We start from the raw sequence: 144,179 nt of genomic DNA, 5'->3' as shown, positions 1-144,179 counted from the left end.
CCAGCTCTTTACAATTTACATTAACGATTTGGATGAAGGAATTGAGTGTAATATCTCCAAGTTTGCAGATGATACTAAACTGGATGGCAGTGTGAGCTGTGAGGGGGATGCTAAGAGGCTGCAGGGTGACTTGGACAGGTTAGGTGAGTTGACAAATGCATGGCAGATGCAGTATAATGTGAATAAATGTGAGGTTATCTATTTTGGGGGCATAAACAGGAAGGCAGATTATTAGCTGAATGGTGACAGATTAGTAAAAGGGGAGTTGCAACAAAACCTGGGTGTCATGGTTCATCAGTCATTGAAGGTTGGCATGCAGGTGCAGCAGGCGGTGAAGGCGGCAAATGGCATGTTGGCCTTCAAAGCTAGGGGATTTGAGTATAGGAGCAGGGAGGTCTTCCTGCAGTTGTACAGGGCCTTAGTGAGGCCTCACCTGGAATATTGTGTTCAGTTTTGGTCTCCTAATCTGAGGAAGGACATTCCTGCTATTGAGGGAGTGCAGCGAAGGTTCACCAGACTATTTCCAGGGATGGCTGGACTGTCATATGAGGAGAGACTGGATCAACTGGGCCTTGAGTTTAGAAGGATGAGAGGGGATCTCATAGAAACATATAAGATTCTGACGGGACTGGACAGGTTAGATGCAGGAAGAATGTTCCCGATGTTGGGGAAGTCCAGAACCAGGGGACATAGTCTAAGGATAAGGGGTAGGCCATGGAGGACTGAGATGAGGAGAAACTTCTTCACTCAGAGAGTTGTTAACCTGTGGAATTCCCTGCCGCAGAGAGTTGTTGATGCCAGTTCATTGGATATATTCAAGAGGGAGTTAAATATGGCACTTATGGCTAAGGGGATCAAGGGGTATGCAGAGAAAGCAGGAAAGGGATACTGAAGGAATGATCAGCCATGATCTTATTGAGTGGCGGTGCAGGCTCGAAGAGCCGAATGGCCTACTCCTGCACCTATTTTCTATGTTTGTATGTCCCCACTAAGAAACCTAGTAAATTCCAATCGTCCACAGTATGATAAGATGTTTGTTTGGATGTTCGCATCACCTCCAAAGACTTCCAGAGTACATCTGAATTCCCCCGAGATTGAAGCAGAACAGCCTTTTAAATGATGCGACATGTGATTTAGAATATGGCGTCCATACCGCTGTGAGTAGTTCCGGTTAATTCCACTTTTTCCCAGCTTTTTTTTCGGCAAGCGATATCGTGGGCAAGATGTGTGCAAGGTGTCGAAAGTAAGGATGAGCGATATGCTGGGCATTAGTTTCGGCAAATGTGATCTTTACGACAAAAAACAGTGGCAGGCGGTATTATTTTTTCTCGGCGTTACACACATGCAGAAAGTAATGCTCGCTGATAAGTGACCGAGAAATGGCCGTCAGTTTCCATTTTGTGGCTAAATGGGCGCTATCTGGGCGTTACATGCCATTTCAGCATTAAAATTGACATTAAGTGGACGTTATGCATGCAAAAATAATGGAAAATCTCTCCCAAAAATCTTACCTGTTTCATGGGTAAATCTGGGAATAGGCGCCCTCTGGAGGCAGCACGATAACACGCAGTCTGAAAATAGAGCCTTGAAGGTGGAAATAGAGAAATTTGAGTAGTACGATGCAATCAGGATCTACGCAATTCCTTCCTGGATAGCCAGGATGCTATGGAGTGAATATGTGATGAGAGGGAGGAGTTGGAAGATGAGGTGGACAGACTGATAGAAAAGGTACTGCAAATAGTGTGTCAGCAGAAACAAAACTACAATTGCTCTGGGTTGAAAAAGAAACCGGCAAGACGGTTGTTCAAGTATCTGGCTCACTTCTGTGTGCAGAGAAGTGCAATAAAAGAGGATTGTAATAAAAGAGGAAAAAAAGTCTGGAGGTGCTGTTCATTAATTTGGTAAAGGAAGCCAAGGTTGAGAAATTGATGCAGAAACAGTTAGAGATGAAAGCAATGTGAGCAGCTTGCTCAGAAGCACTTAAACCTTCTGTAGGAATGGGCTATATCAAAACTGATAAGATGTTCAATGTAAAGCTAAAATGTGGGAGCTGTAAGCTGTAAGTGGGATGCGGAATGGGAGCTGGAATGTTGAAAATATTGAGAGAGACAGTTATAGCGGTTCCAAAGAGTGAACTGAGAAAAGGACTGAGATGCTCGCTCAACTGGATCCCTAACATTCCCTTCCCCCTTTACTCCATGTCATTACACCCAATATTTCTTCTTATTTCTTTTTTGGGTGTGCGAGTGCAAAAAGTTACATTGAAAAAGCCGGTCCCGGGCTGTGTAGGACCGGCAGAGATATGGCGGCCATGCACCTTATAGAGAATGTTGATTACGCCCCTTCCATACACCAGAGAAAAATGGTAAGAATTGTGTAGGAGGTAATAGGCTTGGGTGAGGACACAGACTGTGAGCTTGAGATTTTGAAGTTGTACAGAATGGGGTTAAGCAGCAAACATCAGAAATTGAAAATTGATTTCAGTGAAAAAGGATTAAATCGTTTAATAGTGGAATAAAAAAAGGGGAAGATCCTGTTCTACGGAAGATTTTTTTGTTTTCAGTGTACTGTCGTTTGAAAAAGCCTTTGTGAGTGTCACTGGCTGTGGCTCCACCCTTTTTTTCAATGTGTAAGAATTTGTCTAGCTATAACATTTGTCAGTTATATTCAGTAACCTTTAGTCATTTGGAAAGACACCTAAAGAAGGAACATAAATAAAGCTACGTAATTTGCTGGGTTTTTGTAAGCACATGCCAATTTGATCATTTTAACTGTTCTGTATTGTGTTAAGTTTAAGATATTGCTGAATTAAATTGGAGATATTCAGGTTAACTAACCTATTAAATTGTGAAAACCATATTTTTACTGTGGCCATGGTGAAATTCTGGTTATTGTAAATTATGTAAGATCTCTAGTTCTGGACATGAGATTATCACAAAAAAAAATGGGCATTTTTAAATTTCTCACCCATGCCAAGGATTGAATGATTTGAGGTGGATAAGGAGTTAATGTTGAGTATAATTGGTTGTGTTTGTAGTTGTGTTGAGTATCGGAGAGCATGAATACTGCTGTTAAAATTTTGAGACATTTTTGGTGATTCTGATTATTTAATCATTTTGGTGCTACCTGTATTGGAATGTGATAGATGTTAGCAAACTGGCAGCACCCTTTGATATTGTGATTGACTGTAGTCAGTAAACGTGACTGGGAAAGAAAAGAATGATTAAAGGATCTACTGCTATCTCTATGGTAACACTCTGGAGACATCTTATAGTTGGATTACACTACAGAATTGTTTCACAGAATGTTTAAAGTTAATATTGCTGTTACTAACGGTTACTGCTGTTTTAATAGATTTTAAATTCCTTGGAATGAATAAAAAAAATTATAAAAACCTTCATGGCTCATGTTTTGAAAATTGGAAGTCAAAGAGAAGCTGAAATTTATTAAAGAAAAAGAAAAAAAATACTTGCATTTATTTGGTGCCTTTCATGACCACGGGATGTCCCAAAGCACTTTACAGTCAATGAAGTACTTTTTGAAGTGTAGTCACTGTTGTAATGTAGGAAATGTGGCAGACAATGTGCACACAGCAAGCTCCCACAATCAGCAATGTGATAATGACCAGATAATCTGTTTTAGTGATGTTGATTGAGGGATAAATATTGGCCAGGACACCAGGGATAACTCATCTGCTCTTCTTGAAAATCATGCCACAGGATCTTTTACATCCACCTGAGAGAGCAGACTGTTTAACATCTCATCCAAAAGATGGCATCTCCAACAGTACAGCAGTCCCTCAGTACTGCATTTCTTTGCTCAAGTCCCTGGAGTGGGACTTGAACCCACAACCTTCTCACTCAGAGGCGAGGGTGCTACCAACTGAGCCACGGTTGGCACAAAATCTAATTATATTAGGATTTTTTTGTGCGAGTTTTTGGGCTGGATTTTTAGTTCTGGTCATTTCAGGGCGATAATGGAGGTGGGGCGGTAAAGTTTGTGCTGGGAAATGTTTTGCGTCCTCAGCCACAAAATTAACCAGTTCGGCCCGGAGTTCGGAGCGGAGCACTAAGAGAGGCATTGCACACCTCTTTTAGGGTGCTAGGCTGGCTGAACAAGCGAAAATCCCAAACTAAACAGCCAGCCTCAGAGCTTCCTAAAAGAGGCCTGGGCGGGAAAAAAAACCCTGAAAAAAAACACCAAAAGCATTCCCAATACATAACTCACGCCACCACAACATAAATCTAAAACAAAGAAAAACAATCACACTTACCTGGGGTTGACATTACTTACCTCACTGCGGCCACTACAGCTTGGAACACCTGCTTCCACAGGCGGTCCCAGCACGGCGCTCCACAGAGTGCTACAGGTCGGGCGGCAGCCAAAAATCGAGCCGATGTCGCAACCAGGGGCGTTGCACACCGGCTCGCCACGTCCGGGTGGTAATACTCCGCGCCCCCACCAAACTCGCACCGAATTTCCCGGCAGGGCGCTGGAAGCTGGCCGTCCATCTGCAAGTGCTTACCACTGCCATTGCCACCCCTCCCGGGCGCTAACAGGGGTGGCAGAAGACCGAAAATCCAAATTGCAACGAAGTTGTAAACAGTAAACTGGAGTTTGTTTCTTTCTCTTTCAGCAAAGTTTTCAAAAAGTTTACTTTAAAGCTGCGAGAAGCTACGTGATGCTGACTTCTTTTACCTGCAAAGAAGTTAACCCCTTCCACAGGAGGCTAATTTTAATTTTTCTAGTATCTGGTTAACTCTGCTTAAATCTACACTAAGCAACCACTTTTGCTTTGCTGAATGTAAACATTTATCAGGCATTATTAAATTTAAAGGAGGAAAAATTCGTGCACACCAACAGAATTGCCAGCATCACTGGCAACTCAAGTTAACAGCCACCGAAAATGGTTGCAACAATACCATTGAAAAATCAGCTCTGGAGGTTGGCGATGTGTAGCTCAGTGCTAACTTACCATGCCTCGCCCTCCTACTGGCATTAATGGAGCTCTCTGACCCGAAGTTCCTGTCCACAGTCAGCGTTGCTGCTTCTTATAGCCTGTGGGAGCGAGGCTGTGGAGTGCGCAAGGCATTGTGGGCAACTAAAGGGGCTATGAATTAAAAGGAAAATGCATTCAAAACTAATAAAAATTAAAATCAAGTGAAAAAATGCATTTTTCAGCCCTTACTGACTTTCAAAAAAAAAACAAACATTAAAAATAATTCCCAAATGGTAGTCTTCAGCTCTTAAAGCTGAATTGTCTTCCATACCTAAGAACATGGTAAAAATGATTCAGCGCTAACACAACTGGCTCAGCAAGCCAGGGAAGGGGCATCCAGGGTCTCACATGCAGCACTCCAGCTTTGTGCAGGGATCAACACTGCAAGACAGGTCCTCTACCCACAGGGGCCAGGAAGCCTTCCAGAAAGATGTGGGACCACACCACCGAGGTCGTCACTGCCAGCAGTGTCGTCCCCACCACCTGGCTCCAGGTCAGTGAATGCATCTTCAAAAGCTGTCTCCTACCAACTGCATCACTGGCCTCACACACTGCTCAGTGCATGACCCCGTCCACCCACACCATCACTCAGCTACCAACAATCTGTATCAGTCACAAGGCACATTTCCCATTCCTAGCCTCACCTCACCCCCTTGGAGGAGACGGTGCTGGCCATTCTTGGCAGGGGCATGGCTGAGCCCTTGGCCAGCGGCAAGGAATTGTGGGCAATGAGGAGGCCTGAGAATTAAAGGAATGCACACTGAAGCAATACAAATAAAAATGAATGAAACAATGCAGTTTTCAGCCCTTTAAGCATTTAAAAAAAATATTAACTTTAAAAAGTCCCAAATGTGAATATTCTGTTCTTAAAGCTGAATTCCCTTCCGAAACTCAAAAAGTGGGAAAAATGCCTCAGTACTAACACAAGTGGCTCAGTAAACCAAGGGAAAGGTGCCCAGGGTCTCACACACAGCACTCCAGCTTTGTGCAGGGGGACTACACTGCAAGACCGGCCCTCTGCCCATAAGGGCCAGGAGGCGCTCCAGAACAAACGGTGTGGGAGTACATCATCGAGGCCGTCACTGCCAGCAGTGTCACCCCCACCACCTGGCTCCAGTGCCCAAAGAAGCTTCATGATCTCAAACCACTGGTCAATGTCAGTGAATGCATCTTCAAAGGCCATCTCCTACCAACTGTACCACTAGCCTCACACACTGCTCAATGCACAACCCCCAATCACTCATCTACCAACAACATGCACCAATCACAAGGCACATTTCCCATTCCTAGCCTCATCTCACCTCCTTGGAGGAGATGGAGCAGGCCATGGCTGAGTTCTTGACCAGCAAGGAGCTGAAAGGATACAAGATGCTGGTAAGCTCACAAGTTATCCTCCTTCTGGCATGCACCTCCAGCTTTCCCATCCTCCCATCCACCCTTGTGCCTTCCTCATTTCACACACAAGAAATACAGCCTGCCCAGCCAGTGGATGACCAAGAAGAGGGAGAGGAGAGTGAAGAAGAAGAAGATTGATTTGACACTTTCAGCCACCAGCTCCTCAAGGTCAACCAGCAAGACCATTTGCAGTGTCCCCCACTAAAAGTCAGCAGCCTTCCATCAGCCATGCTGCAGCCACTGGGGTAGCACTGCATGACATCAGGAGGATAGGCAAAGGCACACAAGACAGTCACTAAAAGAATGAATATGGGTGATGAGTTGATTTCTGATGTCACATTGGATGGTCAGACATATATAGGTGGATTGGAAAGTTTGCTTTGTGGTGGCTTTTATTTCAGCATCGTGCCCATGAGGATGTTGTGATAGTCAGTAACAGAGGGAAGGTAAACTGTGGAATTAATGTTGAAAAGAAAATTCGGGTTGTGATCACTCGGACCGCAGACAGATGATTCCATCCCAGATATCAAGGCCACAAAGGGGCTGTCTGTCCTTCCATCTAATTCCTCCTCTTCGGTATCGTCCTCTTCTGTGTCTTCCTCTTCCCTCTGCAATTGAATGCTGTAAATGTGAAATGACAGCATAAAATGCTGGAAATACTCAGCTCATCAGGCAGGATCTCAACCCGAGATGTGAACTCTGTTTTTCTCTCCACGGATGTTGCCCAACCTACTGAGTATTTGCAGCATGTTCTGGCTTTTCAAAGGCCTTCATTTACCATCCGAGCCCTTGCAAGTACCCAACAGCACTCCCTACACACTTAAAAAAAACTTTTCCCATCAATTGCAGCAAGCTATCACTTCAATAAGATCGAAAAAACCCAGTCAACACCTTCAATCCAAACTCACTTGAACGATGTGTGTATATCCCTTTAAGAGGTGCAGACTGCGCCACTATCAGCCTGCTTGCACACCAAGTTAAACTGACATGCTAAGGACCCAGCGCTGAAGTTCACACTCGTGATGTAAATTGCATGCCGATTTACATTACCATGCCACCATTTTGTTGGAGATCGGGATCAAAACAACGGCCACCGTGATTTTCATCTACCATTCTGTGTGTCTCAGAGAGAGAGACTGCTCTGTTTTGCCCAAAATTCCCTGGATTCTGGGGAGGTCCCAGCAGATTGGAAAACTGCAAATGTAACGCCCCTATTTAAAACAGGAGGCAGGTGAAAAGCAGGAAACTATAAACCAGTTAGTCTAATATCTGTGGTTGGGAAAATGTTGGAGTCCATTATTAAAGAAGCAGTAGCAGGACATTTGGAAAAGCATAATTCAGTCAGGCAGAGTCAGCATAGATTTATGAAGGGGAAGTCATGTTTGACAAATTTGCTGGAATTCTTTGAGGATGTAACGAACAGGGTGGATAAAGGGGAATCACTGGATGTGGTGTATTTGGACTTCCAGAAGGCATTTGACAAGGTGCCACATAAAAGTTTACTGCACAAGATAAAAGTTCACGGGGTTGGGGGTAATATATTAGCATGGATAGAGGATTGCCTAACTAACAGAGAGTAGGGATAAATGGTTCATTCTCTGGTTGGCAATCAGTAACTAGTGGGGCGCCGCAGGGATCAGTGCTGGAACCCTAACTATTAACAATCTATATTAACGATTTGGATGAAGGGACCGAGTATAATGTAGCCATGTTTGCTGACGATACAATGGTGGGAGGAAAAACAATGTGTGAGAAGGACACAAAAAATCTGCAAAAGGACATAAACAGACTAAATGAATGGGCAAAAATTAGGCAGATTGAGTATAATGTTGGAAAGTGTGAGGTTATGCACTTTGGCAGAAAAAAAAAATTAAAGAACAAGTAATTATTTAAATGGTGAAAAATTGCAAAGTGCTGTAGTACAGTGGGTCCTGGGGGTCCTGGTGCATGAAACACAAAAGGTTAGTATGCAGGTACAGCAAGTGATCATGAAGGCCAATGGAATCTTGGCCTTTATTGCAAAGGGGATGGTGTATAAAAACAGGGAAGTCTTGCTACAGTTGTACAGGGTATTGGTGAGGCCACACCTGAAATACTGCATACAGTTTTGGTTTCCATATTTAAGATATACTTGCTTTGGAGGCAGTTCAGAGAAGGTTCACTAGGTTGATTCCAGAGATGAGGGGGTTGACTTATGAGGAAAGGTTGAGTAGGTTGGGCCTCTACTCATTGGAATTCAGAAGAATGAGAGGCGATCTTATCGAAACATATAAGATTGTGAGGTGTTTGACAAGGTGGATGCAGAGAGGATGTTTCCACTGATAGGGGAGACTAGAACTAGAGGGCATAATCTTAGAATAAGGGGCTGCTCATTTAAAACTGAGATGAGGAGAAATTTCTTCTCACAGAGGGTTGTAAATCTGTGGCATTCACTGCCTCAGAGAGCTGTGGAAGCTGGGACATTGAATAAATTTAAGACCGAGATAGACAGTTTCTTAACCGATAAGGGAATAAGGGGTTATGGGGAGCAAGCAGGGAAGTGGACCTGAGTCCATGATCGGATCAGCCATGATCATATTAAATGGCGGAGCAGGCTCGAGGGGCTGTATGGACTACTCCTGCTCCTATTTCTTATGTTCTTATGTTCTTAAGTCTTAGTGTGGACAATATGGCTTTTTTTGATTTGGTTAACCTAAAATGAATATTCCACCAAAGTTGATTGAAAACAAAGGAGACCATATGTATTGATGGACAAAGATGTTTCTCGAAGACATGACCATTTTACCTAACTAATCCCTGGGGTCGTGGCCATTGTCTCAAAACTACAGAATCGTATATATTTTAACATGCTTACTTTTTACCTGCAACGGTCCCTTTAAGAACATTCTGTTAGGTCGCATACAGACCTTATTTTCGTGAATGGAGGCAACGCAAGCGTTGGCTGCCTCAGAATAAACTAATATTGCAGAAGGGATCTCAAAAGGTGTTATATCTTTTGCATATGCAAATAAAGGACCTAACAGCCCCAATATTTATGGGGGTGGGGGGGGGCGGGTGGAAGGAGGAGGGTGCAATTTTATATTGTGTCTCTCAGATACAGCCAAATTTAACGGCAGGACCTGATTAACATTTTTTTCTCCATTTTCGGGCCACAGTCAGTCGGATTGAGGATTGAGAGTCTGGCTGGCTGGCTGGTGGGTAGCTAGGCCTTCAGCACCAGGCTGCAGCCAGGGAGTGAAGAGAAAGGAGGGAAGGAATGGTGCCTGCAAGACAGGCATGGTGAAATCAAATCTCTAGGCCTATCTATATTGAATCCCCTCATCATTCTAAAAACTTCAGTCATATATGCACAAAGGCTGTGCTTCTCCAAAGTAAATAACTAAATCTTGGGGCCAATCCTCAAGAGCTCTAAGATTTGATATCATCTTGGTCCCCCTTCTCTGCACCTTCTCCAAATCCTCAATATCCTTCACCATAGGCAGGGACCAAAGCTGGACATAATACTCCTAGTGCTTTCCCAATAGCAATTGCTTATGGACCTTTAATGAGCGAACTCTCCAAATGATCTTTTGTCACATCCTGTATAATGTTTCCAAAAGCTACTGAAGGCAAGTTCACTGGCCCACATAAACCATCCTCCAGTTTATGGAACAGACTCAATGAGCTGCTGAATATATAAGTCATTTGCTCACATACAACCTTCCCCATTTCTTTGAGCCCATTCGTCCTACAGTACTATGAATCTGATTGCTATGACTACTATAACTTGTATTTATATAGGGACATGTATAAAAACAGCTGATGATAACTAAATCCAGTAATATGAATGCTAAACTAATATTAGAAAAAATGGCAGCGGATAATTGCTATAGTGATGCTGCATCAATATAGAAGGGGCTGGGGAGGAACTAAAAGCTTGGTCAAAGAGGTAGGTTTTAGTAACTGAAAAAAAAATTCACCATCACTATAGCAATTATCTGCTTTCATTTTTTCTGATGCTAGTTTAGCATTCATATTACTGGATTTAGTTATCATCAGCTGTTTTTAAACATGTCCCTATTTTCTTAACAATTGAACCTTTAATGCAATATTAAGTGCCTTTTTTAGGTTAATTTCTCCAAGCACATTAGCCGTTTAGCTTGACTTTACTGTGAAACTTCCTTTCTTTCCTAAGGATATGCATGGTTTCCTCGTCCTTCAGCATTGATAACCCATATCACAATTAGAATTATCCAACAGCATATTACAATGTTATTTCTGAAAATGTGAACATTTTCCTCTGCTGAAACCAGGCAGTAACATTAAATTATCAGCAGCATTAAGTCACCCCCAGAAACTGAAATCTAACAATACAGTGATCACTATTACCCAGATATTCCACCACATGAAGATCAGACATCATATCAAGAACACTAACCACCAAATTTAATAACTTATCCTTTCTGGTACCCTCCCTAACACATTTAATAAGGAATCAATTATTAACAGCATCAAATAATAACCCTGGCTTCCCTCCTCTGCACTTGGCAATCCCACATGGCACCATTTAAGTGGAGGATAGTTAAAATCCCTCTTCTGCTTCTCTTTTAATTTGTTCACTAAGTTCCTTTTCATGTTCGACATGTTACCCTGGATTCCAAACACGTAATGAGGATTAACCTTGGATCAAATCCATGCTCCAGGTGCACCCAAACCATTTCAACTCCGTCCTGCTGACCAATATCCTTCTCCTTAATTCTAATTTTATTCTCTTTTACTCATAATGTTTCACCTTCTTTATGATGTAACCTATCTTCAACAGAATAACATATAATTTTCTAACTGTATTTCCACTCTATCACTATTATCCAATCAAAGATACTAATTATATCTAAATTCTTTATGGAAACAAATGGTTGTAATTCCAAAACTATGTTGTTGAAAAACAACATTTAAAGATATTTAGGGGAGAAATTCACTACCGCCCTGTTTAAGCAAGGCGGTATTTCCTGCGCCAGATACTGCCCCGGCAGCAAAATTGGGATTATCATCCCCGAGAGGAAGTGGAACGCAATGTCGCACGCTCCACTTCTTCTTGGGGTGGGACTGGGGTACTAGCCGCTGGAATTTTCCAACATTACACCTTCCATTAAAGGGAAGGGCACACTGCCGACTCTGCATCGGGGAAAAGCGGCCACCACTGGGGAGCAGGGTGTCGTGGCAGGATCCTGGTACAGAAGTAGAATGCCGGGCTGCAATATCGCGCCACACACCCGCGATTTCAAGAAGGAAAGGCCGGTAAGTTGGCCATTTTTCAAAATGTTGATGCCATACCTTCCCTTTAATTTTCACCCCGCGAGCGGACTGATGCCCAATTCACAACCCGTGCAGCTGGCACGGGCATTCATTGCCTGCGGCGACCTCACAGAGTGCTACCAAATTTTTGCTCTGGGGCGAAAATGGGTCGCTGCGCACGGTGATGACGTTGTCATCGCCGACGCAGCGGTCTGGGCCGCTACCGGCAGGAGCTGGGCACTACCGGTTAGCACCTCTGGGGGCACTAAAAGGTGTCGCAAATGACACCATTTTTTCCCCCTTTGTGTATTGTGATCACCATTGTCCAATCACAAATCCCATTCTCTTGGCCTCTTAGTATCCTAGATTAACACCATCCAACACTAGAGATTTGTTTGTTTTTGACCCGTTTAGCCTGTTTAGGACCTCTCTCTCTTTTATGTTGAAGTTACAAATTCTACTTCAATTATTTCTGATTATGGGGGACATATTACCAATGTATTTTCTAGTGAACACAAGGAGGAGAATTAACTAATTACAGATTGCAAGGAAGGGGTAAGAAGTAGAATGAGAACAAACGAGAGAAGGAGGGAGACTAAGTTGGGGCTTTAGGGTATCTTTGATTTATCTTACTACTATATAGGTATTTTACTTTTGATGGGTCATCTACTGTGTTCAGGAGAGGCTATAAGCAGCTCGTAGGTTAATTTTAGCCAGAATTGGGATCAAGAATGATCAAGAGGACTTCAGACATAAAATAGAGTGTTATATCATTCAGTTATTCCTGCATTAAACTGGTCTCCTAGAATGTGAAAGGAATCCATAATATGATCAAAACATTTTAAAATCCTGTAGCATTTAAGTCAAAATTCCCTGGATTCTGGGGAGATCCCAGCAGATTGGAAAACTGCAAATGTAATGCCCCTATTTAAAAAAGGAGGCAGACAAAAAGCAGGAAACTATAGACCAGTTAGTCTAACATCTGTGGTTGGGAAAATGTTGGAGTCCATTATTAAAGAAGCAGTAGCAGGACATTTGGAAAAGCAAAATTCGGTCAGGCAGAGTCAGCATGGATTTATGAAGGGGAAGTCATGTTTGACAAATTTGCTAGAATTCTTTGAGGATGTAACGAACAGGGTGGATAAAGGGGAATCACTGGATGTGGTGTATTTGGACTTCCAGGAGGCATTTGACAAGGTGCCACATAAAAGGTTACTGCACAAGATAAAAGTTCACAGGATTGGGGGTAATATATTAGCATGGATAGAGGATTGGCTAACTAACAGAAAACAGAGAGAAGGGATAAATGGTTCATTCTTGGGTTGGCAATCAGTAACTAGTGGGGTGCCACAGGGATCAGTGCTGGGACTCCAACTATTTACAATCTATATTAATGACTTGGAGGAAGGGACCGAGTGTAACATAGCCAAGTTTTCCGATGATACATAGATGGGAGGAAAAGCAATGTGTGAGGAGGACAAAAAAATCTGCAAAAGGACAGAGGCAGGCTAAGTGAGTGGGCAAAAATTTGGCAGATGGAATATAATGTTGGAAAGTGTGAGGCCATGCACTTTGGCAGAAAAAAGTCAAAGAGCAAGTTATTATTTAAATGGAGAAAGATTGCAAAGTGCTGCAGTACAGCGGGACCTGGGGGTACTTGTGCATGAAACACAAAAGGATAGTATGCAGGTACAGCAAGTGATCAGGAAGACCAATGGAATCTTGGCCTTTATTGCAAAGGGGATGGAGTATAAAAGCAGGGAAGTCTTGCTACAGTTGTACAGGGTATTGGTGAGGCCACACCTGGAATACTGCGTGCAGTTTTGGTTTCCATATTTACGAAAGGATATACTTGCTTTGGAGGCAGTTCAGAGAAGGTTACCAGGTTGATTCCAGAGATGAGGGGGTTGACTTATGAGGAAAGGTTACGTAGGTTGGGCCTCTACTCATTGGAATTCAGAAGAATGAGAGGTGATCTTATCAAAACGTATAAGATTATGAGGGGGCTTAACAAGGTGGATGCAGAGAGGATGTTTCCACTGATAGGGGAGACTAGAACTAGGGGGCATAATCTTAGAATAAGGGGCCGCCCATTTAAAACAGATGAGGAGAAATTTCTTCTCTCAGAGGGTTGTGGATCTGTGGAATTCGCTGCCTCAGAGAGCTGTGGAGGCTGGGACATTGAATAAATTTAAGACAGAAATAGACAGTTTCTTAAATGATAAGGGAATAAGGGAGCAGGGAAGTGGACCTGAGTCCATGATCGGATCAGCCATGATCGTATTAAATGGCAGAGCAGACTCAAGGGGCCATATGGCCTACTCCTGCTCCTATTTCTTATGTTCTTATGTTCTTATAAATGACTGGACTAGTCTTCTCGATGAGAAAGGAATTAGTAAAATTTAAGAAAGAGTTGGGTTACATATTTTGCTTTTATATTAAATATAGTCTGCTTCCCTTTGTGTCGGTCTTAGCTCAGTGGTAACACTCTTGGCTCTAATGCATGCCCTTAAGCCACACTTAAGAGCATGAGGCAGTCAAAATCCAGGCTGGGCTTCAGTGAAGTGTTGCTTTGGCAGAGGTGTTGCCTTTTGAATGAGTCATTAATGCAAGATTCTGTCTACCTCTTCTGGTGGGTGTAAAAGGAGGAAAAAGAACAGATGAATAATCCAGGCTAGCATTTATCCCTTAAGCAACACCTTCAAAAAATGTGATTATCTGGTGATTTATCTCACTGCTGTTTGTAGGACTTTGCTATGTATATATTATCTGCAATGTTTGCCTACATTACAATAGTGACTATACGTCAAAAGTGCCTCATTAGTTATAAAGCACTTTGGGACATCCTGAGGATAGCAGAGGTGCTCAAAAAAAGGCAAGTTATTTTCTGAATTTAAGAAAATGAAAGATTGAAGATGGCTATATAAACACATAATTCTATTCCATTTAGAGTAGAACACTGTGTGAACGATCTCGAGTGGAGATAGATTATAGTGACAAGTACCTTTGGAATGGACAACTATTCTGCGTAACACACATGCCATTAATGCTGCTCAGACACATTTCTTGGTAGAGGTCTTCCTTTAAGACTGGAAAACTACCAAACATTCATCAATTGTATCTGGGGATTTAAATCTGGGCCTCATAGGTTTATATATAATTAGAGGTAACCTCCCACCAACCCCCCCAAGATTTTACCCATCCTGTACTCCAACATATACTTCCAACCTTACACGTTTTTGAGTTTAGGGGTCATCCTGACTATCACAGATAACAACCCGATAGCGATCTAAGTTCCCTTGTACTCAGTGCCTTTCCTAAAAACAAGAAATGTTCTGAGTTATTGTTAGATCCCACCTTGACACAAAAGCTGGAGATAATGAAAGGTACCTACAGGAAAAAAGACCAAGGAAGTAAATGGTTTTCCCACGGAACTTTTCAGCTTTAAGATTTCAATTATATTGCTCCAAGATATAAAAATAGGTCATTTGCTACATTGCGAATAATCCAGCATACATTATAAGGCTATAGTCTAACCAAGTAACCATAAAGCTTGAGTAATTCAGAAGTCAATTTTACTCCGAGATTAGATTCTGGCCACAGCCTGACTTCTCTAGTATCTGTTGTATTAAGACAAGTATAGCACTTATACCCACAACATGTTATTTAACTTTTTGAGCCTTTTTATTGCTGGTGATAGATGATGGTGTGTGCAAGAAGTCCTTGATGTATGCGATTCTTCATAAAAGGATTTAAAGAAGAAAAATATTTGGCCCAGAAATTGCGGTCGGCGGCGTAGCTATGGAGTATGTTGCCAACCTCCGAAAAGAATTCACATTTACCTTGCGCGAGGCACCACACGTATACTTGCTGAACGGCGCTGCAGAGCTTTGCGCAGCATATTGCATCACGGAGCCCAGGATCGCAGCATAAGAGAAGACACACCCACAAAATTTGTCAAAACTGACATTTGCATAAGTCACGCTCACAGAAGCTTCTTTCAGTCTGCAGTGAGTAGCATTGAAATTAACTGCATTAGTTAAATGGAAGTGTTTTTTAATGTTTATAAAAACTTTTAAAGACTGTTAAAAATGTTTTTAAAATGTAAAATAGTTTTCAAAAGTTTTAATTAAACGGCAAAGTGAAATGAACAGTTTGTAAAAAGTTGAGCAAAGCAAAAGTTTACAAAGAAAATATGGAAGCAGCAAAGAAAGTTGAGATGAAGAGGGCTCAGAGCTTTACTGAAGATGACTTGAACACACTCCTCGATCATGTGGAGGCGAAGCATTTGTGTCTCATAGGGAGTGAAAAGTCCAGAGCACCGTGTAAAGGAAGCTTGTTAGCATAGAAGGAAGTTTCACAGGTTGTTAGTGCTAACTCCACCATGCCACGTATTGCAGAACAATGTCGTAAAAAATGGAATGATTTAACACGATCTGTTAAGGCTGGTGCAGTTATTAGCAATTTTAAATGTAAGATTTCCTGAAAGGTAACTGTACTATAACAAAATAAAAGAGCTTGTTTATGTGCATAGCTGTTGTGATGTGACTTTATTATGCAGTCAACTAGTCTCAACAAAATGCAATTGCTTTGGAGATGGTCAGAGACACTATTGGGCTTGTAAATATCTTTTAACTACAATCCACAGATCTGAGGTGTGAAATTTCAATTAGTGAACAAGAATTAGATCCCAAAGCAGCCAATTTGTCTCTTTTAGCCAACAATGAAGCAAAAATTGTAGTTTAATTTTCATCTGTTTAGAGTAAGTTGGCACATAATGCCAGAGAGCATGCCATGACAGGTGGTATGGCCGTTCTGAAGGAGTTGATGGGGCAAGAGGAAAGACTTACTCAGTTATTGGGCATCAGTGATGGCAGTTCAGTGTCTGGTGCCCAAACAGATATTGGAGTAAGGAAAGGTGAGCATTTCATTGTTGCTCTGTCCATCTCTTTGTTGAAAACAGGTTAGTTGGCTGTAAGGTGTGCATGGAATATCAGCTTCTGTGATGTGCCAAATCAATGTGCTTCACCATTGTAAATGTTTACTGTTTCCTTTCCTCAAGTGGACAGCTGTATTTGCACATACAGGATCAAGAGTGCAGCAAATCTGCGGTTGCAGAGGATGCCCACAAAAGGCCTGGAGAGGGCATTGGAGAAGGGGTTACAGATCAAGTGCGAACGGTAAGTGAGGTGGGGGAAGGAGGAATTTGTGGAGTGGGAGTGAGTGGAAGTGGAGTGTGTGGACCCTGATTGGGCGGCTATACCAAGTGGGGATCTTGGCCACAATGAAAAGCTGATCACCGCCTCTCCATCTCCTGGCCCCTCTGGCTCTGTGCAAGGCACAAATGAGTGTCCTTCCACAGCCAGCTGCCAAGCTCATACTGCGGAGCAGGTGGGAGAAGCAGGAACACGGGAAACAAAGCAGGCCAATTTTGACACGCAGGTGGAAGAGATTGAAGGCTTGAGATGAGCAATGCTCACTCAGCAGCAGAAGAAACTTTACTCTCTTACATCTATCAGGCAGCAGGTAGAGGTTCATGGGAGAAATCTGTGTAAGTAGTTGGCCATAGGTATATGAACCATTACTAATGAATTGGCCGTAACTACACAGACGATAACTACACAGCTTGCCAATGGTTCACAGTGCACTTCTGATCTATTGGCCCTGATGCATCAGGCGAATAGTCAGGTTAACGAGTCTCTCCTTCAACTATTGCAGTTGCAGTCAGCATAGAAACATAGAAACATAGAAAATAGGTGCAGGAGAAGGCCATTCGGCCCTTCGAGCCTGTACCACCATTCAATAAGATCATGGCTGATCATTCACCTCAGTACTCCTTTCCTGCTTTCGCTCCATACCCTTTGATCCCTTTAGCAGGTAAGGGCCATATCTAACTCCCTCTTGAATATATCCAATGAACCGGCATCAACAACTCATTGCGGCAGAGAATCCCACAGGTTAACAACTCTCTGAGTGAAGAAGTTTCTCCTCATCTCAGTCCTAAATGGCCAACCCTTATCCTTAGACTGTGTCCCCTGGTTCTGGACTTCCCCAACATCGGGAACATTCTTCCTGCATCTAACCTGTGCAGTCCCATCAGAATTTTATATGTTTCTATGAGATCCCCTCTCATCCTTTTAAACTCCAGTGAATAAAGGCCCAGTCAATCCAGTCTCTCCTCATATGTCAGTCCTGCCATCCCGGGAATCAGTCTGGTGAACCTTCGCTGCACTCCCTCAATAGCAAGAATGTCCTTCCTCAGATAAGGAGACCAAAACTGAACACAATATTCCAGGTGAGGCCTCACTAAGGCCCTGTACAACTGCAGTAAGACCTCCCTGCTCCTATACTCAAATCCCCTAGCTATGAAGGCCAACATACCATTTGCCTTCTTCACCGCCTGCTGTACCTGCATGCGCACTTTCAATGACTGATGTACCATGACATCCCGGTCTCGTTGCACCTCCCCTTTTCCTAATCTGCCGCCATTCAGATAATATTCTGCCTTCGTGTTTTTGCCCCCAAAGTGGATAACCTCACATTTATCCACATTATACTGCATCTGCCATGCATTTTCCCACTCATCCAACCTGTCCAAGTCACCCTGCAGCCTCTTAGCGTCCTCCTCACAGCTCACACCGCCACCCAGTTTAGTGTCATCTGCAAACTTGGAGATATTACACTCAATTCCTTCATCTAAATCATTAATGTATATTGTAAAAAGCTGAGGTCACAGCACTGAGCCCTGCGGCACCCCACTAGTCACTGCCTGCCATTCTGAAAAGGACCCGTTTAACCCGACTCTTAGCTTCCTGTGTGCCAACCAGTTCTCTATCCATGTCAGTACCTTACCCCCAATACCATGTGCTTTGATTTTGCCACTAATCTCTTATGTGGGACCTGGTCAAAGGCCTTTTGAAAGTCCAAATACACCACATCCACTGGTTCTCCCATGTCCATTCCACTAGTTACATTCTCAAAAAATTCCAGAAGATTTGTCAAGCATGATTTCCCTTTCAGAAATCCATGCTGACTTGGACTGATCCTGTCACTGCTTTCCAAATACGCTGCTATTTCATCTTTAATAATTGATTCCAACATTTTCCCCACTACTGATGCCAGGCTAACCGGTCTATAATTACCCATTTTCTCTCTCCCTCCTGTTTTAAAAAGTGGTGTTACATTAGCTACCCTCCAGTCCATAGGAACTGATCCAGAGTCGATAGACTGTTGGAAAATGATCACCAATGCATCCACTATTTCGAGGGCCACTTCCTTAAGTACTCTGGGATGCAGACTATCAGGCCCCGGGGATTTATCGGCCTTCAATCCCATCAATTTCCTGCAAAATAAAGATTTCCTTCAGTTCTTCCTTCTCACTCGACCCTCGGTCCCTTAGTACTTCCGGAAGGTTATTTGTGTCTTCCTTCGTGAAGAAAGAACTAAAGTATTTGTTCAACTGGTCTGCCATTTCTTTGTTCCCCGTTATAAATTCACCTGAATCTGACTGCAAGGAACCTACGTTTGTCTTCACTAATCTTTTTCTCTTCACATATCTATAGAAGCTTTAGCAGTCAGTTTTTATGTTCCCAGCAAGCTTCCTCTCATACTCTATTTTCCCCCTCCTAATTAAACCCTTTGTCCTCCTCTTCTGAATTCTAAATTTCTTCCAGTCCTCAGGTTTGTTGCTTTTTCTCTCTAATTTATATGCCTCTTCCTTGGATTTAACACTATCCTTAATTTTCCTTGATAGCCACGGTTGAGCCACCTTCCCCATTTTATTTTTACTCCAGACAGGGATGTACAATTGTTGACATTCATCCATGTGATCTTTAAATGTCTGCCATTGCCTATCCACCGTCAACCCTTTAAGTATCCTTTGCCAGTCTATTCTAGCCAATTCACGTCTCATACCATCGAAGTTACCTTTCTTTAAGCTCAGGACCCTAGTCGCTGAATTAACTGTGTCACTCTCCATCTTAATAAAGAATTCTACCATTTTATGGTCACTCTTCCCCAAGAGGCCTCGCACAACAAGATTGCTCATTAGTCCTTTCTCATTACACATCACCCAGTCTAGGATGGCCAGCCCTCTAGTTGGTTCCTCGACATATTGGTCTAGAAAAACATCCCTAATACACTCCAGGAAATCCTTCTCCACTGTATTGCTACCATGTTGGTTAGCCCAATCTATATGTAGATTGAAGTCGCCCATGATAACTGTTGTCCCTTTATTGCCGCATCCCTAATTTCTTGTTTGACGCAGTCCCCAACCTCCCTACTACTGTTTGGTGGTCTGTACACAACTCCCACTAGCGTTTTCTGCCCTTTCTGCAGCTCTACCCATACAGATTCCGCATCATCCAAGCATGTTTGGCTGTCATTCATTTGACCCCCCACAGAACCCTCCTTGCCTGCTCCCCACGCAGACACAGCACAGGCTCACGAGCCAGCAGCTGCGCCGATAACGTTGGAACCAAATGTTGCCTTTCAGCTCCAGCTACCCAGCCACGAGTCAACTGCTGAAGGGCAAGAGACAGCACACAGGTGTCATACGCCTGGCACAAGAAGGGTCCGGTCATGGGGAAGGGGAAAGCGCAGGAGAGAGCAAGGTGCCACCTTTTGCAGAATCCATCTCCTTTGACTCTCAGGCACGAGTGCGATGGGACATGTCTGTTAATTTTTCAATGTTTGCTATTATTGAAATGTTGGTATTGTATTGTTTATTGAAATTTATATTTGTGAATGATCATGTAATTACCTATTTTGTTTCATATGTATATATAGTCTGTAGTCACTTTAAAGTGTTACTGTTGTTATTATCAACCAATTTAACATTACAACTGTTTACAAAGTAGAAAATAGCCAGTTAACAATTTGTATTTAAAGTCTTACACCAAGAACATCAAATAACTACCACAAAAGTTTTGCAAAGAATATTTGCTACTACAATAAAAGTTCAGTTTGACTTTAAATTTTGTCTGTTTTTTCTGGAGGGAGGAGGCATCTCGACATTCTCAGCAACTTGTAAACGCATTAGCCACCAGCTGCTCTCTAGCCTCTCTGCTTTCTGCAGCAGTTGCTTTCTCGGGTGCCCCACCAAGCCTGGGCACAGGGACATCCATGTAGTCCATTTCCACGCATTTAATATTGTGTCAATTATGTGCAATATAATTGCCAAAAAGGGCACATGATTCTTTTGCCACCTAACATAATATAAAAAGGATACAGGCCGGAATGTTTACCCGAGAGTGGGTCTGGGTGCGGGGGGGCCGGGTCGCATGTCACCATCACAAACTTTTCATCAATGTGGTCTCCACTGCGCGTTTAACTGACTTAGATCAATTGAATCAGTCATGCAGGTTTCCTGGTCAATTATTGGAGCGGGTCTGATGATTCACCGATGACTCGCCTTCAGCTCTGATATTTAAATGAGCCTTGCACACATAACAGTTGAAGATTGTTGTAGGAGGCTCAGAGATGGTTGGGAGAGGGGTCTATGCCTATCCATCCAAGACTTTGACTGAGGGTGAAAGGAAGGATGTAGTCTCAGCGCCAAGTTTTTCAGATTCCACCATGGAAGTCCTGCTCCAGGGAGTCAGAGCATGGAAGGAGATCCTCTCCCCTGGGAATGACAGGAAGAGACCAGCCATTGAGACCATGAGGGCATGGCTGGAGATCACCCACAAAGTCAACAGCAGGGGTGTAGTGACCACTCCTGGACACAGTGACGAAAGAGATTTAATGATCTCATGAGGTCATTCAACTACATCCTGATGTGGATGTCACCCCCATCACTCTGCCTTCCCAAACCTACTCTACATATCACTAACCACCACTGACACTCACCCTCATCTTAATTTAATCATAGAAAATAATGCCACAGAAGGAGACCATTGGCAATATCACGCCACTCTCTTAGTCAACCTCTGCAGATGTAGCACATCTATCCTTTATGCTCATTCCCTCACTCTCACTCAAAGTTCTCTTCTTTCCCTCCTTGCAAGACAAGAGAGGGCAAAACAACAGGAAGAGACAGAGAAGCAGAGGTAGCCCTCCAATATATAGGACTTTGATGCAAGCAGCGAGGAGGTGCTGGAATTAAGTGGAGTGGCAGACCTATTGATGGTGGGAAATGGAGAGAAAGGGACCTTCCAGCAACTTGGTGACAGAATTAAATATCCCACATGGCATACGACAGTCACTCATGGTGACCGATGTCAGCAGCCAGTGAAATGTCATCATGTGCATAATGGTAACGTTATAGATTTGTATCATGAGTTCTAATTTACGTCTTTACTCTCCCACAGGTTCATCAAGTTCCCCCTTCTGCCACCCGCTGTCCAGCCAGAGAAGGAAGAGAACTCCTCAGAGGAAGCTGCAGTCTCTGAGGGTGCACCATCGCCAGACCCATGTGCACCCAGCACCAGCGCAGATACACACACGCCAGTGGGCCCTGTGAGATAGAGAGTAGATCACAAGTCAGCAAGAGCAGACGGTGGAGACAGGGAAAGCAGTGGAGAGTCCTCGCCGGAGGGCGCAGAACACTCCAAGCTCTGCTCAGCTTGATGCAGATGCTGAAACTCGGGGGCCATTGACAGAGAGGTTCATCTTGGAAAGGAGCAGCAACAAATGTGCAAGGCTCTGGCAGCTTTTCCAGCCACAATGTGCACAAATGTACAGAGAATGGAGGAGTCCATCTCCAACATGAGCAGCACTATATCACAGGTGATGGCTGTAATGACTCAAGAGTCTGGTTGCTGTAAACTCACTCAGGTGCAACCTGATCCATCTTTATTCCAGCCCGAGAGTGCCTGCGTGACAAAGACACCCAGCTTATATACAGGTGACCAAGCACACATGCTACATGCGTACAGCCCAATGACCTCCGACCGCGGCACCCTCTGGTGTCTGGTGACCCCCAAACATTAATACAAAACAACATCCCCCTTTTAAAATCTTAACAACAGTCTTTTTACAAATTAAAACGGTCTGGGGCTTTCCTCTCACGAGTTGATCGTCTCAGTTCAGCTTTAGCTCTGGGCGAACGTTCTGAGTCCGTTGAGACTGAGGGCTGAGTAGCTGATCTGATGGAAGTGGTCATGACCACATCAGAGACTGAAGGTTCAGAGTCAGTAATGTCAGCAGAGTCCTCTGATGAGTGAACAATGGTTGGTTGGTCACTGACTGCATCTTCCTCACTCGGTTCCAGTTCATCCGTGCGCCACAGTTTAACCTGATCAAGGTGTTTTCTGCATATTTGCCCATTCTTGAGCACGACAATAAACACTCTGTTACCCTCCTTGGCTGTAACAGTGCCGGCGATCCACTTTGGACCTTGACCATAGTTCAGTACATAAACTGAATCGTTGACCGAGATGTCACGTGACACGGCAACACGATCATGACACCATTGTTGACTTTTACGTCTGTTTTCAACACGATCATTCAAATCAGGATGAACATCGAAAGCCGGGTCTTGAGATTTCTCTTCATCAGTAGTTCAACAGGAGGAACCCCAGTAAGCATATGAGGTCTTGACCTGTAACTGAGCAATATACATGACAACCTTCTCTGCAATGAGCCCTGAGTTACACATTTCATACTTTGCTTGATCGTTTGAACGGCATGCTCTGCTTGACCATTAGAAGCAGGCTTGAATGGAGCTGATCTCACATGTCTGATGCCATTGCGTTTCATGAACTCCTGGAACTCGAAACTTGTGAAGCAAGATCCGTTGTCGCTCACAACAATGTCAGGCAAACCATGAGTATCAAACATGATACAAAGGCTTTCAATGGTAGCTATAGATGTGCTGGATGACATAATAACACACTGTATCCACTTAGAATATGCATCTACCACGACAAAAAACATATTTCCTAGGAACGGGCCCACAAAATCAATGTGGATCCTTGACCAAGGTTTAGATGGCCACGACCAAAGATTCAGCGGCGATTCCGCTGGTACTTTACTTAGCTGCATGCAAGTATTGCACTGATGCACGCATGATTCCAGATCAGAGTAAATTCCAGGCCACAATACATGAGACCCTAGCAATGGACTTCATTATGACAATACCAGGAAGAATGCTATGAAGTTCACGTACAAATTTTTCTCTACCTTTCTTAGGCATGATTACTCGATTACCCCACAGTAAACAGTTTGACTGAATGGACAGCTGATCCTTGCAACGGTTGTAAGGTTTGGTCTCCTCACGCATCTCCATAGGTATGGTAGACCAATCACCACCGAGTACACACCGTTTCACAACCGATAAAATAGGGTCATGGCTGGTCCAGCTCCTAACTTGTTGAGCAGTGACAGGGGTTCCTTCGCTCTCAAAAGCATCCATTACTAACAGTACATCTGCAGGTTGAGGCGTCTCCACCTCAGGTGTGGGTAAGGGCAGACGACTCAGTGCATCGGCAATATTCTCAGTACCAGGTCTATGACGGATGACGTAATCATAGGCAGACAATGTCAGCGCCCACCTGTGAATGCAGGACGATGCATTGTTATTAATATTTTTGTCTTCCGCAAACAATGAAATGAGTAGCTTGTGATCTGTTTCTAGTTCAAAATGAAGATCAAACAGGTACTGGTGCATTTTTTTTTACCCCATACACATAGGCCAAAGCTTTTTCCTCTACTATACTGTAAACTCTTTCAACTTTAGACAGACTTCTCGAAGCATACGCAACTGGTTGTAGCTTGCCCGATTCATTTGCTTGTTGGAGTATGCAGCCAACCCCATATGATGAAGCATCACAGGCCAATACAAGACGCTTACATGGATCATAATGAACAAGCAACTTGTTTGAACATAGCAGATTCTTGGCTTTCTCAAAGGCTCTATCTTGAGACGCACCCCAGACCCAGTTGTCACCTTTTCTTAGTAACACATGCAGTGGCTCTAGTAAAGTGCTCAATCTGGGTAAGAAATTACCAAAGTAGTTGAGTAGCTCAAGGAATGAATGCAGCTCTGTCACATTCTGATGGCCTTGGTTTTCGAATCAGTGGGCCTGGTGCCACCAGCAGCAATCTTCCTCCCAAGGAATTCGACTTCAGGTGCCATGAATACAAACTTTGAGCGTTTCAGCCAGAGTCCCACATTCTCCAGACGCTGTAGGACTTCAAGATTGTTCAGCAGTGTCACGACCTGTGGCCAGAATGTCATCTTGAAACACGACAGTTCTAGAAACGGACTTCAGTAAACTCTCCATATTCCTCTGAAATATGGCTGCAGCCGAACGAATCCCAAAAGGACACCTGTTGTAGACGAACAGTCCTTTATGGGTGTTGATGCAGGTGAGTTTCTTCGAAGTGTCAACAAGCTCCTGGGTCATATAGGCCAACGTCAGATCCAGTTTCGTGAATGACTTTCCACCAGCTAGCATGGCGAGCAGGTCGTCAGCCTTCGGTAATGCATACTGATCCTGTTTCAAAAATCAGTTAATCGTGACCTTGTAGTCTCCACAAATCCTGACAGTGCCATCACTCTTCAATACAGGAACAATGGGACTAGCCCACTCGTTAAACTCAACCGGTGATATGATCCCTTCACGCTGGAGTCTGTCAAACTCAATTTCAACCTTCTCCCTCATCATGTACGGAACAGACCGAGCTTTGTCATGGACCTTGCATTGGAGTCCAGGTGAATCTGCACCTTGGCTCCCATATTACCAATGCCCGGTTCAAACAAAGAAGGAAACTTTTTCAATACTTGAGCACACGAAGTATCATCCACCGAGGACAACATCTTGACATCATTCCAGTTCAGCTTGATTTTCTCGAGTCAATTCCTGCCGAACAACGTTGGACCATTACCTGGGATTATCCATAATGGTAGCTCGTGAACCACACCATCATATAACACCTCGATTGCTGCACTGCTGAGCACTGGTATGAGTTCCTTAGTGTAAGTACGCAACCTGGCATTGACTGGACTTAGCTTCGGTTTCGCAGCCTTAGTGTCCCACAGCTTGTCGAATGTCCTTTGGCTCATTATCGACTGGCTCGCACCCGTGTTCAGCTCCATTGATACAAGCACGCCATTCAGCTTCACATTAATGACTATCGGCTGGCTCTTGCTCATGAACGAATACAGTCCATTCACTTCCTCCTCGGGTTGCGTATCCGGGCCATCACTGAACTGGTCCTCATCAACCACATGGTGAGCCGCACCATGCTTGCTCCATTCTGGACACATCTGTGAAGATGCCCCACTTTCGAACATCCATTGCATGAGTACTGACACGGATGAGACTGATGATTGCCCCCACAACGCCAACAGGGTGAAATCTGGTTCGAACCAGCTGGCGGGCTCTGAGCAGCGACAGGTTTCGCGTAAGTTGCTCTGCTCGAAGACGATGCCATCTTGTTTACAGTATTGCCGTGGAACTCCGACTCATCGATGATATCTGCCTCAAATTATTATCCGTCATCATGCATGCCTGGGCAGCCATGATGGCCTTTTTCAAATCCAGCGTCTCTGCAGCCAACAGATTTCTGAGGATCACATCATGGCTAATGCCTATCACGAAGACATCATGCAGCATGTCTTCCAGCATGTTCCCAAACTTACACGGCTCAGCAAGACGTCGCAGGTCGGCGACAAATCCCGACACGCCTGGCCCTCAGCACAAACATGCGTGTAGAAACGGTGGTATGATATGATCCCCTCGTGGCTTCAGATGGTTACCCATCAACGTACACAATTCCTCGTACCCTTTTTCCGCCAGGCGAGAGAAGATTCTTCATGAGGCCGTAAATTTTCGGACCACAAACGGTGAAGAGAACTGCCCTGTGCTTAACTGCGTAGGCCTCTGCCTCCATGCCGTTGGCCACAAATACTGATCCAGGCGGTCAACAAAATCCACCCAATCCTCGCCCTCCACGAATCTCTCCAGGATTCCAACCGTGCCCATTGTGCATGCAAAGGTTCTTAAATTACCTCGTCATCAATTGTAATGACTTAAGAGTCTGGTTACTGTAAACTCACTCAGGTTCAACCTGATTCATCTTTATTCCAGTCCGAGAGTGCCTGCGTGACAAAGACATACAGGTGACCAAGCACACATGCCACATGCGTACAGCCCGATGACCTCCAACCGTGGCGCCCTCTGGTGTCTGGTGACCCCCAAGCATTAATACATAACAATGGTGATGATGCGCTGTTCCATGGAAAGATGGTCACTTGCATGGAGCAGATAATGTCAGTCAAATGAGAACATGTTTGCTGTGAATAACAGCTTGCAGCCTTTTTTGAACTCATCTAGAAGACAAATGGATTTCAATGTAGACAAATGTGAGGTCATCCACTTTGGACCTAAAAAGGATAGAGCTTTCTAAAGATACTTTCTAAATGCTGAAAGGCTAAAAACAGTGGAGGTCCAAAGAGACTTGGGGGTCCAGGTACATAGACCATTAAAATGTCATGAACAGGTGCAGAAAATAATCAAAAAGGCTAATTGGATGCTGGCCTTTATATGAAGAAAACTAGAATACAAGGGGGTAGAAGTTATGCTGCAGCTATATAAAACCTTGGTTAGACCACACCTGGAGTACTGTGAGCAGTTCTGGGCATCACACCTTTGGAGGCACTGCATCGTAGGTTTACCAGACTGATACCTGGACTTCAAGGGGTTAAGTTACGAGGAGAGATTATACAAATTAGGGTTGTATTGCCTGGCATTTAGAAGGTTAAGGAGTGATCTGATTGAAGTTTTCAAGATATTAAGGGGAACAGATAGAGTAGATAGAGAAAAACTATTTCCTCTGGTTGAGGATTCTAGGACTAGGGGGCATAGTCTAAAAATTAGAGCCAGACCTTACAAGAGTGAAATTAGGCAACATTTCTACACACAAATTGTGGTAGAAGTTTGGAACTCTCCTCCACAAACGGCAATTCCTGCTAGATTAATTGTTCATTTTAAATCAGAGATTGATAGCTTTCTGTAAAACAAATGTATTAAGGGATATGGGCCAAAGGCGGGTAAATGGTGTTAGGTCACAGATCAGCCATGATTTCATTGAATGTTAGAGCAGGCTCGAGGGGCTGAATGGCCTACTCCTGTTCCTTTGTTCCTATGGGATACCAACACAGACTTGGGCCCCACTGATCATGGAAGCGCAGGTGGCCCTCGAGGGATGATGATGAGAGAACCCATGGAAGTGGGACTTCTGTTCAAAGCGTTCCCACTTCTCCCCATTGCTTCCCCCTCAGTCAGAGCCCCACATGCTGCCTCAGATCCCGATGGCTGAGTCTGCCCCTGCACAGTTGTAGGAAGAGCAGGCTTTTGCGGGGCCCTCAAAGGGGACGTCCACCATAAGTGTCTAAGCAATCAGAGAAGGGAAGTGAGCAGCCTGACTCTACCTCTGCTGAAGCCACAAGGTGTGCATCTCGCAGAAGCACTCAGAAAAGAAAAATGACACAATCGTAGATGTACAATAGTATGCACATGGGTGTTTGCCAAAATGTTACTGTTAAATTTCAGTGCTATTTATGACACAGATAAATGTATTTTGTTGCACAACATTCCTGTCTTGTCCATTTTTGCCTGCTACCTGGGAAGTGGCCTTCTCACTTGGAGTGAAAGGTGAGACATACTTAACCTCGAGCAATAGGTGTGTGTATGACAGGAATAAGAACATAAGAAATAGGAGAAGGAGTAGGCCATTTGGCCCCTCGAGTCTGCTCTGTCATTCAATAAGATCATTGCTGATCTGATCATGGGCTCAGCTCTACTTCCCTGCCGGCTCTACATAACTCTTTACTCCCTTAAATTGCTCAAAAATCTGTCTATCTCTGCCTTAAATATATTCAATGACCCAGCCTCCACCACTCTCTGGGCAGAGAATTCCACAGATTTACAACCCTGAGAGAAGAAATTCCTCCTCATCTCAGTTTTAAATGGGTGACCCCTTCTTCTTAAAACTATGCCCCTTAGTTCTAGATTCCCTCTTGGGTGGAAACATCCTCTCTGTATCTACCTTGTCAAGCCCCATCATTATCTTATATGTCTCAATAAGATCACCTATAATTCTTCTAAACTCCAATGAATACAGGCCCAACCTGCTCAAACTTTTTTCATAAGTCAACCCCTTCATCTCAGGAATCAACCTAGTGAACCTTCTCTGACCAGCCTCCAATGCAAGTATATTCATCCTTAAATAAAGAAACCAAAACTGTATGCAGTACTCTAGGTGTGGCCTCACCAATACCCTGTACAGTTGCAGCAGGACTTCTCTGCTTTTATACTCCATCCCCCTTGCAATAAGGGCCAAAATTCCTTTTGACTTCCTGATTACTTGCTGTACCTGCATACTCACTTTTTGTGTTTCATGCACAAGGACCCCCAGGTCCTTCCGTACTGAAGCATTTTGTAATATTTCTCTATTTGAACAATAATTTGCTTTTTAATTTTTTTCTGCCAAAGTTGATAACCTCACACTTTCCCACATTATAGTCCATCTGCCAAATTTTTGCCCACTCACTTAGCCTGTCTATATCCCTTTGCAGATTTTTTTGTGTCCTCCTCACAACTTGCTTTCTCACCCATCTTTGTATCATCAGCAAACTTGGCTACATTGCACTCGGTCCTTTCATCCAAATCATTAATATAGAAACATAGAAACATAGAAAATAGGTGCAGGAGCAGGCCAGTCGGCCCTTCGAGCCTGCACTGCTATTCAATATGATCATGGCTGATCATGCACTTAAGTACCCCACTCCTGCTTTCTCTCCATACCCCTTGATCCCCTTAGCCTTAAGGGGCACATCTAACTCCCTCTTGAATATATCCAACGAACTGGACTCCACAACTTTCTGTGATAGATAATTCCACAGGTTCACCACTCTCTGGTGAAAAAGTTTCTCCTCATCTCGGTCCTATATGGCTTTCCCCTTAACCTTAGACTGTGACCCTTGGTTCTGGACTTCCCCAACATCGGGAATATTCTTCCTGCATCTAACCTGTCCAGTCCGATTATCATTTTATATGTTTCTATGAGATCCCCTCTCATGCTTCTAAATTCCAATGAGTATAAGCCTAGCCGATCCAGTCTTTCTTCGTATGTCAGTCCTGCCATCCAAGGAATTAGTCTGGTGAACCTTCACTGCACTCCCTCAATAGCAAGCACGTCCTTCCTCAGATTAGGAGACCAAAATTGCACATAATGCTCAAGGTGTGGTCTCACCAAGGCCCTGTAAAACTGCAGTAAGACCTCCCTGCTCCTATACTCAAATCCTCTCGCTATGAAGACCAGCATGCCATTTGCTTTCTTTACTGCCTGCTGTACCTGCATGCCTACCTTCAATGACTGATGTACCATGACACCCAGGTCTTGTTGCACCTCCCCTTTTACTAATCTGTCACCATTCAGATAATAATCTGCCTTCCTGTTTTTGCCACCAAAGTGGAAAACCTCATATTTATCCACATTATACTGCATCTGCCATGCATTTGCCCATTCACCTAACCTGTCCAAGTCATCCTGCAGCCTCTTAGCATCGTCCTCACAGCTCACACTGCCACCCAGCTTAGTGTCATCTGCAAACTTGGAGATATTACCTTCAATTCCTTTGTCTAAATCATTAATGTATATTGTAAATAGCTGGGGTCCCAGCACTGAACCTTGTGGCACCCCACTAGTCACTGCCTGCCATTCTGAAAAGGACCTGTTTATTCCCACTCTTTGCTTCCTGTTTGCCAACCAGTTCTCTATCCACGTCAATACATTACCCCCTACAATGTGCCTTAATTTTGCACACTAATCTCTTGTGTGGGACCTTGTCAAAAGCCTTTTGAAAGTCCAAATACACCACATCCACTGGTTCTCCCTTGTCCACTCTACTAGTTACATCCTCAAAAATCTCTAGAAGATTTGTCAAGCATTATTTCCCTTTCATAAATCCATGCTGACTTGGACCAATCCTGTCACTGCTTTCCAAATGCTCTGCTATTACATCTTTAATAATTGATTCCAGCATTATCCCCACCACCGATGTCAGGCTAACCGGTCTATAATTCCTTGTTTTCTCTCTCCCTCCTTTTTTAAAAGTGGAGTTACATTATCTACCCTCCAATCCATAGGTACTGATCCAGAATCCATGGAATTTTGGAAAATGACCACTAATGCATCTACTATTTCGAGGGCCACTTCCTTAAGTACTCTGGGATGCAGACTATCAGGCCCTGGGGATTTGTCGGCCTTCAGTCCCATCAGTTTCCCTAACACAATTTCCTGACCAATAAGGATTTCCCTCAGTTCCTCCTTCCCGCTAGACCCTCAGTCCCCTAGTATTTTTGGGAGGTTATTCGTGTCTTCCTTAGTGAAGACAGAACCAAAGTATTTGTTCAATTGGTCTGCCATTTCCTTGTTCCCCATTATGAATTCACCTGATTCTGACTGCAAGGGGCCTACATTAGTCTTCACTAATCTTTTTCTCTTCACATATCTATAGAAGCTTTTGCAGTCAGTTTTTATGTTCCCTGCAAGCTTCCTCTCATACTATATGTTCCCCCTCCTAATTAGACCCTTAGTCCTCCTCTGCTGAATTCTAAATTTCTCCCAGTCCTCAGGTTTTCTGCTTTTTCTGGCCAATTTATATGCCTCTTCCTTGGATTTAACACTATCCCTTGTAGGCCACGGTTGAGCCACCTTTCCTGTTTTATTTTTATGCCAGACAGGGATGTACAATAGTTGTAATTCATCCATGTGATCTTTAAATGTCTGCCATTGCCTATCCACTGTCAACCCTTTAAATATCATTCGCCAGTCTATCCTAGCCAAATCACGTCTCAAACCATCGAAGTTTCCTTTCTTTAAGTTGAGGACCCTTGTCTCTGAGTTAACTGTCTCGCTCTCCATCTTAATGAAGAATTCTACCATATTATGGTCACTCTTCCCCAAGGGGCCTCGCACGACCAGATTGCTAATTAATCCTCTCTCGTTACACAAGACCCAGTCTAGGATGGCCTGCTCTCTAGTTGGTTCCTCGACATATTGGTCCAGAAAACCATTCCTTATACACTCCAAGAAATCCTCCTCCACAGTATTGGTATCAGTTTGGTTAGCCCTATCAATATGAAGGTTAAAGTCACCCATGATAACTGCTGTACCCTTATTGCACGTGTCCCTAATTTCCTGTTTGATGCCGTCCCCAACCTCCCTACTACTGTTTCTATAAGGGGTATGGTGAGAAAGCAGGAATGGGGTACTGAAGTTGCATGTTCAGCTGTGAACTCATTGAATGGTGGTGCAGGCTAGAAGGGCCGAATGGCCTATTTTCTATGTTTCTATGTTTGCTGGTCTGTACACAACCCCAACTAATGTTTTCTGTCCTTTGGTGTTTCGCAGCTCTACCCATATAGATTCCACATCATCCAGACTAATGTCCTTCCTTACTATTGCGTTAATCTCCTCTTTAACCATTAACGCTACCCTTTTCCTTTTCCTTCCTGTCTATCCTTCCTGAATATTGAATACCCCTGGATGTTGAGTTCCTAGCCTTGGTTACCCTGGAGCTATGTCTCCGTAATCCCAATTACATCATATCCGTTAACAGCTATCTGCGCAGTTAATTCGTCCACCTTATTACAAATGCTCCTTGCATTGCAACTCAGAGCCTTCAGACTTTTTTAAAACATTCTTTGTCCTTTTAGAATTATGTTGTAATGGGGCCCTTTTTGATTTTTGCCATTGATTTCTCTGTCCTCCACTCTTGCTTTTCTCCTTCCTACCTTTTGTTTCTGCCCTCTTTTTACTTCCCTCTGCCTCCCTGCATAGGTTCCCATCCCCCTGCTGTATTAGTTTAACCCCTCCCCAACAGCACCAGCAAACACTTCCCCCTCGGACATCGGTTCCAGTCCTGCCCAGGTGCAGACTGTCCGGTTTGTACTGGTCCCACTTCCCCCAGAACCGGTTCCAATGTCCCAGGAATTTGAATCCCTCCTCCTTGCACCATTCCTCAAGCCACGTATTCATCTGAGCTATCCTGCAATTCCTACTCTGACTGACACGTGGCACTGGTAGCAATCCTGAGATTACTACCTTTGAGGTCCTACTTTATAATTTAACTCTTAGCTCCCTAAATTCAGCTTGTAAGACCTCATCCCATTTTTTACCTATATCGTTGGTACCTATATGCACCACGACAACTGGCTGTTCACCCTCCCCCTCCAGAATGTGCTGCATCCGCTCCAAGACATCCTTGACCCTTGCACCAGGGAGGCAACATACCATCCTGGAGTCTCGTTTACGGCCGCATAAATGCCTATCTGTTCTCCTTACAATGGAATCCCCTATCACTATAGCTCTCCTACTCTTTTTCCTGCTCTCCTGTGCAGCAGAGCCACCCATAGTGCCATGAACTTGGCTGCTGCTGCCTTCCCCTGATGAGTCATCTCCCCCAACAGTACCCCAAGCGGTGTATCTGTTTTGGAGGTAGATATCCGCAGGGGATCCCTGCGCTACCTTCCTTCCACTGTTCTGCCTGATGGTCACCCATTCCCTATCTACCTGTGTAACCTTTACCTGCGGTGTGACCAACTCACTAAACATGCTATTCACGACATCCTCAGCATCGCGGATGTTCCAGAGTGAGTCTATGCGCAGCTCCAGTGCCGCAATGCGGTCTGTCAGGAGCTGCAGCTGCATATACTTCCTGCACATCTAGTTGTCAGGGACACTGGTAGCGTCCCTGACTTCCCACATAGCACAGGAGGAGCATGACATGGGTCTGGGCTCGCCTGCCATGACTGAACCCTTAGATTAACTTAATTTGTCAACAATGCCAAAGGTTTCCTACTGATACTAAAAGAAGAAAAAGATCAAATACTCACCAATCCACCAGCCAATCACTTACCCACTTGGCTGTGACGTCACACTTTGATTTATTTTTAATTCTTTGTTTACCTTCTGCCCCTGCACCTGCACCAGCTAACTCCTCGAACTCCCGCTGGCTGCTCCGCAACGGTCGCGCCCTTTTATGGACCGCTCCTCGAACTCCCGCTGGCTGCTCCCCGATTGTCGCGCCCTTTTATGGGCCACTCCTCGAACTCCCATTGAGGCCCCAGCACCGATCCCTGTGGCACCACCACAGGGTTTGGTAATGGTTTGTTAATTTTAGGACTGCATTGTGGTGTTGATGGTGGGCAGGGTGAGGCGAGGAGGGTAGTTGGTACAGCATCTGGGCGCCAGCTGGGTGCACTGGTGCAACTTAACTAAATCTTAGCATTATGAGGCCATTTTGGGCCTCTTGAGCAGCAATGTGCACCACTGCTGCCGCCATCTCCATCGGCTCCTCCTCCTCATGTTCCACCAGCTCCTCTGAAGAGGCTGTGTGCTCTGCGCCTTGCTGCTCCTGCAGATCCAATCCTCGCTGCTATACTATGTTGTGCAGTGCACAGCATAGAACGATGATTCTGGAGACCTTGGCTGGTGCGTACTGAAGGGCTCCTCTAGATCTGTCCAGGCATCTGAAGTGCATCTTCATTATGCCGATTGCTTGCTCAATCACACATCTGGTCGTCGTGTGGCTATCATTATCGCGCTCCTTGGCCTCATTGCTTGGCCTCCCCAATGGTGTCATCAGCCATGTCTTCAGTGGATAGCCCTCGTTTCCAAGCATCCAGACGGTAAGTCTGTTTGGAGATGCAAAGAGTTGAGGGAGGGTGGACTGGGGCAGGACGAAAAAGTCATGACAGTTCCCTGGGAATCTGGCACGCACATGCATGATGATTTTTTGTGGGAATGGAAGCCCTTGCGATTCATATTCACACTTGGTTGATCTGGGGGTGCCTTGATGGCTACGTGTGCAGTTGAAGATGCCCTGCAACTGTGGGTAGCCAGCCAGAGCCGCAAAGCGGAGTGCCCACTCAGTCACACTGGCTTCATCAGTGAAGAAGTGTACATCAGTTTCTTAACCGATAAGGGAATAAGGGGTTATGGGGAGCGGGCAGGGAAGTGGACCTGAGTCCATGAACAGATCAGCCATGATCGTATTAAATAGCAGAGCAGGCTCGAGGGGCCGTATGGCCTACTCCTGCTCCTATTTCTTATGTTCTTATAAGTGGCTGACTTGTCAAACATGACATCGGTCACCTGTGGGCGGCCAACTGCAAGATGCCGCAAGTATCTGCTGCAGCTCCCTGGGAGGAGCCTGAGGTGAAGAAGTTGAGGGTGGTGGTGACTTTAGCCACCACTGTTAAGGAGTGTTTACCAGGTCCTCTCGCCAGCAGGTCTTCTTCCAGCAAGCCACAAATGTCTGCCACAACCTGACGTGATAGCCGGAGGCTCCTGAGGCACTGGTGTTCAGTCATGTCCAGGAAACTCATCCTGTCTGTATACCCTGTGTTGGGAGTATCACCTCCAGCATCGTGCAGATCCTCTCTCTTTTGTGGATTATCAGGTCGGTGAGGAGAAGGCTGCTGGTATTGTTGCGACTGCTGCTGGTGTTGTTAGTGCTGCTGCTGTGGCTGATGTTGTTGGTGCTGGGGCTCATCTTGATCTGAATCTGAGGTCCAAAGTGAGACAGCATAAGTGGCACCTATGCTGATCCGATAGATATCAGGTAAAGAGGAGATCAGAGGCACAATCCTCCAATGTAATGAGAGTGACTGGCAATATAGTGAGAGTAGCTTCCGAGGTTGCAGAAATCACCTGCAAACTCCTGAAAGCAAAATCTCTGCACAAAATGGTGTCTGCTAGAGCATTTCCCTCAGGTAAGGAAGCACGTGTAAGGTGTGTGTATTTGTGCTTTTTGTATCTGTTACTTAATGAACGAGCACAATAGCCCTGAGCTCTCGCCTTGCCTTCACAGGCGAGCTTCAGGTTGTCCATGAATCCTGTGCACAAGCAGTAAAAGCTGAAACCTCATGTTAAAAAGCCTCTTCTCAACGAGCTGTTAACTACTTCAATGAGGTCACCAGCCTCTCCCAATCGGGTCCGTGGTGTGATTCGAAACGCGTCCCAGTTAAATGCGGAAGTCAGCGGGTTGACAAGCTGTCAATTTCAGCTCTTTTAACTGCCGAGCCGCCCTCAAAGCCGCACGCTCTGCAATGTGAAAATCTGGCCATAGAGTGCTTGATGAAGGTACAAACAAGATTTATAAGGATGATACCAGAACGGAGAGGGTCTAACTATCAGGAAAAACTGAACAGACTGTGGCTCTGTTCTCTGAGGGATGACCAAATAGAGGTCTTTAAAATTATAAAGAGGTTTGTTAGGGTAGATTAGAGAAGATGTTTCCACTTGTGAGGTTGTCCAAAACTAAGGGCGATAAATATAAGATAGGCACTAAAATATCCATTAAAGAAGCCAGGAGAAACTTATTTATCCAGAAAGTGGTTAGAATATGAAACTTGCTATCTCATGGAGTTGTTGAGGTGAATAGCCCAGTTATGATTTAAGGGGAGCCAGATAAGTACGAGGGTAAAAGGAACAGAAGGATATGCAGATAGGGTTAGATGAAGTAAGGTGGGAGGAGGCTCATGTGGAGCATAAACACTGGCACACACCAGTTGGGCCAAATTACCTGTTCCTGTGCTGTAAATCCTATGTAATTCTGTGCAACATAAAATAAAAGCTTCCCAAACACTTCATGAAGGCAATACCCTGTTTTGATGAAAGATTAAATGGTACTTAAGTTATCATTTAATGGTAGAGTTTACGATAGTCAGTGTATGTTATAATGTAATAAAGGAAGGCTGCTGGTCAGTACTGTTAATACATGTATCACACTCCATATGACAAACTATAGAATTTATAGAGTATAGAGAATATAAAAATAATAAGCCTAGTAGTAACGATAACAATAAATAACTCTGCAGAAGAGCTGCAGTTTCACTTACTAGGTATAACAAAAGTCAGGCACAACAGAGTGACAGGGCGTGGGCTCATGCCTGATGCCCACACTATAGTAAGTTAATATCCACTGTAATGTCTGGAGGAGGCACAAGGAATAGACATTCTCATACTGTGAAAAAAAATCATTGCAGGCTGCTCTCATGTCCCTTTGTGCAGCCAGTCACAGTGCAACAGAAACAGGTCACTTATCCACCCCTTGCCTGGGATGTTGTGTGGCACAGAAAGAACTGAGAGAGAAAGGAAGACGGGGGAAAACACTTGCAGGAATCAATTAGAATAGAAAATTACAATTTGATAGAAAAATATTGTTTATTTACAATTTTTAATTTCTGTGATTAGTGTTCGTAATCCATTAAAACTAACTGCTTTGGTTGACTCATACTATAACAACTTGAGATATAGAATGAAGCAAAAAAAGAGAAAAATCCTTGGGGGTTTTACTTTAACTATATGAACAAGAGAACTCAAAAGGATATCAGCAGCTTCTTTTGGGTAAAAGCAGCTGTTTCTAATCTATTCAATCCACCTTCTGCATTGGTGACTTACAACAAATGTATGAACTCTGCACAGTTTTGGTCTCCTTATCGAAGGATGGATATACTACCTTAGAGGCAGTGCAACCATGGTTCACTAGATGATTCCTGAGATAGAGGGTTGGCCTCAGAGGAGAGATTGAGTAGATTGGGACTATACTCTCTGGAGTTTAGAAGAATGAGTGGTGATCTCAATGAAACATATAAGATTCTGAGGGGGATTGACAGGGTAGATGCCAAAAGCTTGTTTCCCCTGGCCGGAGAGTCTAGAACTAGGGGGCATAGTTTCAGGATAAGGGGATGGCCTTTTAAGACTGAGATGCAGAAGAATTTCTTTACTCAGAGGGTTGTGAATCTTTGGGATTCTCTGCTCCAGAGGGCTGTGAATACTGAGTCTTTGAGTATATATAAATAGATTGATTTTTGGACTCTATGGGGAGTCAAAATATATGGGGATCAGGCGTGAAAATGGAGTTGCGTTCAAAGATCAGCCATGACCTTAGTGGATGGCGGAACAGACTCGAAGGGCTGTATGGACTACTTCTGCTCCTAATTCTTATGTTCTTTTGGACTTGTGTTTAATGGGTTACAATGTCTCATATTAATCTCTCTTTAGAATTGAATCCAAGGTCTGTGTTTCTACCAGCACACATATGCATTTCACTGATGGCCAAGTGAGTAAGCTTGCTACTTTATTCACTGGGAAAGTCCCAATTTTGATTGCTTGTCTGTCTCAATTAACTGATCGAAGTTTGGGAGTTGGATGCACAACAATTGAATGCAGCATTCTTGGGCTAGAAAAGGAAATTATCCAGTCGGGTTCTTGCTTCTGATCTCTATCCACTGATCTGTGCTAGAACATGGACATTAGGTGAGAAGAAATTTGACTTCTCTGATGAATCTACCATACCCCCATCACATAACCAATTGACACTGAGGGTGAAATTTATCTTGGGCTGAAGCTCAAAATGGGTGGTTTGTAAAATAGGCTTCTGATTTGCTGTCATCCATTTTGAGCTACTGCATAAGACCAAAATTCACCCATGGAGAATGCTTCTTGGCTGAGAAAATTTCAAAAAAATGAAAACAGCACAGAAATAAATTTGTGGATGCAAGTTTGCATGCATGAGTCTCTCTGCCACTGTCTTCTCAATCTCAGCCACAAGTAGGTACCAGGCTTTTCGTACAGGAAGGAAAGGAAAATGGAAGAAAAGCCATTCAGTCCACTTTTGCAGCTTTGAAAATAACTGGAAACAGGTTCTCCACTTTCTCTTAGCTGTGGGCACTGGGGTGGGGTGGGGTGGGGGAAGGAGAAGCTCTAATATATATTAAAATTAGTTAGTGGGTCTCAATGTTCCACTTCAAAATGCATTGAAAAGTCCTGTGTCATAAACTATCCCACTGGGAAAACCAATGATAAAAATGTCAACATATAACTGTAGTACCTGTTACAGCTGTAAGTAGTGAGGTGATAGCATTTTTTTTACATTAAATGTCACAAAATGTTATCTGCTAAAACAACAGCAACTATGTAGCATATTGAGAGTTAATATCAAAAATAACTGGTTGATTCTACATGCAGTTTCAGGCTCTGGCGGACGTTCGCTGTGGAACCCAAAGTTTGTTTTAGCCAAAAGCCAGGTTTATATATATAATTTAAAAGTAGGGAAGTTTTAAAGTTCATAATTTATTATTTTTTAGAAAAAATTTCTTTGTCTCTGAAAGTTCCCCTGGACTCCCTCCCCTCGCACTCCATTGTTTTCAATGTCCCACCTTGACCCTACACCTCCCCCACTCCCCATTGGTCCTACCGTTCATGTCTTTCAGAGCTATCGGCAGCCTAATCATTGCTCCTCTGGCATTCTTCTTGCGGTCTGGCAACATTTCAATTTTAAAATTCTCATCCTTGTTTTCAAATGCCTCCATGGCCTCGCCCCTCCCCATCTCTGTAACCTCCTCCAGCCCCACAACTCTCAGATCTCTGTGCTCCTGCAATTCTGGCCTCTTGTGCATATCCGATTTTAATCACTCCACCATTGGGGGCTGGGCCTTCAGCTGCCTTGGCCCTAAGCTCTGGAATTTCCTCCCTAAATCTCTCCGCCTCTCTTTCCTCCTTTAAGACATTCCTTAAAACCTAACTCTTTGATCAAGCTTTTGGTAATCTGCCCTGATAGCTCCTTATGTGACTTGGTGCCAAATTTTGTTTGATAATCGCTCCCATGAAGTACTTTAGGATGTTTTACTATTTTAAAAGGCATTATAAAAATGCAAGTTGTTATTGTATCACTAAAACATATCTGGTTATTTATCTCATTGCTGTTTGTGGGACCTTGCTGTATGTAATTAAGCTGCTGTGCTTGCCTACATTACAACAGTGATTACTCTTCAAAAGTACTTCATTGACTGAAGTGCTTTGGAACATCCTGAGGTTGTGAAGGGCATTATATAAATACAAGTTCTGTCTTTCATCCATCCACTTAATTGCTAAGCCATTCTCGGTTTACCCCTTTCACAGCTCACCTGGCCAAACACCAGAGTCACCCATAAATACGCACTCAACCACCTGCTCGTTTGCCTCATTCACAGATTATACTTTGTTTTCCTCTTGCTGCTGCAGCACACTCCACCTCCCAAGAACTCTCCCTGTCCCCCGCAATGAGCAGCATTTTCCTCTGCCCCTTTCCCTCACTGAGCAACATTTCAGGAAGGTGTTCCCCTCACTCAGCAGTTTTGGGTTCTCACTCCTGCCGCCCCCCACCATGACCTATCCCACTCAACCCCACCATGCATTAGATTGTGTTGCGATGCCCCCACCCCCACCCCCACCCAACCCCTGTAGCAGCACTTGGCCAACCCGGTGAGCTGCCATTCAACCCCCAGCATCAGCCACTGTCCCACTTATCACCCACCTCCCCACTGAAGTATTGAGCTCCCATAACCCCTTCCGCACTAAGCCGAGGATTGAATCGATCCAGATATACAACCCCCTCCTCCCATGACAAGGCAATTCACATTGATGGTGAAGATATATCCGCCTCATTGAAGTTATCAGTTTTGTTTTGTAAACAAGATTAGCTTTTCTAACAGCTGCTGCTGTTCTGCTTCAAATTTTTCAAATGCGTATTTCTAATAGTGATAATAAGTAGTTATAAATCCTGAAAGACAATATTGCATTGATGCTGACATTCACAGAATAAAATACTGTAAAAGACATAAATCTAAGTTTCACTATTTCAGTGTTTACTTTATTTGTTAACTATCCTAGTGGACCTCCCTTGACATTGTCCATTGCAAGTCAGATAATGTATGGTTTATAAGGATTTTGAGTGTTGTGCCAAACCACTAGTGCGTTACGGTCACAAGGTCTAATTGTTGTTAACTAAATGGAGGTTCAGCTCAATCAGAGATTAACTGTCATTTCACCAGGCAATTTGACAGACAGAGTGGAAAGTGCTTGTAAGTTTTAGACTGCAGGTCAGAAGTAGAGATTGTTTTGCATCTGTAACAAACTATGACACCTATGTATACTAGATATTACTGTACCACTAAGAGATCTTCAGTAGTGTTGTTTATAGTAAATCAGATGATATGCTGTTTTATAAGAATAGGAGTATTATACCATGGCCACATTTCAGGATTTTTGACTATGCTACCAGGAGGGGAACTTGGTGTAATATATGTTACAACAAAAACAACAGAATTAAGCTGAGCTTTGAAGGAGTTAAATTCACAGGACACCAGCGGTTGAAAATTCGGGGGCTTAACGCCACCCGATATCAGCAAAAAGATGCGATAACAGGGCGGCCACCACTCTTTTGCCAGCTGGTGGCAGGTCCCACGGCCTCCTCCATTTTCCCAGGCCTGTCAGCGCTGCCAGTAACATTCATCACCCTGCAAATTAAAATGAGGGAGCGGTGACATCAGTCGGCGTGACATCACCACTGCGAACTTGGACCTTTGCGCTGAGTTCAGTGCTGGGTCCTAAGCTTGCCATGTAAACCTAGCATGCAGCAGACTGACAATCATTGTTAGCACCTCGTAAAGGGACACACAGATCTTTCAGGTAAGTTTGCATTGAAGATTTTGGACTGGATTTTTTGATTTTATTGAAGTAGTGGCTTGCTGCAATAGATGCTAAAAGTTTTTTAAGTATGTAGGGAGTGCTGCTGGATTCTTGCAAGACATCAGATGGTAAAGGAAGGCCTCTGAGAATGCTGCAAATACTCAGCAGGTCAGGCAACATCCATGGAAAAAGAAATAGAGTTAGTGTCTCAGGTCGAGTTGCTGCCTGACTTGCTGAATATTTCCATCACTTTCTGCTGTCATTTCAGATTTCACAGCGAGAGGAGGTAGACACAGAAGGGGAAGAAACAGAAGAGGAAGAAACAGAAGATGAGGAAACAGAAGAGGAGGGAGCCGAAGAGCAGGAATCAGAAGAAAAGATGCAACCCAAACATCCATTTTCTGGCCATTCCCTTAGTGACTGTCTTGTGTGCACCTTTGCCTATCCTACTGATGTCAGGCAGTGTTACCCCAGTGGCTGCAGCATGGCTGGTAGAAGGCTCCTGACTTTATGGCGGACATTGCAAAAGGCTTTGCTGGTCGACCTTGAGGAACTGATGGCTGTGAATGTCAAATAAAGTGACGGCGTTGTTTCTTATTCTTCACTCTCCTCTCTCTCTTCTTGGCCAACCACTGGGCAGACTGCATTTCTGAATGTGAGAAATAAGGAAGGAACAAAGGTGCAGTTGTGCTGAGGGCAGGAAAGCAAGAGGTGCTTGCAAGAAGGAAGATAATGTATAAGGATACCATCATCTTGTACCCTTTCGGCCCTGGCACTGGCCAAGGGGTCAGCCATTCCCCGGCCAAGAATGGCCTGCACTGTCTCCTCCAAGATGAGGTGAGGCTAGGAATTGGAGATGGGCCTTGTGATTGAGGAGTCATGCATGGAGCAGTGTGTGAGGCTCGTGATGCAGTTGATAGATGGCTTTTGAAGATGCATTCACTGACCTTGACAAATGGTCTTAGATCTTGAAGCTTTTTTGGGCACTGGAGCCAGGTAGTGGGGGTGACACTGCTGGCAGTAATGGCTTGGTGATCTGGTTCCACATCATTCTTTCTGGAGGGCCTCCTGGCCCCTGTGGGTAGAGGACATCTCTTGCTCTGTTTGTTGACCCCCTGCACAAAGCTAGAGTATTGCGTGCAAGCCCCTGGGTGCCCCTCCCCTGGCTTGCTGAGCCATTTGTGTTAGTACTGAAGCACTTTTTTCATTTTTTGAGTTTCAGAAGGGAATTCAGCTTTAAGAGCTGAAGACTCCCATTTGGGACTGAAACTGCATATTTTCACTTCATTTTTATTAGTTCTGAATGCATTGCCCTTTTAATTTCCCAAAATGCCCAGCAAACACTATTGCCTCACTTCCAGAGGCTGTTAGAAGCTGGAACGCCACTTCAGAATGGGAACTTCGACTTCCATGCCTGCACCACCACCAGAAGGGAGTTACACAGTAAGTTGGTGCTGGACTAAAAATCATTAGTCCCCCAGCGTGAATATTTCTCTTGTAGCGCATCAGCCATTAACCTGAAGCCACGGTGACACCGACAACTCTCGTGGCGGCCACAAATTTTTATCCTCAGGGCTAAGAACTTTGGGCCTAGAAATTGGATAAAGCCACGAAACGGGCAGTGTTAAGACCCAACAATGTTAAGCTGCGCCACATCAAAATGGTCCAAGTAGCACGCAAAATTCATATTCACTCCTCATTAACTTATTAGTCTTGATTTCAGTGCGAAAACTGCTGCTCATTAACTTAACACTGAACAGATGGACCAATATCGGGGCCAGTCTAATTTCCAGTCATGTGTGGCACAGTCTTTCATCAGTACTTAAAAAGGAGGCGCATTGATGCTACAGCACCTCATTGTCTTGTCAAGCCAGTTAGAACTGCAGCTACTAGAAGAAGAAAAAGAAGAGGAAGTACAAGGAGGAACTACAAAGCCATGGCATAGCGTCCTCAAAAGGGAGAGCGCCCAGAGATTTTCTGAAGCAGCTCTGGAAGCACTGGTTGTGGCTATAGAGAGGAGGTGGGTTTGTCCTCTTCCCACAGACTGTCTCTTCGACAGGCCCTCATGTCAAGGTTGACTTGCTCCACACCAAAAAGGGACAAGTTCACAGGTGTTTTAATGAAGGACCTGCTATTCCAGGTCACGAACTACATATTGAAGGGTAGAAGATGCCTATGCATGGATTTTTTTTTAATAAAACATGTGGTGGCCGTTGCACACCAGCCACCACACGGGCTTGACAGAGCTAGGTCTTGGTCCAGTGACAAGGATTAACCAAGATGACTGAAGACCAGCTCTGCTGCATGGACCTAGTGTGCACACATATCGCAGTGTGGGCTGGCCCGTGCTGCCCCTGGGTCCTCCTGGGCCCCGATCATGTCGCTCTACAATCTCTCGCCACTCCTTCACCCAGATCTCGCCTCTCCTGCTATACCTGCCCACGATCTGATCGGCGACCTGGATTATGGTGACACCATAATGGATAATGCGAAGAAACACTAGCGGTAGGTCAGGGCCTTAAAAGGAGCGGCGTGGAGGTGGCCCGGCACTCAGCGCAGCCCCGACCTGAGAGGAAACACCCACAGATTGTAAGGAAGCTCTTGCCACACACCACCTGAAGGCTGCAGCAGGATATAGCTGTCCATGTGATGGCCAGCACTGTGGTGCCAAGGTTGGCCATCCAGTGCCGAAAGCAGTTTCAGAACCTCACGAGTGGTCAAGGTAAGTGAAGGCTTCAGCAAATGCCATATCCCACCATTTGCATTACAAGCCTCACACACTATTCAATGCACCACACCCCCAGCACTCACCTACCAACAATCACTACCTATTCACATTCACTGCTCACACTCATGACTTCACGTCACATCTCACACACACTGACAGCTATTCAACTATGGAAGGCACATCATCCAAATGCATTTCACCACACTCACTCACAGAAATCCAGAACGCAGAAGGGAGGCCATTTTGGCCCATTGTGTCCGCGCTGGCCGACAAAGAGCCGCACGGCCTCGGTCAGCAGCCCTGAAGGTTACATATCATCAGAGGCAGTCCCTCGAACGAGGATGACTTGGGTCCATGAGTTCACAGGTGTTTCGATGTTCCAGTCCTGAACTCCAATTGAGGGGGTGGAAGATGCCTGTGCGTGGATTTATTTATTTATTTTTTTAAACGTGTGGTGATCATTGCACACTAGCCACCGCATGGGCTTGACAGAGCTAGGTCTTGGTCCAGTGGCAAGGATTAACCAAGACGACTGGAGACCTGCTCTGCTGCACGGATCTAGTGCACACACATATCGCACTGTGGGCTGGCCCATGCTGCCCCTGGGCCCTTGGCTCTTGTCGGCCCCGTACCCTCATCTGTCGCACTTCCACCATGATCTCTCGCTGCTCCTCCTCCATAAACATTCACCGCATCTCACCACAAACACTCGCCGCTCATCCGCCCCGACCTTCTCACTCCTCTGTAGCTGGGCCCTGCCAATGCTCCTGCCCATGCTCCAAAATGGTAACCAGGTTTTGATGACGTCACCCAGTCACCCATCACTTGGAGCAGCTCGCACTGGAGGTTACATATAAACCTATGAACAATGGTGGAAAGGTAAAGAGTACCCAGCCCAATCAGTCCACCTCACACAACTGCGACACCCCTTACACGGAAACATTCTGCACTCCACCTCAACCGGAACCATGTGATCTCCTGGGAGAGGCAAAACAGATTAAAAACCCAGGCCAATTGGGGGAAAAAAAAAATCTGGGAAAATTTCTCTTCAACCCATCCAGGCGATCGAAACTAGTCCAGGTGGTCACCCTGGCCGTATTCGATTCCTTTCAGTACTTACCATTGTATCTGCACCGGCCAACAAGAGGTTATTCAATCTAATCCCAATTACCAGCTCTCGGTCTGTAACCCTGCAGGTTACAGCATTTTAAGTGCCCATCCAAGCACCTTTTAAATGTGGTGAGGGTTTCTGCATCCACCACACTTCCAGACAGTGAGTTCCAGACCCCCACAACCCTCTGCGTGAAGAAGCTCCCCCCTCAACCTTCCACCAACCACCTTAAAACTATGCCCCCTCGTAATTGACCCCTCCACCAATGGAAATAGGCCCTTGCTATCCACTATATCCAGGCCCCTCAAATTCTTGTACACCTCAATGAGGTCTCCTCTCAACCTCCTCTGTTCCAATGAGAACAAACCCAGCCTATCCAATCTGTCCTCGTAGCTAAGATTCCCCATTCCAGGCAGCATCCTAGTAAATCTCCTCTGCACCCTCTCTCGTGCAATCACGTCCTTTCTATAATACGGCGACCAGAACCGCATGCAGTACTCCAGCTGTGGCCTAAGCAGAGTATTATACAATTTAAGCATAACCTCCCTGCTCTTGTATTCTATGCCTCGGCCAATGAAGGCAAGCATTCCGTATGCCTTCTTAACCACCTGGCCTGCTACTTTCAGGGATCTGTGGACTTGCACTCCAAGGTCCCTTTGTTCATCTACACTATTAAAAGTGGTCTACCGCTTAATAGGTATACCCTTTCCTTATTAGCCCTCCCTAAGTGCATTACCTCACACTTCTCAGAATTAAATTCCATTTGCTACTGCTCTGCCAACGTGACCAGTAGATGGATATCCTCGTGCATTCTATGACTTTCCTTTTCATTATCAACCACACAGCCAATTTTAGTGTCACCTGCAAACTTCTTAATCATACTCCCTATAGTCAAATCTAGATCATTTATGTATACCACAAAAAGCAAGGGACCCAGTACTGAGATCTGCGGAACCTTACTGGAAACATCCTTCCAATCACAAAAACATCCATTAACCATTACCCTTTGCTTCCTACCTCCAAGCCAATTTTGAATCCAACTAGCCACTTTGCCCTGGATCCCATAGGCTTTAACCTTCGTGACCAGTCTACCATGTGGGACCTTATCAAAAGCTTTGCTAAAGTCCATATACACTACATCATAGCACTACCCTCATCGACCCTCTTGGTTACCTCCTCAAAAAATTCAATCTGGTTAGTTAAACATGAGCTTTCTTCAACAAATCCGTGCTGACTATCCCTAATTAATCCTTGCCTTTCCAAATGTAGATTTATCCTGCCTTTCAGGATTTTTTCCAATACTTTGCCCACCACTGAGGTTAGGCTGACAGGCCTGTAATTACTCGGCCTATCCCTTTCTCCCTTCTTAAACAAGGGTACCACATTAGTAGTCCTCCAGTACCATGCCCAAATCCAGAGGACTGGAAAATGATGGTCAAGGCCTCTGCTATTTCCTCTTTTACTTCACTCAACAGCCTGGGATGCATTTCATCTGGGCCTGGAGACTTATCTATTTACAAAGCTGCTAAACCCCTTAATACCTCCTCTCACTATGTTTATTTCATCCAGAATTTCACACTCGATAGCAGTATCTAGATTGCCCCTTTCCTTTGTGAAAACAGATGCAAAATATTCATTAAGAACCATATCAACATCTTCTGCCTCCACACAAAGATTACCCTCATGGGTTCTAATAGACCCTACCCTTTCTTTTAGTTACCCTCTTGCTCAATATATTTGTAGATCATCTTTGGATTTTCCTTAATTTTACTAGCCAAGAATTTTTCATGCTCTCTTAGCATTCCTAATATCCTTAATTTTACCTCTTAACTTTCTATATTCCTTGAAAGATTCTATAGTATTTAGCCGTCTGTATGACATAAGCTTCCCTTTTCTTCATCCTCCCCTGTAAGTCCCTAGACATCCAGGGGGCTCTAGAATTATTATTCCCACCCTTTTTCTTTAAGGGCACGTTTGGCCTGAGCCTTCCAGATCTCCTTGAATGCCTCCCACTGCTCCGACACTGATTTACGCAGAAGTAGCTGTTTCCAGTCCACTGTGGCCAAATCACAACTCATCACGGCAGAGTTCTGTAACTACCTCCTTGCTAAGGTGGAGCCTCCTAATACACTGCTCCTGAGAAGTGCTCTTGGAAGAGCCTAGATGGGTAATGCCTCCTGTTGAGACTCCTCGTCCTCTTTCCTCTGGGCGCATCATCTTGTTTTCTTCACTGCCTCCGCTCCCTCTCCCGAAGATACTCAAGCGCGAGGGGGCTGGTAATAGAGGCCCCATGATTGTGAGCAAGTGTTGTGAGCAGAAGCCCTTAAATAATAATGGTGTTCTCCACTTGCAACAACACTCCTGGGTTATCTTAAAACCTTACAAGAAGTTTATAAAGCTGTTGGAATTGCAGAAAGTTGGAGTCAGCCACCCACATAGCAATTCACTGGCACTGTTTCTTCATACCTTTTGATTTAGAAGTTGCAACACAAACTTGAACTTGAAACTTGGTTGTGATGGACAAGAAATGGGTGATGTTGTGTTTTTAGTATAAGCGGATTGCCCGTGGCTCTGCTTATGGTGAGGCAGAGTAACGTTTGCTTCTATCCGCCCATGCTCCATGCTTCCATCTGCAAACCTCATAAGAAATAGCAGAAGTAAGCCATCTGGTTCCTCAAGCCTGCTCTGCCATTCAATAAAATCATGGCTGATCTGACCTTGGCCTCAACTCCACTTCCCTGCCCTCTCTCCATAACTCTTGACTTCCTTATCTCTCAAAAATCCATCTATCGACACCTAAAGTATATTCAATGACCCAGCCTCCACAATTCCAAAGACTCACGACATCAGCAGGACCACCTTGTTCCCTGCACCACGGTCACCTTTATGCTAAGTCAACCAACCTCTACTATTCATGTCTTCAGTATCCTCTATGTCTCCCCTCTTTTCCATGTCTTGTGGTCTCCTGCTACTCACTGCTCCATGTTGCTGCTCGACCACTGCTTCCTGTGCTCATCCTTGTCTCCGTCTCTTCTTTCATTTCCTATGTGCCTGTGCATATTTTGTGAATGTTCACATACAGAAACCTTTTCCAAATGTTTACACAGGCAGTTGACATTGTGAAGTGATGTTCAAACCACTACAAGAAAGTTCTGTTCAGGAGATGCAAATCATATACAAAATTTTTCATGCACATACACACTTTAATTCCCAAAATATGAATTAAATATCAAAACTTTCATATGCAACAATAATAAATGGGAATTTCTAGTGAATTATAATTTGTTAAAAGCAATTTCATACACAAGATAACATTCAAACTTGAGTTATTGTACATCAAATTATTTACATTATAAATTAAGAAGCATTGACATCTTGCTAATATAGGTAACTGCTAACCCTCTGACCAGCCAATTAATTAATGTAAAATGTTACCAATGCTAAGAGAAGGTTAACGACTGAAGGAGCAGCTGTAAATAGTGCAGCGAAGAATGAGGAAACTCTTTTAGAGTTTATCTGTAAAACAAAACATTAAACCGTGCCACCCGAACTGGATACACTGAGGTCGGAGGAGCAGCTGGAAGGAGATTGCTAAGGTAGGGAAGGAGGAGGCTACTGAGGAGGGACATGGATCTTAAAATCAACTTGCTGGGGTTTGGAGAGTCGGTGAAACTTGGCAAGAATGGGGCTGATGGGAGTGTGGGCCTTCGTGAATGAATTGAAGTTTATGGAGGATCAAAACAAAAGGCCAGGAAGAAGAGCATTTGAGAAATCCAGCCTTGAAGTGATAACACCATGCAATCGTTTTGCCAAGAGGGTAGAGAATAGGGGGTAGGGCTAGAAATTGCTAATGTTGAATAGTCTTACGAGTCAGATTTGAGGAATAAAATTGAGCTCTGGGTTGCATAGCATGCCAAGGTTCCTCCCTTTTGAGCTTAGCCTAAGACAGGAGGCCAGGAAGGTTGTTTCCCCCACCCCCACTCCTCAAGAGCATGGCTTCAGTATTGCCCACATACAGCTGGAGGATATTTTGGCTCATCCAGGTCTGAATCTCAGATAGCAGTAAAAGAATGGCAACAGCCCTGAGTGCCATCAAAACATGAGTCATAAAATATACATCATATAGATTTGCAACATTTTCACTCTCTACAAATGCTGTTTTCAATAATGGCAAAGTTTTTAAAATGAATACAAATACGTCAAGTGCTTAAAAAAAAATCAAATTGTAAACTAGTTAAACTAGTTAATATAGATCACCATCTAGTAGCTGTATGCAAACTGATATGAACAAATTGTGATAAGATTGCTCTAACTGTGCTTCCAGTTAGCGTTCCTGTTGTTTGGTATGTCCTTTGCATGGGACAGAAGAGAAAACTTACAGGAGAATGTCTTCATAGAACAAAACTGATTAATATGGTTACAATTCTCCTGCTTTTGGAACATGCCATCCAGCAGTGCCCTGGTCAAACCAGGGGGGACAAACTGGCACAGGTTCCACTTTGAGAGAGGCAAATTTTGAGCTGATGTCAGGAACTCCTCCTTTACAAAACCCTGGAATCATTTAAAAATCAGGTGCTTTGTTAGGAGGATTATAGGCCCATTGTGAATGGGCTAGCTCATGCGGGCTTTTAAAGAGGGTGCAGGAAGACCTGGGTGTGTAGATAAACAAATCTTTGAAAGTGACAGGACAAGTTGAGAAGGCAGTTAAAAAGGCATACTGTATCCTTGGTTAGGCCCCATTGTTGCCCATCCTTAATTGCCGCTTGAGGTGGTGATGATGAGCCTCCTTCCTGACAACTGAGTGGCTTGCTCAGCCATTTCAAAAGGCAATTAAGAATCCATCGCATTGCTGTGGGTCTTGGGAGTCACATTTTATTCCCAAATATCTTGTATGCCAGACCAGGTAAGGGTGGCAGGTTTCTTTCCCTAAAAAGGACTTAGTGAACCAATGTGTTTTTAAGACAATCCAGTGGTCTCATGGTCACCATTAGTATTTTATTTCAAATTTATTTAATTGAATTTTAAATTCCCAAGCTGCCATGGTGGGATTTAAACTCATGTCTTCAGATCATTAGTCCAGGCCTCTGGATTACTACTCCAGTAACATAACCATTATGGCACAGTTCCCATGAGATGAGCTGAATTTATTTATTTTTAAAGGCAGCAAGTTATGATGATCTGCATTGTACTGCCTGAAAGGATGGTGGAAGTAGATTTAATAATTTCTAAAAGGGAATTGGATAAATACTTGAGGCAGATAAAATTGCAGGGTTATGGGAAAAGGACAGGGGAATGGGGCCAATTGTATAGCTCTTTCAAAGAGCCGACACAGGCATGATGGGCCTCAGTCTGTGCTGTATCATTCTATGATTCTAGACAGTGACCTGTTACAGCTAATGATCCATTATAGTCAGTGATCTGTTATAGAAAATTGAACAGGTGAAAGGAAATTACATTCATTTGAAGAACAGTGCCAATACAAAACAGCAATTACAGAATTTGAGAGTAGGTTTAAGAGACACAAACCTAATCCAAGCCGAGTGCCAATTAAACTTTCCCATTATACTGCAGTCCTAATCCAAACATTTGAAACTTGGCAAAAAATGTAAGGAAAAAACAGAAATTCATTATGAAAATTGGCACTCAAAGATGAAATGAGATGCTACCAATGATAAGTGGAAGAATAAACATTTTATTAGACCACAACTCAGACTATAAACGGCAAGACAGATTTATTGAACATTGAACAGGTGAAAGAAAGTTAAAACCCAAGAACAGTGCCCAGTACAAACAGCAATTAGAGAATTACAGAACAGGTTTGAGACACACAAACCTAATCCAAGCATAGAATGCCAATTAACCTTTCCCAGTATACTGCAGTCCTAATTCGAATAATAAAAACTTAAACAAAAACTAAGTCATGCATTTTCCAGATTTAATGGCCACAAGTACCATACATTGTTAGTATGGCTTAAGGGCGCTCATGCTTTGAAATATTGTCAGTTTTATTCATGAACAGTAATAATTAAATCAGGATATTTAGGAAGAAAAATCTAAATTACCCAAACATCAATTAGTTTCATAAGGAGTTAGAATAGCACAAGATACTGTGAACATCCAATATTTTATTTATTGTTACACCAAACATCAAAGAACATAAGCAGTAAATATTTGAAATGGATAGCAACAATAGCAGCAATTCGGTCTCTATTTTTAAAATATAAAAATATTCAGGAGCAACTGCCAGTTACTACTGAGGTTTAAAGAAGCTATGATTCTTTGCTTGAGTTTTTTGTGGGAATATTAACTGTCAAAACTGACTGCCATTTTACATTACTGCACTTTTAAAAATATACAAGTAAATGGGGAGCCAAATTGGGTTTAAAATCAAGCTTTGGTACATGAACGTAGTGGAGCAAATAGGTTAAATACAGGTCCTCCCTCTTCATTCCTCCTTTGGTGAGATCCCAAATCTCAGGTAGGTCATCTTTGGAGGTTCATCACCGGAGCCTCCAAGGAAGGAAAACTTAGTCAAAATCAGTGTGGTGCACCATCACATCTGGTAATGGGCAGCTCAAGAGCAGCATAGAGGGAGCCTTTGGAACCAATCACCTGTCATGACACAGTGACCTAAGGAAGCAGGAGGAAATAACTTAAGTTGAGACAGGGCCAGAAGAACAAAATTGGGTTCCCAGCTTTGTAATCAGTGCAAAGCCAATGTGATTCTGCAGTATTGGGTTTAATGTCACCAGGCACAATGAGCTATCTATAAAACAATTTGAATTAAAAAAAAATAAAAGTGCCTCCCTCTTCTCTCCCTTTTGCAGCATTTTGATTTCGTCCATAAATCAAGCAGGTTTTACTGTAATTTTCTACAAGTTTAGTATTCTTCTCCCCTTGTTCCACGCCTCTCCAGGAAAATGAATGTGCATGCAAGTAAACCTGAATTCATTTTTGTGAATACTTCAAAAAGCCAAGACTTCAATACACTGCTGGTGGTTAATGCTCTAATTAGGTTGTTTTTTTTCTTTAAAAAGGTTGTTTTATTTTTCAAATAAGAGCAGTAACAGAAAATCTATGCCAGTGAATCACAATATCGGTTTTAGTATATTTCAGGTACATGGTTTGATACACATTTACTCTACATGGCTTGAGTGAAAATACAACTTAAAAACTGCATACTGCAATCTTATAAATTCTGTCTCTTTCACAAGCAACTATGATCTATAAAAAAGGGGTAGAAAGAGAAGGGAAACAGAAAGTCTATATAGCTGGCAAATTACTAAATCTGAAATGCATCTTTCAATTGCTGTTTTAGAATATCGTTTGCTGTGCAGTATTCAAATTCCTAGAATAAGACTTTGATAAACTGAAAACAAATTGACCCAAGTTCTATTCAGCTGAATAATACACAAGACATCATAACTACAGTACAGGGAAGAGGATAGAGGAAACCAAACTTAAATTATTAATTTGCTTAGCAACGCTAGACACCTTTATTTCAGATACCCTTTAGGAATGGTTGCAAGAAAAAAAAAAAGGCCCAAAAGCTGCCATACCAGTATATCAGAATATTTCTATAAAACTTTCAATCTTGCAATATTTATTGTGCAATTACTGGAGACAGATAGTCTGAAGTGTATGCTATGGACAAAAAATGAACAATTGATTCACTTAATGTAAATCTGATGCAGTTCATTGTTAAATAAAAGACTAGTACATAATTTGAATAAACAGAAATTAAATATAGTTTTATAGTGTTGAAATTCTTGTCTGGACATTGGATATATGTAACTCAAATATAGTGGGAACTTCCCTGTACAATTTTTTAGTTCATTATATAATTGTTGCTTTATACATTAATACAACAGCTTGCATTTTAAAAGTGCCATTAAATGTAGAAAAAAACATCCCTTGTGCTTCAGAGGTGTAATTAAACATAAATGGATGCCAACTCAAGAGAGGAGTTATTGGGAGGGTGTTCAAAATCAGTCAAAAAGATGTTTTCAGACGGGCATTAAAAGGAAGAGACGGAGGCAGACAGGTAGAGGAGTTTAAGGAGGGAATTCCAGAGCAATAATTGACTTCAGCATCCCTGGTTACAGAAGGGAAATTGCCCAAGTTTCCTACTGCTGGTCACTGTGACCCCTGCTAGAAGTGTACATGTTTGGATGTCTGGTGAGGGACATAATTAGGCTCATTGGTTACAGACCATTTAACCACTGACTGTCAAGGCACATGCACAACCAGATCTTCCAGACTTTAGATTAAGTCAATAAAACCCACTAATTAAAACCCCTATCCAATTTGGCCCTCCTCAACTCTCCACTTCATGACTTCCTTCTTTTAGTGTTCAATTTCCCAGTTTTAGTGTGAGGATTTTACTTTGTTTTGGCTCCAGACCAATTTTTCCCCTTTTAAAAAAAAATACAAAAATGAAGCATTGATAAAATGCAAAAGAAATTGTTAAATGTGAAACACTGGAAATCTGAATTCGGACTGCTTAGGTGACAACGATTATGGAACTATTCCCCAGCCTGAAGTCCACACCTTCAGGAAAGGAGAGACAGTTGGTACAAAAAAGGTAGCCAACAAATATATGATCACATAAGAAAGAGACTTATCACTAATCAGAATCTACCACTGTTTACCCAAAAGTGTATACTCATAATACGATAAAGATCTCACAGCTGGAAGAGGCAATTTAAAATGCTGCTGCATTCAAGAGTGAATTGCACATGTTCACACATTAGTAAAACCATGTGAAAAGTTCAGTCGTAATGAGACAAGAATACAGCAGCAAGCAACTCTGCAAGATCGTAACATTTTTCTGCAAGCTTTTCCTGATCATAATAAAATTTCACTCAGCCATTGCAGAAAATGCTCACCACCCATGAAGTAGATATTGAATAGGTGAGCACAATGTCCAAGAGTTTGATGCAAAAATAGCAAGTGAATGATGCAAGCCATTTAATATTTAAATCGGCCAGCAACTTGTGGCGAGGAAGAGATAAACCATGAATTACGAATTGCCACAAGTTGCTGACCTATTTGCGCCATTAGCTTCGCAAAAGTAGCAGCTCACACTTAACATCCCTTTGATTTTCATGAAGTTTTTGCACATTAATTGCTCATTAAACTCACCACAGAAAGTGAAATGAACAGCTCAAGTACCCTTTTAATGACTGCATAATTGTTAATGACTGCCAATCAACCTCAATTGCCCAGAAAATGAACAATTAAAAATGTGGAGGATCATTCCTTCAGGTTGTGAATTACAGTTGGATTTTTTTAAATTCTTACTTTTCTATCTCTCCGCCCCTCCCCCCCCCCAATCTTTCTTCCCCTCTCTGTACCTGATCTGACACCGAATTCAACCACTTTCACTTTCCTCAGTTTCTTTCTCAATCCTTTAATCTCATTGGTTAAGGAGCAACACTGCTGGTCCCATTGTTCATCAAAATCCCAGATGCCCTGTTATCAGCTCGCACTTCCAGAAACTCCGTGGGAAAATTTCTGGTAAACCTAAATATGCACGAGCAAGTCTAAAACAGGGCATGGTGCGAGATGTCCCGCTCCAGCAAACTCTGGGTCCATGTCTGAAAGTTTGGTCAATTAGCACACAATATTTTAGCAAAAATTGATTTTACCTAGATATGTACTGAACCAATGATCTATAGTTGATTTTGTTTTTAAACTGGGTATTAGATGATGGAATTTGTAAGTGATTAATGCAAGGCAGAATTTTTAAAGAAGTGTAAAAAACAAAATCAACAGATTGTTACAGCATTCAAAAGCTGAAAAATTTCTCTTATAAAACAAATTGGAAATTCATTCAATTTTTTTTTAAAAGCATACCTAGTGTTAAATTGCAAACTCAATTACTTAATGAATCTTGCACATTATGATTTACCTGCAGGTATCTTCCAACATAGTCTATTTGTTTTCTCTAACAATCTCAATAGAACTGAGGCAGGTTAAAAAATAAGTCTCTTCTGTCTACTAGCTTTAAGTGTTTTGAGAATTGAGCTTGGGCAGTCCAACGTGCACCAGCCTACAGCACAAAAGTAATTGGCAAGTTCACTGAAACAAGACAGGATAGCTGGTGTGGAATGTGGTTGGGACAGAATAAATGGCAGCTTTACTCTGCATCTGGCTGTGCTATACCTGACAGTGGAGTACTTGATGCTACCGGGTGCCTAAAAGTTCCATTCTCTAGCACTAACAAGAATTTATTAAGATCTTGAACTTACACAATGTTCACTGCAGAAAGCAAAATCTGGTCCAAACGGCGGCAGCCATTCATTACACTTGCCCACAGACTTTCTACAGGATTTTGCATTGGAACTTACTGTAATTAGAGAGCCATTTCAATGCAGCGCCCTCTGGAGGGGATCTAGGAACTAGGTGAATAGGTGTGTATCTCCATAAAAACATTCCAGATGTATGCTCTCTTTGATAATCATCACCTTATGGTTCAATATGATATCAGCCGTGGCTCAGTGATCGCATTCTCGCCTCAGAGTCAGAATGTTGTGGGTTTAAGTCCCACTCCAAAGACATGCACACAAATTCTAGGTTGACAATCCAGTGCAGGACTGCAGGAGTTCTGCACTGTTGGAGGTGCCCTCTTTCAGATGTGACATTAAACAGAGGCTCCGTGTACTCTCTCAGGCACATGTAAAAGATCCTATAGCACTATTCAAAAGAGAAGGGGAGTTCTCACTGGTATCCTGGCTAATATTTACCCCTCAACCAACATTGTTAAAACAGATTATCTGGTCATAGCTCATTGCTGTTTGTGGAACCTTGCTGTGCACAAATTATCTGCTGCATTTCCCTACACTACAACAGAGATTACACTTCAAAAGTACCAAATTGGCTGTAGAGAGCTTTGGGACATCCGGAGATTGTGAAAAGCACTATGTAAATACAAATTCTTTATTTAAGTTCTTTCAAAATGTTAATTGTGACATTACCTATTTTTACAACCAGCTATTGTTTTTGTGGATTAACAAGACTTCTACAGAAACAGATTATAGATTTATAAAGAAACAATGACCACTGTCAAGTGGGAATATTAGATTGAGGCTACTGAACTTAGCAGTAGTGAACACATGAATGCAAGCAACTTTAAAAGGAAAATATTACTTATTCAGCAATGTGGGGCGATACATCATACTGCATTCTGATATACGGTTTGGCTACCTCACAAAAACAGTAATTGCAATATAAAGTATTTTATTTAACTGTTTATGCAACTTAAAGAAGAATTACTCATGGAATCTCAATTTCAAACTGTAATCAATTCAAATAGAAAATAAAAAAGTTGCCCAGTTAGTGCCGAATGGTTATGGACCGAGGGAAGACTTTTCAAATTAGGTTTTGATCAGGCTAGTCACCAAATACAGTATTGGAGGTCGCTGCTGAATGTTTAGTAACCAAAAAAAGCACCTCCAACTGAACATTTGGTCAATCTCCATTTCCAAAACTGCCAACTGTCTATGTTCTTCGTTTTACCAGAACCAATCTTGTGACATAAATTCGGCTAGCAGTTAGCAAGCTCTTGCTTCCACCCCACCACCACATCCGCACACACAAACCTAAACCATCTTAAGACTTTAAAGCGTACAAAAGGATTCAATTTTAATGGTGGCACAGCCAATCAAAGCTAGGTGAACAAGTTGTAAGACTAAAAAAAGGCAAAAATCACACTTCCTTCACTGATTCTAATGAAATACCAAAAGGAAACGGGTGCACATAAACCAAATAAAGCAGAGCTTTCTGATTTACTCTAGTTGGAGGGGGGGAGAGGGGGAAGATGAAGTAGATCAATTACAAAAATAGCATGCGTCAGCACAATACATTAAAAAAAAATAGATGCTTTTATGATTTCTAGCCTTTCACATGCGTTCCTGCCAATCCATGCTGGTTATAAATTATATTGCAATTCCCATTCTAGCCATATTGTTATTATACCATCAACTTCCATTTTGTGGTCTTCTCTTTCTACTGCTCCCACTCTTCTTCTTCCCCACCCCTCCACCAAACCAAGGCTTGATGCCACCGTGACAAGGAATAGAGAGGCAAGGAATAAAATTATTGTTCACCGAAACATCTCCTTCAATTATTCATCTTTCAAAGTCTGACCCTTGGCCTCTGAATCAAAATGAGGTTAATCCTTCTTTTCCAAACCTACACACTTTCCTTGCTGCATCATACAGCGGCGTACAATGCTGTCGAAGCTTCCCAAGTAAAACAGAGCAATTGTGCGGAAAAGGCCCATGGTAACGATCTATAAAAAAGAATCCATTGTTAAGTCAATGTTGAAAGAAACCAAACGGTTGGTTAAAATTTTACATTGCAATTACATGAAGAGTTCAATTTCCTCCCCTCAATTTATAGGCTTGACTGAAGTGAAACTTCCAGGAGTAACTATTTGTACTAACCGCTTCTACGCATGCGTCCTCCTGACCCCGCGCCCCCCCCGCCACCCCAGCGAAATTTGTACTAACTATTTTCTGCGTGTGCGTCCTCCCAACACCCAAAACCAAAAGTGGGGCCCCGAGCCACAAGAGAAGAGAGAGCGCGAACCATGGGGGGGGGGGGGGGGGGGGGGGAAAGAGAAGGAAGATAGAGAAAGAGAGCGCCTTGGGAGGGGGGTGGGGGGGTGAGAGACAGAGACACGGGGGCAGGGTGAGATCGGAGGGGAGAGGGGGAACTCAGGGAAGACAGATCACGTTCTTCCAACCCCCTTTACACCCATACCCGATTTCTCGGAAAGCTCGGTACATGTGTTACAAGGAAAATCGTTGGAGTGGGTGAAATCCAGAAGTCACGACTGCCTCCCTTGTCACGGTCACTATTCGCTACACGGCAGGTGATCCCCAGGTGGGCAGAGGAAATGTTTCAAGGACACCCTCAAAGCCTCCTTGATAAAGTGCAACAGCCCCACCAACAGATGGGTGTCCCTGGTCAAAGACCGCCCTAAGTGGAGGAAGAGCATCCAGGAGAGCGCTGAGCACCTCGAGTCCCGACGTCGGTAGCATGCAGAAAGCAAGCCCAGGTAGCGGAAGGAGGGTCGCAAAACCAGGCTCCCCACCCACCCTTTCCTTCAACGACTGTCTGTCCCACCTGTGACAGATAACAGTAATTCCCATATTGGACTGTACAGTCACCTGAGTACTCACTTTTAGAGTGGAATCAAGTCTTCCTTGATTTTGAGGGACTGCCGATGATGATGATGACTATTCCCTTCATGCCCAATAAACCTGTTAACAATCCACACACAATGCCCCATCTATGGCTGGGGGGGGGGGGGAAGAGAAGATAAGGTCATGTACTTGCACTGGGTTAAGGGACTTCGGCTGGGGGAGGCAGCACTTGCATTGGGGTAAGGGACTTTGGCTTGGGGGGGGGGGGGGGGGGGTGTCCTCTGTTCCAGATGTGTCCTCTCTGACTACTGAAGTCAAAATGGATCATGTTATAATGTACAAAGTTAGGCTGGGCGGTTCCATTTATACATTCCAGAGAAACTTCAGGGTGCACTTATCCTCCAAGGGGACCAATCAGCAATAGGTCATTTGACAGCCAATCAGAGAAACAGCAGCCATTCAGTTAGTACAAATAGCTGCATCCTTAAACTACACAGAATGGTCCATCAAATTACGTGTACATTTATTTTGACTTTCAGTAGACTTCACTTTCTTAAAACAAAAAGGTTCACTCCCGAGGAAGATTATTAATCTTAATAAGAACCATCCATAAACTGTAGAGGAAAAAAAAAGGAGCACAATAATACCTAAATCAGGCAGGTTAATTTCATATGCTGATAAATTTAAGAACTGGAATTTGATTCAAGTTGGTGATTAAGTGAAGCAGAACAATGCTACAGTGGATGCTCAGTCGATGAGTATATTCAAGACAGAGATAGTTAAATTTTTGGGTGAGTGGAGTTGATGTAGTTCAGCCATGATCATATTGAATGGTGGAGCAGGCTCAATGGACCGTATAGCCTATTCCTATTTCTTATGCTACAACTGGATCACAGGGCCAAGAAATGAACACCGACAACCAATAGCCACCTCACTTACCCCGCCCACTGGGGAAGCATTTAGAAGGATCATTAAATTAGGTTCAAGATACACAGCCCTCACTGTCACCAAGGGGATGTGAAAAAACCTATACATTCATGGTACACACAGATATTACTATAGGGAAACAAGAACATAAGAATTAGGAACAGGAGTAGGCCATCTAGCCCCTCGAGCCTGCTCCGCCATTCAAAAAGATCATGGCTAATCTGGCCGTGGACTTAGCTCCACTTACCCGCCCGTTCCCCATAACCCTTAATTCCCTTATTGGTTAAAAATGTATCTATCTGTGATTTGAATACATTCAATGAGCTAGCCTCAACTGCTTCCTTGGCCAGAGAATTCCACAGATTCACAACCCTCTGGGAGAAGAAATTCCTTCTCAACTCGGTTTTAAATTGGCTCCCCTGTATTTTGAGGCTGTGCCCCCTAGTTCTCGTCTCCCCGACTAGTGGAAACAACCTCTGCCTCGATCTTGTCTATCCCTTTCGTTATTTTAAATGTTTCTATAAGATCACTCCTCATCCTTCTGAACTCCAACGAGTAAAGACCCAGTCTACTCAATCTATCATAAGGTAACTCCCTCATCTCCGGAATCAGCCTAGTGAATCTTCTCTGTACCCCCTCCAAAGCTAGTATATCCTTCCTTAAGTAAGGTAACCAAAACTGCACGCAGTACTCCAGGTGCGGCCTCACCAATACCCTGTACAGTTGCAGCAGGACCTCCCTGCTTTTGTACTCCATCTCTCTTGCAATGAAGGCCAACATTCCATTCGCCTTCCTGATTACCTGCTGCACCTGCAAACTAACTTTTTGGGATTTATGCACAAGGACCCCCAGGTCCTTCTGCACCGCAGCATGTTGTAATTTCTCCCCATTCAAATAATATTCCCTTTTACTGTTTCCCCCCCCCCCCCCCCCAAGGTGGATGACCTCACATTTTCCGACATTGTATTCCATCTGCCAAACCTTAGCCCATTTGCTTAACCTATCTAAATCTCTTTGCAGCCTCTCTGTGTCCTCTACACAACCCGCTTCCCCACTAATCTTTGTGTCATCTGCAAATTTTGTTACACTACACTCTGTCCCCTCCTCCAGGTCATTTATGTATATTGTAAACAGTTGTGGTCCCAGCACCGATCCCTGTGGCACACCACTAACCACCGATTTCCAACCTGAAAAGGACCCATTTATCCCAACTCTCTGCTTTCTGTTAGCCAGCCAATTCTCTATCCATGCTAATACATTTCCGCTGACTCCGCGTACCTTTATCTTCTGCAGTAACCTTTTGTGTGGCACCTTATCGAATGCCTTTTGGAAATCTAAATACACCCATCGGTACACCTCTATCCACCATGCTCGTTATATCTTCAAAAGAATTCCAGTAAATTAGTTAAACATGATTTCCCCTTCATGAATCCATGTTGCGTCTGCTTGATTGCACTATTCCTATCTAGATGTCCCGCTATTTCTTCCTTAATGATAGCTTCAAACATTTTCCCCACTACTACAGATGTTAAACTACATCTGTAGTTGGTTGGAGTTAATATAAACTTTGCCCAGAGTGTTTACTTTTAATGGGGGGGGCGGTGGAAGAGAAAGAGAAATCCAGACTAAAGCTTTGTCATCCATGGTAATTGAGGTTTGCAAATTGATGACAGTTTATTGCGACACTGCATTTGCGCATATTTGGATACTGGACAGCTCAGGAACCAAGTTGAATGTGTTGTGAATTAGTGCCTGCAGGATCTCGCAGCTATCAATGGCTTTGGCAGAGTTATCTTCTGACTCAATCTCAATGTTAGCGAGCGTAGCCAGGCCTCTTCATTTACTGTCTCCATGATAAGACTTCTATGTATGACAAAGTTGTGCAACAAGCATCATCTTTGAGATCTTGGCAAGTCTATATATGCCTCTCATCTGTCCACAATCATATTGCTCCACGATTTTGCTGGTGGCCACGTGTCATTAAACTGTTTTTCGCCTTCTGTTCATGGCTGCCTCAAAGGATCACGAGAATATAATATCCTTGGACTTGTAGTCATTCGTCAACTCCTTCAATTATATAGACATGGTAGCTTGCTTCAAAATGAATGCATCATGACACCAGCGAAGCAGATATTTGTTTGCACAATGTTAAGTCATACAGCAACTGAAAGGTAAATCTTTCACATTTATGAAAAAAAGACATATTTGATCTCTCTAACTGCCTTTGTAATCTTCCTGTGCCACTTTAAAATGACTTCCAAATGCTCACCCTTTCCCCAGAAGCAGCAAATTACCATAAGGACAATAAAATATCTCAACAGAAACAAAGGTATGATAGGATGAGATCTTGGTAAGTGGAGGATGTTTGAATTTGAGAATGAATACCAGGTACTTCATCTTTCTCCCCCAAGGTCATACAGAATCCAACAACTCAGACGTGGCAGAAGCTTGAACACGAGAGCACCTGGAGATGCAATAGATCTCCCAAACTATTGATGGGCTCAAACAACAATAATTAGTATGAGGATTGCTCCAAGTTCTTGATCTAGACTTTAACATAAGCCTAATAAAAAAAGACAACTTTGTAGAATTGCTTTTAATCAAACCCAAGGATTTTCTGTTAGCCAGATGCAATCAGGGATAATAATTGGCCTACAAAGCTCAGTTAGTCATTAGATATACTTTGGACCATCATGAGAGCTCATTTGGAACCTTCACTCTAGGAACATTTTCAAATCCTGAACAGTAAGTAGCCTCTAAACCTCTGCTCCACTTCATAAATTGATGCGATATCACCATTTAGAGGCATAATGGACGAAATAAAAGCCAGTTTGGCTGTTAACTGGGCTAATGTCCAATATTCCATAAGCAGAAGTACAGATAGAAGAGGAAAGGGACAAGCATTTCTCCCTTAACTCATAGGAACACAGGGCCCAAGTTTCCCTAGTAAAAAATAATAACATAAGAAATAGGAACAGGAGTAGGCCATACGACCCCTCGAGCCTGCTCCGCCATTCAATAAGATCATGGCTGATTTGATCATGGACTCAGCTCCACTTCCCCGCCCGTTCCCCATAACCCCTTATCCCCTTAGCGTTTAAGAAACTTTCTATTTCTGTCTTAAATTTATTCAATGTCCCAACTTCCACAGCTCTCTGAGGCAGCAAATTCTACAGATTTACAACCCTCAGAAGAAATTCCTCATCTCAGTTTTAAATGGGCAGCCCCTTATTTTAAGATCATGCCCTCTAATTCTAGTCTCCCCCATCAGTGGAAATATCCTCTCTGCATCCACCTTGTCAAGCCCCCTCATAATCTTATACGTTTTGATAAGATCTCCTCTCATTCTTCTGAATTCCAATGAGTAGAGGCCCAACCTACTCAACCTTTCCTCAGAAGTCAACCCCCTCATCCCCGGAATCAACCTAGTGAATCTTCTCTGAACTGACTCCAAAGCAAGTATATCCTTTTGTAAATATGGAAACCAAAACTGCACGCAGTATTCCAAGTGTGGCCTCACCAATACCTAAAAAGCTGTAGTAAGACTTCTCTATTTTTATACTCCATCCCCTTTGCAATAAAGGCCAAGATACCATTGGCCTTCCTGATCACTTGCTGTACCTGCATACTATCCTTTTGTGTTTCATGCACAAGTACCCCCAGGTCCTGCTGTACTGCGGCACTTTGCAATCTTTCTCCATTTAAATAATAACTTGCTCTTTGATTTTTTTTCTGCCAAAGTGCGTGCATGATCTCACACTTTCCAACATTATACTCCATCTGCCAAATTTTTGCCCACTCACTTAGCCTGTCTATGTCCTTTTTCAGATTTTGTGTGTCCTCCTCCTCTCTTTGTATCGTCGGCAAACTTGGCTACGTTACACTCAGTCCCTTCTTCCAAGTCGTCAATATATAGATTGTAAATAGTTGGGATCCCAGCACTGATCCCTGCGGCACCCCACTAGTTACTGGTTGCCAACCAGAGAATGAACCATTTATCCCGACTCTCTGTTCTCTGTTAGTTAGCCAATCCTCTATCCATGCTAATATATTACCCCCAACCCCGTGAACTTTTATCTTTTATGTGGCACTTTGTCAAATGCCTTCTGGAAGTCCAAATACACCACATCCATTGATTCCCCTTTATCCACCCTGTTTGTTACATCCTCAAAGAACTCCAGCAAATTTGTCAAACATGACATCACCTTCATAATTCCATGCTGACTCTGCCTGACCGAATTTTGCTTTTCCAAATGTCCTGCTACTGCTTCTTTAATAATGGACTCCAACATTTTCCCAACCACAGATGTTAGGCTAACTGGTCTATAGTTTCCTGCTTTTTGTCTGCCTCCTTTTTTAAAAAGGGGCGTTACATTTGCAGTTTTCCAATCTGCTGGGACCTCCTCAGAATCCAGGGAATTTTGGTAAATTACAACCAATGCATCCACAATCCCTGCCGCTACTTCTTTTAAGACCCTAGGATGCAAGCCATCTGGTCCAGGGTATTTATCTGCCTTATGTCCCATTATCTTACCGAGTACCACCTCCTTAGTGATTATGATTGTGTTAAGTTCCTTCCCCCCCTATAGCCTCTTGACTATCTACTGTCGGAATATCGTTAGTGTCCTCTACCGTAAAGACTGATACAAAATATTTGCTCAGAGTTTGCCATCTCTATGTTCCCCATTACTAATTCCCTGGTCTCATCCTCTAAGGGACCAACATTTACTTTAGCCACTCTTTTCCTTTTTATATACCTCTTGCTATCTGTTTTTATATTTTGCGCTAGTTTACTTACCTGGACGTCAGTTTTGATTTGGCCCCCTCAGCGCTGAAAATACAAAACCGAAGTTTTGTCCCACCATGTGCACCTTCTGGTGCCGGCGCTACCCGAGCTGATCTTCCAGTGCGTGGCTTCCAGTGTGCGCCGGAACCGCACAGAGCATGCGCTCCAGAAAAATAAATACAAGCACGTAATTGCGCATGCGCAAAGAAAATGTAATTAATTTTTTTTAATAAACTTACTGCTCATGCGCTCAAAAAAATCCTCCCTGCGCGTTGGCCTGGGATAGCAGCGGGGCGGAGGACCTTCGACCGGGGGCTAGCAGCGGCTGCAGTCGACGAGGAGAAACGGCAGAAGGTACATTGGTACCAACGACATAGGTAAAAAAAAAGGGATGAGGTCCTACGAAACGAATTTAAGGAGCTAGGAGCTAAATTAAAAAGTAGGACCTCAAAAGTAGTAATCTCGGGATTGCTACCAGTGCCACGTGCTAGTCAGAGTAGGAATCGCAGGATAGCGCAGATGAATACGTGGCTTGAGCAGTGGTGCAGCAGGGAGGGATTCAAATTCCTGGGGCATTGGAACTGGTTTTGGGGGAGGTGGGACCAGTACAAACCGGACGGTCTGCACCTGGGCAGGACCGGAACCAATGTCCTAGGGGGAGTGTTTGCTAGTGCTGTTGGGGAGGAGTTAAACTAATATGGCAGGGGGATCGGAACAAATGCAGGGAGACAGAGGGAAACAAAAAGGAGACAAAAGCAAAAGACAGAAAGGAGATGAAGAAAAGTGGAGGGCAGAGAAACCCAAGGCAAAGAACAAAAAGGGCCACTGTACAGCAAAATTCTAAAAGGACAAAGGGTGTTAAAAAAACAAGCCTGAAGGCTTTGTGTCTTAATGCAAGGAGGATTCGTAATAAGGTGGATGAATTAACTGTGCAAATAGATGTTAACAAATATGATGTGATTGGGATTACAGAGACGAGGCTCCAGGATGATCAGGGCTGGGAACTCAACATCCAGGGGTATTCAACATTCAGGAAGGATAGAATAAAAGGAAAAGGAGGTGGGGTAGCATTGCTGGTTAAGGAGGAGATTAATGCAATAGTTAGGAAGGACATTAGTTTGGATGATGTGGAATCTATATGGGTAGAGCTGCAGAACACCAAAGGGCAAAAAACGTTAGTGGGAGTTGTGTACAGACCTCCAAACAGTAGTAGTGATGTTGGGGAGGGCATCAAACAGGAAATTAGGGGTGCATGCAATAAAGGTGCAGCAGTTATAATGGGTGACTTTAATATGCACATAGATTGGGCTAACCAAACTGGAAGCAATACGGTGGAGGAGGATTTCCTGGAGTGCATAAGGGATGGTTTTCTAGACCAATATATCGAGGAACCAACTAGGGCGGAGGCCATCTTAGACTGGGTGTTGTGTAATGAGAGGGGATTAATTAGCAATCTCGTTGTGCGAGGCCCCTTGGGGAAGAGTGACCATAATATGGTGGAATTCTGCATTAGGATGGAGAATGAAACAGTTAATTCACAGACCATGGTCCAGAACTTAAAGAAGGGTAACTTTGAAGGTATGAGGCGTGAATTGGCTAGGATAGATTGGCGAATGATACTTAAGGAGTTGACTGTGGATGGGCAATGGCAGACATTTAGAGACCGCATGGATGAACTACAACAATTGTACATTCCTGTTTGTCGTAAAAATAAAAAAGGGAAGGTGGCTCAACCGTGGCTATCAAGGGAAATCAGGGATAGTATGAAAGCCAAGGAAGCGGCATACAAATTGGCCAGAAATAGCAGCGAACCCGGGGACTGGGAGAAATTTAGAACTCAGCTGAGGAGGACAAAGGGTTTGATTAGGGCAGGGAAAATGGAGTATGAGAAGAAGCTTGCAGGGAACATTAAGACGATTGCAAAAGTTTCTATAGGTATGTAAAGAGAAAAAGGTTAGTAAAGACAAACGTAGGTCCCCTGCAGTCAGAATCAGGGGAAGTCATAATGGGGAACAAAGAAATGGCGGACCAATTGAACAAGTACTTTGGTTCGGTATTCACTAAGGAGGACACAAACAACCTTCCGGATATAAAAGGGGTCAGAGGGTCTAGTAAGGAGGAGGAACTGAGGGAAATCTTTATTAGTCGGGAAATTGTGTTGGGGAAATTGATGGGATTGAAGGCCGATAAATCCCCAGGGCCTGATGGACTGCATCCCAGAGTACTTAAGGAGGTGGCCTTGGAAATAGCGGATGCATTGACAGTCATTTTACAACATTCCATTGACTCTGGATCAGTTCCTATCGAGTGGAGGGTAGCCAATGCAACCCCACTTTTTAAAAAAGGAGGGAGAGAGAAAACAGGGAATTATAGACCGGTCAGCCTGACATCGGTAATGGGTAAAATGATGGAATCAATTATTAAGGATGTCATAGCAGTGCACTTGGAAAGAGGTGATAGGATAGGTCCAAGTCAGCATGGATTTGTGAAAGGGAAATCATGCTTGACAAATCTTATGGAATTTTTTTGAGGATGTTTCCAGTAGAGTGGACAAGGGAGAACCAGTTGATGTGGTATATTTGGACTTTCAGAAGGCTTTCGACAAGGTCCCACACAAGAGATTAATGTGCAAAGTTAAAGCACATGGGATTGGAGGGTAGTGTGCTGACATGGATTGAGAACTGGTTGGCAGACAGGAAGCAAAGAGTAGGAGTAAATGGGTACTTTTCAGAATGGCAGGCAGTGACTAGTGGGGTACCGCAGGGTTCTGTGCTGGGGCCCCAGCTGTTTACATTGTACATTAATGATTTAGACGAGGGGATTAAATGTTGTATCTCCAAATTTGCGGATGACACTAAGTTGGGTGGCAGTGTGAGCTGCGAGGAGGAGCTATGAGGCTGCAGAGACTTGGATAGGTTAGGTGAGTGGGAAAATGCATGGCAGATGAAGTATAATGTGGATAAATGTGAGGTTATCCACTTTGGTGATAAAAACAGAGAGACAGACTATTATCTGAATGGTGACAGATTAGGAAAAGGGGAGGTGCAACGAGACCTGGGTGTCATCGTACATCAATCATTGAAGGTTGGCATGCAGGTACAGCAGGCGGTTAAGAAAGCAAATGGCATGTTGGCCTTCATAGCGAGGGGATTTGAGTACAGGGGCAGGGAGGTGTTACTACAGTTGTACAGGGCATTGGTGAGGCCACACCTGGAGTATTGTGTACAGTTTTGGTCTCCTAACCTGAGGAAGGACATTCTTGCTATTGAGGGAGTGCAGCGAAGGTTCATCAGACCGATTCCCGGGATGGCAGGACTGACCTATCAAGAAAGACTGGATCAACTGGGCTTGTATTCACTGGAGTTCAGAAGAATGAGAGGGGACCTCATAGAAACGTTTAAAATTCTGATGGGTTTAGACAGGTTCGATGCAGGAAGAATGTTCCCAATGTTCGGGAAGTCCAGAACCAGGGGACACAATCTAAGGATAAGGGGTAAGCCATTTAGGACCGAGATGAGGAGAAACTTCTTCACCCAGAGAGTGGTGAACCTGTGGAATTCTCTACCACAGAAAGTTGTTGAGGCCAATTCACTAAATATATTCAAAAGGGAGTTAGATGAAGTCCTTACTACTCGGGGGATCAAGGGGTATGGTGAGAAAGCAGGAATGGGGTACTGAAGTTGCATGTTCAGCCATGAACTCATTGAATGGCGGTGCAGGCTAGAAGGGCCGAATGGCCTACTCCTACACCTATTTTCTATGTTTCTATGGGCCCAAGTTTCCACATGATTTGCGCCTGATTTTTAGGAGCAACTGGTGGAGAACGGACTATCTTAGAAATCGCAATTCTCCACATTTTTTTTTCTGCAGTTGTAGTCAGTCAGAACAGTTTCACTTTGGAACACAATTTTTTCTTCAAAAGGGGGCGTGTCCGGCCACTGACGCCTGATTTCAAAGTTTCCACAGTGAAAACGTACTCCAAACTAACTTAGAATGGAGCAAGTGAAGATTTTTGTAGAACTGAAAAAACCTGTTCTACAAATTAAAAAATCAGGCGCAGGTTACAAATTAGGCGTCCAGAACGAGGTTGGGGGGGGGCGGGGAAGGAAAGTCATTAAATTCTATAATAAATCCTTATTTATACTTATACAAATATTATACAAATAAATCCAACCTGAATAAACATTTACAAGCAAAGAAAAGATTAAATAAACCATCTTCCTACCTGTGTGAAAGTGCTTCAGCCACAGAGAATTCTGCAGGCGTTCGTTCCCGCGGGGGGGGGGGAGGCAGCCGTTCGTTTCTGCGGGGGGAGGGGGGGGGGGGGCAGCCGTTCGTTCCCGCGGGGGGGGGGGGAGGCAGCCGTTCGTTTCTGCGGGGGGGGGAGGAGGGAGGCAGCCGTTCGTTCCCGCGGGGGGGGGGGGAGGCAGCCGTTCGTTTCTGCGGGGGGGGGGAGGAGGGAGGCAGCCGTTCGTTCCCGCGGGGGGGGGGGAGGCAGCCGTTCGTTCCCGCGGGGGGGGGAGGAGGGAGGCAGCCGTTCGTTCCCGCGGGGGGGGGGGGGAGGCAGCCGTTCGTTCCTGCGGGGGGGGGGGGGGGGGGGGGGGGAGGCAGCCGTTCGTTCCCGCGGGGGGGGGGGGGGGGGGGGAGGCAGCCGTTCGTTCCCGCGGGGGGGGGGGGGGGGGGGGAGGCAGCCGTTCGTTCCCGCGGGGGGGGGGGGGGGGGGGGGGGGGGAGGCAGCCGTTCGTTCCCGCGGGGGGGGGGGGGGGGGAGAGAGGGAGGCAGCCGTTCGTTCCCGCGGGGGGGGGGGGGGGGAAGAGAGAGGGAGGCAGCCGTTCGTTCCCGCGGGGGGGGGGGAAGAGAGAGGGAGGCAGCCGTTCGTTCCCGCGGGGGGGGGGGGGAAGAGAGAGAGAGGGAGGCAGCCGTTCGTTCCCGCGGGTGGGGGGGACGGCTGCCTCAGTGCTGATGTGCTGATGGCAATGTGCTTTTATTAAAAAAAATGTTCAAAAATTAAACAGCTGGAAAGAACTACAAAAATGGCCGAGTGCCAATGTTTCCTTCACACTGCGCGTGCACGAACGCTCCAACGCGCACGCGCAGCGTTGCCGGCAGGAAAAAAAACTAATTTAAATGGTACCCGCCCCCTCCCACTTACAAAATCGGCGCGAGTGGTAGGCTCCGCCCCCCTGGGCGCCGCGCCAAGCAGACATGGAGCTGCAGGGCGCTCCAGAAACGCGCATTTTTTTTTCCGTAGCCGTTTTCGGAGGGGTGCCCGTTTTTTATCGTGTGGAAACTTGGGGTCAAAGTTTCTAAGGCTGCCCTTGCTGTTCACAGAAGAAAACTTCATTTTGCCAGCTTCTTTGAAAAACCTGGTTGATGTCTCAGAAGATGGAGCCTAATGGATTATCTTTGAAGATTTTGGATGATTTTGGGACCCAGAAACATCGATGGAAAAAATTATGATTTTTAAAAATTTTATGGCCTGAATGCAATTTAATTTCACAGGAGCAGCGTTATTGGTAAGTTTTCAATTAACATTTTTATTTTTATATTTACTTACAGGTAATGTAGTCCCTTTAATTGTGTTAAAAGTTAAGTATAGGTGAGGGAGTCCATTCGGCCGAGGATAGGAGCGGGCCAGCGCGGATTTCTCCAAATGAAGGGAAGGCTTTTTCCTACGGTGATTCTATGGTCTGTACGCCGGTTTAAAAATTTTCGTTGAGGAGGAAACTTGGCCTTCAAAATGGCACAGGGACCTTCTTTACAGGTACACCAGCGCCAGAATGAATGGCGGCAAACCTTTTGGTGCTGGTAATAGACGCCGGCGCCCCAACACTGGGGAAATCTTTGAACTGGGCTTTGGTGCCAAAAAAGTCACTGGGCGCCGAATAAACAGTACCCATTGCTGGGGAAAATTTGGACCCTAGGCACAGGAGTAGGCAATTTAGCCCCTCGAGCATGTTCCACCATTCAATGAGATCATGGCTGTTCTGCGACCTAACTCCATATACCCGCCTTTGCCCCATATCCCTCAATACCATTGGTTAATAAAATTGCCATTTGCGGAAGAGTTCCATACTTCTGCTACCCAGTGTGTGTAGAAGTGTTTTTTAATTTCATCCCTGAACTGTCTGGCTCTAATTTTTAGACTATGTCTCCTCGTCCCAGACTCCCAACCAGCAGAAAGTTTTATGTTGTTTCTAACCTCTTTAGTCATCCATGGCCGTTTTATTTTGGCAAGTGGAGCTCTTGCCCCTCAGGGGTATAAACTGGTTCGATATTACATCAAGTTCTTTTTTTGTTTTGCTTAAATCTAGAATCTTCCCTTGAACTTTTTCTGTCACAGTAAGGTTGGTCTTAATCATATGGTGAGCTGAGGCAAAGAATATGGAGGGGTTATTCGACCATGGGGGTGGGGGGAAGAGAAAGCATCACAACAGAGTCCAAACCTGACTTCACACAAATGCACACTTCCAGCTGGGTTTGATGGATAGCATTCAGGAGTGGGAACCCCAGCTCATTTTCCCTTTCCCAACCCAAAGGTGCGGCAACCAATTGCAGCAGACTACCTACTTCCCCCACCCAAGCTCAACTAACTCAATACAGTTGTGTTTTAGTAGAGTATTGCCTTTTTTTAGATGTATAGTTAATGGGGACAGTAAAACAAATATCTTATAGGAATATTGTTCTTGAAGATTTTGCACAATGCTGGTGTGACTGCACTCCTGCAGGAGGACTTTAAGAATGGACTATTGGTAAGTTGAAGCACCTGGGATGTTTTTCTATGTTAAAGGTGCTATATAAATTTAAGTTGTTCTTATTGTTGTGTAAATTAATCTGGTGCTACTGCAGCAAAATCTTGATGAAAGTAATCCAAAAATGGAAGAAGGTATGATATTGTGCAAATGTTCTAGAAAAAAACCCCACACAAATTGAGAAGTGGGTATTAAAATGACAGTAAATACGTATGCAAAAGCTTTTGCTTGGTATTCTTTCATTTACCCATAAATTTCATTTAAACTGAAGAAAATTAGAAAATTAAAACAAACAATGACGAATAGTTTCTTTATTTAGATTACTTTAAATAGTAGAAACAAGGTATTGAAACATCAGTGCAGTGAGTAGTACAAGCATAAATAATCAATTGCTAGATGGTACCTGGACAGAGTAGAGAAAGGTTCAGGCAAGATGCAGAGAAATCAACAAAACAGAAAGGATGACAGGGAAGCAGGAAGGGTGTAGATAATAGACAAATTGAGAATTTCAGTATTTGAAATTGAGAAATGGAATTTGGTGCCTAGGGGCACCAGAGTTGTAAACAAAGCTATAATTCTAAGTTATCTGACTTGCCTTTTGATGCTTTACTGGGGAGGAAGATGAGGGAACACATTACAGACCATACCAAACCTCATTTCTGGATACAGCTGAAAGATGTGCAAGGAGCTAAATCTTGAGACTTACAAAAACTGCAAGATTTCAGGAAATTGCCCGAGATTGCACCTCGTCAAATTTTGAGCAGAGACTAAAAACTGATGGAATATTTTCAAAATCTGATGTTTAAAAAAAAGGTAAAATAAGGGACTAACTACTTGTACAGGCGTCCATCCAGCCCACCGACCGCCCCCCCCCCCCCCCACCGCACTGTATTTTTTTGACCGACAGGCGACAATCCCCACCCCGTTAAGCTCTGCCCACCATCCCCTCCAGAGCCCAAATCATTCTGTTCACGTGGTGCCGAGAAGCAGGACCTAGGTCCCGAGACTCCGCTGATTCCCTCGCCGACTCGGTCCCTCCAGGACTCACTAGGCCCGCCGACTCCCCCTCCCCCCGAGGATTCGCTAGGCCCGCTGACTCCGACTCCACCCACACACCCCCCTCCCTCCCTCTTGGACTCGCTCGGCCCGCCGACTCCGACTCCACCCACACACCCCCCTCCCTCCCTCCCTCTTGGACTCGCTAGGCCCGCCGAATACCACCCCCCCCCGCTAAAATAAAAGGACGCGTTTATTTGTACGAACAAAATGCTTCACTCTTTGTTTTGGATTTATCCTCCAAGGAGACCAGCCACACCCTGAAGTTTCACAGGAATGTGCAACAGGAACCGCCCATCCCAAGATTTCACTGACTTTGCAAATTGTAACTCGATCCACTTTGACTTGCTGAAGTGACAGAGGACAGAGCTCCCCAGAAGACAGCAAGGGCCAGCCAAAGTGCCTTACCTCAGTCCAAGTACATCCCTCCCTCCCTCAGCCAAAGTGCTTTACCACAGTCCATCCCTACCCCATCCAAAGTGCCTTACCCCAGTCCAAGCACTTCCATCCCCCAGCTGAAGTGCCTTACTCCATTCCAAGTGCATGCCTCCCCCAGCTGAAGTGCCTTACCCCAGTCCAAGCACTTCCATCCCCCAGCCGAAGTGCCTTACTCCATTCCAAGTGCATGCCTCCTCCAGCTGAAGTGCCTTACCCCAGTCCAAGCACTTCCATTCCCCAGCCGATGTGCCTTACCCCATTCCAAGTGCATGCCTCCCCCAGCTGAAGTGCCTTACCCAAGTCCAAGCACTTCCATCCCCCAGCCGAGTGCCTTACCCCATTCCAAGTGCATGCCTTCCCCAGCCGAAGTAGCTTAACCCAGCGCAAGAAAATCCTTCCTTCCCCTCACATAAATGGGGCAGGCATTGTGTAGGGATTATCAGGTTTATTGGGTATGAAGTGAATAGTGACAGTGTCGTGACTTCTGGATATCATCCACTCAAACGATGTCCCTTGTAAGGGGTTGGAAGAACGTGATCCATCTTCCGAGTTCCCTCTCTCCCCTCCGACCCACCCGTGTGTGTCTCTCTCTCTTCCCCCCGCCTCTTCCCCCCGCCTCTCCCCCCAGCCCCCCTCTCTCTCTCTCCCCTCCACCCCCCCGCCTCAGCCTCTCTCTTTCACCAACCCCCCCCCCCCAGCGCCCCTCTCTCTCTCGCCAATGGGCCCCCCCCCAGCTGCCATCGAGCCTAGGCCTGCCGGGGGTGGGGGAGAAAGAGAGTCGGAGCCTCAGGTCCTGCTTCTCGGCACCACGCGCATGGAATGATACGAGTGCGGGGGGAGCTTGTATCTTGTCAGTCAAAAAAGTGCAGTACATGCAGTGGGGGGGCGGGGCTGGACAGACACCTGTCTGTCAAAAAAAGTGCAGTACAAATAGTCCCTAAAAAAATATGAAAACAAGGATCCTCACTCATCAAGTTTAGCAAAGTGAAAATAGAAAGTTATATTCACATACCTGCTGAAGACCCTCTGTAATAGTAGTGACAGGAGACATACCACAGGTGAGTGAAGACAGCATATATCCATCAGAACCAACTGAACTGTTAAAGTTTCCTTGCTGGTTAAGGAGGGAGGTAAAAGAGAGGAAAGACACATTTATACATTTTTAAGAAACATTTTGCAATAGATATCTTTTCTACATTAAAAAAATATCGCTCAGTACTTTAATTGTATAAACAGTACAATTACAGTTATCACACTTCAATATTTATACAACCATACATCATCATCATAGGCGGTCCCTCATATACCATACAAAACAGTTACAACATCATTGTTCTGTACGTTACAGAATAATGTTTATAGGTTTTAAAAATGACATCACTAGCAGACAAATGGCATCCGATACATAACCCAAAATGACCATGTTTTGTGAATTGGGCATAGTTCACAATGGTTTAGATGTAGGATAGTGAGAAGGCAAGAAGAGAAAGTTCAAATTTAAATTTTTGTCTGATTATACTCCTGTGATGCACCTTGGGATATTTCCTGCTATTTAGGAAACGGAATAACAGCTTCTCTTTTTCGTAATCATTTTACTGGTGTTGCCACATTACGTCACTAGGTCACTCAACCTGCCTCTATTACCCAGAATTTTGAGATATATCAAACTTTTTTCGTTCTTGGGATATGGGCAACATTGGCAGGACCCATATTTATTGCCCTATCCCCAGTTATGGGGTGGTAGCCCTTTTCTGTAACAATTGTTTTTACAACTGAATAGCTTGCTAGGCCACTTCAAAGGACATTAAAATGAAACCATATAGTGTTGGACTGGAGTCACAAGTATGCTGGACTGGGTAGAGTTTCCATTCTCTACAGAACATTGATGGACCAGTTGGATTTTTACAATAGTCCAGTAGTTTTCATGCTAATTGTTTGAGGTCAGCACAAATTACCAGATTTATTGAATTCTATTTCAGAACCTGCCATGATAGGACTTGAACTCACTACCTCTGGGTTGCTGCTAGTCCAGTACCTTAACAAGTACAAAATCACAGCCTTTTCAAACATTATAAAGTACAAACTTTCTGACAGAAGTTGTTGTATTACAACACTTTATTAAACATTCCCAGTGTCACATCACTTCTTGGCAGAAGGGAGACAGATGGTCTTGGCTTAGGCTCGGGCAATACCATTCTAACTGAGTACAGGATAATTAAAGACAAACATTGGGAGGTTCAAGCCATTTTGTTTCTCCATCTTGAATGGAGGAGGAGAGAGAAGAGTGCCTTATCCTCCTCTCAGTGCCTTCCATGACAAAGTTAAAACTAATGGCTTGTGGGGAAACTGTGGCTGAAATTTACAAGCCCCTAAATGCATTATTCAGATTTCGCTCAATAGAAACTTACCACTGCATCTTTTACAATGATTTTTGCCACTTGGTCTGGCTGACATAGTCCTGATGTTTCAGAGATCAATTTCGTTTCCAATGGCTAGAAAACAAAATATTCTCAATTCATATACAGATTCTGAAGTAAGGAAGCGCGAGAAAAATAATTACATAGGATATACAACACAGACAGGCCATTTGGCCTAACCAGTCCATGCCAGCAGTTATGCTCCACTCGAGCCTCCTCCCATCTTTCCTCATCGAAATCTATCAGCGTAACCCTCTATTCCCTTCTCCCTCATATGCTTGTCTAGCCTCCCCTAAAATGCATCTATACTATTCGTTTCAACCACTCCCTGTAGTAGCGAGTTCCACATTCTCACCACTCTTTGGATAAAGAAGTTTCTTCTGAATTGCCTATTGGATTTCTTCGTGACTATCTTATATTGATGACCTCCAGTTATGCTCTTCCTCATAAGTGGAAACATTCTCTCTGTATATCCTCTACATAGCAAGGGCACAGAATGGACTCTGTATGGGGGACTTCAATGTCCATCATCAAGACTGGCTCAGTAGCGCCACTACTGACCGGACCCCTGAAGGACATAGCTGCCAGACTGGGCCTGCAGCAGGTGGTGAGAGAACCAACACGAGGGAAAAACCTACTTGACCGTGTCCTCACCAATCTACCTGATGAATCTGTCCATGACAGCATTGGTAGCAGCGACCACCGCACAATCATTGTGGAGACGAAGTCCTGTCTTCACACTGAGGGCTCCATCCATTGTGTTGTGTGGCACTACCACTGTGCTAAATGGGACAGATTCAGAACAGATCTAGCAGCTCAAAACTGGGCATCCATGAGGCGCTGTGGGCCATCAGGAGCAGCAGCAGCATTGTATTCCACCACAATCTGCAACCTCATCGCCTGGCATATCTCTCACTCTACCATTATCATCAAGCCAGAAGACCAACCCTGGTTCAATGAAGAGTGTAGAAGAGCATGCCAAGAGCAGCACCAGGTGTACCTAAAAATGAGGTGCCAACCTGGGGAAGCTGCAACACAGGATGACATGCATGCGAAAAAGGTAAAGCAGCATGCTATAGACAAGCTAAGCGATCCCACAACCAATAGATCAGATTAAAGCTCTGTAGTCTTGCCACATCCAGTCGTGAATGGTGGTGGACCATTAAACAACTAATGGGAGCAGGAGGCTCCACGAATATCCCCATCCTCAACGATAGCGGACCCCAGCACATGAGTGCAAAAGACAAGGCTGAAGCGTTTACAACCATCTTTAGCCAGAAGTACCAAGTGGTTGATCCATATCGGCCTCCTCCTGAGGTTCCCACCATCACAGAAGCCAGTCTTCAGCCAATTCAATTCATTCCACCTGATAAGAACATAAGAAATAGGAGCAGGAGTAGGCCATTTGGCCCCACGAGCCTGCTCCGCCATTCAATATCATGGCTGATTTGATCTTGACCTCAACTCCACTTCCCTGCGCAATCCCCATAACCCTGGACTCCCCTATTGCTAAAAATCTGTCTATCTCTACATTAAATATATTCAATGAGCCAGCCTCAACAGCTCTCTGGGGTAGAGAATTCCAAAGATTCTTGACCCTCCGAAGAAATTCCTCCTCATTTCCGTTTTAAATGGGCGACCCCTTATTCTGAAACTATGCCCCCTAGTTCTAGATTCCCCATGAGGGAAAACATCCTCTCTGTATCTACCCTATCAAGCCCCTTCAGAATCTTATAAGTTTCAGTAAGATCATCTCCCATTCTTCTAAACTCCAATGAGTATAGGCCCAACCTGCTCAACATTTCTTCATAAGACAACCCCTTCATCTCAGGAATCAACCTAGTGAACAGTCTCTGAACTGCCTCCAACGCAAGTATATCCCTCCTTAAATAAGGATACCAAAACTGTACGCAGTACTCCAGGTGTGGTCTCACCTACGCCCTGCGGCTGCCCTCAAAAGTTTGTCACCATTCTTCGCCTGCTCTACGATGACATGCAAGCAGTGATCCTGACAAACGGATTCACATATGGACCTGGGTCAAGCAAGGCTGCGTCATCGCACCAATGCTCTTCTCGAACTTTCTTGCTGCAAGGCTCCATCTCGGCCTCAATAAGCTCCCCGCTGGTGTGGAGCTAATCTACAGAAAGGAAAACTGTTCCATCTCCGTAACTTCCAGTCCAGATCCAAGGTCGTCCCATCCTCTGTCATTTAATTACAGTATGCAGATAACGCTTGCACACACTCGGAGGTCGAACTCCAAACCATCTTCAACACTTTCACCGAAGCGTACGAGTGTATGGGCCTTAAATTAAACATCCGTAAGACAAAGGTACTCTACCAACCTGCCCTCACCACACGGTACTGCCCTCCGATTATCAAAATCCATGGCAAGGCCTTGGACAACGTGGACCATTTTCTATACCTCGGGAGCCAATTGTCAAATAAGGGCAGATGTCGATGATGGAGCCCAACACCGCCTTCAGTGTGCCAGCCTTCGGTCGCCTGAGGAAGAGTGTTTGAAGACCAGGACCTTAAACTCGGCACCAAGCTCATGGTCTACAGAGCAGTAGTGATACCCACCCTCCTATATGCTTCAGAGACATGGACTATGTACAGCAGGCACCTCAAAGCACTGGAGAAGTACCACCAACGCTGCCTCCACAAGATCGTGCAAATCCATTGGGTAGCGAGCGGGGGAGGAGAGGCGGGAGCGAGCGGGGGAGGTGAGGTGGGAGAGGAGAGGAGGAGGGAGGGGGGGGGGGAGGCTGAACGGGCCCGGCCGACGAGAAGAAGCCGTTCCGAAGACTTCGGGCAGGGCCGGCCCCCAGCAAGATGCGGACCGGACCGGACCTGAAGGCTGGGGGTGGGTGGGTAGGCAGCAGAGCGGGAGCTGAAGGGCGGGGGGGAGGAGGAGGAGCTGAAGAGGAGGGAGGCCCGAGTCCGATCTTCGCCGCCCCGGTGAGCCCATTTGGCCAGGGCTAGGGGCGGCGTGCTTCAGGCCCCTTCCACACAGCCTCCGGGGCCTGGAGCTACTGCACATGCGCGCACAATCTAGCAGCGCGCATGTGCAGAGGTCCCGGCACTGTTTTCAGCGGCGGGAGGGACCTGGCTCCGCCCCCCCACAGCTTATGCTGCGCTGCGCCAAGGGCCTGGAACGTTGCAGCAGAGGGGAGAATACCGAGGTAAGTTTTAGGCGCGGTTTTGAGTGCGGAATTCAGGCGTGGCTCGCAGGGTTGCACAGTTCTAGGCGCGGCCCGAAACTTGACCCCAAAATCTATCTTCTTTTTCATTATTATTTTTTTTAGTCGCCCGTTGCTGGTTTCTAAAAATTTGCCAATCCTTTGGCCAACCACTAATCTTCAGAACATTGTATGGCTTGGTTTTCAATTTGATACCATCCTTAACTTTCTTAGTTAGTCACAGATGGTCCATCCTTCTCTTAGTCTTTCTTTCTCACTGGAATATATCTTTGCTGAGAGTTATGAAATATCTCCTTAAAATGTCTGCCAAGGCCTTTCTACCATCTTACCCTTTAATCTATTTTCACAGTCCACTTTAACCAACTCTGCCTTCATTGCTTTGTAATTGCCTTTATTCAAGTTCAGGACATTAGTTTGAGACCCAAGTTTCTCAACCTGAAACTGAATTTGAAATTCTAACATGCTGCGATCAATCTTCCCAAGAGGATCCTTTACTATAAGATTAATTAATCTTATCTCATTACACATTACCAGATCTAAAATAGCCTGCTCCTTGGTTGGTTCCACAAAGTATTGTTCTCAGAAACCATCCCGAATACACTCAATGAACTCGTCCTCAAGTCTTACCTTTGCCAATTTGATTTGTCCAATCTATATGAAGATTAAAATTGCCCATGATTATTGGCGTACCTTTCTTACGAGCCTCCATTATTTCTTGAATTATACTTGTCCTAAAATGTAGCTACTGTTAGGGGACCTATAAACTACTCCCAGCAGTGACTTCTTTCCCTTATTATTTCTGATCTACACCCAAACTGATTCTACATCTTGACCTTCAAAGCCAGTATAATTTCTCACTACTGCACTGATCTCATCCTTTATTAGCAGAGCTCCCCCATCTCCTTTTCCTTTCTGCCTATCCTTCTGAACTGTCAAATACCCCTGAATATTCCATTCCCAGCCTTGGTCACCTTGCAACCAATTCTCTGTAATGGCTATCAGATCATACCCATTTATTTCTATTTGTGCCTTCAACTCATCTATCTCGTTACAAATGCTGTGTGCATTCAGATAAAGAGCTTTTAATTTTGTCTTTTTACCATTTTTTCCCCACTGTGGCTCTACTTTCTGGGTCACTCATGTTTATATGCTCTGTCCCTTCCTGTTACACTCTGGTTATCATTACCTCTATCGCTACCCTGCACTACTGCCTTCTCCTTTCTCTTTTTAAATTTCCCCTCACCTGAACCCAACCCAACGCAGTGTTCAGTGCCACTCGCAACTCCTCAGATAATGAAGCAGTCCATGCCCTCATGCAGCAAGACCTGGACGACATTCAGGCTTGGGCTGATAAGTGGCAAGTAACATTCGTGCCACACAAGTGCCAAACAATGACTATCTCCAACAAGTGAGAGTCTAACCATCTCCCCATGACATTCAATGGCATTACCATCACCGAATCTCCCACCACCAACACCCTGGGGGTCACCATTGACCAGAAACTTAACTGGGCCTGCCACATAAATACTATAGCAACAAGAGAAGGTCAGAGGCTGGGTATTCTGCAGTGGGTGTCTCACCTCCCGACTCCCCAAAGCCTTTCCACCATCTACAAGGCACAAGTCAGGAGCGTGATGGAATACTCTCCACTTGTCTGGATGAGTGCAGCTCCAACAACGCTCAAGAAGCTCGACACCATCCAGCACAAAGCAGCCCGCTTGATTGGCACCCCATCCACCACCTTAAACATTCACTCCCTCCATCATCGACGTATTGTGGTTACAGTGTGTACCATCTGCAAGATGCACTACAGCAACTCACCAAGGCTTCTTCGGCAACACCTCCTGCGACCTCTACCACCTAGGACAAGAGCAGCAGGCGCATGGGAATACCACCACCTCCACGTTCTCCTCCAAGTCTCATACCATCCTGACTTGGAAGTATAGCGTCATTCCTTCATCGTCGCTGGGTCAAATCCTGGAACTCCCTCCCTAACAGCACTGTGGGAGAACCTTCACCACAATGACTGTAGCAGTTCAAGGAGGTAGTTCACCACCATCTTCTCAAGGGTAATTAGGGATGGGCAGTAAATGCTGACTTTTCCCGTGACACCCACATCCCAGGAACAAATTTTTAAAAAGGTCACCCGTCAGTCTTCTTTTCCCCCTTCCCTCCCTCCGCTCCGCACCAACGCCACCCCCCACCAACAAAGAGAAAAGAGACCCAGCCTGTGATTCCTTTCCCGATATGTAGACCTTCACATTTCTGGTATTATCCTTGTAAATCTTCTCTGCACACTCTCCAGTGCCTCTAAATCCTGTTTAGATCATAACGACCAGAAATATATACAGTACTCAAGGTTCGATACAGGTTTAGCATAACTTCCCTACTTTTCAATTCTATACTTCTAGAAATAAACCCTTGGTTTGCTTTTTAAAACTTCTGTCGCAACTTTTAGTGATGTGTGTATTTGTACTCCGAGATAGAAACATAGAAACATAGAAAATAGGTGCAGGAGTAGGCCATTCTGCCCTTCTAGCCTGCACCGCCATTCAATGAGTTCATGGCTGAACATGCAACTTCAGTACCCCATTCCTGCTTTCTCACCATACCCCTTGATTCCCCTAGTAGTAAGGACTTCATCTAACTCCTTTTTGAATATATTTAGTGAATTGGCCTCAACAACTTTCTGTGGTAGAGAATTCCACAGGTTCACCACTCTCTGGGTGAAGAAATTCCTCCTCATCTCGGTCCTAAATGGCTTCCCCCTTATCCTTAGACTGTGTCCCCTGGTTCTGGACTTCCCCAAAATTGGGAACATTCTTCCTGCATCTAACCTGTCTAACCCCGTCAGAATTTTAAACGTTTCTATGAGGTCCCCTCTCATTCTTCTGAACTCCAGTGAATACAAGCCCAGTTGATCCAGTCTTTCTTGATAGGTCAGTCCCGCCATCCCGGGAATCAGTCTGGTGAACCTTCGCTGCACTCCCTCAATAGCAAGAATGTCCTTCCTCAGGTTAGGAGACCAAAACTGTACACAATACTCCAGGTGTGGCCTCACCAAGGCCCTGTACAATTGTAGCAACACCTCCCTGCCCTTGTACTCAAATCCCCTCGCTATGAAGGCCAACATGCCATTTGCTTTCTTAACCGCCTGCTGTACCTGCATGCCAACCTTCAATGACTGATGTACCATGACACCCAGGTCTCTTTGCACCTGCCCTTTTCCTAATCTGTCACCATTCAGATAATAGTCTGTCTCTCTGTTTTTACCACCAAAGTGGATAACCTCACATTTATCCACATTATACTTCATCTGCCATGCATTTGCCCACTCACCTAACCTATCCAAGTCGCACTGCAGCCTCATAGAATCCTCCTTGCAGCTCACACTGCCACCCAACTTAGTGTCATCCGCAAATTTGGAGATACTACATTTAATCCCCTCGTCTAAATCATTAATGTACAGTGTAAACAGCTGGGGCCCCAGCACAGAACCTTGCAGTACCCCACTAGTCACTGCCTGCCATTCTGAAAAGTCCCCATTTACTCCTACTCTTTGCTTCCTGTCTGACAACCAGTTCTCAATCCATGTCAGCACACTACCCCCAATCCCATGTGCTTTAACTTTGCACATTAATCTCTTGTGTGGGACCTTGTCGAAAGCCTTCTGAAAGTCCAAATATACCACATCAACTGGTTCTCCCTTGTCCACTCTACTGGAAACATCCTCAAAAAATTCCAGAAGATTTGTCAAGCATGATTTCCCTTTCACAAATCCATGCTGACTTGGACCTATCATATTACCTCTTTCCAAATGCACTGCTATGACATCCTTAATAATTGATTCCATCATTTTACCCACTACCGATGTCAGGCTGACCGGTCTGTAATTCCCCGTTTTCTCTCTCCCTCCTTTTTTAAAAAGTGGGGTTACATTGGCTACCCTCCACTCCATAGGAACTGATCCAGAGTCAATGGAATGTTGGAAAATGACTGTCAATGCATCCACTATTTCCAAGGCCACCTCCTTAAGTACTCTGGGATGCAGTCCATCAGGCCCTGGGGATTTATCGGCCTTCAATCCCATCAATTTCCCCAACACAATTTCCCGACTAATAAGGATTTCCCTCAGTTCCTCCTCCTTACTAGACCCTCCGACCCCTTTTATATCCGGAAGGTTGTTTGTGTCCTCCTCAGTGAATACCGAACCAAAGTACTTGTTCAATTGGTCCGCCATTTCTTTGTTCCCCGTTATGACTTCCCCTGATTCTGACTGCAGGGGACCTACGTTTGTCTTTACTAACCTTTTTCTCTTTACATATCTATAGAAACTTTTGCAATCCGTCTTAATGTTCCCTGCAAGCTTCTTCTCGTACTCCATTTTCCCTGCCCTAATCAAACCCTTTGTCCTCCTCTGCTGAGTTCTAAATTTTTCTCAGTCCCCGGGTTCTCTGCTATTTCTGGCCAATTTGTATGCCACTTCCTTGGCTTTAATGCTATCCCTGATTTCCCTTGATAGCCACGGTTGAGCCACCTTCCCTTTTTTATTTTTACGACAGACAGGAATGTACAATTGTTGTAGTTCATCCATGCGGTCTCTAAATGTCTGCCATTGCCCATCCACAGTCAACCCCTTCAGTATCATTCGCCAATCTATCCTAGCCAATTCACGCCTCATACCTTCAAAGTTACCCTTCTTTAAGTTCTGGACCATGGTCTCTGAATTAACTGTTTCATTCTCCATCCTAATGCAGAATTCCACCATATTATGGTCACTCTTCCCCAAGGGGCCTCGCACAACGAGATTGCTAATTAATCCTCTCTCATTACACAACACCCAGTCTAAGATGGCCTCCCCCCTAGTTGGTTCCTCGACATATTGGTCTAAAAAACCATCCCTTATGCACTCCAGGAAATCCTCCTCTACCGTATTGCTTCCAGTTTGGTTAACCCAATCTATGTGCATATTAAAGTCACCCATTATAACTGCTGCACCTTTATTGCACGCACCCCTAATTTCATGTTTGATGCCCTCCCCAACATCACTACTACTGTTTGGAAGTCTGTACACAACTCCCACTAACGTTTTTTGTCCTTTGGTATTCTGCAGCTCTACCCATATAGATTCCACATCATCCAAGCTAATGTCCTTCCGAACTATTGCCTTAATTTGCTCCTTAACCAGCAATGCTACCCCACCTCCTTTTCCTTTTATTCTATCTTTCCTGAATGTTGAATACCCCTGGATGTTGAGTTCCCAGCCCTGATCATCCTGGAGCCACGTCTCCGTAATCCCAATCACATCATATTTGTTAACATCTATTTGCACAGTTAATTCATCCACTTTATTGCGGATACTCCTTGCATTAAGACACAAAGCCTTCAGGCTTGTTCTTTTAACACCCTTTGTCCTTTTAGAATTTTGCTGTACAGTGGCCCTTTTTGTTCTTTGCCTTGGGTTTCTCTGCCCTCCACTTTTCCTCATCTCCTTTCTGTCTTTTGCTTTTGCCTCCTTTTGTTTCCCTTTGTTCCTCTACCCCACCTAGACTCTCACCCTCCAATTAATAAGTGATCTCTCTATTCTTCCTACCAAAATGTAATACCTCACATTTATCTGTATAGAACTTCATTTGTCAATTATATGTCCAATAAGCAAGTTTATTAATGTCCTCCTGTAATTTATTACAGCTCTCCTCAATATTGACTATCTCTCTCCCACGCACCCCCCCCCCACCCCAATTTGGTATCAAATTTAGAAATTGTGTTCTTGATTCCAAAGTTTAAATTGTTAATGTAAATTGTGAACAGCAGTGGTCCCTGCACTGATCCTTGTGGGATATCATTACCCACCTTCTGCCACCTACTCCCACTCTCTGCTTTCTGAAGCCATTCTGCTACTTGTCTCCTGACTCCACATTCTCTGACCTTGTTCATCAGTCCATTATAGGATACAATATCGAAGGCCTTTTGAAAATCTAGATAAATTACATCTACTGCATTACCATTGTCTACTCTCTCGGTTACCTCTTCAAAAAATTCAATAGGTTGGTGAAGCAAGATTTTCCCTTTTGAAATCCATGCTGACTATTCATTATTATACTTTTCATTTCTAAATGTTCTATTCTCTCCTTTAGTAGTGATTCCATATTTTTCCTATCACTGATAAGTTGACTGGTCTATAATTCCCTGGATATGTCCTATCCCCCTTCTTAAATATAGTTATTACATTAACTATCTGCCAGTCCTCTGGTATTGCACCTTTTTCTAATGAATTTAATGTGTAGTAATATCTCTGCTACCTCTTCCCTAGATTATTTTAAAATGCATGGATGCAATCCATCCGGACCAGGGGTTTTATCCGCTGAGTTTGATTTGTTTATTTAATATAGCGCCTCTTTTTATTTAAATGCATTCATCTCATTACTAATCTCATCATCCAATGTCATATCCACCTTTTCTATCTCCCTGGTAAATACAGAAGCAAAATAATTATTTAATGGTGCATAAATTGCGGTCAGAAAATTTTTACGAACTTACTGGTGGTCATAGAAACATAGAAAATAGGTGCAGGTGCAGGAGTAGGCCATTCGGCCCTTCTAGCCTGCACCGCCATTCAATGAGTTCATGGCTGAACATGCAACTTCAGTACCCCATTCCTGCTTTCTCGCCATACCCCTTGATCCCCCGGAGACTTGCGGTCCTGGGCCTCTGCGCGAAGGCATATATACGGAATCACCATAAGTATGAATGGGAATACGACTACTTTGACTGGTTGGGCCATTAGTCGAGTCCCCAAATAGTTTTTAAATCATCCTAACCTTAATTTTTTTTTTTTTAAATGTTCTCAGCTTCAAATTTTCCAGAGGCGTGACTTTGTTTTTAGCTCATTTTCAATGGGCTTCTGCTTTCTTTGACAATGGTCTCTCTTTCTGGTTAGTTTGAAGGGTTTATTTAACAAAACCAGTCACTAATGGACCACTTCAGGATTAAAAAAATTTGAACTGAAAATCTCTCACCACAGATTCAATGATGAATAACAGCATCCCAATATTAAAAATATATTGTAAACAATTCACCATTAATGCAAAAGGCTTTTACTACAATACTAGAATGCAGATAGTTGTGAAAAACTGTTGCAACACTTGATAGTTGGTATTACAAACAGTGACTGATAAAGTTATTAGGAAGTAATCTTACTTAGGTTTACACTTGATTGACGAGGCAAGCTTGGATTAGAACAAAAGATTTGTAATATAGTAACTGAATTCCACTTAGGGGACCGTTTTAAACACTGGTTTCATTCCTACAATAAATGCATAGCATTTAAAAAAAAACCTGGCCACCCCTTCATAAAAAAAGGTTTGTGGTATATTGTCCAGTGTCTGGAAACTGCAGAGCAACCAGTGATCCTCTTTAGCACTAGAAAATCATACATGTTCTCGGATTCTAAGAGCAAAAAATTCGCAAACCTTGCACCCATTTTTTTTGGCGCTATTTTGCCGGTTTTGGCAGAAAACAGTGCGGCAGAAAATTCGGAGAAGTCTTGCGGCGGCGGTTTTTAAATACCACTAGGGAGAGGACTGCTGCCGTGCAAGACTCAAAATAGCGCTTTTGCCAAAAATTTGACGTATTGACCCGTATTCTGCGTGAAAAAAACCACCAGCAAAAAAATCCTGCATTGCAGCCCTTGGAACAGCGGTAGGTATGAAGACCTGCAAAAAATGTAAGTTACATTTTTTACTTTTTAATTATTTTTCAGCGATTCGATACTTGTGTCTTGTGAATGTTTTGTAATGTTTTGTTTTTTGTTTTCTGGCGTTTCCCCCTCCCCCACCCCCTTCCAAGGCCTCTCTTGCAGAGGTATCAGCCTCGGAGTAAAGTTGCAGAAAATTCACGGTTTGCGCCACGAATCCTCATGCAACACCAATTTTTACCGCTGCGCAAATTGAAGCCCGAGTTTTAGGCCTCGGAGCGGTAGCGGAGTGAAAACTAATTTCTAGCCCTAACTTTTTACAGTTGCAGTTTTCTCAGTATTTTACAATGGGAAATTTGCTAAAACTCCTGCAGAAAATGTGAAGATAAATAAATATCTTATTTTCTAAGAACAAAAAAGGGAAATGGAAGAATCTGAAGCCACTCTCATGCACTTCCTTATAGGACTGTGGTGAGGTCAGGAAGTAGATCATCTGCTTTCTCAAGCACACATGGTACTGAAACCACCTAGAGAGGGGATAGAAAAATCTCCCCCACCCCTTTATGTAAAAAAGACATTAGCCAGTTTCTTTAAAAAAAACATCTATCGTTTACCTTGCCTTTATTCTCTTCTTGAAAGCCAGGCGTGTCTGTGTCAGGAGGGTAAGCAACCGTAATGTAGATATTGTATGGCTTTACCTAGAAATATAAACAAGCAAAATTTTGGATAAAACACTACAATCAATTCTGGCAAGCTTGGCATCATTTAAAAAAAAGCTCTTCAATGAGCATCTATCAGAGTTATAAAAACATTACGATGGTGAATTACATTGTATTCTTCTCATTCCCACCATTTACAGCCTGGAGGGAAATAGGCACTCTGACAGAGATACGAACTCGCATTCGCAATTTAACACCTTTATCAGTTAAGTGTGGATTCTTTTAATCCCATCAGCTTGTTTTGAACTGAAGCCTTACAATTGGCCTCCATGCTCTTTAAGCTGGGAAAAGAGAAGGAAAAAGAAAAATCATCCAGAGTTGCTGCTCCTGATCAGTGACTCCTGCTTAGTAGGTGGGGCAATTGTGTGCGAGTGAGTTTGTGCAGAGAACAGAGTATGGTCGGAATTTTCCCCTTTTTAAAAAAAAAAGGTGGGTTTGGAATTTGGGGCATTTAATTTGTTTAATTTAATTTAATCCCGACCTGGTCCCACCTCCAACCCACCCACTTCTGGTTTTAATGGAAGCGGGTGACGAACCCGCTCCTAGGGGGCCGAACATCAATTTAAATATTATAATGAGGCTGGAAGCCTCCTTTTTTTTTAAACTTCTATTTTGTTTTTAACTGCATGCAGACGAGTTTACACAATTTGTAAATCCCGGCAGTTAAACCAAGGCAGGTACTGCTGCATCTTGGAGGTAGCACAGTGTATATGTTACTGGACTTGTAATCCAGAGGTCTGGACTAATAATCTGAAGGCACGAGTTCAAATCCCACCATGGCAGCTGGGGAATTTAAATTCAGTTAATTAAATACAGTTGGGACATAAAAAAGCTAGTATCAGTAATGGTGAGCACAAAAACTACCGGATTGTTGTTAAAACCTATCTGGTTCACTAATGCCCTTTAGGGAAGGAAATCTGACCTACATGGGACTCCAGACCCACAGCAATGTGGTTGACTCCTAAATGCCCTCTGAAATAGCCGAGCAAGCTCAGTTGTACCAAACCTCTACGACAAAGTCACTGTGGGAGTACCTTGACCACATGGACTACAGCGGTTCAAGGTGGCAGCTCACCACCATCTTCTCACAGGCAATTAGGATCATAGAATGCTTACAGCACAGAAGGAGGCCAATCGGCCTATGGAGCGATGAGCAATAAATGCCGGCCTTGCCAGCGAAGACCACATTCCATGAATGAATTTTAAAAAACAAAGCGGCTTTATACCTATCTCCTGGATCCAGGGTCCCTACCTAACCACCCCCCCCCAATTAAAGATCACTTCACGATCCCCTTCCCATGCTTCCGATCCCCACCATGAACCCACTAATGATACCGAGGCCAGCCACAATCCATCAATGGCTGGCCCCAATCCTCTTTCTCTCTCCCCTCCGCCTCCCCCCCCCCCCCCCCCGCAATTATCTGGCCGACCCCCTCCCACTGGACTCCTCTTCCACCTGCCCACCCGATTCCCGGCTAACTCTTCCCCACCCGATCCCCGGCTGACTCCACCCGCCACATCTCTCTCTCTCTCCTCCCCTAATTCATAGAGTAAATAATTTTATACAATGTTCAATGGCTTTATGCACAGTCAAAACATATTGTCTCTTGCTCTCATCTGTCTGTTACCTTCCTGTAGAGTGCCATCTAGTTGCATGAAACAACAGGCAAATGTGGAATTTCCACAGGAAATATTTACTTCATTTTCATTGGAATGTGACCCATTTAAGAATATACATGTATATTTGTACACAGAATCTTATTTAAATTCTGCGAGATGAAAAAAGCATCAACATGTCCATCCATTAAAATGGATTTGATATTTTTCCTCCATTCAGATCCCTTTTCTTTTTACTCTTTTTCCTACTTTCAGACTCTCTCACCATTTCGTACCGCAAAGGAACCAAGCAACAATCCTCCTCGATCACTTGGTCAGTCACTATTTAGTTAGCTGGTCATAGAATCATAGAAATTTACAGCATGGAAGGAGGCCATTTCGGTCCATTGCATCCGCGCCGGCCAAGACCTAACCAGCCTAATCCCGCTTACCAGCTCTTGGTCCGTAGCCCTGTAGGTTACGGCACTTCCAAGTGCATACCCAAGCACTGTTTAAATGTAGCGAGGGTTTCTGCCTCTACCATTCTTTCAGGCAGTGAGTTCTAGACCTCCACCACCCTCTGGGTGAAAACATTTCCTCTCAAAACCTCCTACCACCAATTACTTTAAATCTATGCCCCCTTGTTGTTGAACCCTCTGCTAAGGGAAATAGGTCCTTCTTATCCACTCGATCTAGGCCCATCATTTTATACTCTTCAATAAGGTCTCCCCTCAGCCTCCTCTGTTCAATGGAAACAAACCCAGCCTATCCAATCTTTCCTCATAGCTAAAATTCTCCAGTCCAGGCAACATCCTCGTAAATCTCTGTACTCTCTCTAGTGCAATCACATATTTCTTGTAAGTGATGACCAGAACTGCATGCAGTACTCTAGCTGTGGCCTAACTAGCGTTTTATACAGTTCATGCATAACCTCCCTGCACTTGTATTCTATGCCTCGGCCAATAAAAGCAAGTACAGGTATGATGTCCGAAATCCAGGAACCTCAGGACCGAGGCCGTTCCAGATTTCGGGTATTTCCGATTTCAGGTATTTCCGGATTTCAGAACGTCTTTGCCTGGTCCGAGGTAGGTGGGGTCGGGTGGCTGAGCTAAGTGGGGGGGGGGGGGGGGGAGGCGGAGAAAGGAGAGGCTGGGCCGCCAAGGCAGGGGGGCCAGGCCAGGCCGCCGAGGCCGGATTTCAGAACATTTTCCGGTTTCTGGACGACCCCACCACAGATCAGCCCAGTGTCCGGATTCCGGAACATTCCGAATATTGGAACTCCGGATTTCGGACACGCAAACTGTACTCCATATGTCTTCTTCACCACCTCATCTATCTAGCCTGCTACCTTCAGGGATCTGTGGACATGCACTCCAAGGTCCCTTTGTTCCTCTACACTTCTCAGTGCCATACCATTTGATGTGCATTCCCTTGCCTGGTTAGCCCTCCCCAACTGCACTACCTCACACTTCTCCGCATTGAATTCCATTTGCCACTGTTCTGCCCATCAGTTCAGTTCATGATATCTTCCTGCAGTATACACTTTTCTACTTCATATCAACCACACAGCCTATTTTTATATCACCTGCAAACTTCTTAATCATACTGAGGTGAATGATCAGCCATGATCTTATTGAATGGTGGTGCAGGCTCGAAGGGCCGAATGGCCTACTCCTGCACCTATCTTCTATGTTTCTATTACCTCCTACATTTAAGTCTAAATCATTGATTATAAGACCACAAAAAGAGGCCTAGTTCAGAGTCCTGTGGCACCTGTGGAAACAGCCTTCCAGTCATAAAAACACTCATCAACCATTACCCTTTCCTTCCTGCCTCCGAGCCAATTTTGGATCCAACTTGCCATTTTGCCCTGGATCCCATGGGCTTTTACTTTCATGACAAGTCTGCCATGTGGGACCTTATCAAAAGCCTTGCTAAAATCTATACACACTACATCAAACATACTGCCCTCATCGACCCTCCTTGTTACCTCCTTAAAAAATTCAATCAAGTTAGTCAGACATGACCTTCCATTAACAAATCCATGCTGACTGTCCTTGATTAAGCCGTGTCTTTCTAAATGAAGATTTATCCTGTCCCTCAGAATTTTCTCCAATAATTTTCCCACCACCGAGGTTAGGTTGACTGGCCTGTAATTATTCGGTCTATCCCTTTCTCCTTTTTTAAATAAAGGTACAATGTTAGAAGTCTTCCAGTATGGGTTGAGTGTCCGAAATCCGGAGTTATGAAATTCAGAAAATTCCAGAATCCGGACTCATCCGTGGCGGGGTCGTCCGGAAACCGGAAAATATTCCAAAATTCGGACTCACCCGCCCGACCTCCCCCCGCCCCCCCAACCTGGATCCTCAGGTCTCGCCCCCCCCACCTCAGTTGTCCGAACTCTGACCTCGCCAGACCTCAGCCCCCTGAACTCCGATCTCGGCCTGTCCGACCTCCCGAGGCCTCGGCCCTCCCGAACTCTGACCTCGCCCAAACTCCGGCGGGAAAGACGTTCCAAAATCCGGAAACACCCGAACCTCGTCCAGGGCATTTCCGGATTCGGGATGTCGGAAAGACGTTTCGAAAGCCGGAAATACCCAAAATCCAGAACAGCCTCACTCCCGAGGTTTCCGGACGCTCTACCTGTACCCCACTTGTAGCTACAGTGGATTGGAAAATCATGGACAGAGCCTCTGCTATTTCCTCTTTTGCTTCTCTTAACAGCCTGGGATACATTTCATCCGGGTCTGGGGATTTATCCACTTTCAAAGCTGCTAATAATCACCTTAATGCTTCCTCTCGCACTATGGTTCTTTTACACTCCTCCTCCTCGATTGCAGTATCTGCATCGCCCTTCTTTTGTGAAAACAGACGCAAAGTATCCATTAAGAACCATACCCACGTCTTCCGCCTCCACACACAGATTACCTTTATGGTCTCTAATAGATCCTACTCTTCCTTTAGTTATCCTCTTGCTCTTAAATTTATAAAACATCTTTGGGTTTTTCTTGGTTTTACTTGCCAAAATGTTTTCATGCTCTCGCTTTGCTTTCCTAATTTCCTTTTTAATTTAGCCCTTGCACTTTCTTTACTCCTCTAGGCTTTTTGCATTATTTGGCCCTAGGTATCTGTCATAAGCCTCCCTTTTTTCTTTTGCCCCTTGACATCCAGGGGGCTCTAGATTTGTTAGTCCCACCCTTTTTCTTTAAGGGAACATATTTGCTCTGAACCCTCAGGATCTCAATTACCTCCCACTGCTCTGACACAGATTTCCCTTCAAGTAGCTGTTTCCAGTCCACTTTGGCTAAATCACATCTCAGCTTGATTATACTGGCTTTCTCCCAATTGAGAACCTTTATTTCTGGTCTATCTTTGTCCTTTTTCATAACGGTGTAAGCACAAAGAATGGTCTGCAGTAACATTTCCAATCCTCCACTCCCCACACCCAAACTTCAGAGAGAAACGTTCCTATGATGAGAACTTAATTTGAATCTTCATCTAAGGCAGGCCCAAAGCAGAGAAATTTCTGTATTCGGAAACTACATTTGCAGTTGGGATAACGGCGAACTGGCAGTGTTCGCCATCATTCCACCTTTGAAACTGACCACAACTTCGGGATCTGGTGCAGGCACTTGTAGAAATCCCAAAGTTACGGTCTCTCAATGACAGCTCCGAAACTGGTTGCGCTATGCCCTCCTCCCCCAACAGAGCAGCCAGTGAAATTTCATATATCATTGAAACTGACGAAAACTTCGGCTCTTCCTCAGTAAGTATGTTGGACCCAAAGGGATTAGCTGTAACTGGGGTTTTCACAGCATTATTACTGCTAAACAAATGTTAAGGGTTTGCAAAACTAATTTTAATTTTATGCAGTGTGAAATTTGTCCATTTTAATAAAATTTAAAATGAAAGAACTTTAAAAAGAAAATAAAAAATTCTTTTGAAGTTTGTCCATCTTTATTTCTCGTTTGCCGTTTCCCCATGTGAGAGTTTCACACTTTCTTTTGCTCTCTCTAACTATTTTAAAAGTTATAATTTTAAGAGCTCGCTCACTTCCTTGGTCGGTGTCTGAGAAGTCTGCCTTTTGATTGGCTGCTTAGACAGCCAGTTGAAATCACAGCAGTTCGAACAAGGGAAACCCCATTACAGTCCATCGAACTGAATCGAAGGTCGGTAAACCCAAGCTTTGACACAGCGATCGACAGATCCTTGTGTGGCGTGGACATCGGGACCAACAGCCACCAACTTCACTTTGCTGCTGACTGCAAATTCTGGGCCTACATATCTCGAAAAAAATCTGGAAACATAGTCCAGAATTACTCAATAAATCATTGAGGCCACAAACATCTGCTGTTTGAAAACAGTATTAGCCCTTGATGGTATCAAACAGCAACTTCAACACTAATTTGCTGTATCTGTAGAGAGAAAAAACAAAGTACGAGTAGATGTGGTACAAACAGAATATTGATGCACATACCTCCATTTGCAAAGATTCAGCTAATCCACGCAGAGCAAATTTGGATGGAGAGTAGGCTGTGTATCCGAATAAACCCACTTGTCCTGCCTGTGAGGACACAAATACTATCCTTCCCATCCTTCTTTCCTTCATGGTGTGAATGACCGCTCGAGTAGGATAAACACTGCCCAGATAATTGATCTCCATTAACCGCTGGGAGAATGATAAGTAATACTAATCAAAACAATACTCAGCCATTTAAACTGTCCATATAAATTTAAAATACGAAACAACTTTGTAATACTTAATATGCACAAAAATAGACCAGTTAACCATCCACCTTTTACACTAACAGGACAAGGTTTTGAACCCAAAAGTTGATATTTAAATGTTGAAAATCTGCAGAGCTACCAGTCTTAAGTCACTTTCAGTCCAATAAAATGCATGTACATTCCTGCCTCCTGTGTTTGGCAAGACAGGAAGAGGATACAGGCGGTGTCTCAGTAATTCATGTACTATCATAAAATGCCATTGCTACTGGCAAAGTGTCATGCCCATCACAAACTCTAGGGCTGCACTGCATAAACAACACTTGGACTATCCAGCAAGTATTTACAGTTTTGAGTGGTAATCTTTTTTGGGTGGTGTCAGCTTCTTTAAAGTTACTGAGTAGTTATCGAAGTAGGCATGTATGTGAATCACCTATGACTTAACAGATACCATTATATTTGTTGGTTGTCTCAAACAAAGAATCCAAAAAAGAACTCTTCATGAGATAGCAATCGACATTGAGGAGAGTCAGGTGTAAACCAGGTACTCTTAAACAAGGAGGGACCAAAAAAAAAGTGACAAAAACAACTTCTCTATGCACTTCTTAGCAGTTCACTTGCCATCCTTCAGGCCTTGGCCACAGATGATGTTTGCATCAAGAAAGGAAGATAAGCAAAAACAGCTTCTTTTACTTCTGACATAGCTAGCAGATAAGATAGATTTCCAGTCATCAATCTGGATTGAAATGGAATTCAGGCCCAAGAAACAGCTTTCTAATCCACTGCATCACAACTCTTCAAAAATGTAAATGCATTTATTTTCCAATTTAATTTCTTGCAAATAGAACTGAGATCTGAATCATCATCTATGGAAAGACATTTGGAAATTACTTAGCAAAATTTGTTAGAAGATAATGCATGAAAAACAGCAACAAGTAAGGCAACCATCACTATTCAGGATTGGAGGGTGGCAGTGCAAGCAAGTCAGATTTTAAGCACAAAAACTAACAAATCTTATCTTAAAACCAATTTCAACCAAAACTGGATGTTTTAGAAAATGGTGTTATTTTGTACCAATGCATACAATAGCAAAATTGTTTCAATACTAATTAAGCAGTTGAGCCTTTCTTTACTAAAATGTAGTTAAAATTAAATATTTCCATCCACAAACAATACCCATACTTAAGGGACTTGTATTTTTAAATGCAACACACAAGACTTCTTTGAAATTTTCCTTTTGTCACCCCACTTTAAAAAAAAAATCTTCTCTTTAGACTGCCCCGAGCATAGAATGGTTCTTCTACCAAGATAAGTTACTTTATAACCAAGCTTCTGCGGCTCTTATTCCAGTCATTGGAAAGTCTACGAAAGCAGTCTGAGATCAGAGGTTTATCAAGTGGCACAGTAACAAATTAGAAGACTGAACCTGCAACTATCAATTAACAGAACAGTACGTTAGACTGGTAGCACATTAAGTTTCAAAAATGTGAGACCTTACTTCATGTCCCAAATTATTCACAACAATCGCACACTTTCGCAGACACCTAAGGAATCCGAAGACTTTTAAACTATACGAGTGCCCAAGGTAGGCATTCATATATTTGGAGGAAGAAAGGAGGAGCGAGAAAGGATGTTTACTAGTAGAAATTGTGGAGCTCTGAAGTAGTTAAGTAGAATGTAATTTGAAACAGAAAGTGTTCCACCGAAAATAATTTAAAATTTAATTATGCAAATTACTCACTCTGAATAGGCCAACATCAACATCTTCAAACTTTGCAGCAACGGATATTCCAGCACAGTGTACAAGCATGTCTACTGGTCCCAGCTTCTCTTGTGCCTACAGCGACAGATTAATAGATTAATGCTTCAGGAAAAAATTCTGGTTGAGAAAAGGGGTAACCAATTCCCATTTCTTTGAACTGCTTGGTTAAAGCTCACTTCAAAGAGCAAGAAGCTATAGCTAAATGATCACAGAGTCAATTTTCATCCAGACTCTGCCTTAAAAAAAGTCTCTTACTATTCATTTATTTATTAAACTGTGGCATTCCCAGATTTAATCAAATTTAAAGTAAGGTTAAAAAAAACGATGCACCGGTGCAGGCAAAAAATGAACAATGCAATTAAAAAGTGTAGCTCTTTTGGTTAGACTCAGGTTGGCTTTTAAGCCATGTTATTTAGCAAGTACCTCACTAGTATCACACTGGGGTTGTTTGGAATTTGCATAAAACAAGCAAAACAGCATTAGGACAATGATGTACAATATACAAAAACAAACTTGGAAATATATGATACATTTTTAGTTGACAGAAAAAATAGATCTACATTTAACTTCCTTTTGCGCTAACCAACAGGTAATTAAAAAATATTAGTTACAAAAAATGTCAAGTTTCTTTCTTGGAGCTGTGAAGGGATCAATTCCCACACTAAACCCCAATTCTAACTAAAAGTCAGAGTCACTGGTTTTATATGGAATTCAGTACTTTGCAGCAACATTCTGCAATTCCAAGACCTTTGATTTGTGATAACTGAATAAGCCAAATTCCACTATTACACATGAATATGAAGTTTTCTGGGATATTTCCAGTGTATTAAGAGTTTGCATTTTGCAATTCCATGCATTTTACTGTGAAAGCTGCAAATCGGTGGCCTAGTTGATGTCTTTTACATCGAATTGTTCATGACCAGAAGCCACAACTTCAGCAACAAGTGTAATTTAAATGAGGCCTAAATAAATTAAAGAAATCAAGACAGCTATGCAAGAGCAAGAAGTACGTGTGGCTGTCAACACATTTAGGGGTCAAGTTTCAGTTTCAGCCTGAGTTGATCCTTTTTTTTTTGGAGCAATTGGTTTAGAATGGAGTATGTTAGAAATTGCAATTCTCGGCATTTAGTTTGTTACAGTTATAGTGAATTAGAAAAGGTTAAGTTTGGAACAGATTTTTTTCCCCAACCTCTGTTTTGAAAGTTTAGGCAGAGATAACTTACTCCAAACTAACTTAGAATGGAGTAAGTGTAGATTTTTTATATGCTCAGAAAACCCAGGAGGAAGAGGAGGAGGGAGGGAGGGAGGGAGGGAGGGAGGGAGGGAGGGAGGGAGGGAGGGAGGGAGGGAGGGAGGGAGGGAGGGAGGGAGGGAGGAGGAGGAGCGGGTGGGGGGAGAGAAGAGGGAGGAGGCTGAACGGGCTCGGCCGACGTGAAGAAGCTGGGCCGAAGACTTCAGGCGGGGCCCGCCCCCAGCAAGAAGCCGGGCGGGCGGGACCCGCCGAAGGAAGAGGGAGCGGACCAGAGCTGAAGGGAGGGGGCTGGCAGCTGGGGGCGGGGGGGGCGCAGCAGACAGCGGCGCAGGAGAGGGGTGGCGTGAGAGAGCCAGAGGGAGCATGAGCTGAACAAGGGGCGGGGGGGGAAGCCGGAGCCACAGCAGGAGCTGGAGGAGGGAGGTGAAGTCTGATCTTCACCGCCCCAGTGTGAGCGCATTCAGCCAGGGCTCGGGGCGGCGTGCTTTGGGACCTTCCACGCAGTTTCGGGCGCCTGGAGCTACTGCACATGCGCACACACTGTCGCGCGCATGTGCAGAGGTCCCGGCACTGTTTTCAGAGCAGGGACCTGGCTCCGCCCCCCACTGCTTGTGCTGCGCCGCAGGCCTGGATCCACCTGAGGGAGGGGAAAATACCGAGGTAAGTTTTTGGCACGGTTTTGAGCGCGGAAATCAGGCATGGCCCGAAACTTGACCCCTTAGAGTGCAGGCCTGTTTTCATAGCATTGTAGTGCCAGCAACCGCAGCAAATCTTCAACCATTTCTACTAAGCATAATAAACAAGATATAAATGATGTCTACTACATCGAAGTACGTGTTGAGTATGTTTGTAAAAAACAAAAGCAAACTTACTTGTTTAATCACACTTTGCACTTGTCCATAGTCTTTTGATACATCAACAGATATACACAATACTACCTGTGAAACAAATCAGAGTATTCACTCAGAAGTGCATTTTGTAAACAAAAGCAGCACAGTGCACTGGAAGCACCAATGAATACAAAGCAGCACAAATATCTCCTGAAACTATCATGCAAATGAAATTCTATACAACTATGCAAGAAGGAATCAACCGCAATAGGTAGAAAACAAGTGAATACGCTATGAAATTGATTGCACGAGGGAGGAGGTGGGGAAAAGAGGGATACTGCAAAGGAGCACTGGGAGAGAAGGGAGTAAGAGAGCAGGCATAGAGGCAAGAAAGCTTAAGGGGAGGCAAGTGCTGCACATGGGAGTGGGAGGGAAGGAAGAGGTGCAAGTGAGTACAAGGGATTAGGAACACAAGGGGGCCCAAGATGCAGGGCGAGACAGAGCATGGAGGAGGCAGGCGGGGGGGGGCGGGCAGGGGTGAAGAAAGCAAAGCCACTCTTGCTCTAGGCAATGTGGAGTAAGGAAAGAAGGTAACAGAAAGGAGGCGACTAAAAAAAGTGCAATACTGACTGGGTATCCAAAGAGAACTCATCAGCATACCCAGTAAATGTAAAGTGAATATGCCCCACTTGCAGGAACTTGGGCCTTTACATGGTGACATCCTTCAGAAATAAAAACTAAGAACCAATCTGGTAGAAATACTGATGCTACACTAGTTTTAAAACCAGTTATTAGAAAGTATATTTTAAACCTTGGCTGACATTATTTTGCCAGAAATTGAATTATTTTCATCATATTTGCAGAGCTATGCAATTTATCCTGCCAAAATGAAAGCTTTCTAATTCCCCAATCACAAAGAAACTGCTCTCGTTCAATAAAATGTCAGTGAACAAAGAAGCTACTTAGAAATACAAGGGTTGCATTTAAATCACAAATGTTCCACACCCAAACACGCACAAAATGCTCTAGTATACAGCTTACTAGTCTACGCCCACCTGTTTATCGTTAATTGAATGCTTCTCAATTTCCTTCTTTGCCCGTAGAAGTTTGCCCTGGAAAACAAAATTGAAAACATATAAACATATTTTTAGACTGCCATTTTTGGAAATTCAGTAAAATTTGTGACAGCATATGCTCAAGTGTTTAAGTTTCTAAAGTCTCACTGTTAACCAAGCCTCGGGTGATTCAGAGTTTAATTGCTGCTTGATCAATGAACTTGGCAAATTCAAATGTGCTGGTCAATTTAAGACTCCAATTCAAGAAGCATTTTAAGATTGTTTTGCATTTTTTTTTTAAAAAAGCATGGTGTTTGCACGTGCAGACTCTTATTTTTAAATTGAAGATCATTGCTGCCTGCCAATAAAACAATAATGCTGTTGCATTATTTGCAATTGCTTAAAAAAATTTCTAACCCCGTTTCCCATGTATTATCTTACAAGTCCCAACAGCTACCTCAGACATAGAGCAAGCAGAAACAGGCTGTTAACAAGCACACTGTAAAGGAAAGCTTTCAAGGAACACTTGATGAGCCACCCATTAACTTCCACACTATTACTTTAAAATCTAGAATAGCTACCAAACCGATCTTATTAAATGATGGAGCTGGCTTGAGGGGCTCCTGCTCCTATTTCTCATGTTCTTAAACTCCAATTAAAGTTTCCAAAATGTCACTCAAAATGCTTTGATTCTCCCCATTCACCCTTCTTCTCCACCTTCGGTAATTGAAATTTCTAAAGTCCAAAATAAAGTTTAAACAAAATAAATTATATATTTCACAATAACATTAAATTTATCCATTGAATTGTCTTCTGTGCCTTTTAATTACCAAAGTTTGCATTTGAAGGCGTCATCTTCCAAAAGCCCAGGATTGGAATTGTTACTTTTGCCTAAATCCACAACTCTTGTGCCAGATTTGGATTGTCTAGTCTGAGCAGAAAGAGACAGAGAGACAGATAGACTGCCCCTCCAATCCATCAACTGCTCTTCAATTCTCAGCCAGAGACAAATGATGAGGTGAAGGAAGTGGAGAATGCACAATAGGCCAGAGTTGAAGGAACACAGAGTTCCCGCAGGGCTGGACGTGATTATAGAGATGGGGAAGAGCGATGCAATGGAGGGATTGGAACAGAAGGATGAGAATTTTTTTTATTTAAAAAAAAGTTGCTGGACCGGGAGCCAATGTAGGTCAGCGGGCACAGGGGTGACAAGTGAATGTGACTGGGTGCGAGTTAGAATACGGACAGCAGAGTTTAGGAAAAGAATTGGCACAAAAATAGTAAAGTATAAAATTTTAATTGTTTGCTTAAACCAAGCATTTTCTTGCTATTGAAGAATTAATTATTCTATAGATGTTTCTTTGCCTCGGAAACAGATCAGCTTCTAACATTTCATATGCTGACACTGCAGATCTTACCAATCTAACAGGAATACAAATACAAAATTATTTCAAAAACATCAGAACTTTTATGATGATTGTTACTTTGTATCATATTTGCTTTGTGAAAAGAAACTGGACTATCCACAACTATGCACAGTGTCTAAACTCTGATGTTAAAATATTTTCAGTATTGAAAAAGGTCAAAGATTTCACCCGTAATAATTCCCATCTATATACTATAAATTGGAACATATACAAAAGTCACCATTCAACAACAACTACTTGTATTTATATAGTGCCTTTAATGTAGTGAAGCGTCCCAAGATTTCACAGGAATATTAGGAGATTTTAAAAAATGACACCGAGTCACATAAGGAGAAATTAGGGCAGGTGACCAAAAGCTTGAACAAAGAGGTAAGTTTTAAGGAACGTCTTGAAGGAGGAAAGAGGGGTAGAGAGGTTCTAGAGCTTAGGGCCAAGGCAACAGAAGACGACCAATGGTTGAGCGATTAGAAATCAGGGATGCTCAAGAAGGCAGAATTAGAGGAGCGCAGACATCTCGCCAGTGGGGGGGGGGGGGGGGGGACAGTTGTGGGGCAAGGCCATGGAGGGATTTGAAAACAATGATGAGAATTTTGAAATCAAGGTGTTGTTTAACTGGGAGCCAATGTAGGTCAGCGAGCACAGGAGTAATTGGTGAGCGGGACTTGGTGCGAGTTAGGACATGGGCCGCCGAGTTTTGGATCGCCTCTAGTTTATGTAGGGTAGAATGTGTATTGGAATGCCAGGAGGGCATTGGAATAGTCAAATCTAGAGGTAACAAAGGCATGGATGGGCGTGTCAAATTTTTTTTGTCTCATAATACTCTTGAAGTATCTTGGGAGGTTTCACTATATTAAAGGCGCTATATAAATACAAGTTGTTGTTGTTCAGCAGCGGATGAGCTGAGGCAAGGGCAGAGACGGGCAATGTTACGGAGGTGGAACTAGGCGGTCTTAGTTATGCTGCCGATATGTTGTCGAAAGCTCATTTCAGGGTCAAATATGATACCAAGATAGCGAACAGTCTGGTTCAGCCTCAGACAGAAGCTGAGGAGAGAGATGGAGTCAGTGGCTAGGAAACGGAGTTTGTGGCGGGGACCGAAAACAATGGCTTCAGTCTTCCCAATATTCAATTGGAGAAAATTTCTGCTCATCCAAAACTGGATGTCGGACAAACAGTCTGACAATTTAGAGACTAAAGAGGGGTCGAGAGAAGTGGTAGTGAGGTAGAGTTGGGTTTCATCAGCGTACTATGATGCCGCCAAGGGGCAACATGTAAATGAGAAATAAAAGGGTCCAGGATAGATCCTTGGGGGACATCAGAGGTAATAATGTGGGGGCGGGAAGAGACACTGTTGCAGGAGATTCTCTGGCTACAATTAGAGAATGGAACTAGGCGAGTGCAGTCCTACCCAGCTGGATGACGGTGCAGAGGAGTTGGAGAAGGATAGAGTTGTCAACCACGTCAAAGGCTGCAGACAACCAAGGACGAAGAGGGATAGTTTGCTTTTGTCACAGTCACAAAGGATGTCATTTGTGACTTTGATGAGAGCCGTTTCAGTACTGTGGCAGGTACGGAAACCAGATTGGAGGGACTTAAACATGGAACATACAAATTAATCCTTCTCCCCCACCTTTTCTTACAACCTGATTTAAGGAACAAATTGATTCAATTTCAATACCAGTCTGTTTATCACTGGTCTGGGTAAAAGCATTTCTCACCAAAATAATCCTATGAGAAACGATGAAAGTAGAGCATTCAGGCAGATGCCTATAACTGATCCAGTCACATACCTCATCCCGAGCCACCAGAGTTATAAAAGCACCATGCTTAAAGCACTCGATGGCAATACATTTCCCAATACCACTTGATCCTCCTGTTACCTAGATATATAAAAAAAGATTTACAGTAAATAAAAATAACATTTCTCATGGAACAAAAGGGTACCTTCTATTGTAAGTCAGTCTTTCTGTAATTCATATTAAAAGCTATTGAAATGCAGGTACAGAAACACAGCTAATTAGGCAATATTCACAATCAAGATTTATGAGGTTTCACACTCGTTAATATTCTGGCATAAGAAAAACATTATATTAAAATAAGACTGGAGTGCTAAAACCTTGCAAACACTATGTTGGAATCTATTACCAACATTATATTACATGTACAAATCGTTTAGTTTACTCCATCCTTTCCTCCCTTGGTTTATTTTCAGCAACTATCTATGCTTTTCTTATGTTCACAGCAATACTTGCAGAACGATGGAAGGATAAATGACTGCACAGAGTAAAAATTATTTTCTATCCAATGTACATTTAACACACACAGTAAGCAAAGCATCAGTATGCTATTGGAAAGGAATTGATTAATAGCAGCACGGGCGACATTATTTGTGGTGGCACCCCACCAGCCTCCATGTTCAACGGATCATCCTCCGCCATTTCTGCCACCTCCAGCGTGATCCCACCACCAATCACATCTTCCCCTCCCCTCCCCTCTTAGCATTCCGAAGGGACCGCTCCCTCCACGACACCCTGGTTTATTCCGCAGTCACCCCCTGCACCCCCTCCCCTTCCCACGGCACCTTTCCGTACAAGCACAGGAGATGCAACACCTGTCCTTTTACCTCGTCCCTTCCTACTATCCAGGGCCCCAAATACTCCTTCCAGGTGAAACAGCGATTTATTTGTACTTTTTTCAATTTAGTACACTGTATTCACTGCTCACGATGTGGTCTCCTCTACAATGGGGAGACCAAGCGTAGATTGGGTGACTGCTTTGCAGAGCACCACCGTTCAGTCCACAAGTGTGACCCTGAGCTTCCGGTCATCCTCCAGAGCTTCTTTCTTTCTTTCTTTCTTTTTTCTCCTCGTCTCTAATGGCAGTTGGTCATTATCCCACCATTCACACTCTATCTTGACTAATGTTTTTCTAACGCCTGGCATTACATTTGAATTTGGGCCATCATCCCTTTTGTCTCTCTAATCTCTCCTGTCTTCCAACAAACCTTCCCTTTTGTTCGTTCTTCCCCTCCCTCTTTCGGTGTTTGTTAAGAATCTGTTCTTTTCAAACACTCTCCAGTTCTGACGAAGGGTCATCGACCCGAAACGTTAACTCTGCTTCCGATGCTGCCTGGCCTGCTGAGATTTCCAGCATTTTGTGTTTTTATTTTAGATCCGCAATATTTTGCTTTTGTACTTGAAAATTGGTTTCTAAAATCAGATTATAAAAAACAAATGTAATCCCATAATACACACTATTCCAAAACAAAACAGTACTGGGTGAGGGGGGCAGGGGGGGAAAAAGAGAAAAGGAGCGAGAGAAAAAAATTGATTGACGATTTTGCGGTCGGCTAAGTACCTACGGTGTATGCCACCGGAAGCTGAATAGAATACGAACTTACCCGATGGGAACCCTCCTGCGTGAACTTGCTCTCTGACCTGCGTACTGGAGGGCAGCGCAATGGCCCACGGATCCCAGGTGCCTAGCGTGTGCGCAAGCGTACCTGGGATCACGTGGGCCTCGTGTTCCAATCAGTGGAAGCACCAAGTTTCCTCTTGACATATATGAGAGAACCAGCATCAGGCTTTTACAGTTAATTGTTCAATGGAATACTGGTACTCAAGGAATAGTGTTACAGTTTATAAGTAAAATCCTGTTCATAAAAGTCTGTCACTTCATTCACTGCGGTTACATTCAGGAGACAAGAGTGTATGCTCAGGTTGTTGCTGGTTGTGACCGTGATGAAAGATTTGATTCTCTTAACATAAATCACTCGGTATGACCTTCCAGCAACCAAGTATTTTTTGGTTAGATTTACCCAGGCTGTGACTTAAATCTCTACTGTCGAATCGGAACATCTCCAACCTGAACACGTGTCTACTGGCCGACTTTGGAACTCCTTTTGGGACGTAAACAGGTAGAACACAGTTCCTTACACAAGGGAACTGAAGCCCCTGCCTCTCCCAGACATCAGGCTGCCATTTTTTATACTGAGGCGATAGGGGAGAAAGCAGAGTCCTTGTACATAAATTTTACCGTATTTATTCAAGATGTCAAATTATATTATTGCCTGTCTAAAATTTTAAAAACTTAAATTAAAAAAATACACTCTTTAAAGCATTTCAGCTATTGCTGAAATCACCTTGGCTGGATGCAAATTCTTATTTATTTTCACCATTAATGCGGCTTAACCTGCAAAAGAACATAAAGGTGGTTCCTTTAGCAGTGAAACAGGCTCCTGCGCCTGCTTTCACTACCCGTAACATTTTTGTCCATAATTGCTGGGCAGTTGGTGTACAATTAGCCCAACTCAGCGCCAGCAATGAGTATTTCCCCGTCGGTGTGGATCATCTGTCAAGGCGTACCTTGACAGACTGCAAGTTCGGGATTTAGCGAATGCGCAAGCGGAGATGCCAAACTTGCGGTACTTTTCAAAGATTGTATGATGGCAAAATCCGCCCCTTTATTTACAACAAGGTGAAATGATTTCGGAAGAGAGCTCCAGAGGCATGTAGAATGAACGGGAGCTCAATTTGAGGGAATTACATAGGATACAAGGCACAGAAACAGGCCATTCTGCCCAACCAGTTCATGCCAGCATTTATGCTCCAATCAAGCCTCTTTCCATCTTTCCTCATCTAAATCTATCAGCATAACCCTCTATTCCCTTCTCCTTCATATGCTTGTCTAGCCTCCCCTGAAATGCATCTATACTAGTCGCTTCAACCACTCCCTGTGGTAGTGAGTTCCACATTCTCACCACTCTTTGGATAAAGAAGTTTCTTCTGAATTCCCTATTTTATATTGATGGCCTGTATAGTTATGCTCTTCCCCACAAGTGGAAATATTCGCTCTGTATCCACTCTATCAAAACTTTTCATAATTTTGAAAGACCTCTATTAGGTCAATTGAGCCTTCTTTTTTCCAAGAGGAAAGTGACCCAGTCTGTTCATCCTTTCCAGATATGTAAACCTTCGTATTACTGGTATTGTATTAGATAACACACATGGTTAGCCAAGTTAAAGTAGATTAACCCAATTACAATATTTTGTATGTGGAATATTTCCTGTTTTACCACTGGTATCTGCAAATGTACAGGTATATGAAACCCTCCACCCAAAATCTCCCAACTGTACACAAAGTAAAATTATAGATTGTTTAAGAAGAAACTTTGTCTGCTTCTAGTGCAATTCCAACATCTTGTGTTTTTATTTCAGGTTTCTAGCATTTGTAAATTTGATTTTTATTTGTGTAGTTCTGTAGTGGTGACAACCACTGATAACATTAATAGCAACAATTCTGTGTTGAAGATCCGAAGAATAAGTCGGTCTACAAATGGATTATGCAAAATGTCTGCACGCTTACAAACGCGCTTCTCTCTATTCACAGCCTTATCAGAAGAGAGCAATTAAATTCTGAACCTGATTGAAATTTTGCACAAGGTCTTTTCATCCCCTTCACCCCTTCCTTTCCTGACATCATGCTGCCTGTTTACACACAGAATAATAGAATAGTACATCATTTCAGAAGGAGGTCATTTGGCCCATCAAGTCTGTGCCGGCTCTTTCGAAGAGCCTTCCAGTTCGTCCAACTTCCTTGCTCTTTCCACAAATCCCTACAATTTTTTCACCTTTAAGAATTTATCCAATTCCCTTTTTGAAGGCTACTATTGAATCTGTATCCACCACCCCATGAAGCAGTGCATTCCAAAGTCTAACCGCTCGTTGTGTAAAAAAGTTTTTCGCCTCTGGTTCTTTTGCCAATCACCTTAAATCTGTGCCCCCTCGTTATCGACCCTTCAGCCACTGGAAACAGTTTCTCTCTAAATCCTTCATGATTTTAAGGAACCTCTATCAAATCTTCTCTTAGCCTTCTCTGCTCTAAGGAGAACAACTCCAGCTTCTCTAGCCTAACCACGTAACTATATTCCCTCATCCCTGGTGTTGGGGTAAAAAGACTTCTCTTCCTCAAGGTGGACTCCCTGATATAAGGAATCGACACCTGCCCGTATTGCATAGCGACCATGGAATCACTCAGATGAAATCTCGGTTAACCGGTTTTATTCGAACATGCTCGGGAAGGTTCTGATGAACACTTCTCCGATCAGAGGTTTTACAATTACAATTATACAGTTTTTCGACAAAACCATCGATTGGCCTACTGCTCAGACTGGCTCGGAGTGGTTCTCACCCACCTGGCCATCTCTTATGGTGTCAACTTTGCCTCAGTTTCTCATGACGTATTGATTAACTTTGTTTTCCAGGGTGGTGCCTCCTTATCCCTCTCCCTAGACTCTAGTCAAAATTACCAGTCACTATGTTCCCAAACGTGTGTGTCCTTGTTCTGTACTGAATGCGTGTTCTAAGGTTAATCCAACAGATGGTTCATTACCCATCAGGCTTCGCTATTCTCCTCTTAGTAGCCCAATGTAAGTGAGTGTATGAGTGCGCTTTATTTATATAAGCGGGTTATACATTATCGGTCAATATTACAATCCATACCGTAAGACAGAAGAACTCCTGATTCCTCAGAATCTCCTAATACTGATAAGCCCTCTTAATCTGGACCATTTTACATGTCAGATCAATTCACTACCTTCAGTATCTCTATTCTTGACTCTCGGTTTGTCTCCACTCTAGTGACCGTTTTTTAACCCGCTACACCTGGAAACATTCTAGTAAATCTCTTCTTACCCTCTCCAAAACCGTTATGTCCTTCCTAAAGTATGGTGCCCAGAACTGGACACAATGCTTCAGCTGGGGCCGAAATAGTGTTTTCTATAGGTTCAGCATAACTTCCTGGTTTTTGTACTCTGCCTCTCTTTATAAAGCCTAGGATCCCATATTGCCTTATGAACTGCTTTATTAACCTGTCCTGCCACCTTCAAAGATTTGTGCACAAGCACCCCAGGTCTCTCTGTTCTTGCACCCACTTTAAAATTGTGCCATTTAGTGTGTATGGTTCACCATGTCCCCTGGCTGAACAACCACAGATGCAGTATGGTACTTATCTTCAGAAATTTTGATTATTTGGCCCCTCAGTGTTTTCCTTGTTTAAATGTTCTCCTTTAAGTCCTCGCTCAGCCTATACAACTTGCCAACTTTCAACCTTACACTGCCCTGTCTTCTGATGTGTTTTTTTTTGTATCTCCCTTGTCGTCATGTACAGCCTCTCTTCCTCCAGAATCTCGATCGCTGACAAAGCCATCTCTCGAACCATTTCTTCTTCTTTCTCATCATACGCATCACCCCGTTAGCTTTAAACATTCCAGCCTCGTACTGTCCCCAGGGGAGGAACCAAAATTACTTCCCAATTCTCACCAGATGACACCCTCTCCTCTTGTACTACTTGTACCAATATTGGTGTATCTGTTGACCTGCTTAGTAGTTGTACACATCCCTAACAAATCCTAGATTGTCACTCCCTAATGCAACAGTCACCTCCATGGACTCGAATACGTGGGCCGCAAACTAAATTATACATACAATATACACCCGTTATCCTCTCCTTTGAACATCTCACCTTATTCCATCCCTCTCACCTCTCATTTAAAATTCTCGTTCTCTACCGCCCACCCAAGTACCATAAAAATTATATTACCGATATTTGTTCACTGCTTTCCTTCTCTGTCCCGAACGACTTCTTATCCTCGGTGATTTCAACCTCCATCTCAATTCATCATGCTCTCTCTCCTCTGAGTTCACTCGCCTCCTATTTTCCCTTAATCTCTCCCTCCATATAAACTCCTCAAACCATATTTACGACCACTCTCTCGACCTTGCCATCTCTCGTGGCCTCACTACTCAACATCGTGTCAATCGCTGATAAGGCCATCTCTGACGCTCTCCACCCACATCTCCCTTCCACCCCGCCCCCCAACCCTACTTCCTTCTGCATCCGCCCCGGAAAAAAAACTCTCTAGATTCTCATAACTGCATTTATGAGCTCCCAACTGTCCAGCCTTTGGCCCTCCATTCACCATGACATTTCTGCAGCTACTGATCTGCTCAATCACACCCTCACCACCACCGTTGATGCCCTAGTTCCTGTTAAAACAATTACTCTCTCTCACCCTGGCCGTTCTCCTTGGTACACTCTTGATCTTCGCTCCAAGGGTCGCAGACTTGAACGGATATGGTTTAGCCATTCACCGCCAGATCCAACTGGAGATCGTAAAGCATTATCGGATCTTGCTCTCGTCTGCCAAAATTCTGGAATGTAAAGATAAACCCCGGCTTTTATTCTCCACTGCTAACTGTCTTTTTAAACACCTCTCCCCAGTCTCCACCCTCATAATAAGTGTGAGGAGCTCATGGACTTCTTTGTCTCAACATTGAAACCATCTATTCGGCTGCCTCTGCCTTTTCCCTTCCTTCCCCTAGCCCACCGGGCCAAACTTCCTCGAAGGATCCCCCTAGCCCTGACCTCGCATCTTTCTCCAGTTTCTCTCCGATCTCCCATCATGACCTTTCCGAGCTCATCCTGGCCACGAAACCCACTTCCTGCTCCTTTGATCCTTTTCCCACCAAACTGCTGACCACCCAACTTCCTTTTCTGGCTCCCACGTTAGCTGACATTGTTAACGGTTCTCTCTCCTCGGGTACTGTCCCCCTCTCCCTCAAACCTGCTGTCATCACTCCTCTCCTCAAAAAAAACCAACCCACGACCCCATCGCCCTTGCAAACTAACACCCCATCTCCAACCTCCCTTTCCTCTCAATTCCTTGTCACCTCCCAAATCCGTGCCCATCTTTACTGCAATTCCATGCTTGAATCCCTCCAATCCGCTTCTGCCACAGTATCGAAACGGCTCTCATCAAACTCACAAATGACATCCTTTGTGACTGTGATAAAGGCAAACTATCCCTCCTCATCCTTCTTGACTTGTCTGTAGCCTTTGAGATAGTTGACCACTCTATCCTTCTCCAATGCCTCTCCACCATCATGGGACTGCACTCACCTGATTTCATTCTTATCTATCTACTCGTTGCCAGAGAATCTCCTGCAATGGCTTCTCTTCCCGCCCCCACATTATTACTCTGGTGTGCGCCAAGGATCTATCCCTGGCCCCCTCCTATTTCTCATCTACATGTTGTCCCTTGGCGACATAATTCGAAAACACAGCATCAGTTTCCACATGTACGCTGATGATTACCAGCTCTACCTCACTACCACTTCTCCCGACCCCTCCTTAGTCTCTAAATTGTCAGACTGCTTGTCCGACATCCAGTTGAATATTGGGAAGATCGAAGCCATTGTTTTCGGTCACAAACTCTGTTCCCTAACCACTGACTCCATCCCTTTTCCCAACTTCTGTCTGAGGCTGAACCAGATTGTTCGCAACTTGGTGTCATATTTGACCCTCAAATGAGCTTTTGACCACATATTGGCAGCATAACTAGGACCTCATATTTCCACCTCCATAACATTGCCCATCTCTGCTCTTGCCTCAGCTCATCCGCTGCTGAAGCCCTCATCCATTCCTTTGTTACCTCTCGACTGGACTATTCCACATTCTACCCTACGTAGACTAGAGGTGATCCAAAACTTGGCTGCCCGTGTCCTAACTGGCACCAACTCCCGCTCACCTATCACCCCTGTGCTTGCTGACGTATATTGGCTCCCAGTTAGGGAATGTCTTAATTTCAAAATTCTCGTCCTTGTTTTCCAATCCCTCCATGGCCTCACCCCTCCCTATCTCTAATCTCCTCAAGCCCCACAATCCCCCACGATGTCTGCGCTCCTCTGATTCTGCCCTCGAGTATCCCTGATTATAATCGCTCAACCTTTGGTGGCCTTCTGTTGCCTTGGCCCTAAGCTCTAGAATTCCTTGCCTAAACCTCTCCACTTCTCTACCTCTCTTTCCTCCTTTAAGAGTCTCGTTAAAACCTTTTACCAAGCTTTTGGTCATCTGCCCTAATTTGTCCTTGTGCAGCTCAGTGTCAAATATTTTGTTTCATAATGCACCTTGGGACGTTTCACTATGTTAAAGGTGCTATATAAATACAAGTTGCTGTTGTTAACCGCCTAATCTGACTGAACTGGCAATGTTTTTTTCTTCTCAGCAGTCAAGTTCTCTTCTTACTCTAGGGTCATACTGGATGCCAAGTACAATCCCAAACTTGTCCTCGCTACTGATTCCATGAACCTGAGTACCTTCATCCTGCCCCCTTGCCTTTTTAAATCTCTCATCCATCTCTTTTCTACATGATCACACTCTATCTTCTTCCCCCCAATTCCCTTTGCAGCACTTATCCAACTCCTTTTCTTGCTGAAATTCACTGCCCACTCCCTCAGTTTCCTTCCAACCTGCTTCCCCTTCTTGGCCCTAAGCTTGCAAACACTATTGACCTCTCTTTATCTTTAGACATTGTTCTTGCCTATTTCAAAACTACTGTCATTACTTCATGTCTGGACAGCTTGCCTTAAATCTCTAACAAACTCTCATTATTTCTCCTTGCAATGTTTTGAATGTCATTGCCTCCCAACTGCACGTTTGCCATTCATGTTACTTACTGTTTAAGTCCCTTATTCTCTGTGTTGTAAATTTCTATAGTTCTTTGCTAACCAATAGTGTGTTAACATTTCCTACTTCTGAATATTTGCCCAATTTGTGTTTCTTTAAAATGTTTTTCTTCTGCTGAGCCATAGAATTAATTACGAACAACCGTAATTGATTTTGCTTAGAACTTGCTTTTTGATGTGAAGTACAGATGATAATGGAGGTTAGGGGAAGAAAGAGTTGCCATAGATTTGAGAATATGTTGATATGTAATTTGCTTTGGAAAACTGAAGAATGAACACTGATTTTGGGTGGGGTGCAACACTTCCACATTGTCCCTCGAGTGCCCTTTAAAGGTGACTTGATAGTGCTGTGATTTTCTGCACCAGTGTGAACCCAGATTAAAATTCTTGAATTAACTGAAACTTTCTCTTTACCTTCTTCCAGTTGTCAAGTAGCTGACTGACCAGAATGTTGTGCTCCTAAAAGGAAGTTGGGGTAACTAGCTTAGTGATGGGAGAGAAAACCGGTAGTGTTTTCCTCTATGTTGCATCTTGACATCCCTTACTGACAATGGTGTGTCTTTCAGGAAAATAAGGTTGATATCCAGATTGTCCCTTCAACTGAAGTCCAGGTGTAAACCTTGGGAGATTAGGGAAAAAAATTGCATATGGAAGTGACTCATTCCTTGGCATTGTTACAACAGACTGATATTTAAGTTCCATTGATACCAGTTATAAATTTTTAACTTGGCATCAAGAAGCCACAGATAAACACAGTGGTTGATACTGTTTATGCCAAGTACACATTGGAATAAAACAAAATGCCACCAACTAAACAGTGCAGATTGGGTGATTCTACAAAAGTTGGAGAGTGACGTCAGGCTAGCAAATAGTGTGGGGTAGGTAGAGTTTTCTGGTGCACTTAAATGATAGTACTTGCCATGCCCACAAAAAGACTGCATTAAGTTCATGATATATTGACATGACGTTATGCATTCTCTGCAGGGTTGACAGAAGTTGAATCTTGATCATTAAATAATTCTAAATAACATGTTTTTTAGCATGTGTCTGCTGCTGGTGTCTTTTTCAATGCAAATTGATTTATGTTCTTCAAACTTGAAATTGGTTCTAGTTCTATATAACATGTGGGTTTTGTAGGGGATGTGAAATCAGAGGGAATGTGGGAGTTGGAGATGGGGATGGCGAACAGATTGGAAAATAGCACCCAAGGTGCAAACAGGCAAGGCGTACACCATGGTGGAGGTTAAGCAACTTCGATGGCTGTTTGGGTAGAGCCAGTGCATGTACCGCAATGACGTACCATAGAATATTCAAGTTGCGATAGAGGGAGGCAATGTGTCCGACAGACAGGAACCTGGGTGATGGAAGAACAGAAACAGCAATAGATGAGAATTGGAACTATGTGGGGTGTGGTGCAATGCGTCAGGAAGGAAGAATGTCAGCAGAAATAGTGGGGACCAGGAATAGGAGTGTGTGAAGATAAAGGAGAAAAGCAGGATAGCGCAATGATAGATGAGCTCAGATCGGCGTCAGACAAGTAGACAATGATTTTAGAACAAATCACAACGGTGTTTTAATTTCAAAATGACCAGGGAATTAGTTATAATATTTTTTCCTGTGAAGTATTACTTGATACTCAATTCCAGGAGGCACATTAACCCAATATAATTAGTCCATTGAATACAACATTACAGTACCAAATATATGTTAATGTTGTTCCATCAATGTTTAAAGCAACTCAAGTTTCAAGTTTCAAGGACTCAAGTTTCAGACGCCCGCTAGAACGGCGCACATCGGAGAGGTGTGCCTAATTTATAGAACAAAAATTGTGCCGAGTACTTACCTCGCAATTCTCCAATACCTGCAGGCCCATTGCCCATTTCCACCTCGGCGTGGCACAGCAGGAGCTACAGCCCTGTGCCAAAAACAGTGCTGACAGCTGCGCGCATGCGCAGTAGCTCCCGGCCCTCCCAGCACGTCCTGTCTCTGGGGTGACACCCTATCCCAGGCTGAAGGGACGTCGCCCCTATCCCCGGCCGAGTGGCCTGACGCATCTTACCTCGGCGGCGGTCCCGCTCGCCCAGCCTCTCGCTGGGGCGGGCCCCGCCCGAAGAGTCGTCTGCGTCGGCAGCCTGGCATTGGCTGCGTGCAGGCCCCGCCTTAAGTCCTCGGCGGGGCCCAGCTTCATCGTCTTCGTCTCTCTCCCTCCACCCCCGTTCTTCTTCTCCACCCCCCCCCCCTACTCTCTTACCCCCGGTGCTGCAGTAGGTGAGTAGAAATAATTTTTTATTTATTGGGTGATTTTTTTTATTATTTTTTATTTTAGTTTTTTTTTGATTGATTTATTGGTTGATTTATTGATTTATTTATCATTTATTATTGATGATGGCTCTTTATTTGTAAAAGTGAAGTGTTTAATGTTTGTAAACCACCCCCTGCACCCCCCCCTCTCTTGTTCCCTAAGTGTAGGCAAGGTTTTTCTGAGCATACAAAAATCTACACTTACTCCATTCTAAGTTAGTTTGGAGTAAGTTTTCGCTGCCTAAACTTGCAAAACAGGCGTTAGTGGCTGGACACTCCCCCTTTTGAAAAAAAATCTGTTCTAAAATAGAACTATTCTAACTCACTAGAACTGGAGCAAACTAAATGCCGAGAATTGCAATTTCTAGGATGCTCCATTCTAAACTAGTCGCTCCAAAAAAAAAAGCAGCAACTCAGGCCGAAACTTGAGCCCATTGTGGTTACAAGGAACTTGAAATCTTTCACAGAGTGAAATAACTGTTCATTACACTTGTCACCAGTGCTGCTACTTATAAAATCTTATAATTGAACTGTCTGAACCATTTAAAATAATTTTTGGAATATGAAAAATTTCAAAAAATTGTTCTCTCTCTTCAAAGTTGAATCCAACCATTGCAGATCGGATATCCCTTTTATAGTAAAAAGGGAAGCTAATCGAACATGGTTTGTTACTATTAAAGATCAAAGTTTAGCTTGACAGACATTTATATTTCTCTAATCTAAGTTGAGGGAATTATGCTCAGAATGTGCTCATCACTAATTACTGACACCAAAAAGTATGTTCGAACAATATGAAAACAATTCATTTCAGAACTTTCATCTCAATTAGAAAATAAAAATATATCAGCACAATTCATGCTCCACAAAGTCCAACAAACCTGAAAAGGTGCAAACCTTACACCACAATCCTACACACAGTGGGTTGTTAAATTGAACTGTGCCCTTCAGAGCAAGTGCATATCAAAGGCCTGGTACTTCTGCACATGCAGAGAGAAAGGGCCCAAGTTTCGAGCCGCGCCTAGGACGATGCAGTCCCGACCTGGACGCCCGTTTTTCGCGCCACAAAGTGCGCCTAAAAAAACCCTCAAGATTCTCCACCTCCCTGCAGATCCTCTGGCCCTCGGCGCAGCGCAGCAGGAGCTGTAGGGGGCGGAGCCAGGTCCCTCTGCTGAAAACAGTGCCGGGACCTCTGCACATGCACGCTACAGTGGGCGCGCAAGTGCAGTAGCTCCGGGCGCCCGAAACTGTGTGGGAGGGGCCCGAAGCACGCAGCCCCTAGCCCTGGCCGAATGGCCTCACTGGGGCTGCGTGAATAAGGCTCCTCTCACGGCCAGCTCCTGCTTCCTCCCGACCCGACTCCCGCTTCTGGACCGCACCCGACACCCTCTCGCTCCCCCGCCCCCCCCCCCGCCTCCGGACCGGACCCGACACCCGCTCCCCTCCCCCATCTCCCCATCCCCTCCCCCTCTCCCCTCGCTGTCAGAAACACAGACACTGACAGACAGAGAATAAGAGACACACAGACAGACAGAGAGATAGAGACACTGACAGAGACACACTGAGGGGGGCATCCCAGCACGCTGTTGGAGGGCTCCCGGTGCTGCAGTCGGTAAGTAGAAAATGTTTTATTTATTAATTTTTTTTTGATTGATTTATTGGTTGATTTATTGATGTATTTATCATTTATTATTGATGATGACTCTTTATTTGTAAAACTGAAGTGTTTAATGTTTGTAAACTTCCCTTTAAACACCCCCCCCCCCCCCACCATTCCCTACGCCTGATGTGTAACCTCCGCCTGATTTTCTAAAGTGTAGACAAGGTTTTTTCGAGCGTACAAAAATCTTCACTTACTCCATTCTAAGTTAGTTTGGAGTAAGTTTTCACTGATGAAACTTTGAAAACAGGCGTAAGTGGCCGGACACGCCCCCTTTTGAAAAAAAAATTCTGTTCCAAAGTGAAACTGTTCTAACTGACTAGAACTGGAGCAAACTAAATGGCGAGAATTCCGATTTCTAAGATATTTCGTTCTACACCAGTTGCTCCTAAAAATCAGGAGCAAATCATGTGGAAACTTGGGGCCAATGAATGTGGGAAGAAGGAGCAACAAAGAGTGCCAACACATTTAATGACATGACCAGGACAGACTATCATATCTTGAATCGAACTAATGGAAAAAAATAACCATCTTTAGAGTCAATATTAAGCCAGAGATACAAAAAACAGAAGAGGAAAGTACAGATTTGCATTTTTTTTTAAAAATAGGAACAATAGTAACAGGTGAAATAAAGAACATTACTTATAAATAATTTATAAAAATAAATTAGTGGAAAAAGTGGTGGAGAGGGAAAGCAGAGACATTTTCTTCTTAAAGTAATAATTTAAGGCAAAGTTTCTTGTGGCTTACAACATATTTAGCAGCACCAGCTGAAGCACTCTGCAGCTCCAATAGTTTTAGTCCTGAAGCAGGAATCCCCAGATAGTTCTCTCCCGGGAAGTGTTCGGTTCCTGGTGGTTCTTCTGTTTACAGAACAGTGACTGTCTCACGAAACCGTCACAGTAACCCCGGGGTTTTATACACATTCCCGGGACACACAGTATCCTTGGGAGTCAGCACCTTCCCAGAACACACAGTCTCCCCGGGATTCAGCACATTCCTGGGACACACGGTATCCCTGGAATTCAGCACATTCCCGGGACACATTGTATCCCAGGGATTCAACAGATACCTAGGAAACACAGTATCCCCAGGGTCCTTCCCACATTCCCGGGACACACAGTATCCCTGGAGTGCAGCACATGCCCGGGACACACAGTATCCCCGGGATTCAGCTCATTCCAGGGACACAGTATTCCCAGGATTCAGCACATTCCCGACATACAATATCCCCGGGGTTCATCATATTCACAGGACACAACATTCCCGGGATTCTTCACATATTCCAGGGACACACAGTATTCCTGGGATTCAGCATATTCCCAGGACAAACGGAATCCCCAGGATTCTGCACATTCGCAGGACACACACTATCCCCGGATTCTTCCCCAATTCCAGGACCACACAGTCTCCCCGGGATTCAGCACACATTCCCGGAAAACACAGTATCCCCAGGATTCAGCACATTCCCAGGAAACACAGTATCCCTAAGATTCACATTCCTGGGACATACAGTATCCCAGGGATTCAACAGATTCCCTGGAAAGAGTATCCCCAGGATTCAGCACATTCCCAGGACACAGTATCCCTGGGATTCACCACATTCCCAGGACACACAGTATCCCCGGGATTCACGGTAGCCCCAGTGTTCATCCCACATTCCCGGTGCACACAGTATCCCAGGGATTCAACAGATACCCAGGAAACACTATCCCCAGGGTTCTTCGCACATTCCCGGTACATAGAAACATAGAAAATAGGTGCAGGAGTAGGCCATTCGGCCCTTCAAGCCTGCACCACCATTCAATAAGATCATGGCTGATCATTCCTTCCGTACCCCTTTCCTGCTTTCTCTCCATACCCCTTGATTCCTTTAGCCCTAAGGGCCATAGCTATAGTTTTATATCCAATGAACTGGCATCAACAACTCTGTGGTAGGGAATTCCACATGTTAACAACTCTGAGTGAAGAAGTTTCTCCTCATCCACGTCCTAAATAGCCTACCTCTTATCCCAAGACTGTGTCCCCTGGTTCTGGACTTCCCCAACATCGGGAACATTCTTCCCGCATCTAACATACAAGATTCCTTCTAAACTCCAGTGTATAAAGGCCCAGTTGATCCAGTCCCTCCTCATATGTCAGTCCAGCCATCCCTGGAATCAGTCTGGTGAACCTTCACTGAATTCCCTCAATAGCAAGAATGTCCTTCCTCAGATTAGGAGACCAAAACTGAACACAATATTCCAGGTGGGGCCTCGTCAAGGCCCTGTACAACTGCAGTAAGACTTCCCTGCTCCTATACTCAAATCCCCTTGCTATGAAGGCCAACATGCCATTTGCCTTCTTCACCACCTGCTGTACCTGCATGCCAACTTTCAATGACTGATGAACCATGACACCCAGGTCTCGTTGCACCTCTCCTTTTCCTAATCTGCCGCCATTCAGATAATATTCTGCCTTCGTGTTTTTGCCCCCAAAGTGGATACCCTCACATTTATCCACATTATACTGCATCTGCCATACATTTGCCAACTCACCTAACCTCTCCAAGTCACCCTGCAGCCTCTTAGCGTCCTCCTCACAGCTCACACCGCCACCCAGTTTAGTGTCATCTGCAAACTTGGAGATATTACACTCAATTCCTTCATCCAAATCATTAATGTATATTATAAAGAGCTGGGGTCCCAGCACTGAGCCCTGCGGCACTCCACTAATCACTGCCTCCCATTACGAAAAGGACCCGTTTATCCCAACTCTCTGCTTCCTGTCTGCCAGCCAATTCTCTATCCACGCCAGTACATTACCCCCAATACCATGTGCTTTGATTTTGCACACCAATCTCTTATGTGGGACCTTGTCAAAGGCCTTTTGAAAGTCCAAGTACACCACATCCACTGGTTCTCCCTTGTCCACTCTACTAGTTACATCCTCAAAAAATTCCAGAAGATTTGTCAAGTATGATTTCCCTTTCATAAATCCATGCTGACTTGGACCGATCCTGTCACTGCTTTCCAAATGCACTTCTATTTCATCCTTAATAATTGATTCCAACATTTTCCCCACTACTGATGTCAGGCTAACCGGTCTATAATTACCCATTTTCTCTCTCCCTCCTTTTTAAAAAAGTGGTGTTATATTAGCTACCCTCCAGTCCATAGGAACTGATCCAGAGTTGATAGACTGTTGGAAAATGATCACCAATGCATCCACTATTTCGAGGGCCACTTCTTAAAGTACTCTGGGATGCAGACAATCAGTCCCCGGGGATTTATCTGCCTTCAATCCCATCAATTTCCACAACACAATTTCCCGCCTAATAAGGATATCCTTCAGTTTCTCCTTCTCACTAGGCCCTCGGTCCCCTAGGACATCCGGAAGGTTATTTGTGTCTTCCTTCGTGAAGACAGATCCAAAGTATTCGTTCAATTGGTCTGCCATTTCTTTGTTCCCCATTATTAATTCACCTGAGTCCGACTGCAAAGGACCTACGTTTGTCTTCACTAATCTTTTTCTCTTCACATATCTATAGAAGCTTTTGCAGTCAGTTTATCTTCCCGGAAAGCTTCCTTCCGTACTCTATTTTCCCCCTCCTAATTAAACCCTTTGTCCTCCTCTGCTGAATTCTAAATTTCTCCTAGTCCTCAGGTTTGCTGCTTTTTCTGGCCAATTTATATGTCTCTTCCTTGGATCCAACACTATCCTTAATTTCCCTTGTTAGCCACGGTTGAGCCACCTTCCCAGTTTTATTTTTACTCCAGCCAGGGATGTACAATTGTTGAAGCTCATCATGTGATCTATAAACGTTTGCCATTGCTTATCCACCATCAACTCTTTAGGTATCCTCTGCCAGTCTATTCAAGCCAATTCACACCTCATACCGTCAAAGTTACCTTTCCTTAATTTCAGGAACCTAGTTTCCAAATTAACTTTCTCACTCTCCATCTTAATTCGACCATATTATGGTCACTTTTCCCCCAAAGGGCCTCGCACAACAAGATTGCTAATTAGTCCCTTCTCATTACACATCACCCAGTCTAGGATGGCCAGCTCTCTAGTTGGTTCCTCGACATATTGGTCAAGAAAACCATCCCTAATATACTCCAGGAAATCCTCCTCCACCGCATTGCTACCAGTTTGGTTAGCCCAATTAATATGTAGATTAAAGTCACCCATGATAACTGTTTGTTGCACGCATCCCTAATTTCTTGTTTGATGCTGTCCCCAACCTCACTACTACTGTTTGGTGGCCTGTACACAACTCCCACTCGTGTTTTCTGCCCTTTGGTATTCCGTAGCTCCTTCCATATCATCCAAGCCAATGTCCTTCCTTACTATTGCATTAATTTCCTCTTTAACGAGCAATGCCATCCCGCCTCCTTTTCCTTTCTGTCTATACTTCCTAAATGTTGAATACCCCTGGATGTTGAGTTCCCAGCCTTGGTCACCCTGGATCGATGTCTCAGTGATGCCAATTACATCATATCCATTAACTGCTATCTGCGCAGTTAATTCATCCACCTTATTCCGAATACTCCTCGCATTGAGGCACAGAGCCTTCAGGCTTGTCTTTTTAACACACTTTGCCCCTTTAGAATTTTGCTGGAATGTGGCCCTTTTTGTTTTTTGCCTGGGGTTTCTCTGCCCTCCACTTTTACTATTCTCCTTTCTATCTTTTGCCTGTGACTCCCTTTTATTTCCCTCTGTCTCCCTACATAGGTTCCCATCCCCCTGCCATAATAGTTTAACTCCTCCCCAACAGCACTAGCAAACACTCCCCCTCGGACATTGGTTCCGGTCCTGCCCAGGTGCAGACCGCCCGGTTTGTCCTGGTCCCACCTCCCCCAGAACCGGTTCCAATGTCCCAGGAATTTGAATCCCTCCCTTCTGCACCACTCCTCAAGCCACGTATTCATTTGAGCTATCCTGCGATTCCTACTCTGACTAGCACATGGCACTGGTAGCAATCCTGAGATTACTACTTTTGAGGTCTTACTTTTTAATTTGGCTCCTAGCTTCCTAAATTCGTCTCGTAGGACCTCATCCCGTTTTTTACCTATGTCGTTGGTACCTATATGCACCACGACAACTGGCTGTTCACCCTCCCTTTTCAGAATGTTCTGCACCTGCTCCGAGACATCCTTGAACCTCATACCAAGGAGGCAACATACCATCTTGGAGTCTCGGTTGCGGCCGCAGAAACGCCTATCTATTCCCCTTACAATTGAATCCCCTATCACTATCGCTCTCCCACTCTTTTTCCTGCCCTCCTGTGCAGCAGAGCTACCCACGGTGCCATGAACTTGGCTGCTGCTCCCTTCCCCTGATGAGTCATATCCCCCCCCCCCCAACAGTACCCAAAACGGTGTATCTGTTTTGCTGGGGGATGACCGCAGGGGATCCCTGCACTACCTTCCTTGCACTGCTCTTCCTTTTGGTCACCCATTCCCTATCTGGCTATGTACCTTTTACCTGCGGTATGTAGAATTTACCAATATTTCGCAAAGATTCCTGGTACCTTTCCCCTGCAGAGGAGAAGAACCGCTTTTTGGACTTTTAAAATATGAGTTTAAAGGTGCAGGCAAGGGATAAAAGGGGATGCATTCATGGAGGTCCCCACCCCCAGTGTTTGGACTCATAGGAAAGGGAATTCAAAATGGACCTAAATTACAGAAGCCTGAGATCCCCTAAACATCTAATGGAAGGAGCATATCAATTTTAAGATTCTACAACATTTTGGCTGCGAAAAAGAGTTACCGAATACAGGAGGTGGGGCCAACCTTGGTGAAGCAAATTTGTGTATTAAGGATCCCAGACTGTCTGGGGTGAACTATGCAACACTAATTCACCCCCTAAGAGATAATCAAATTACCCAGTCAAGCTCAATGGAAATCATGGGCCCTACTAGATGGTCAGGAAACTGGGCAATCCTAAAACAATGCAAAACCAGTGATAGCACATTATGACACCCTAATCGAGTTACTGCTGACGAGCCCACCAAAAACACTGACAAAGGAGACATTTGAAAATCAATGGCCAGAACAGTTTAAACAAAGCCCAAGAACTGATTTGGCGCAAAGATAAGGAAGCCTGTTTTAGTATAATTGAAGGCCTGTTCTGGCAGTTAGGTGTGCTTCTAGAGACACTATTAAGTTAGCAGTCTTGTTGCATAAGTTCTACACCAGCCTTGAAAAGTGGGACCCCGAAACATCGGCGAAAGGAATCTCTAAAACCGAGAAGGACAGCACCACGACAGCAAACAGGCTTTCAAAACGACTATCGGAAAGTTTCTGACCATCGCGACCAGTCAATTGGAACCAACCCGGCAAAACCGAAGATTTTTCCACTCTACAAGCTGGTCCTACACTACCAAGGGGTACAGACTACAGAACGTGGACAACTAAGGTGAAACCCAGGGATAAATAAGGCGAACCCCGGAGTTGGAACTGTCAAAAGGGGATTGGTGAGCATAGCCCCTGAAACCCCAGAGCTATAACTTAGTTAGTTAGGAGAATTGGGAGGGGGGGGAGGCTGGGATAACTTGTGTAAATATATCTGCATTCTCCTCTTTACTCCATTTAGAGTTTAAGCTGTATTCTTTTCCCCACAGGCTGTAATTTGACATTTTATTCAATGTGTTATCCCCTCAGTGTGTATTGGTATTAATATTCTGTGTGTGTTATTAAAGGTGTGCCTTTTTACTTCTTTTTAAAACACAATAAAGCCATACCTGCTTCCTACCTTGAAACCAATTATCTGTCCAAGTCTGCCACAGTCCCTTCATAATTCCAGTGTCTAGAACCAAGGGTGTGGGAGCGATTCGGAACCGCTCATATAAGGTCAGTAGGGAAAGCTGACTCTCTGAAAACCACCCCTTACAGGTAAGACCAACTTGCTAAACGTGCTATTCACGTCATTCTCAGCATCACGGATGCTCCAGAGTTCATCCACCCGCAGCTCCAGTGCCACAATGCGGTCCGTCAGAAGCTGCAGGCGGATGCACTTCCCGCACACACAGTCGTCAGGGATACCGGAAGCGTCCAGGAGGAGCATAACACGCGTTCGATCTCTCCTGCCATGACTTAACCCTTGGATTAACTTAATTGGCCAACAATGCTAAATGTTACTTACTGATATCGAAAAGATGAAGAAAAGCTACTTACCAATCACCAGCCAATCACTTACCCCTTGGCTGTGACATCACCTTTCGATTTCTTTCTACTTCTTTTTGCCTTCTCCCTGTAGCTGCACCGGTAGGCCTCGACGTCCCCGGAACTCACTCCTCCTCCGACTAGCTCGCTGACCACGAACTCCCGCTGGCCTTTATAGGGCTCGACGTCTCCGGAACTCACTCCTCCTCCAACTAGCTACACATAGTATCCCCGGGGTGCAGCACATTCCCACGACACAGTATCCCCGAGGTTCAGCACATGCCTGGGACAGACAATATCCCCAGGGTTCAGCACATTCCCGGTAATTCACTGAATCCCCGGGATTCAGCTCATTCCCAGGAACGCACTGAATCCCCGGGATTCAGCTCATTCCCGGGAACTCACTGAATCCCCGGGATTATTCCCACATTCACGGGACACACAATATCCCCAGGTTTCACCACATTCCTGGGAGACACAGTATTCCCAGGATTCAGCCCATTCCCGGCATAGTATCCCCAGGGTTCAGCATATTCCCAGGACACAGTATTCCCAGCATTCGTCACATATTCCAGGGACACACAGCATTCCTGGGATTCAGCACACATTCCCGGGACACACAGTATCCACGAAGATCAGCACATTCCCAGAAAACACAGTATCCCTGGGATTCAGCACAATCCTGGAACACCTGGTATCCTAGGATTCAGCACATTCCCGGACACACAGTATCCCCAGGGTTCTTCCCACATTCCCAGACACACAGTATCCCCGGGGTTCTTCCCACATTCCCGGAACACACAGTATCCCTAGAGTTCAGCATATTACCGGGACACACAGTATCCCTAGGCTTCTTCCCACACTCCCAGTGTTCTTCTCACGTTCCCGGGACACACAGTATCCCCGGGATTCAGCACATTCCCGGGACACAGCAGACGCCGCGCATTGTTGCTTGTATTTGCCAGGCTCTCACTCACCACAACGTGCGAGCCGTTCAGTTTGAGTGGCTTGGGACTGATGAGTGGGGAAACCATGTACAAGAGCAGGACGAAGGCCACGATGAAGGCCCCAACCACCAGCAACATGATGAACAGTAGCGGCCTCCAGCCTGAAAGCTCACTCCACAGAGTATAGCCCTCCTCCAGGAAGAACATTTATAACACACTGCAAGCGCTCTCAGTGACCGAAAGAGCCAGAGAGGAGGAGCTGCAGTTAAAAAAAGACTCCGAGCCCCTGCGACCCTGAGGGGAAAAACAACAAGAAACTTGAGGTCGAAGGCAGCGCACCAATCAGCTGCCGAGCTGGCGACCTGCCACCCTGCGCGTGCGCAGCAGCCCCGCTCCGCCAGCAGCTGCGCTTTTGCTGTGGTTGCCTCTGTGTCACGAACAGAAAGGCAGCTGCGCAAGTGCAGTAATAATTGAACAGAAAATCTAATTAAACTCAAATAAACTCACACTTAAATTACAAAATTATTATCGATGTCGAAACACCTGCCTTGTGTCTTGGCAATCTCAACCCTCCCAACTTAACGACAGAGGTCGGTTGTGTGGATGCGTTATAGTCGAAACTGAAAACTGATACTTCCAAGAGACCAGTTCTCATCTCCAGACTCAAGAAAACATAATTCAAATGGACGAATAGGTGGAGCAACCCAGATGGTGTAATTCACCATGCAGAAGCTTTGGAAAAGATCACGCCTGAAATAAAATCAGCAATGTGGCAAAAATCTGCCGTGACGGAACACAACAATGACTGAATTTGACTTTGAAATTGAGTACATGTCAATGACTATTTCTAATGTTATTAATATAACCTTTAATCCCACATTACAACAGTGACTACACTCCAAAAATACTTCATTGGCTGTAAAGCGCTTTGAGACGTTTACTGGTCCTGCGAATCTACCGGGAGAATAGACGCACCAACATCAGTGTTCTCGCTCAGGCCAACATCCCCAGCGTAGAAGCACTGACCACACTCGACCAGCTCCATTGGGCGGGCCGCATCATCCACATGCCCGACACGAGACTCCCTAAGCAAGTGCTCTACTCGGAACAACTACACGGCAAGCGAGCCCCAGGAGGGCAGAGGAACTTCAAGGAAACCCTCAAAGCCTCCTTGATGAAGTGTAGCATCCCCACCGGCACCTGGGAATCCCTAGCCCAAGACTGCCCAAAGTGGAGGAAGAGCAGCCGGGAGCGTACTGAGCACCTCGAGTCTCGTCGCATAGAGCATGCAGAAACCAAACGCAGACAGCAGAAGGAGCGTGTGACAAAACAGGGTCTCCACCCAGCCTTTCCCACAATCACTGTCTGCCCCACCTGTTACAGAGACTGTAATTCCTGCATTGGACTGTACAGCCACCTGAGAACTTACTTTTAAAGTGGAAGCAAGTCTTCCTCGATTTTGAGGGACTGCCTATGATGATGATGATGATGATGGTTGTGAAAGGCACTATATAAATCCAAGTCTTTCTTTAATACTGATAATTTGACTGACGAACTGAGGCATACTAAAACTAATTTGGAAATACACAATGTAAACCCACCTCATAATCCTGAAGAGTCTCCCAGCTTCTCAGCCTGTAATGCAGAAAAACGCCTAGACTACAACCAAATTTATTTATTGCTTCCTTACATATATTTTCTACTTTACAACAGTGACAACACTTCAAAAGTACTTCATTGGCTGTAAAGCGCTTTGAGACATCCGGTGGTCGTGAAAGGCACTATATAAATCCAAGTCTTCTTTCCCAAATTGCCATAAACTTTTGTCAAAATAATATATGCAAGGATAGAATGTATATATGGGCTAGACTTTCGGCATATATCCATCCATTTACTGCCCATTTATCACCCACATAACCTCCGAGATTCAGTTTACCGCCCATATTTGATTATAAATGGAAACTAACGCCCAATTATCGTCCAGTTATCGCCGGTGGAACTTTCGGCACAATTAACGCCGGGAATTAGCTGAACCACCCACCCATATTTTTTAAATAAAATCTGATGTCATCACTTGTGCACTGCCCAGAAGACTGTTTATAATGGAAACTAATGCCCAAATATCGTCCAGATTATCACCGAGCTCTATTTTCAGCATCTTGCCCATATACCACCTGTCGTGTGTCCTACATGGTTACTGCTTCTACAATTCCAAGGTGTACCATCAGGGGGCACCTCAGTGGGAGACTTGTAGGTTACCTGTACAGGTGTGCCAGGCCCAGTATAAAAAACAGGCCACCAGGTGTGATCCGGCACTCTGGAGTTATCAATAAAGAACTAAGGTCACTGCAGTTCAAGTACAACACATTGCCTCGTGGAGTCATTATCAGAGCATCTAAAGACATAACAATTGGCGACGAGATTTCGGACTTCCACACGAAAATGGCTACCCTTGGTATGTTGCAGCAGTTCGCCGATGGTGATGATTTGGATGCCTTTGTGGAGCGGCTCGATCATTTCTTCACAGCAGACGACCTGGCAGGCGACAATCCGGCCACACTGGCTAATAAGCGCAGAGCTATCCTGCTAACCAGTGTGGGCCCACTGTCTATGGCCTTGTCAGGGACTTACAAACATAGAAACATAGAAAATAGGTGCAGGAGTAGGGCATTCGGCCCTTCGAGCCTGCACCGCCATTCAATAAGATCATGGCTGATCATTCCTTCAGTACCCCTTTCCTGCTTTCTCTCCATACCCCTTGATCCCTTTAGCCATAAGGGCCATATCTAACTCCCTCTTGAATATATCCAATAAACTGGCATCAACAACTCTCTGTAGCAGGGAAGTCCAACGCTCTGAGTGAAGAAGTTTCTCCTCATCTCAGTCCTAAATGGCCTACCCCTTATCCCAAGACTGTGTCCCCTGGTTCTGGACTTCCCCAACATCGAGAACATTCTTCCCGCATCTAACCTGTCCAGTGCCATCAGAATCTTATATGTTTCTATAAGATCCCCTCTCATCCTTCTAAACTCCAGAGTATAAAGGCCCAGTTGATCCAGTCTCTCCTCAGTCCAGCCATCCCCGGAATCAGTCTGGTGAACATTCACTGCACTCCCTCAATAGCAAGAACGTCCTTCCTCAGATTAGGAGACCAAAACTGAACACAATATTCCAGGTGGGGCCTCGTCAAGGCCTTGTACAACTGCAGTAAGACTTCCCTGCTCCTATACTCAAATCCCCTTGCTATGAAGGCCAACATACCATTTGCCTTCTTCACCACCTGCTGTACCTGCATGCCAACTTTCAATGACTGATGAACCATGACACCCAGGTCCCGCTGCACCTCCCCCTTTTCTAATCTGCCGCCATTCAGATAATATTCTACCTTTGTGTTTTTGCCCCCAAAGTGGATAACCTCACATTTATCCACATTATACTGCATCTGCCATATATTTGTCTATTCGCCTAACCTGTCCAAGTCACTCTGCAGCCTCTTAGCATCCTCCTCACAGCTCATACCGCACTCAGTTTAGTGTCATCTGCAAACTTGGAGATATTACACTCAATTCCATCATTTAAATCATTAATATATATTGTAAAGAGCTGGGGTCCCAGCACCGAGCCCTGCGGCACTCCACTAGTCACTGCCTGCCATTCTGAAAAGGACCTGTTTATCCCAACTCTTTGCTTCCTGTCTGCCAGCCAGTTCTCTATCCACATCAGTACATTACCCCCAATACCATGTGCTTTGATTTTGCACACTAATCTCTTGTGTGGGACCTTGTCAAAAGCCTTGTGGAAGTCCAGATACACCACATCCACTGATTCTCCCCTGTCCACTCCACTAGTTACATCCTCAAAAAATTCCAGAAGGTTTTCAAGCATGATTTCCCTTTCATAAATCCATGCTGACTTGGACCGATCCTGTCACCGCTTTCCAAATGCCCTGCTATTTCATCCTTCATGATTGATTCCAACATTTTCCCCCACTACTGATGTCAGGCTAACCGGTCTATAATTACCCATTTTCTCTCTCCCTCCTTTTTAAAAAAGTGGTGTTACATTAGCAACCCTCCAGTCCATAGGAACTGATCCAGAGTCAATAGACAGCTGGAAAATGATCACCAATGCATCCACTATTTCGAGGGCCACTTCCTTTAATACTCTGGGATGTAGACTATCAGGCCCTGGGGAATTATCGGCCTTCAATTCCGTCAATTCCCCTAACACAATTTCTCGCCTAATAGGGATATCCCTCAGTTCCTCCTTCTCACTCGACTCTCGGTCGCCTAGTACATCCTAGTTATTTGTGTCTTCCTTTGTGAAGACAGAACCAAAGTACTTGTTCAATTGGTCTGCCATTTCTTTGTTCCCCCATTATAAATTCAGCTGAATCCGACTGCAAGGGACCTACGTTTGTCTTCACTAATCTTTTTCTCTTCACATATGAATAGAAGCTTTTGCAGTCATTTTTTATGTTTCTGGCAAGCTTCCTCTCGTACTTTATTTTCCCCCTCTTAATTAAACCCTTTGTCCTCCTCTGCTGAATCCTAAATTTCTCCCAGTCCTCCGGTTTGTTGCTTTTTCTGGCTAATTTGTATGCCTCTTCCTTGGATTCAACGCTATCCTTAATTTCCCTTGTTAGCCATGGTTGAGCCACCTTCCCCGTTTTATTTTTACTCCAGCCAGGGATGTACAATTGTTGAAGTTCGTCCATATGATCTTTAAAGGTTTGCCATTGCCTATCCACCATCAACCCTTTAAGTATCATTTGCCAGTCTAACTTAGCCAATTCGCGCCTCATACCGTCAAAGTTACCTTTCCTTAAGTTTAAGACCCTAGTTTCTGAATTAACTGTGTCACTCTCCATCTTAATAAAGAATTCTACCATATTATGGTCACTCTTCCCCAAGGGGCCTCGCACAACAAGATTGCTAATTAGTCCCTTTTCATTACACATCACCCAGTCTAGAATGGCCAGCTCTCTGGTTGGTTCCTCAACATATTGGTCTAGAAAACCATCCCTAATACACTCCAGGAAATCCTTCTCCACCGCATTGCTACCAGTTAGGTTAGCCCAATCAATATGTAGATTAAAGTCGCCCATGATTACTGCTGTACCTCTATTGCACACATCCCTTATTTCTTGTTTGATGCTGTCCCCAACCTCACTACTACTATTTGGTGGCCTGTACACAACTCCCACTAGCGTTTTCTGCCCTTTGGTATTCCGTAGCTCCACCCATACCGATTCCATATCATCCAAGCTAATGTCCTTCCTTACAATTGCGTTAATTTCCTCTTTAACCAGCAAAGCCACCCTGCCTCCTTTTCCTTTCTGTCTAACCTTCCTAAATGCTGAACTCCCTTGGATGTTGAGTTCCCAGCCTTGGTCACCCTGGAGCCATTTCTCCGTGATGCCAATCACATCGTATCCGTTAACTGCTATCTGCGCAGTTAATTCATCCACCTTATTCCGAATACTCCTCGGATTGAGGCACAGAGCCTTCAGGCTTGTCTTTTTAACACACTTTGACCCTTTAGAATTTTGCTGTAAAGTGGCCCTTTTTGTTTTTTGCCTTTCTCTGCCCTCCACTTTTACTTTTCTCCTTTCTATCTTTTGCTTCTGTCTCCATTTTCTTTCCCTCTGTCTCCCTGCATAGGTTCCCATCCCCCTGCCATATTAATTTAACTCCTCCCAAACAGCACTTGCAAACATTCCCCATAGGACATTGGTTACGGTCCTGCCCAGGTGCAGACCGTCCGGTTTGGACTGGTCCCACCTCCCCCAGAACTGGTTCCAATGCCCCAGGAATTTGAATCCCTTTCTGCTGCACCACTGCTCAAGCCATGTATTCATCTGAGCTATTCTGCGATTCCTACTCTGACTAGCACGTGGCACTGGTAGCAATCCTGAGATTACTACTTTTGAGGTCTTACTTTTTAATTTAACTCCTAGCTCCCTAAATTCGTCTCGTAGGACCTCATCCCATTTTTTACCTACATCATTGGCACCTATATGTACCACAACAACTGGCTGTTCACCCTCCCTTTTTAGAATGTCCTGCATCTGCTCCGAGACATCCTTGACCCTTGCACCAGGGAGGCAAAATACCATCCTGGAGTCTCATTTGCGCCGCAGAAACGTCTATCTATTCCCCTTACAATAGAATCCCCTATCACTATAGCTCTCCCACTCTTTTTCCTGCCCTCCTGTGCAGCAGAGCCACCCACGGTGCCATGGACTTGGCTGCTGCTGCTCTCCCCTGATGAGTCATCCCCTCAACAATACCCAAAGCGGTGTATCTGTTTTGCAGGGGGATGACCGCAGGGGACTCCTGCACTACCTTCCTTGCACTGCTCTTCCCGTTGGTCTTCCATTCCCTATCTGGCCGTGTACCCTTTTCCTGCGGTAAGACCAACTCGCTAAACGTACTATTCACGTCATTCTCAGCATCGTGGATGCTCCAGAGTGAATCCACCTGCAGCACCAGTGCTGCAATGCGGTCTGTTAGGATCTGCAGGCGGATACACTTCCCGCACACGTAGTCGTCAGGGACACCAAAGCAAAGCATTTCAGAAATGCGGGCTTGCGCTCCCACACCCACCAGCACCCACCAGCACCATCAGGACCACACTGCCCGTTGAGGTTAAGGTTATTGCGGCACTTTCCTTCGATGCATCAGGCTCCTTTCAGGCCTCAGCTGGCGACATTTGCATTATCTCTCAGCATGCCACACATTGCTGCATTCGACAGGTGACTGAAGCCCTTTACGCTCATAGGATGGACTTTATAAACTTCCCTATGACCAGGGAGGCACAGAGTGAGAGGGCTTTGGGGTTCTCGAGAATAGCACGCTTCCCCAAGGTGCAGGGTGCAATAGACTGTACGTATATCGCCCTGCGAGCACCTTTAGAGGATGCAGAGGTTTACCGTAACCAGTCGGTTTAACTATAGGCCGGTTAGTTTAACATCTGTCGTGGAGAAAATGCTTGAAACTATCATTAAGGAAGAAATAGCGAGACATCTAGATAGGAATAGTGCAATCAAGCAGACGCAACATGGATTCATGAAGGGGAAATTATTTTTATCTAATTTACTGGAAATCTTTGAGGATATAACGAGCATGGTGGATAGAGGTGCACCAATGGATGTGGTGTATTTAGATTTCCAAAAGGCATTCGATAAGGTGCCACACAAAAGGTTACTGCAGAAGATAAAGGTACGCAGAGTCAGAGGAAATGTATTAGCATGGATAGAGAATTGGCTGGCTAACAGACAGCAGAGAGTTGGGATAAATGGGTCCTTTTCGGGTTGGAAATCGATGGTTAGTGGTGTGCCACAGGGATCGGTGCTGGGACCACAACTGTTTACAATATACATAGATGACCTGGAAGAGGGGACAGAGTATAGTGTAACAAAATTTGCAGATGACACAAAGATTAGTGGGAAAGCGGGTTTGTAGAGGACACAGAAAGGCTGCAAAGAGATTTAGATAGGTTAAGCGAATGGGCTAAGGTTTGGCAGATGGAATACAATGTCGGAAAGTGTGCGGTCATCCACCTTGGGAAAAAAAGCAGTAAAAGGGAATATTATTTGAATGGGGAGAAATTACAACATGCTGCGGTGCAGAGGGACCTGGGGGTCCTTGTGCATGAAACTCTTTTAGAGTCCTTGTGCATGAAACTCTTTTGAGTTTACCTGCGAAAACATAAAACATTAAAGAGTGCCACCCGACCTGGGTGACACTCCAGACATTTACAAGGCCCTTTTTTTCCCCCCTTTTTTTTTTTTTTTTTTTTGTGTTTTTCTTTTTTTGGTTTTTTTTTTGGGCACTAAAATCACAATTTTTCCCCAGTGCCCCCTATAAAAGGGAAGGGGACACTAAAAGCACCGGCAATTAAAACAAATTAACTTTAAAACGTAAAATCAAATTAAAATTTGGTTTCCTTGTGCATGAATCCCAAAAAGTTAGTTTGCAGGTGCAGCAGGTAATCAGAAAGGCGAATGGAATGTTGGCCTTCATTGCGAGAGGGATGGAGTACAAAAGCAGGGAGGTCCTGCTGCAACTGTATAGGGTATTGGTGAGGCCGCACCTGGAGTACTGCGTGCAGTTTTGATCACCTTACTTAAGAAAGGATATACTAGCCTTGAAGGGGGTACAGAGACGATTCACTAGGTTGATTCCGGAGATGAGGGGGTTACCTTATGATGATAGATTGAGTAGACTGGGTCTTTACTCGTTGGAGTTCAGAAGGATGAGAGGTGATCTTATAGAAACATTTAAAATAATGAAAGGGATAGACAAGATAGAGGCAGAGAGGTTGTTTCCACTGGTCAGGGAGACTAGAACTAGGGGGCACAGCCTCAAAAAAAGGGGGAGCCAATTTAAAACCGAGTTGAGAAGGAATTTCTTCTCCCAGAGGGTTGTGAATCTGTGGAATTCTCTGCCCAAGGAAGCAGTTGAGGCTAGCTCATTGAAGGTATTCAAGTCACAGATAGATAGATTTTTAACCAATAAGGGAATTAAGGTTTACGGGGAGCGGGTGGGTAAGTGGAGCTGAGTCCATGGCCAGATCAGCCATGATCTTGTTGAATGGCGGAGCAGGCTCGAGGGGCTAGATGGCCTACTCCTGTTCCTAAATCTTATGTTCTTATGTTCTTATGTTCTTATGTAAAAGGGATTTCACTCCCTGAATGTGCAGCTCATTGTCAACCACAAGCAAATAATCATGGCAGTAAATGCAAATTTTCCAGGTAACATTCATGATGCAATAATCTTGTGTGAGAGCACTGTCTCTGACCTGTTTAAGAGTCAGCCACAAGGTCATGGTTGGATGCTGGGGGATAAAGGATATGGCCTTGTAAGCTGGCCCATGACGCCCCTGTGAAAGACTCAGACAGAAGCCGAGAAGCGCAACAATGAAAGCCATATAGCCACACGCAATATCGTCGAAAAGACAATTGGAGTGCTTAAGCAGCACTTCAGATGCCTGGACTACTCAGGAGGCAACCAACAATAACACCCTGAGCAGGACGCTGAGTTCACTGAGGTGTGCTGCATGGTGCATAAGTTAGCTATCAGGAGGGGACAAGAACTGCTAGATGGGACTGCTAGTCCACCTCAGGAGAGAGGGGAGGTGGAAGAGGAGCAGGAAGAGGAGGAGAACGAGGACATTGGGGAGGACAATCGGCTTGGTGATGAACCCATGTCCCCACCCCACCCTACAACACAGGAAAAGCCCAGGTAGTTACGCAGCTGCAAGAATGTTGCGTCAGCAGCTCATAAATGACCGCTTTGCATGAAGTCTGCACTTGGGCAGGACTGGAACTTGGGGTAACATTTGCTAATGCAGTTCGGGAGTGTTTAAACTAATATGGCAGGCAGATGGGAACCTATGCAGCGAGACAGGACGAAGTAATATGAAGTCAGAAACAGATGGAAGAAAGGTAAAAAGCAATAGTGGAAGGCCGAGTAAACAAAGGCAAGAAACAAAAAGGGCCACACTACATCATAATTCTAAAAGGACAAAGGATGTTAAAAAAACAAGCCTGAAGGCTTTGTGTCTTAATGCAAGGAGTATCCGTAATGAGTTGGATGAATTACCTGTGCAAATAGATGTTAACAGATATGATGTGATTGGGATTACAGAGATGTGACTCCAGCTTGATCAGGGCTGGGAACTCAACATCCAAGGGTATTCAACATTTAGGAAGGATAGAATAAAAGGAAAAGGAGGTGGGGTAGCATTGCTGGTTAAAGAGGAGATTAGCTTGGATGATGTGGAATCTATATGAGTAGAGTTGCAGAATACCAAAAGGCAAAAAACATTAGTGGGAGTTGTGTACAGACCTCCAAACAGTAATAGTGATGTTGGGAAGTGCATCAAACAGAAAATTAGGGGTGCATGCAATAAAGGTGCAGCAGTTATCATGGGTGACTTTAATATGCATATAGATTGGGCTAACCAAACTGGAAGCAATACGGTGGAGGAGGATTTCCTGGAGTGCATAAGGGATGGTTTTCTAGACCAATATGTCGAGGAACCAACTAGGGGGGAGGCCATCTTAGACTAGGTGTTGTGTAATGAGAGAGGATGAATTAGCAATCTCGTTGTGCGAGGCCCCTTGGGGAAGAGTGACCATAATATGGTGGAATTATACATTAGGATGGAGAATGAAACAGTTAATTCAGAGACCATGGTCCAGACCTTAAAGAAGGGTAACTTTGAAGGTATGAGGCGTGAATTGGCTAGGATAGATTGGCGAAAGATACTGAAGGGGTTGACAGTGGATGGGCAATGGCAGACATTTAGAGACCACATGGATGAACTACAACAATTGTACATCCCTGTCTGGCGTAAAAATAAAAAAGGGAAGGTGGCTCAACCGTGGCTATCAAGGGAAATCAGAGATAGTATTAAAGCCAAGGAAGAACATAAGAACATAAGAATTAGGAACAGGAGTAGGCCATCTAGCCCCTCGAGCTTGCTCCGCCATTCAATAAGATCATTGTCTGATCTGGCCGTGAACTCAGCTCCACTTACCCACCCTCTCCCCGTAACCCTTAATTCCCTTATTGGTTAAAAATCTATCTATCTGTGATTTGAATACCTTCAATGAGCTAGCCTCAACTGCTTCCTTGGGCAGAGAATTCCACAGATTCACAACCCTCTGGGAGAAGAAATTCCTTCTCAACTCGGTTTTAAATTGGCTCCCCCTTTTTTTGAGGCGGTGCCCCCTAGTTCTAGTCTCCCCGACCAGTGGAAACAACCTCTCTGCCTCTATCTTGATTTTAAATGTTTCGATAAGATCACCCCTCATCCTTCTGAACTCCAACGAGTAAAGACCCAGTCTACTCAATCTATCATCATAAGGTAAACCCCTTATCTCCGGAATCAGCCTCGTGAATCGTCTCTGTACCCCCTCCAAAGCTAGTATATCCTTCCTTAAGTAAGGTGACCAAAACTGCACGTAGTACTCCAGGTGCGGCCTTACCAATACCCTATACAGTTGCAGCAGGACCTCCCTGCTTTTGTACTCCATCCCTCTCGCAATGAAGGTCAACATTCCATTAGCCTTCCTGATTACCTGCTGCACCTGCAAACTAACTTTTTGGGATTCATGCACAATGACCCCCAGGTCCCTCTGCACCGCAGCATGTTGTAATTTCTCCCCATTCAAATAATATTCCCTTTTACTGTTTTTTTCCCCAAGGTGGATGACCTCACACTTTCCGACATTGTATTCCATCTGCCAAACCTTAGCCCATTCGCTTAACCTATCTAAATCTCTTTGCAGCCTCTCTGTGCCCTCTACACAACCCGCTTTCCCACTAATCTTTGTGTCATCTGCAAATTTTGTTACACTACACTCTGTCCCCTCTTCCAGGTCATCTATGTATATTGTAAACAGTTGTGGTCCCAGCACCGATCCCTGTGGCACACCACTAACCACCAATTTCCAACCCGAAAAGGACCCATTTATCCCAACTTTCTGCTTTCTGTTCGTCAGCCAATTCTCTATCCATGATAATACATTTCCTCTGACTCCGCGTACCTCTATCTTCTGCAGTAACCTTTTGTGTGGCACCTTATCGAATGCCTTTTGGAAATCTAAATGCACCACATCCATCGGTACACCTCTATCCACCATGCTCGTTATATCCTCAAAGATGCTCGTTATATCCTCAGTGGCATACAAATTGGCCAGAAATAGCAGTGAACTCAGGGACTGGGAGAAATTTAGAACTCAGCAGAGGAGGACAAAGGGTTTGATTCGGGCAGGGAAAATAGAGTATGAGAGGCAGCTTGCAGGGAACATTAAGACGGACTGCAAAAGCTTCTATAGATATGTAAAGAGAAAAAGGTTAGTAAAGACAAACGTAGGTCCCCTGCAGTCAGAATCAGAGGAAGTTATAACGGGGAACAAAGAAATGGCAGACCAATTGAACAAGTACTTTGGTTCGGTATTCACTAAGGAGGACACAAACAACCTTCCGGATATAAAAGGGGTCAGAGGGTCTAGTAAGAAGGAGGAACTGAGGGAAATCCTTATTTGTCGGGAATATGTGTTGGGGAAATTGATGGGATTGAAGTCCGATAAATCCCCAGGGCCTGATGGTCTGCATCCCAGAGTACTTAAGGAGGTGGCCTTGGAAATAGCGGATGCATTGACAGTCATTTTCCAACATTCCATAGACTCTGGATCAGGAGTGGAGGGTAGCCAATGTAACCCCACTTTTTAAAAAAGGAGGGAGAGAGAAAACAGGGAATTATAGACCGGTCAGCCTGACATCGGTAATGGGTAAAATGATGGAATCAATTATTAAGGATGTCATAGCAGCGCATTTGGAAAGAGGTGACATGATAGGTCCAAGTCAGCATGGATTTGTGAAATGGAAATCATGCTTGACAAATCTTTTGGAATTTTTTGAGGGTGTTTCCAGTAGAGTGGACAAGGGAGAACCAGTTGATGTGGTCTATTTGGACTTTCGACAAGGTCCCACACAAGAGATTAATGTGCAAAGTTAAAGCACATGGGATTGGGGGTAGTGTGCTGACGTGGATTGAGAACTGGTTGTCAGACAGGAAGCAAAGAGTAGAAGTAAATGGGTACTTTTCAGAATGGCAGGCAGTGACTAGTGGGGTACCGCAAGGTTCTGTGCTGGGGCCCCAGCTGTTTACATTGTACATTAATGATTTAGCCGAGGGGATTAAATGTAGTATCTCCAAATTTGCGGATGATGCAAAGTTGGGTGGCAGTGTGAGCTGCGAGGAGGATGGTATGAAGCTGCAGAGTGACTTGGATAGGTTAGGTGAGTGGGCAAATGCATGGCAGATGAAGTATAATGTGGATAAATGTGAGGTTATCTACTTTGGTGGTAAAAACAGAGAGACAGACTATTATCTGAGATTAGGAAAAGGGGCGGTGCAACGAGACCTGGGTGTCATGGTACATCAGTCATTGAAGGTTGGCATGCAGGTACAGCAGGCGGTTAAGAAAGCAAATGGCATGTTGGCCTTCATAGCGAGGGATTTGAGTACAGGGGCAGGGAGGTGTTACTACAGTTGTACAGGGCCTTGGTGAGGCCACACCTGGAGTATTGTGTACAGGTTTGGTCTCCTAACTTGAGGAAGGACATTCTTGCTATTTGAGAGAGCGAAGGTTCACCAGACTGATTCCCGGGATGGCGGGACTGACATATCAAGAAAGACTGGATCAACTGGGCTTGTATTCACTGGAGTTCAGAAGAATGAGAGGGGATCTCATAGAAACATTTAAAATCCTGATGGGTTTAGACAGGTTAGATGCAGGAAGAATATTCCCAATGTTGGGGAAGTCCAGAACCAGGGGTCACAGTCTAAGGATAAGGGGTAAGCCATTTAGGACCGAAATGAGGAGAAACTTCTTCACCCAGAGAGTGGTGAACCTGTGGAATTCTCTACCACAGAAAGTTGTTGAGGCCAATTCACTAAATATATTCAAAAAGGAGTTAGATGTTGTCCTTACTACTAGGGGGATCAAGGGGTATGGCGAGAAAGCAGGAATGGGGTATTGAAGTTGCATGTTCAGCCATGAACTCATTGAATGGCGGTGCAGGCTAGAAGGGCCGAATGGCCTACTCCTGCACCTATTTTCTATATCTATGTTTCTATGTAAGTTATGTTGGTGACAGTTATAGTTGCATTACGTTGCGTTTCATCCTTGTCTGGCCTCGTCTCGCCATTGTTTGCAACTCTTGTATTAATGTTTAACCTTTCTGTTATTAGAAGACACTGTACAACAATGTTAAGTTAAAAAAAATCTTTAATAATTATACATTTAAAAAAAATTTTAAAAACGCAAGTGAAAAAACAAACATATACATTAAACAAATAATCTCCTCCTACTCCCAACAGTCAACAAATTTTTAATAACAATAATAATTTTTCAATAACAATTAAAATATAACAGGACACAAACACCCATCCAACAGTCAAAACATTTTTAATAACAACAACAACCCTGCCAACAGTCACCAATATAAAAACAAGAATAAGGTTCACCCCTACCTGCGGCCATGCTTCCCTCTGCCTCTACTCCCCCGCACCCCCCGCCCCGGTCTGAACTCCTTCCTTTACCACTTACACTCCCCCTTCTACCCGCATTGACACCAAGCCATTTTGCAGCAGGGCGCTTCGAGCGCTGCTGCTGTGGGGTGGGGCGGAGGGGGGGGGGCGGTGGGGTGGGTGTAACGGTGGCAGAGTCATATTTTCTGGTGAAGCTGGAGAAGACGTTTCCAAAGAAACATCTTCCGAATAAGAATCAACTGCTTCCTCCTGACTCGCATCTGTTGGCATGGATGGTATGGCACCTTAGGTTGCAGTACCGTATCCCGAGACTACCGCCTGCTGCATGGTATCGATGGAATCGGCCATTCTCCGCATTGCCGCAACCATCTGCACCATGTCCTCCGAAATATGTGCAGTCAGTGCGACAATGTTACTGGTCAATCCACCCATCGCCTGGAGGAACTCTCGATCAATACGCTCGTCCTCGACAATTAAACCATGTCCAGGTTGACATCTGCCTGTCGTTGCGCGTGCCTACCTTGCCGAACCAATCTTCATGGGGTCGGCGTAGGCGCTGGACCACTCGGGATGCCCTGCTGCAAGATGCTTGGCCCCGCTACTTCCTCAGTTGACAAGGACGTGGCCGCAGGAACATTAGACCCTTGAGTTGAGTAGCACAGATGAGGATGACCTTTTGTTGGTCAGCGTAGATATAATGGTAAGTACTGCAATGAATATGGCAAGGGTGATCTCCTGGACTAGTTTCGATTGCCTGGATGGGTAGGAGAGGAATTTTTCCAGATTTTTTTCTCCCTAAATTGGCCTGGGTTTTTATCTTGTTTTTGCCTCTCCCAGGAGATCACATGGCTCTGGTTGGGGTAGAGTGTAGAATGCTTCCGCAGTTGCGTGAGGTGACTGGTTGGCCTCGGTGCTCCTTGCCTTTCCGTCATTGTTCATAGGTTTATATCTAAACTTCAGGGCTGCTGACCGAGGACCATGCGGCTCTTTGTCGGCCAGCGTGGACACAATGGGCCAAAATGGCCTCCTTCTGCACTGTAAATTTCTATGTTTCTATGTTCCCATGTTTCCTCAGTTGTCTCCTCTGTGGTCAGCACGACCTGCATCAGAAGTGGTGATGCTCCCGGGGCCTCCACGTTCCTGTCTTGCTCCTGGGGAGCCTGGGGAGCTGGAAAACATAATTGAGGTTAGTAGAAGAGAAGGGGAGGCCAGGGTGACATGAGAATGCTCCCCTGCACAGGCATATGTGTGAAGAGCAACACTACTGCAATAAATATCACCGACAGACGTCACATATAATTAACATCATGAGAGTACAGAAGTTGCATGGCATTACAATGAGATTTCATGATCCCATCATTGATTACATAACATTACATCATTCATATATTATACTCAAATGGCATTAAATTACATTACTCACGTGGCGCAACAATGGGATCAGCACTACCATGGGTGGCTGAACGATTATGCGCACCGACAAGTACTGAGGCTCGCTCCTCCAGGTCAGTTAATTGGTATAGGTCAGCAGGCTCTCCTCCTGTGCACCTGCGCTCAGTGCGATTCTTAGATATCTTCCTCTGCAAAGGTGACAAGAGCATAAGCTAATTGCCTAGGTACTATTACAGATATTACTAGATACTAGTACAGAACACACAGATATTATAATCCATAATTATTCATTACCCATGCTATTCATCATTAATATTATATGCTAATATGCTTTGTATGCAATTGATGCATGGTTATATCTATGGTCGGAGAATAAATTTAATAAGATCGTGGTTAGGAACTAATGCATGACACCAAGATTACCAGCTTAATTACAATCCGGCAGATTTACATGTTAATTAATGAGTCATTGCATCACTACAATTATAAATTTAATAATTTAATACTTACTTTTGTAGACCCAACCAGTCATTCCAGGGCTTGCGGCACTGGTTTGGCTCTTGAACATCATGGGCCACCAATGAAACAACTTCGGCAATCTCTGCCCAGATTCTTTGGTATATGCGGGGGGCGGGGGGGAGAGGGGTTTCCCACGACTACCCCAGGTTAATTGGCCTCACCGAGTTTCCACCTCTTGTACAAGGGCTGTATTTGCTTCGTCTGAAAAGTGTTTAGCTCTCCTTCTCCCTCCAACCTCTGCCAAATCAATCTCCTCATCGCCCACATCTGCCACCTCACAAACATCACTCACTCCCGACTCCTCATAATCCACCTCCATTTTAAAATTAATTATCTGCTTTTTCTCTTTGCCTCAACACAACCTTCCTGCCCAGCTCCAAAGACAAAATGCAGTCTCTCTCTCCCTCCCTTTGTTTTCTGAGCATGCGCAGATGACCCCTGACCTTCTGAATCGCGGGAAAAGTTAATTGTCTAAAAAAACCACGCATGCGCAAAATGGCTGTTGCTATGGATGCCGGCCTTGCATGACTGAACACATCGCTGTCGCCCATTTCACATCACTACAGCTATCACCCACATTAAAAAGGCGAAACTATCGGTTTTTAAAATGGGCAATATTTCGGCGATCCTGAAAAATAAAATAACTACTAACGCCGGAAATATCGCCCATTTTGGGGCGATAGCGATGATAATGGAAAGTCTAGCCCTATGACTTTTAAATTGGGGCTAAATTACCTCTGTACACCTTGTCCCATTATTCCCCACCTTCTAACTGCCTTTCATCTGAAGACTACACTTTGTCTTCACTCCCCATGTCCAACATCATGGGAGATCAACTAGCATATATTAAATAATTAAATGATTGGTAGGATTTTTATGCATTGCATTATACAGTAGAGATGTATGGAGCCTTCAATTCATTGCAGCAATGTAATGTTATGAAAATGTGAGCTTAGTTTATGAAATGTGACAAGTGAAACTTGGCATTTGAAATTTTGCATTGCATATTTATTTTGTAAATGTTGAGTAGTTGAGACAGTTAAAAAGTTCCTGAATTTAGGCATGTTATATAAGCAGGAGTTCTGGTAACACTTAAGTGCTGTTGTAGAGACATTTAATCAAGAAGGAAGTCAGATTAACCTTTTCTTAAGGTTTAGTTCCTCAAATCCATCATCTTATTAGAACAATTTTTAAAATTCTATTTCTGTCGGTAAACTTGCTTTATTTAATCTCCCTTTTGATCTGTGAAAGGTATCATAATTTGCATTAATTTTGCTTAGAACATTGTATTTTGTACCTTTAGAAGACAGAAGGAACTATAAGACAGAATATTACTATCTGACTTTCAGTTTGCTGAGAAAATAATTATTTCCCAGCAGTCTGCTTATTCAATGTCTCTATGTAAATAGAAGTTATTCCATCTAGGCGTCATGTTCACCTAATTGAAATTTAAAAAAAGAGGGAAATACTAATATACTCAGAAGAAAGGTAATAAAACAACTACAGAAACATAATTCAAATGCCCATCGGAACTATCTGGTTAGTAGTGGAAAGTAGAAGGGTGTTCTTCCCCTTATAATATTAGCTCACATCAGCTAGAGCAGCAATTGGGTCAATACAGTTGGCTTCAGTGCCACCGGACTAGAAAATATGAACAAAATTAGCCATTCCTGAGTGCCAGCTATTACTGGAATGTTGAATTCTACAATCCAAGTTTGACTTCTTTGCAATTTAAAGTTTGTTTTGAAATTAAACAAATATAAAAATGGCACACATCACCATTTCACATTGTACCTACTGTATATACATATTCAATTCAAGCACTATGCATTCCAGAATTAGATACTAAATATATACCATTCCCAAGATCCTCTAAGGATCAGAACTACAAACTAATTGTGACAAAAATGGAGCTAGGCGATCAAAACTAGTTCAGAAGATTAAAGAAAGACTTGGATTTACATAGTGCCTTTCATGACCACCGGACATCTCAAAGCGCTTTACAGCCAATGGAATACTTTTGAAGTGTAGTCACTGTTGTAATGTATGAAACGCAGCAGCCAATTTGCACACAAGCTAGTTTCCACAAACAGCGATGTGATAATGACCAGATAATCTGTTTTTGTAATGTTGATTGATGGATAAATATTGGCCAGGGCACCAGGGATAATTCCCCTGCTCTTTTTCGAAATAGTGTCATGGGATCTTTTACGTCCACTTGAGAGAGCTGACAGAACCTCGATTTAATGTCACATCCAAAAGATGGAACCTCCAACAGTGCAGTGTTCCCTCAGCCCTGCACTGGTGTGTCAGCCTAGATTTTTTGTGCTCAAGTCCCTGAAGTGGGACTTGAACCCACAACCTTTTGACTCAGAGGCAAGAGTGCTGAGCCACAGCTGACATTGATATCATTCAAATATCCCTTGCTATGTTTCTGTTTTCCCCATTGGCTTTTGTTTGATGACTTTCTGGTCCTTTCCATCTTCTTTAATTGTTCTTTTGATTCTATTATTACTGATTATAGAGGGAAAAAATTAATCTGAGGGAATCAAATTAATCTGAGGGAACCTAATTAATCAAAGGGAACCTAATTAAGTAAAGTTAAAACCACAAGCAAGGCTGAAAGAAAAAAAAAGATACGTGCTATGGAACACAGGGAAAATGTTAAACTAGAACTCTCAGGAATATAAATCACCTTATCACAGAAAAAAACAGACAGTTGGGAAAAATACACTCCAAGGCTAGGTCACATGGGGTGGTAAGAGATTACAGGAAACCAAGGGTGATTGAGGACATCTCCGCTGGTTGAGGGCAAATTGGCCAGGAGGAGAAGAGGTCATAGGCATGAAAATTATGTAGCACGTAACTAATCAGATAAAGGGCGCACAGGGGAGGCAACAAAGCTTTCTGTCAGTATAATTGTATTAACCAATGTAATCATAGTAGGTAGGTGAAAAATTTATGACACGTCAGAGAAACAACAAACGGAAAGCTTCCATGCAGAACTTCATGATTTTGTATGTATTTTGACTGTATAAAGACAGTAACCCAACGATTGTTCGAAGAGAACGGCTGGTTTGGGTCACCGAGTTACTGAACTCGTGTAGAAGCCGTTTCTCCCTTGATCGATCGAGCAAAATAAACAACTCTTTTCTCCATATACAGACTTGTGTTGAGTGTTATATTTAAATACTCCACAACAATTGGTGCTGCGAGCAGGGTAACTATGGGGGACAGACAGATGGGCATTTTACAGAGCATTATGAGCGAGTATATTTAAACTACCACTCATAATCCAATGTAAGCTATTACGGAACATGTCAGTTGCCCAGGGTACCTGAATCTGTGAAAAGTCTGTTATGGTGCAAAAGACTTGGGGGTAATTTAAATGTGTTGTATATCAGTCATTATATAAGTCAAATTGAGAAACTGGTAGTGATTGCAAACTCTAGATTTGAGGATCAGATTAGGGAGGCATTCAGTATTGTTAGTCCAGCTGGATGTTAGAGGTGTCCAAGGGCTTGGAGACAGTTCACAGAATCCGGTGAAGGGGTAGATGTGCCCAAACGTGAGATTATAAGGTATTGATGGGATTGTAGACTCTAGGGAGGGACAATCAGTTTCGAAGAATACAGTTTAAATCAATAAATATCAGTGGGGCCATAGACTCTGGGTTTAAGGGAAACCAAGCAGAGGGACAGGTGATATCTGATACAGTGAAACCGATTAATAATGACTATGTAAGTGACGCCAAACTGAAATTATGGTGGGAGAAACAGAAAAATAAGAAAACAGCCAAAGCAGGATTAATGGTAATAAGTCAGTGCCTACAATTACGGAGGTTAAGAGTAGAAGTGAGTAGTTTGAGAATGATGTCCACCGGGCGGTTGAGACAGAGACTGACGAAGAAAAATAAGGGAACCATAAAAAAAAAGAAAATAAGCTTTGTTGAAGGTGTGAATGTCTGTCTTTAATTAAAAGTGCTGGTGTGGAAGTTTTTTTGACTGCGGAATATTTGAGGTGGGAGTTAATGAATTTTTCATTTGTCTGTAAGCCTGTCTTTTAAAAGAAAAATGGGGTAGCTGTGTTTGTTTTAGCTCCATCCACTTTTTCAAACAGAGAGTTGAAAGTTTTTAACCCTTTGTAGTGTTGTCCTAGATGTGGGAAGTTTTAAGAAAGTGTGAACCTAGAATTGAATTACATTTTAAGTTAGAAATGCAGGTGCAGATTTATTTTGATTATGATTTACAGAGCGATGAAATGCACAAAGGATGGGTTTGTATAACAAAAGATATAAATGTTTAAAAAAGAGAAAATAGAACTGACACAGAAGCTTCAGCTCTTGTGCTGAGAAATTTGGACGTTCTAATTGGATTACAGTAAAAAAAAATGCGTGGTCTCGTTTACTTGTCAAAAGAAAACACATAATCATTGATTACATTGGGTTGAAAGACAATAAATTTAGTGTATGAATGAGATAAAGAAAGGAGAAGGGAGAGTGTAATGCCTTTAAAAAAAGCCTGCATGGGATTCTCGAGGCTACGGCTGGGGGAAGCTACGCCCTCGTTTTCCTTTGTGTAGAATCTTATGTTAAATGACGTGAAAGCTTCTAGCTCAGTAAAAGAGATTTAAATAAAAGATTGGCAGCACAGTATTTGAATTGGGATTTTGAGATATTTCAGATGATTCTTCTTGATAAACATTTTGGTTATATTGGAAAATCTTGGGTTTGGAAACCTTTTTAATAGAAATACTAAAAGTACACATCTGTGTAACTTTACCTCAACTACCACGTCAGAAGCCGAAGCTTAAAAAGATGTCATTTATGAGGTACTGTATCACAAAATATATCTTGAAGTTACAGAGCAAAAGATTTACTACTTATGCTATTCCTACTTGGGTTGAAGTTTTTTTCATGTTCATCTTCTAAAACAGAAGTTAGGCACATAATTATAAAACAAGTACTTTGCATTCTGTGATCTGTGAATCACTTAGTCATAATGAGCTAGACTTTCCACTTTGTTCGCCAGGGCCCCAAAAATGGGCGATGTTCCAGCCTTAGCGATGTTGCAGCCTTCATGATCGCTGGAACACCGCCCATTTTTTGGATCGCGATTTTCAGCTCGGCGATAGCCCAGCGATGTGAAATGGGCAAAGCGATAGCTCAGCGATGTCACATCGCCCAGCAATAGCCCAGCGATGGCGAAGGGTACGCAATTTTTTTTTGGTTGGCCATGTTTTCACGAGTTTCAGGAGGTCAGGGTTCATCCCTACATGCGCAGAATGGGGAGAGAGATCGAGAGAGGAGAGTGAGAGAGAGAGAGAGAGAGAGCTAGAGAGAGAGGAGGAAGGCAGAGACAGAGTGGTGAGAGAAGAGAGAGAGAAAGAAAGACGGAGAAATATGTCTGACAGCGATGAAAGTGGGAGAGATGTGGAGATGGAGAGGACGAGGGCCAAACCTTTCTCCGAGGAGGCCAACGAGGCCCTCGTGGCAGAGGTGCACTCCCGCTGGGCCCAATTGACCGGGGGGAGTGTGGTGGGAAACAGCACCACAGGTGTACCGCAGATTCTGGGGCGAGATAGCCGAGGTCGTCTCGTCTGCGTCCCACAAGCCCAGGGGCTCCGACCAGTGCCGCAAACGCTGGAACAGCCTCATTGCTTCAGCAAGAGTAAGTACGACTTTATATTTTAATGATGCACATTCTAAGTATATTAATCATTATAATGGTAATTCTCCTGGATTGAATGTAAGCTTGTTATTCTAACTTATATAACATATATCATCCCCGCTAAGAACTGGACAGGGCCATGAACCGGTGCCTGTTTCAAGTCTCTCTGGCAGCTGTCACTTACACAGGGACCCAGCATGGACAGGGGGAGAGCTGCCTTTGCTCACTGTCTGGCCTGGGACACTTTTGGACATCAGCTACTGTTATTGAATTGTGGACACAACCCCTATTAGCATATAACATTTGAAACTGTTGTGTATAAATGACATAACCTCGTCAAGTAGCTTATGCCATGCTCTATTCACATTCGCAGGGGAAGATATCTCATAATCGGGCTCAGCAGAGGTGCACCGGGGGAGGCACTGCTGTAATACAGACCCTCACCGACCTGGAGGAACGTGCTGCAGCATTAGTGGGGGCCCACAGTCGAGCAGTCACCATCCGTGGTGTTGCCGGATCATCGCATGCGCCACGTGAGTAATGTGTCAAGCAATGTAAGAGCTATGTGACATCATTTCATTCTCATATAGACGAATGATGTCATGTTATGCATGCAGCTTCTGTGCGACTCTCTGCCACACTCAAGTCGACAACATAAGAACATAAGAGCAGTCCATCTGGCAATCTGTCCCCTTCTCTGTCTGCACCCCATAAATCCTCACTCCCTTATCATTCGGTCTACCTGCGACTGATCCAGACTGATCTGACGCAGTAATTTCCACATAGATGTACTGCCATAGATACCACCGTATTATGCATTAATATGTAACGTTTCTCTGTCACATTTATGGGATTAGTGCTGTCCCTCCTATGTATGCCAGCGCTGCGCAACAATGCTTTCTGCTCTAATAATCTCAATTGTGTCTTGCAGCTTTACCAGCTCCAGAGGCGCAACGGGAGGACAGACGTGCACATGGACCTGACCCACTGCATGTGTTATTCACCACGGGTGGCGAAGAGGAGGAGACCACCGAGCCCAAGGAGGAGGAGGAATACCTGGAGACAGAGGAGGATGCCCCTTGCATCCCTCTGACTGGGGAACCTGCGGCTACGATGGGGATCCCAACTGAGGAGGTACTGGAACCAAGCGGCATGCAGTTGGCGATGCCAAGGCGCACATT

At 44.1% G+C, this 144,179-nt stretch overlaps 1 protein-coding gene across 1 annotated transcript; it reads right to left on the bottom strand.

Annotated features, from left to right (window-relative positions):
- Nucleotides 1-50,682: 50,682 nt before the first annotated feature.
- kdsr (3-ketodihydrosphingosine reductase) lies at nucleotides 50,683-121,704 on the bottom strand. The gene is made up of 10 exons (XM_070880795.1): nucleotides 121,376-121,704; nucleotides 100,560-100,649; nucleotides 97,343-97,399; nucleotides 96,330-96,395; nucleotides 94,185-94,280; nucleotides 92,196-92,387; nucleotides 86,018-86,101; nucleotides 74,498-74,581; nucleotides 73,102-73,203; nucleotides 50,683-57,271 (listed from the first exon to the last, which is right to left on the bottom strand). The coding sequence occupies exons 1-10, from the start codon at nucleotides 121,550-121,552 to the stop codon at nucleotides 57,152-57,154; spliced, it is 1,068 nt and encodes a 355-aa protein (XP_070736896.1). The 5' UTR covers nucleotides 121,553-121,704; the 3' UTR covers nucleotides 50,683-57,151.
- Between the last annotated feature and the right edge of the window lie 22,475 nt (nucleotides 121,705-144,179).

This window comes from Pristiophorus japonicus, chromosome 5, assembly GCF_044704955.1.
Source record: "Pristiophorus japonicus isolate sPriJap1 chromosome 5, sPriJap1.hap1, whole genome shotgun sequence".
In the NCBI taxonomy this organism is placed as follows: domain Eukaryota; kingdom Metazoa; phylum Chordata; class Chondrichthyes; family Pristiophoridae; genus Pristiophorus; species Pristiophorus japonicus.
Note: the sequence above shows the minus strand (reverse complement) of the source record. Positions and strands in the feature narration are given on the sequence as shown.

Coding starts and splice junctions, on each gene's coding strand:
- kdsr (XM_070880795.1), bottom strand. CDS start 121,552: ATGTTCTTCCTGGAGGAGGGCTATACTCTGTGGAGTGAGCTTTCAGGC. Junction 96,396..97,342: donor ATTCAATTAACGATAAACAG/GTGGGCGTAGAC, acceptor TTTGTTTCACAG/GTAGTATTGTGTATATCTGT. Junction 73,204..74,497: donor TCATTGTAAAAGATGCAGTG/GTAAGTTTCTAT, acceptor CTCCTTAACCAG/CAAGGAAACTTTAACAGTTC.